At 34.7% G+C, this 131,308-nt stretch overlaps 1 protein-coding gene across 1 annotated transcript; it reads right to left on the bottom strand.

The window, feature by feature from the left end:
• Positions 1-19,632: 19,632 nt before the first annotated feature.
• LOC149085176 (cell adhesion molecule 1-like) lies at positions 19,633-103,479 on the bottom strand. Its single transcript, XM_089233037.1, has 8 exons — positions 103,311-103,479; positions 44,396-44,601; positions 41,432-41,567; positions 36,417-36,550; positions 35,453-35,654; positions 27,612-27,757; positions 22,788-23,025; positions 19,633-21,591 (listed from the first exon to the last, which is right to left on the bottom strand). Exons 1-8 carry the CDS (start codon positions 103,378-103,380, stop codon positions 21,455-21,457), a joined length of 1,269 nt encoding a protein of 422 aa, XP_089089163.1. The 5' UTR covers positions 103,381-103,479; the 3' UTR covers positions 19,633-21,454.
• Between the last annotated feature and the right edge of the window lie 27,829 nt (positions 103,480-131,308).

Genomic DNA, 131,308 nt, shown 5'->3' with positions numbered 1-131,308 from the left:
AAAACCATAATTTTTTTTTGTGTTATGCATTTGTTAGGGCGCATTTTGTAAAGGCAGTGTTTCAGTGCATTACAATTTTGTGCAATGCAGTAAACACTTTTACAAAGCCGAAACATCTAACTGAATTTCATTAATTAAAATATTTGAAAAACTAGTTGTCCCACACTTGTGCTGTCATCTGCTAATCGTAAAGTAGTTATACAGCCTTTATATACTTCAAAATACCAACACCCAGCAACGCATGTAAAGGATGTTATGAGGGTTAAAATATTAGCGGCAAGTTAAAGTACCGTGTGTTAAGCACACAACTGTGCTCGATGCTTGTGTTTGATTCCATTTTCTCGCGAGGACTCCGTTACCCACCATATTCAAATCATTGATGATTACGAAATAAATTTATAACATCAGAAATTCCACGTGCATCAGATATTCTATTCTCTTCTATTGATATGGAAGGAATGAGGAAACCGAGTGACACCCAGGCTCTATCGCACAGGCGATGGAAGCATTATATTGGGTGGCACTGGAACCTTATTAAGAACGTAGAAACAATTCCTGTCTTCATTAGCTGAAGAAACAAAATAATGTCATACATTGGCAGATGCTATGCACATCGCCAGTTAGTTCAGATGCAATCAAAGTCTATTGATGCTGGGTATGGACGGTGCTCGCATTCCGGAAAAGATCGAAGACTCTTGTAATATAGAATTCATGCATTCAAATTAAGCTGTCAATAATACTCCCGGATATAATATCACTTGTTAGATCGAATTATAGACATTCCGTTGAAATAAATAATGATACTTTAAAACTGAAGCAAATAAGATTTAGCAGTTTTCATTTAAAACAGAGGATTGAATGTTGAAAACAACTAGTTTTTATCAAGTTACTTTTGCGATTAAAATAAATAGAATACAAATACACCCAAAAATAAAAGCCACAACCGACAAAAATTGCCCAACGAGGTGGCTGAATAAGATGCCTGTAAAAATATGGACATCAAATGTAACCAAAACACAGCAATCCAATATGAAAGCATATATCACCAAAAAAAAAAAACCTAATAATTAATAATATACAGGGTGCTTCAAAAAGAATCACCCAATTTGAAATGCGTATATTACGAAAAATATTGAGCATAGACACTTAAGATTAATTTTATATTACATGGATAATCATAAAGTGTTTTTACAAAACAAATTAAAGGTGCTCAATATGTCAACCTTGGGATGCATGACATATGTCTATACGGTAGTCAAATTCGTCTCAAACTTTTTCGAGAATGTTTTCATCCACTGCGAGTGAATTTCTGTGGACTACGTGAGAAACTATCGGATGTGCTCCACATTTTCGTCTGACATGCGGGGATGGCCAGGGGATTTTCCCATTACACAGACAAACCGTGACTCGGAATTGTTTATTCAGTCGCCTAATGCTCTGAGCTGTGGGAAGTTCAACACCAGGGTATGTGGTGCTGTAGTGGTGGGTTGGTAAGGTACGGGGTTACAGATGGGAAGAATTCAGGGTACATGGGTTCAAATCCACCCACCTCCAAGTAATTGCACTTTTTGCCGCTGTGGTGGTCGAGTGGTTATAGTGACGGACTCGCGATGCGAGGATCCGGGTTCGAACCCCACAGTGGTGGTCGGCTGAAGTTGGTTTTCTGTGGTTCCCAACTTCAAGGCGCAAATGCGAGCCGATCTCCCCGTTAAAAAGTCTCGCCACAGAGAGCAACAGTCTTACAACGATAAATCATTCAATCATAACACTTCACTCATAATTAGAAAAACTGGTGGCAGATGGCAGCACTACACATAACGGGCATTACAGAGAAACAAAAAACTTCACGTCAGGTTTCACTACACGTACACGCACATTCCCGCATGTACCGATTCGTTGGGGGTTCCGCGGGGGGGGGGGGTGTGTGGGCGGGGTGCATGTGTGGTGTAGCAGTAGTAGGTAGGGCTCGGGGATCCATGATGTTCTTAAGTCAGCCACCTCGTTGGGCGATTTGCCTGTTGTGGCGTTGTATTTGTATTTGTATTGCCGACGAAAAGCACGATGAACAGTTGTTACGGACTCACACTTCGAAAAGGGAAGTTTAGAACACAAAACGATTTCTTTTGTGCAATCGCCGTCAAGTGGCGGCCGAAGGAAGAGCGTTAGCGCTACCTTTGGGCAACTGCGCGAAACTAGAGATTTTCTTCTTTCTACCTATATATTTTTCGATCAAAACGGATTAAAAGCTAAATAGTTATGATTTTTTTAAAATCGGATGAATATTTTTGAAACACCCCGTATAATGCACTGCCCATAAAAAACATTATGGTTGTCTTAAATTCTAAGTATAGATAGCTTCTCGATTTATCGTAATTTGTTTATCGTACTTCTTTTTAAACGTATCAATTGTGTTAGAATTCACGATTCCCAGAGGTAAGCTATTCCATTTATTAACAATCCTATTGGAAAAACTCTCTGTGACCTCACAACCTGGAGTTGTCCATTACTAAACGACGCTGGTGTCCCCTTTTCCTTGCAAATGATTGACTGTATTAATAACTCATGGTCCATCTTATCCATCCAGTTGAAAATTTCGAACACTTCGATCATATAGTCCAGTGCCGGACGAACTAAGCCTCGGAGAAGCGCAAGTATGACTTTAGGAGAACGCGAAGAAACCTTTTCAAGAATGAAACCGAGCATTCTATTCACCTTTTTGACCGACGCTGAACAATCTGAAAGTTCAGAAAACCTAAGCCGCTCGTCAATGAGAATTCCTAAATCGGTGACCCTAGTTGCATCCGGGATAATACCGGAATAATCTCATTCAACTCATAAGTGAAACGTGGGTCGTTCCAACCAAAATGGGCGGCCATGCACTTATCAACACTAAATGTCATGTTCCATTCATTAGCCCATTCTGCAATCATATTCAGCATGTGCTATTGAAGGGAGCATGGCCCATGAATATTTAATATACCGTATTCCTCCAGCACTAGGCGGCATTCCGTAAAACTTGAAAGACACCAACTTTTCGAATGTTGGAGTCTGGTCCGTTCTCGAACTTCCGAAGAAAAGCAAGGTTTAATAAAAATCACAGATTGCATTCAGCCAATTCAATAGATTTTTAAAATAGAACAAATGAATTTTCCAGAATCTGTGAGTAGAATTTTCCGGTATGCCGGAAAATAAGGGTATTCTAGGCATGTTGATCTCCCTCACCGTTTCTCAGCGTGCCGGCTAATGCGGGGGAATACCGTAATTACGAAATGATTTCAATATTCCGATAACGATAGTTTCAATTATAAAATACTTAGTAATTTTTCATAATTTAATAAATGAACTTTTCAGATTCATTGTTATTTTACCGAAGAGTTTTGCCATTGTGCGTCTGTGAACTTACTTCAGCGACTGTTATTTATCGAACTGCGCATCCATAACTTTTCCGAATGCGCGAACACTTGTTCCAAAAACTTTCGACGACCGTCGCGCCATCTCACAGGAGGCAAACGAAACATGCGCAACAGGCTCCCATTCACAAAATATTTACCATCATTACTATCCTAACACGCGCGATCCTAAAATATTTATAATTAATAAAAATGTATATACTATATAAAAATGCGAGCATTCGCTTTTATTTCTTTCTCATTACCAAAAATAATTACAAGGATATCGATTTTTAATGGATAGCTCGTTTTATTGATGATATATGACGGATGTTAATGAGGTTGTAGCATGCTAACATCCGGCACGTACATGTAATGTTGTTTTATCTGCATCGATAGTGATTATGCCAAGAAACGAATGTTAAGGATAAAAAGGATTAGAATGATTAAAATAAATAAAATCCAAGGGTTCTCTCAACCATTTTCAACCGCGACCCAGAACCAACAACAAGATAATTTTTGCGATCCATGTGACTGTTATTTCTTCGAAAGTAGAGAAATCAGTGGTGCAATAAGTGCATTTATAACAGACTGTAATTGCATTTGTACGACTCATCTGGGAGGCCCTTGCGAATCAATTTTTGGTCGCGACCCATAGCTCAAAAAACCCTTGTCTGAAACAGGCTCGTACGACTCTTCTCGAAAGACCCTACGAATTAAGTTTGGGTAGGGCCCCGTAGCTCAAAACCCCCTGGCTGTTAGTGAATTCAAACGACATATCTCGGTAGACCCTCCGACCCAAATTTGAGTCGGTGAATCATAGTTCAAGAATCCCTGCCCGTAAGTTGATTCATACGACTCTTCTCGAAAGATCCTGCGAATCAAGTCTGGGTCGTGACCCATATCTCTAAAATCCCTGTTTTAAGTAGATTACTACGACCCATTTCGCAAACCCCTGTGAGTCAGGGGTTTCTGTCGTGATCCATAACTTAGGAATCCCTCTATGTAAGTAGATTGGTACGACGGAAGCCCATGCGAATGAATTTCGAGTCGGGTCCCGTAGATCAAGAGTGCCTGGCTGTTAGTAGATTTGAACGACCCATCTCGGAAGCCGCTGCGAATCATAGGTTAAGAACCCTCTGAAATAAACAATATTTATTTTTGTCCTGGACTGTTAAATACATTTTTTTAAGTTTTCCGTTTATATTATATCCATTCCGATATTTAGTTGGGAAAAAAGATCCCATAAATCGGTACGTATTTAAAAATTTAATCAAAATAATTTCAGTATTTAATTATAAATTTTAATACTTCACAATTCAAATTGTAAGACATATTAATTGAACGTTCAATTTTAGATTAATTTTGATGCTTTTCAACGGCATTGAAATCATAACAAATTCTTTTGGGGAATATCCTGAGTATAAATTTCCGCATTTCAAATGATTATTCAAAAATGAAATGATTTACGATGAAGATGAATCCATTTTGTGTGTGGAAATACTGATCGATTGATATATCAATTTTTGTAGAAATATTTCACCTATATTTTACAACGAAATAAATGTACACAATAATGTTTTATTATATCTGAAATATTCGCAGTGAGAAGCGAATATCAGAAACATTTTCTACCATAACGAATACCATTAAGTCAGGCTTATTTTTCTGATACTAAAATCATGGCCCCCGCATCCTGGAATAAGGCCCCTACGCTGGGATCTTTTGCGGGCCTCCGGGTTAGACTTTTCACAGGACCTTATAAAGTTAATTTATAGCGTGAAAAAGCAAAAAATGATGAGAATTGTCGCAGGCCCCAGGGCTAGATCCACGTCAGCCATGACTAAAATTGATTTATACGCTTCGGTATTCACATCCTCCCTGGTATTACTCTTAAATTTCACATAGTGGCGCCATCTAACGTTTGGTTTTCAAACTGCAAGCATAAAATACCATTTATTTACTTTTTCGTTTATTTCAAAATTATTTTTTATAGATTTAGTGATCGCTAATCTGAATGTTCTAACATTTTTGAAACACTAATACTCAATAATTATTTGATGTAATTATATATGTTACGGTAAATTTGATAAATTGTTATTATACATATTTACGAATCGTTTTGGTTGGTTCCATAAATTTACCACTTTTACCGGCGAATATGCATAACACCCAAGCGTCGTTGGTAAATCTAATAAATACTTGACATTTATAACCTTTATCTGTGATTATGTATAATATCCTAGTGTATTTGAAGAATTTTTTATTAATATGAAAAAAAAAATCCTAGTTAGTCTAGTATGTGTGATGAATATAGTCAGACTCCGATATAATAATAACAAATTTTACGATCGCACACGATATATTGATAAAATACATGTATTGTATGAATCATCATGTACAGTATATCATATAGTACAATTTATCCTGTTTGCTAATGAGGCGACACTTGGATATTATGCATAATCGCCGGTAAAAGTATTAATTTTTCAGTACTTACTAACAGTGCCGCCTTAATGCATGGGCCAACCCGGGCCTCAAGAGAAAAGGGGCCTCACAAAAATGAGATCCGGTTGAAATTTTCTAGGATTTACCAGGTAGGGCCTCCGAAAAACCACTTGGCCCGGGTGCCCATGATGGTCTTAAGACGGCCCTGCTTATTAAATTAACCAACGACACTTGGGTGCTATACATAATCACCGGTAAAAGTTATTAATTTAGGGAAATTCATCAAACTTACCAAATGCTCGGTGATTATGCATAATGTGCATACTAACTGGTTTATTATGTATAATAACGGGATTATCTCCTTTACCACGTAACATGCATATCAGAGGCATTAATTGGAAATTGAATATCAAATTAGATGTGAAACTGGCCTTAACATTAAAACCACCAAGCAGAAATAGTAAAGAATGTTATTGCTGTTTGTTATGTTTCCTGCTTATTTTAGATGCAAAAACTATAATTATTTATATCAAGCGAATTAATGCATGCAGGTAAATAAATAACTTAAACTGCGTTATTACTGAAGTAATAATGCAGTATTATTCCGGGTGTTCCATGACGAGTATCTGAAAGGAATAGGAATTCTGCGGTCGATCCTGAAACTCAAGTTAATTATGAATTAAGTCTAAAGACAAAATTCAGCCGTTATAAACGTATCTTTGTAAAATGATGAGTGGGGGAACTACAAAAATTTAAATGATCATACACGGCCAAAATGCCAGTTATTAAAATTTTTGCCTTTCATTTTTGAAGTGAAAAAATTTTCATCCCGCACCTATTGAATGAAAATTCACCGGGATGTCGGTGATCAAAAATTTTGATTTTGCTACATTTTTTTCTTTTGTTTTGACAGGTTTAACAGGTGAGACCGTTCATACAGGTGATCACTGAACGATGACTTATTAATGCAATTATTTTTGTGATTTCAATAATCCACACATTGCAAATATGATGAAAATCTTCAATAATCTCTCTTCTGATTCTCGTATTCTAAGTCGACTATGCAGACTCCAACAATCACTAAACTAAAGAATTATACGCGTTCTAAATTCTTGACCGGTGCTGATGATTTTTGGATGATTTGCCACGCGCGGCACTCTTAATTACCCTGAGATTAGTCAGGAAAGTCAAAAATTATTTTGATAATAAAACTACATTTATTGTACTAGGTAGGGATCGTATGTGATTTCCAGCCAGTATGCGATGGTATTTCTGTGGACGCAACCGGAGTACCACGAAATCTGGAAGTGCTAATGCCAGATATTTAAATTTTCAATATAATTCTCAAGGGTGCCGCGAATGTAAAAAAAATTGTGAATCTTTATTACATATGGTCGAAATCATATCTGATAATTAGTATTGTTCTATGTCTATTACAGTAAATGTCCGTTAGGACGACAGTTCACAATCCCGAGAAAAATTGTCGTTATAATGGACTTCTCGTTATAAGCGAATTTAAATTTTTTTGCTCTGTCAGGTTATAAAATTGTAGAAAATTGCTGCTTTACCTGCACTGAAACATCTTTTGGGGGATTAGATCTTTCCGTTCTAATAATAACCAAGGAACAGAACTCTGGTCACGAAATAGATTTTTGGTCTCGGAGCAGTTGATTCTTTAAGACATATCTGCATAGGATTTCGTATTATCAAAGCGATTTAGAGGACCAACACTGCTCACTTCCATGGCTGTTTGGACTCGTCAACACTTTCTCACTAATCGGAAAGTTATTTTAGCTCTTGCTAGTCTCTTTTTCAGTCATTCGGAAACGACTTTAAACTGCAAGTTGGTTGTGTGGTCTCTTAGTCACTGGGAGAGACAAAAGTTGAAGAAAATCATCACATAACCCCTATGTAATGTGAGAAAGCCCAAAAATAGAAAAAAGAGGTTAAACAATTTGGCTTTTCTGCGCTCATTCCTTGTTCAAAGTACTGTACCTCAGAGTAATTTTTACGAGAAGCATGTGGTATGATAAGAGTCATCCTTAGAGCCCGGAAGTTCAAGCAAAATGTCATAAATGCCCTTAGTAGTAATGTTGTAGAGCCGCACAAAAACCTACTACTGTTGTTTTTTGTTTATTTATAATCCTTTTGTGTAAAAACGCCTTTTTTAAATTTTTCCTGCCAAAAATGCATATTTCGACATTGTTTTGTTAGAGTTTTAGATGAAAGCAAGCCCATATATACATGAGAAAAGCTGATGATTAATTAGAAAAGTTTATTTATTCCCATGGCTTAACTAAACATGTCTTGTTCACGCATTGCATAGCACTGTAGATGAATAGCTGAGCAATGAGTACACCAATAGCCCATTAGTTGACGATATGCAAAAATATCATCTCAGAATTTGAGAGACCGTTTTTTTTCAAATCGATGGAAACCGATCGTATGAAAAGCTATATATTTGAAAATTTTGAGAAAAATATGTCGCCATTATGAATAATTCCACATGAAAAAGGAAAACACGTAGTTTTTATATAACACTTCAGCGCACACCAACTCTGTCGACATACGGCAATTTTCAACCAGTGGATCTGGGTGGGAAATGAAGGCACCCTCTATCGGTGGCTGCTCCATTATCGGTATGCAAAGAACTTGATGTATTCGAACCCGTGGACTTGAACTTTTCTTCATAGGGGAAGACGAGCACCTTACCACTGCACCACTCGGGCGCTAGATTTTGCATACTGTAATTATTCTTTAATTCAGCTGGCACTGTTTTGTATGTCAGATAATTAAATATAAAGCATTCGATTGAATCGAAATCCGACCTAACCCTGAAGAACCACACACATCTTTTTTTGGCATATTAATATCAACTTAGCTAATAATGCAGTTATTATAATCTATTATTGAAACAGATTCACAGTGAGTTTAGCAAATTTTTTAACTAGTCTTTGGACTCTTAAATATTGTATAGCTTTTAGTAACTTTACCTATTTTGCATTAATTATAAATGCCTTTTTTTAGTGCCTCTTTTAGACATTTTTAGTGCCTGAACTTCAAGGCTCTAGTCATTATGTTGAATTCTTGAAGAAGGAAAAACAAGCATTTTTTGAGAATTCTTTTGACGTTACAGCGAATGCCTCCTAATTTTCAATTCGCTATAACCGAATATTTTTTGTGTCTACAATAGAAGCCATTTCCAAAATCACTCGTTATAGCGAGATTCTCGTTATAAGCCGTACTAGTAAAAACAGAGCTTTTACTGTCATTTTTTACTTTCTCCACTGCAACCTTTAATGTATGTATTACATGTTCAGTAGGTGCTGCCATCTAGCTTTCAACGAAGTAATGAGAAATTGGTTATTAGAGAATTATGTGTAACGAATGTATTTCTTGAAATGTGGTACAGCAATCACCCTTGTTGAGACAATTTTTAGCTATTACCGATACGTATATTAATTGGTATTTGGACACGATATTATTGGTTGAACAAATTATTAGACCTCCAGTTGGCGCATTCATTCATTTTTATGTACCTATTCTCAAGCGAAATATGTCAGATATGTCAGACTAATCAATAACTGTGAAATATCGATTTTTTTTACTTTTTCAAAATATAGTCAGACACATTTTACGAAATAATTAACGTATCATATTTAATTGATAAAAAAAAATTCTAAATTAATTCTTCAATACTGATAGATTTTATGAAGGATATTACTCATTTTTAAATTTTAATTTTATCGGAATTTTCAACGGAATAAAAATATTAGAATTTTTTTAATTGAGCTTCCAAATATTATAAAAGAGAACACGAATTGTAATTACTTTTTGTCATTGTCACGGAGTTTGTCTCCCTGTTTTTTGTATTCTTAATTTATGACAACAAATTAGCTTCTGCCATCAGCATCGCGCAAATTAATTAATTAAAACATTTAAGAAATAGAATTTTTGGGCTTCGTTAAGTTCATTAAAAATGTGCAGAGTCATTATTGACTTAATTATTCTGCTGATGTGGAAATGGAAGGAATTTTCTTCTGGTGTTCACTGTTTGTTGCTGCGCTCACCAAAACTTTTGTTGTTTTCTCTCTCTCTGTGTGTGTATTTGGTATTTACTCGATGTCGCTATTTTCTTGTTTTCACAGTAACTTGAAAATTAAGCCTTAGAACATTTGACTTCAATGGGTATTAAACTGTTTTCATTAATTAATCTTAGGTGATAATCAGTTTAATTGAGTGAATGAAAATTAACGAAAAAATAACTCTAAATATCTCAACATTACATTTATCGGACTTCATTATTGCCATCATAATTATCATGATCAATGTTTCCTTTAATCTTTTAAGCACATCAAGTTGTGAATTTTATTTCAAATTCATGTATATTTGAATATACAAGGCAAGTAAATGTTTTTTTAAAAAATCTTTATACTAATTTTTTTGATATTTTAGAAAGTACATCTTTTAGTGTCATTGCAGTACAAAATGCAGCTTCTTATATATATATATATATATATGTATGTGTGTGTGTGTGTGTGTGTGTGTTACGGCAAATGTGATAAATCTGGATATTATGCATAATTGCCGAGCATTTTGGTAAGTTTGATAAATGACCCTAATTTTATCACATTTACCAGCGATTATGCATAGTACCCAAGCGTCGTTGGTAAATTTAATAAGTACTGAAGCAATTATCAGTTTTACCGGCGATTATATGTAGTACGCAAGCGTTGCGTCGTTGATAAACATTGTAAATCGCACTATATCATATACTTAATGCGATAATTTTTACATGTACTGTATCATTATATCGGGATCTGAATATATATTCATCACACGTACTAGACTCATTTGGAATTTTTTCATATTCGTCCAATCAACCAATTAAGCTAGGGTAATATGCATAATCACTGGTAAAGATAATAAATTACAAGTATTTATCAAATTTACCGACGACACTTGGGTATTATGCATAATCGTCGGTAAAAGTGATATTGTTTTAGTATTTATCAAATTTACCAACGACACTTGGGTATTATGCATAATCGTCGGTAAAAGTGATATTGTTTTAGTATTTATCAAATTTACCAACGAGACTTGGGTATTATGCATAATCGTCTGTAAAAGTGATATTGTTTTAGTATTTATCAAATTTACCAACGACGTTTATGGGTATTATGCACATTCACCGGTAAAAGTGATAAATTTATCAAACTTACCAAGATGTTTGGTAAGTATGCATAATAACCGGTACTATGTACAATAACAGATTTACTGCATTTACCGAAACATATATACATACAATGCTTTTTCATCTAGAAATAGTTGATTCCCCTGTTAGTGTCATTTTTTGAGAGCTGTTGAAATTTTACGTATCCAGAGATTTATGAAATTGCACCAAATCTTGGAAATTAGAAATAAAATTCAAAGTAAAAAACTATTCAGCTTTGCTAAGTAAGGTTTGAGTCTAGTTATAAATAATATTTAAATTAAGGAAAAATTCATAATTTACTGCTCTTATTGACCATTTTGATTAATTAAAAATTTACTTTAATTAATTAAATTGTTGTGTTGATGTATTATTTCAATTCAAAATATTTTACTAACACCAACTCACATAAGTTTTTGTACAAAAAAATTCAATACTTATTTACGGAGGTTAACCACATAGCATTAAAATATTTTCCGCTTAATTTTTTTGTAATTATTTTCAGTAATTTTTAATGAATTTGAATCATTTTGTTCTGGTTACCAGCCGATGATTTTTTTTCAAGCATCGCATGATTTATTAATAATTATGATAGCAATTATAATTACATATCATTATTATAATTCATCGAATTGTGTGCCGTTATATTCTTCGTCTATTTGAATATTTTGAGGAATAAACTATATTAAAAGTACTAATAATGCTGTGATTCCCAAACAGTGTGTCACGCCGAAGTGCCTCACGATCGGGTGGAATATGGTCCCGCTAACATTGGGAATCCTTTGTCTTGAGCAGTGCTCCATAACCTCCATGTAAATGGTCACATACCAATGAGTTGCAAGCGGTTCCGGCCCGGAAACCGCTTGCAACGCCGAGCATGAAAGCGTCAGACAACACTTCGGTCACGTACCAAATTTTAATTAAAATATTTAGCCATTACCAATATTTTAAAAGCTTGTTTTTTTCTCAACTGACGATGGAGCGAGAAATAAATGTTTTTATAAATTTACTAATATAATTAGCTAATCATCATGAATTTATTCCCAGCGAATTCCAATCTTTCCTATCAATCCATAATTAGCTAATATAGTTAATTGTGAATCAATTATATTTCCTATTTAATTATGAAATTTTGTGCACAATAAAAAGGCTCGGTATCACAAAAAAAGATCAATTATTAATAATAATGGCTATGAAGTTTGCATTTCATGCTTTCAACAGCTGAATCCACTGAATCGAAAATGGCACTGCTAAGAGTTAGGTTTGACCAATCTTCGGGCTTGTAACCGTAACGCATATATTCAATGATAAGGAGTGTAGCAGAATTGATTACGTAATTTTATCTAGATATATTTATGATAAAAATATTTATGTATAATAAAGCGTGCGAGTACATACAAGCAATTTTAATTTTACTTTGTAAAATAGAAAAATCATTTTCAAGTGATTATTATCATCACCAATAACTAATTGACGAAATTCTTTGAAACAATATATTTATACAGTGCACGCACCGTAAATTACTGGCGAAGCGTTGATTCTAGAGGCTTTCTTCCAATTAAAAAATAGAAGGTACATAAAGTGTTTTACCCGCACTTATGTGGTTTCTTTCTAGAGAAACTTTTCTCTGTTTTTTAAATTCAAATATCTCAGCGAATATTGCACTTAGACAAAAGAAATTTTTTTCTGTTGATCGTTGGCCTCGGGTGTTGTAGGGCAACAACTTTCTAATTGGGTTTTTGAGCACAGGTGTTCGTATAAAAAGTTAATTTCTTTTATTTCAATAACTATACAACCCCTTGAAATGTGAATGATTTATCTGAGGTCCACACATAATTTGGGTACTTTTTCTAATTAGAAGTATACCTCTAGGATCAACGGTTCACAGTAATTTGTGGTGTGTGCTGTTAGCTATGCACTCTGTATATAGAATTATTTAATAAATGTTTATAAAAACTCTTCATTGTATATTTATTATTTATTAAAAGTTGATTAGGAATATTTATTGTAGATTTCTTAAAATTTTATTATTTATTTAATTATTTATTTAATATTTATTAAATTATTTATTAATTGTTAAATTATTCGTTGAAAATGATTAAAAGCGTTCAGTGAAGTGAAGACCTTTGAATACTACACTAAAATATCGCCAAATATTGACATAGGTCCATGACGTTTCATCAATAAAAATATCTAGATGTGCCGCTGTGGTGGTCGAGTGGTTATAGTGACGGACTCGCGATGCGAGGATCCGGGTTCGAACCCCACAGTGGTGGTCGGCTGAAGTTGGTTTTCTGTGGTTCCCAACTTCAAGGCGCAAATGCGAGCCGATCTCCCCGTTAAAAAGTCTCGCCCCAGAGAGCAACAGTCCTACAACGAAAAATCATTCAATCATAACACTTCACTCATAGTTTGAAAAATTGGTGGCAGATGGCAGCACTACACATAACAAGCATTACAGAGAAACAAAAAAAAAACTTCACGTCAGGTTTCACTACACGTACACGCACATTCCCGCATGTACCGATTCGTTGGGGGTTCCGCGGGGGGTTGTGGGCGGGGTGCATATGTGGTGTAGCAGTAGTAAGTAGGGTAAAAAAGGGATCGGGAATCCATGATGTTCTTAAGTCAGCCACCTCGTTGGGCAATTTGCCTGTTGTGGTGTTGTATTTGTACTTGTACTTGTACATATATCCACAAGAGAAATCAATAGCTCATCAATTAAAATGTTGATCACCTGTTGTAATTACTAACTTAAAATTAATTTCTAATATATTTCGATATGTTTGAGGCTTATAACCAAATTTCCAAACAAATCTTATTATTCTACAATAAATCATATAACAGGTATATTTTCTATTAATTTATGGCATCGAATCTGGATATCTCCCAATCATTTCATTTTTCATTAAATATATTAAAATACGATGATATAACAATAAAAAAATGGGAAAGGTTTCTCAAAGCAGAAAATAGTTCGAGCCCATGCGAATAAATTCGCACATTCGACGAAGAGACCAGCAGATGTTCATAATCGTCAGGTGAAGAGGAGCAATGACTCAATTTTTAAGAAATTTCACGTTTTTAATGGTTTATGGTAACTACACAGTAGGGAATGAAACCCATAGTTTTTTTTATTCTTTTATATACTTTTACTTTAAAATGTGTCTATGACCCGCTCCTTCACATCTTAAGGTTTTCTTTTTAGTGGGGGCGAAAACTTTTCTTCGCTTGCTCCTCCTAAATGACAGCTAATGAGAGCAGCTACATTTCTATTCTTTTGTGCTATTTTACCCCAGTCTTTATTTTTTTAAATAAGTAAAAAAATAAAGAAATATGCCATCATCTGATGATGGTGGGTAGAAGCTTTTTCAGAAAAGAAAAGGTAGCTCTGGTAAAAAGAAGTGGGTGGAGTGCTCCTCTCTTTTCAGTGGAGAGAGAGAAAGAGAGAGCACCGTGTCGCTCTTTAATCCTTTGGCATCTCAATTAAGATTCATTCGGAAACTCAAACAACCGCTTACTTGAAGTAATTAGGACGTTTTTACCGATTGGCGGCGTGAAAAATCGCTCGACAATAAATACTAGGTGCGGAGAAAGATAAGCGCTTGTGCCTCTGCGTTATTTTTGCGCCTCCCTCAACCTTACCGTTATTCTCAAAGTTTCCCGCCTCATTACGTTTTAATGACACCCTCGAGAGAGAGAGAGAGTGAGAGGGAGAGAGAGAATGTTAAAAGCAGTAAAAATAAGAATAATTAAAAAAAAACGAATGTGCTAAGAAATCTTGAGAATAACTATAAAGTATATGAAATTTTTTCTCTATATATGGTTCACTTCAACGTTATCTACTCACTGACGAAGTTGCGATATATACAACAATTACTGTGCTAAATTGTATATTGGATTAAAAATTAACTTGAGACTTCCAAGGGATTATCTAATGATAATCCATGGTCAAGTTTCAATTTGATAGCAAGAATCTTTTTTGATACAGCGTTGCAGCATGCGAAGCATCCGGAAAGTGATGTAATGTGGTTTTTGCTGTATAAATGGTATTGCTGCTGAGAAACAGATGTGGAGGATGAAAGGGGGTTTACTACGTATGATATGAAATGGCAAATATGGACTTAATTTTTCAGCTACCTCATTGGGCGATTTGTCTGTTGTGACCTTTATTTTTGTATTTGTATATTAATTAATATACCGAATTAATCTAATTTTTCCACTGATTATGATTGGTACACGAATAATGATATTATGAGAGGTCTCTCTCATCGAAATTTAAAAATGTTAATGCATATGGGTCTAATATTTGCATAAATTTTCAGTTGGAGATCATTATTTTTTGAAGATATCAAAGTTTTCTAATAAATGTTATTAACATGTAGAATTCTATGGTTGTCATTTAAAATTTCCACATGCACAGAGCTCCAGCCCATAGTTACCGATGGTAGTTCTCCATACGGCATGTCTGTGGTTGACTTTGAATTTTGAAATATATGGATCTTTTCGGATAAAAAATAAGTTACAGCTTTCAAAACATAAGGATAGTTTGTGTAATGTTTTTTTGGGGTTTTTTTTTTGCTGTATAAATAGTGTGGATGTAAAGAAACGAATATAAAGAATGAAAGAGATCACAATGATATTGAAACCAATAAATAATAACTTATACCCGAATTACGTCATTTCCTAAGGATTATGTGATTAGTGAACCTTTCCTTATGATTAGTGAATTGTTAAGTTAGAGGCTTCTCTAATCTGTTCTTTAGAATGTCAATCTATATCAGGCTGATGTTAGCTAATGTAAATTCATCCCATATAGTTTGAGATATTTATGCTCTTCGATATATCATACTTCCTATTTCTCTGACAAAATATCAGATTTTTTAAAAAAAATTGATTATAGGTGATGATATAATCAAAGTTTTTTTGAAAATCTAAATTCTATCGCATTAAAAACATTATTAGAGTTTATCATTTCATGGAGAAAATAAATTGATTTATCATGTGAAATAAATATTTTTGTTTCGATAGAAATATCCGTCGGCTACTTCCGATTTTTTAGACTTTTTGCATTTGACGAAGTAAGTATAAATAAAATCACACACATTTTCTTATATTCAAAACATGTGCAAGCAGCCATCAAAGAAATCGTTCACTAAAACAAACATATATAATGTATTAAGTTAATCCGTTTTTCAACCAGCAGTTTCTAATTACTATTCAAACTGAAATAAACTTTCTTTGAAACAACGATGAACAATATTGCATTGATACCAAAAAAATGGATTTAATGGATTTTTATGATATTAAAACAAAAGTTAATGTACTGAATACGCATTTTCTAAGGATTATGATAATTGAGCTGTGAAGCTGATTAATCTCAGAACCATCATCGGTCGATAAACTCAATAGCCTCAATCATCATTCTTAAAATTACTGTTGTATATCCGAGTAACATTAAGTTAAATTGCAATACTATAAAATGATAGATTATTAAGACTAAATATTCGAAGATGTTGAAATTTTCTTATACACATTATTTCGTTAATTTGGATATTAAGGTGACAAATACAAATATGAACACAAAGGACACAACAGACAAATTGCCCAACGAGGTGGCTGAAAGAAGATGCCTATAAAAAATATGAATGTCAAATATAACTAAAATGTTATGTCGTGTGGGCTTGTTGACTCTTTTATTGGGCTAATTGCTAAACACCGTGCCTCTTTTCCCTGTGGTCCAGTTAGTGGCCCTCTGCCTCCTCTTCTCCCATTTTCTAGATTTTTCTAGTCACGTGGGTTGCCAGCTGCGGGTTCGCTGGTCCAGCGGCAGATGGTACTTTATCTTGTGACTCCGATTAGGTAGATATTTCTGTGTATTGGAGCTTGGTGGATAGTCTCGTTGAGCACCTTAGTGCAGGTTCTTGTTGCGTTTGCTCGACTTCCTGTCTCTCTGGACCCATATACCCGGTGTTTTCTGGGCTGTTCCCCAGCAATGCAACAAGATCCGTCAATTTTGGTCGGCTGAAGTTGGTTTTCTGTGGTTCCCAACTTCAACGCGCGAATGAGAGCCGATCTCCCCGTTAAAAAGTCCCCCTACAAAGAGCAACAGGGCTACAACGTTACAAATATTCAATCATTACACTTCACTCACAATTTGAGGTATAGATGGCAGCACTGAAACATCAGACACAACACTAGCTACACACTCAGACTCTGCCACAAAGTTGGGATGGAAGAGATCTCGGCAATGGGATAAGTCCGGTGGCAGAGACCTTGGCGTTCATTAATTCATTGTCCATCTCTCGTCCAGTGCGTTGAAATGTAGGTGTGCCGTGTGCGAGCAGGCGTAATACCATTCAGCTCCTGAGTGAAAAGTGAGTTGTTCGAACCAAAATGAGCGATCATGCCCTTATCAATATTAAACAACATGCTTCATTCATTAGCCTATGCTGCAATCATGTTTAAGTTCGTCTGGGGCATCTTCCTATCGCTTGGATTCCAGCCTATTCCAATAAGCTTCACGTCGTCTTCGAAATGCTAACAATCCCATCAATATCCTAATCGAGTTTGTCAATAAAAAGTGAGAAAAGAATGGGACCAAGGACACTTCCTTGAGGGACTCCCCTTACCACACATGTCCGATCAGAAAAGTCCCCGTTCACCATAATGCGAGCTCGTTAAACTCACTGGACGACAAATCGAGATCCGGCTGCCCTACTACCCTTTTTAAATATCGGAACCACATTAGCAAATTCTGCTGCACAATGTTAGTCTTCAACTGTGTGCTATGAGTATATCTCCCAAAATTTTCAGAAACATTTGTCCAATAGCGCTCTGTTCTCAGAAGGAAAAGAGCAAAAGAGCAAATACCCTCCCACTGTTTGGCGCCATGTTACCAATTATGAAATAACCTCTGTCATTTTGGCACAAGCGACAACCGAAGAAAACTTGAGCCATACTTGCCTTGAAACGAATTCATGAAATGCAATCACTATAGCTCTAATATTTCAGACAAAAAAAAATCATGAAACAATCCACTCATTTCCAGACAAACTAATCCAACTAATCATAGCCGCTGACAAAGAAAGGTCGTTGACGTTTTCATTTAACATTCGATCGTTAACATTTCAAATAAATCGAACAAAAATTATGCCAATAACTGCCGTTTCGGTATAAAATAGTTGAAACTTGTAATGATTTTACTCTATAAAAGAATCGGGTATATATCAAGCAATAAATCATTAAAATTAGAAAAACAAACACTAGTATTTCATTGCGTTCGCATGATGAGCACTCAAAGACACTAATTTAGTGTTTAATATCAGCAGGAAATTCGATGACCACATGACAAGTTACATTTCTTGGACATCAACGGTTTGTTTAGTTTTGAGCAACTGCGAAACAAAAAAAAAAAAAACCACCTGGTAGTCATCGTAGAGTCGTTCATTGCTGTGGTTACTCGATGAAAGGCCCTTATTAACGAGTATGACCAATATCTCATGGAAACCTCAAACACTAGAGAGAGATACTGTGCACTAATGAAGAGTTTAATGACAGTTCAGACTCTCTCCTCTCTCTTTCTTGCCCTATTTCTATCCCCGATAGACACTAAGATACAGAAAACGAACCAATAAACTCATTGAGGGTAAAGCGGGAATGATAACGCTTTTTGATGGTGGTAGCGGAGGGCGTTTAATTGAAGGCAATTCACAAAAGAGCATTTTTCCCATGTTTTTTTTTTTTTCTGTCTTATTAGGAAATTTCTTATTCTTTTTGTTTTATTTTTTACTCCTACTTAATTTACAAGGAGAAGGAAAAATCGATTGTATCATCATCTCGGTAATTTGCAGTTTGAAAACGTTTTAGTTTTCTCAACATTTAGTTTTCTCTTCCACGATTATTTAATAATAGCAATTTTTGTTTTCGTTTGAAATTTTTGTAATATTGAGAATTTCTAAATCTTTAGAGACTAACTTGATATAGAGACTATAATCCAAAAAAAAAAATATATATATATATATATATATTGCTGGGAGACTATTTTTGTTCGATCCAATTAAAGATGGGAAATGTAATAAGATTGGTTGTTATAACCGATTGAAAGGAGATTATTTTTAAAAATCGTGATGTATTGAATATTTTTGGGTGTTTACAATTTTTAATGAAATATGATTTTTTTAAAATATTCAAGCCATCACAAAATTGTTATTAATTATTTTTATATTGACCTTATCTGCTTTTTTTAATACAAAATTGTTTAGAATACAGTCGAACCGTGATTTAACGAATTGGCAGTTTTATTCGTTATATCAGGGTCTAAATGAAGATAAATATACATCTTAGAGAGTTCAAAACATTCGTTAAATCGGGGTTCTACTGTATATTTGAGCATGTAAGAATAGAAAAATTAATTTCCCTATCAAGTCCGACGTAAAAGATTTTGATAAGTCAATATAGATATCACATGCATTTTCCAAATTTTATTTACATGAAAATTTTTGCTCTTTGTTTTTTTTAAATATCTGTATATATATGTATATGTATATATATATATATATATATATACAGGGTGGACAAAAAGTCCGAAGAAACAAAAAATGAATAAAAACCGTAAAAATAACCGAAATAAAGATTGGTTTGCAGGGTTAGCATCGCTAGGTCACGGGAATTTTTTTAAGACAGGAAAAAAAAAACTAAAAAAACAGCCGATAGGTGGTGCTGGAACGAGCGACTTCTGTGGAAATATGCAAATGAGACGGTTATAAGAACTTGCGCTCCTAATACACAACCACTTCACCGATGTGAACCGTGTATGTGGACCTGCTGCACTCTGCCGTTGCTGGATTTGTGACTCGCCTGCAATGTGTTATCCCCTGTGGTAGTGGTGGTCATGTGGAACACATACTGCTGTAATAAACGATTTGCAGGCATTCTGTTCGTTATTTGCGTATCTTTTCTTTGACTTGTTTACGTCAGCGCCACCTATCAGATTTTTTTTCAGTTATTTTTTTCCTGTCTTAAAAAAATTCCCGTGACTTAGCGATGCTAACCCTGCAAACCAATCTTTATTTCGGTTATTTTTCTGGTTTTATGAATTTTTAAAGTTTCTACGCACTTTTTGCCCACCCTGTATATATATATACCAAATGTGTCCAGAGGAGTATGCCAAATTGTATAAAATTATATACATTACACGATATGTAGGATAGGAACATGCTCGTAGGATATAGCTACAGTTCATATCACCTTATATGTCTAAATTTTATTCTGTATTGGAATTGCCATTTTATCCAAAAAAAATTGCAGAGAGGTAGTAAGCACTTGATATAGATCCCACTGGACTATATATATATATATATATTATATACACAGACACACACATACAATATTTTATATAATATAGCAGTTATATATACTAGGTTCTTGTAGGCATGCTCTATAAAGGGCGAAAACATAATGAGTTGATTGTCAGTAGGAAACACTTGCACGATTATTACTGAGAATGTCTTCGTTTCAGATAAGATGAGGATTAAAGAATCAAGTTTTTACAATAGTTCCTGAAGTCTTCTCGGCGGTTCATAATTATTAAAATTTTCAATGTTTCCATCATCAAAATCCACGTAACGAATATCGCCAAGTTTTCAGAAATCTGGCTCCTTTCCTCACAAAATCCATCGCTTCCTCCATAATTGTAATAATATCCTCCATAACCAGCATGGTTACTCCAAACATGTATCGACAAACAACTGCAATGTGCCCGGTAAACTTATCTATGTTATAACATTGACGTATCAATCCACAACATTCATTGGACAATGGTGATAATTTTGATCTCCCCATCCCGCAAGAACTCACATACAATCATCCATTGTCCAGATCAATATACCAGATATATCTATAACAAAATCTAGCCATGAATGTGAGATGACCCGATTTATACGTGCCGTGCATTGTGCCGTATATACAGATATATAATTTTTTTTATATGTACAAAATTATTACTGAGAGTCAAGTTCCTTTGCTGTTATATATTCAAATTCAACACTATATGCAATTATATATATATACATATATATATATTCTATACACCGAACATCTGTCCTGGTTAGCGAGTACCTGTTTTGTATGGTAATTTTCACTTCAAATCACGTTTTTGTTTGTTCTCGTTGTCTATATTAAGAACTCAATAGACTTTTAAGAACTCAGAGATAGGTTTCGACTTCATTAGTGATGTACCGTGAGAGAAATTTTCTTCAGATTGGTACACGACACATGACCCTTTTTAAAATATCCATCCAAGAGGACGGAGCGGACAGCATCAGGAAACTATTCTGGTAAACCATTTTCAACATCCGTCGTTATCATTATTGTTTGTTGTCAGTTTTTCTTTCTTGCACGGTGTTTACAGAAACGCTCGTGGAAGACATTTCGAGAAATGCCACAAATTGACGGCGTAACCCAAGATGGCGACAGCACTTATTGTTCTTGCGTATTGGAGCGATGTCGTAGCAAACAGCCATCGTATAGCATCGCTTGTGACTGTAAATAGGAAAAAGAAAACTATGTATGATCACAAAGTAACTAACAATATAATCACGATACACACTTTTTTAGTATCTATAGAACAAGGAACTCCGAATTGTTTTGCTAGCGTTAGCACTTGAGATTGCTTAATGCTTATGTTTGATGCTGTACTCGTGAAGAATTGATCGACTTCCCGATCGTACACCTCATTTAAGAATTCAGATAGTATGTATAGGTGCTCTTTTTTCGATGTTGGTGATTTCTAAAATGTTGAAGACGTTGCTATAGAACGATTGTGAAAGTTGTATTTTTTTTAGTTTTTTACTGAAGTATTCATGAATACGATTGTTCATTAAGTTTAACCATGTGTGTGTGCTGGCCGTGCATAATTCTACTCTAGCGACATAAAAAACTATGATTCTATAACCGAGGTGAACAAAAATTTGGCCCCTTTCAATCATGCTAATTCATCGGAGTTTGTGCATGAAGTACAGGCTAGAACTGGACCGTCTGAGTGGTGCAATGGTAAGATGCTCGTTTACCACAATGAAAGCTGCCGCCAGGTTTGTGGGTTCGATCCTGGAAATAGAACTTAGAAGCAAGTTTTTTCCTTTGACGAACCTGAGGCGACCACCGATAGATGGCGCCTGCATTTCCTACCCGACTCGATTGCTAGTAAATTGCCGTAAGTAGATATGACCAGAGTTGGTGTACGGTAAAGAACTGGGTATGACTGGAAATATGTGTGTTAGTGAGTGCTGCCTTTTAGTGAATGTTAAAATCATGTTTTTGAGTATGTTTTGATCGGTGACTCAACGTGTGTGTGGCAAGACTTTTCAACAAGAGAAGTTTTAAAGCTATTCGAGTAAAGGCGAATCAGTTCAGATAGTTAAATCACTTGATGTTTCTAATAATAATTCAGACATTTCATAGCGTTTGATTGGTTAGCGTATTGCCTCCGGTTAGTTGAGTATGAATTCGAATAATGGTCAGTAGGTATGAAAAAGTACCCATTCTGAACCGTCTTTTAGGTCTTGGTCTGATTATCCGTTGACTGAATAAAATGATGAGCAAAGTAACCAAACTTTGATGATTTTCAGTTATTAAAAATTATTATAAATTTCTATCACGTTACCTGCCCTTTTCAAAATTGCCAACTTAATTCTAAACTGAAATAAAATAAAATTGAGTTCATTCGTTTTCGATATTACCAGACACGGTATTTTCTGACACGTGAAAACCAGAATTTTGCTGATTGGAACCAACGACAGTCATTTCACTACTCAAGCTGACCACCCGCGATAAAGTCGAGGTGCATTTAAGACGAAGTTCGTCACTTTTAAACATATGTTGTTTCACGTAGAATTTTAGTCCGAGTACAGTAGCTATTAGATCATCTCCATCGTTATAATGTATAGGAGGATGCGGACTCGTCTCGTTCTCTGGAACCTATAAAATAGACAAACACAAAACCAAAATTTCAACTGATATTCATTTATTTGTCGAGACATTATAGCTATTGAAATATAGTGACCAAGAAATATCGGAATAAATATTGTATATCTATCCCTCGAAGCACTCAAGACTGCAGACTTTGAAATCAATTTCAAATTCGATAAATCCATAAATAATTCTTGTAATAATTATTTATCCATGCGTTAGATAGCTCTCGCGTTGTAGAAAGAGAAACTCGGCAACGAAATAGGGTTATTACAAAATATCGGCTGTTACATCTAGCATTAAGCATGAACATTGACGAAATTCCTTGGATGAACGACTCAAAGAATCACTGATTCTAATTAATTGCGCTAAGAGTTTTAAAATACGTATTGAAATCCTGAAAACTTTGATGACATATTATAAAGGACATCTTTATTCGAACAACATTCATCAAGTCGATTCACTCGATGCATGAAATTATAATACTCGCCCATCTTGTGTTTCTTATTAACTTATCAAAACATGTGTGGTATACATCTAGAAAAATACTGAAAATATTTTTATGTGTGTACAGTTTGTGCTTGAAAAATTATAAATCAAAACCAAATGATAATACACAAATTTCGATTGAAATGCCCGAATAACATGAATGAAAGAACTGGGAAAATAAAGTTAACTTGAATCGTATATCAAGAAGAGAGTCTGCATTTCCAAAACACCTAGTATTTCCGACTAATTCCCTCATATTGCATTAAGAATAGCTCTCAAGTTACATTAAAAAATGAATGGCATTACAGTCGAACTTGGTTAATTGGAAGTCCGAAGTCACTGGCAGAAAATTCGAATTATCTAATTAATCTATCCTGGATCAGTCAACTGATTGCGAATTGCAACTTAATCATCAACGTTCACATAGGACGATAATTATCAATTATTAAAATTTTATCCTCGGTTATGAAACAGTCTTCCAAATTTTAATCATTTATAATTATAATATTAATTAAACTTAGCTGCTACATTATTCCACTGTTCTGGAATCAGAATCACTGCAGAATTTCTTGAGCATGCTCAAAGTCTGATTTACAGAGATAAGTCATGATCACTCGTTGAGAAACTGTTTCCCTAATTTTGCTTATCATTCTTATGCTATGAGCATAGACGGTGACCCGGAAAAGGTTGAGGAGACATGTACCAGATTTTCAAGTTATCTCTTGAAAAAGAATTCGAAAGATAACAGTTAGCCAAATACGTTAATGTAGTAGTGTAATTGGTAAACGCGAGTCTCATGGTAAAAAGTTCCTAGGGCAATGCCAGTAGTAATTGAAGGGATATTCGGAAATTTATGACATTATAAGTTGCATTTTTTTGTGTTGCCGTAAATAAAATCTTAACTTCACAGAGTAACACAACAAATTATAAAAAAAAAGGCCTATTTAATTTTCTTGCTAGATTATTCTAATTGGAATGGGATTTACAGTCAAATTCGCTTATAATGACATCGAAGATTTTGAAAAATTTGGCCATTATAACCGAAGTCGGCATTTTCAAGATTTTTTTAACGAAAAATACATTATAATCAAGTGCAATCAAATATTCTGCATGAATTTTTTTTTCCATTATGATTAGAGTAACAACATTTGATCGAGAAAAATACGAGAAATTAGGATCATAAATACTCTAAACACAACTTCCTCCACAAAAAAGTTGCAATATGTCAGCAGAATCACCAATAATGCTTATTATCTTTGGCGAGAAATGCGGTGCCACAGCAAGTCTTCAGTGATTTAGAATGTATTTCACGAAAAAAAATTGAACATGTGACAAATGTTTGGGATGAATATTCATAGTCATATTCCATATTTTTAGTCAATACCATTTATAAATTATACAAGTTAATTTTATCCCCGATTCCAGTAAAAATGAATTGAAGGGGAAAACGAGGCATTTTTATTTAAAAAAAATGTCCGAAAAAGTGAAATTACAGGAAAATATGCGACCATGTCATTGAGCAAGTCTTAGCCTCGAACATGTAATAATCTATTTTTTATTTTTTAATCAACTTTATGTATCTACGAAACAACAGGCATACATTGCCTAAATGTAATGAGCTGTAATTTCTTGGAAAAACATCATTCAAACAGAAGGAAATGGGACGAAAAATGTATCGTCACATTATCATCGGCATTATAAGCAAGGTGATTAACGTTTTTCTGTTCGGAAATCAGCCCTGACCACCAATTATTGACGTTATAGCTGAAGTGTCGTTACAACCACGGTCTTTTAAACAGAGTTTGACGGAGAATTAAGCATAATTTTTGTAGTAATTGTAATTATTGTTGCCACATAAAAGTTTCAATTTTCTCAAAAGATTTGTTAATGAATGCAATATACATGGAGTGGCCACTTTATTATGATCTCAATCTTTCGTTGGGCTACTTTTTGGCCTCAATGCAGCGTTGATTCTTCTTGGCATGGAATCTACAAGATGTTGATCAATCGTTTGTGAAATCTGAGAATAGCACTTTCCAACAGTGTGAGATTGGATGGTCGTGGATTTAGATGTCTAATGGCTCTTTCAACCCCCATCCTACAAATGCTGATGCTATTGCTGCACTGTTACCGTTCTGTTGTCTTTTACAAGTCTGAAGACTCTCCGTTCTGCCCGAGCATTCGCCAGTCAGTGACGACTACAAATTGCACGTTGAGACCCATTTTTTTGCCCGATAACACTGTCTTTAGACACTTTAACTACAGCTGCACTTAAACATTTCACAAATGCGACGGTTTTAATGATACTCGCTCCATGGTTCCGAGCTACTACAATCATTGCACGTCAAAATCAAAGTCCGTCAAATCACGTTTTTTCCTCATATCTTCATGAACACAATCCACCTGTACTACTTTCTCAGGAATTATAAACTTTTCTTTTTTATGCTATCCTAGTCGTCTCTCGGCAACAGTGTGATGCCATAGCTCATTTACTTAAAACTGCAAGGTGGTCATAATTAAGTGGCCACTCAGTGTTTTTCAGGCTTCTATGATTATACAAATACAGCGCCACAACTGGCAAAATGACCAACGAAATGGCTGAGAATTACTACGCAGTGAATGTAATGTGTAAAAGTAATAAATTGTACGGCTGCCGAAACAAGCTGTTGTAATTCCTGTAATAATTTGATTAGTACTTGTGTTCGTTTCTGAATAAGTATAGTTTACATTTTCTTTCTGGGCTTGAACTACACCAACGAATCTCACAATGATTCAAGTGAAAGAAGCATCACACGCTTACATTTTGGAAGCTGTCGAAAAGTTCTGGAATTATGTTCTAGAAAGCGATCGATACACAGCCCGAGTGTGTCTCAAAATAACAATCCCCCAAAAGCTAATAACGAAGCTGATAGACTAATGCTTTAAATCAATTATACACTAAAGAATCTCAGGACATTATAACGCAAAAGTCTAATATTTTGATCTCAGTCTAATAATTTCAAATCCTATATCAAAAGGTGATCATAAGTTAAATATTATACTTCGTTGGATAGTCTTTTCAAAATATTCCCAAACAATGTTTTCAAACGGTTTCTCTTGGCTTCTATCCATATTTCTGTAGGGCATTGCCACAAGCATAAAAACAGATTGTATTCTTGAAAAAAAAATTTCTATAGAAAAAAAAACAGTTAAAAGAGTACAATATTATCACCCTTTTTTGTAACTCTGTTATTTTGAGATATAAATAAGAAAGGAAAAGTTTTCGCCATTATTTCCCTATATAGTGCCAGAAATGAAGTTATTTTTAAGAGAGAAGGTTGTTGTGTGCCTCTCTCTGATGTACAAGAAAAAAACACAATAAAACATAATTTCAAAACAAACCAGTTTTCACTGTTCAACATAATAATATAATAATTATTATGGAATATAATTTTTCATAAATTTTAATTTAAAAACCAGTATATCAGATAAAGTAGTCTTAATTTCAGTATACTTATTATTTAGATGCTACTAACTAAACAACAAATTAGCAAACTAACAAAGATATAGATGATAAAATTTTTGCTTAAATGCTTCAAGTTTTGACTCACCTCACATTACTTTAACGTCCATTCACAAAATCCCATGGCTCTTAAGGATCAAATACTACAAAAATAAGTGACATCTTACCTTGAATAGTACTTTCCCTTAGGAGTTCTAATGTGAAGGAGATTTCTCTGGTAAAATAGTTAAGATTGATTCCAAATTTTTGATTTTCGAGTATTTTAGAAACATCTGAAAAATATTTCTCGTGTGTTTTTATGTCTTCTTTAAGTCTCATGTTCAAATCATATCTTTTTTGTCAACGCAACAGTTTTAGCTAGTATTGGAATCGTGATTAGCGGTAATCACAATCATAACATACATCTATGTTGGAGAAAAAGTTAATATGAATAATTATTATCGATTTACAAGAATATGTATTTTCATGATAAAGTTGCTTAGTATATAAATAAAAATTTTCAAATTTGAATCTGGACATCATATGTCATCATATATTTTTTGAAAAATTACATGAAAACTCAACACTCAAATTACATGTCAACTCGTAAAGTTACTCAGCTTACCTCTTTATCGTTGATATACCATTTAAGAATAGCCGGGCTACGAGCAGGAGAAGATGTGCAGTTTACATCAACTAAATCTCCAATTTCATATCGTGGACTTGTGCCTTCAATTTTTGGTCCATCTTGACCAGGAACAACGTAAGGAACTGAAATAATAAGTTTAGAAAGAAAAAAACACTTTAGCAGATGTAATTAATGCATTTTAAAATTTTATATACGCGTTTATTTATTTGCTTTGGTGCGAAATTTCAGTGCTTCAATTAGGATGACCATCGTGAAAATTCAAGCAAAGTCATATAGCTTTTCTTTTGTTTATTGAATGTGTTAATTTCTTTTTTAAATTGAATTTATTATATCAAAATGTATTATTCCATTTTGATGATGAAAATTTCAAAAATGTTACAAAAAAAAATTGATGACTGAAATTTTCACAAACTAAAATCATCGAAAGTTTATGCACCAGTTAGTGAAAATATTTCCAGCAGCTCTTCAGTCTTCAGAAATGGCGTAAGCTAACCCACTTTCTTCTCATAAAGGAGCATATATTACGAAAATGTATTGCGATATATATTTCATAAGACGTATTTGTGGTGAACGATTGATCATTCTTCAAGGTGTTGGATCCATCAATTGAGTTTGAAGATGAACTGAGCATAAGCAAACAATCCTAACCACCACGTTCAAAACTCGAGCTCATACTCAAACTGGATAAGACAGCGAAAAGCCAAAGGCTTTAATGGCATATCGATTTTGTCACTATATTGATCAAATCTTCCGCAAATAGATCCAAAGTTCCTCTTCAGTTGATTTCCCATCACGAACGAATATCTATCGTGGGTACGGAAATACTATATATACAACGTGTATATATAACAGGTACTTTTGTGGGTATAGATTAGAAAATACCTTTTCGTTTACCATAATTAGTAAGCTTTTCACTGGAGTGTTTGTCGAGCTAGAGAGTCTACGAAGACAAGTCTTTCTATCTAGAGACATACACGTCAATGCTTTCATAAGTCGTTCGTATCAAGTTGGAAATTAATTGAAACGGCGAAGAAGCAAGACAGCTTAGGCAAAACCTCTTAAATAAAGAAAAGGGCGGGACTACACGGAAGAGAATTGCTAGCTGTCATCCTGTCACTCAACATAGTCCCCTCTCTGCAATTTCCTTTTCCGCACAAAAACGCTCACGATATCTAAACACGCACTCACTCAATGGCAGCTACTTCCAAACGACCAAAAGAAAAAGGCGTGGTTGGCTAGAGATTTCTACAACGATGACTGAATCTAACCAAGAAATGATACTTTGATGAGCAAATTTTAAGGAGTCACGAATCCAGGATTATCGTAACACCGACTTGGAATTTCCTATTATGCTTGTCTGCGTACAGGTTGATTCAGAACTTACGGGCAAAACTTTAAAGAGTGACAGGGTATATTTGAACAAGCGATTCTTGTCACACTATCCAGGGTCGTAACACCAGCGGCGGACCACTAGACACCACTGTCATTGAACACGTAAAGTGCTGTTTTTGCCACTTATCGTTATTTTTATAGTGTATCGCAGAAGGGATAACTACTATTTAACCACGCATCATACAATTTACTAACGATCGAGTTTAGTCGAAAATGAAAGTGCCATCTATCGGTGGTCACCTCAGGTTCTTATATGATATTTATGTTCCTTCCCCAGGATCGAAACTGTGGACCTAAAAGAAGCCTCCATGGTTGTAGACGAGCATCTTACCATGGCGTCACTCGGGCACGTGAAGGGATAACTGGTTTCACGAACCAGGAAAGCACAGACATTCATTTCATGTATGGATGGAATGTCATGGATGGGAACTAGCCTTCTCTTTCTAGGATCCTAAAGATTGTGCCGATGTGGGACAATTTTTTTTCCGGCAAGACGCGTGACAGATAGAAAAAACAATATAATACGTCTGTGGCAAAACACATACATCCATTTCGGCAGTTAACTGCGACGCTCCTGACAAAGGTTGGCGACGCATACTTTGAGAACCACGGAAATATAGAAATGATGATAAATGGCAAAACCAGCGCAGGCCACAGCTCTCTTTATGGTTATGCATTTTACAAAGAAAATTGCTCGTTTAGAGATGTTCTATCATTCCTTTAAGGTTTGCTCATGAGTTCTGAATAACCCTGTATATATTTTAGTCCATACAGGCTCAACCCATGGCCCAGGGGCCAAATGTGTCCCTGAATCATCTGAGGTGTCTGTGACCTCAAATCTAATTTTATGAAAATTAACTAAGCACCACGAATACGGATCACTTAAGTGAACCACGGTGCAGTTCCCAGATCACTTAAGGGAACCGCGGCATATTTACAGATCACTTAAATGACCTTTTGACACATTTACAGATCGCTTGAGTGACTCCCCATTCCCAGATTACTTAAGCAGCTCGCGGCACATTTATAGATCAATTAAGCTACCCGCGGCACATTTATAGATCAATTAAGCTACCCGCGGCACAGTTTCGGAGAATTGAAGTGATCTGCGGTGCAGTTCCAGTTCACACAAGCAGTCTGTGGCACACTTACATATCATTCAAGTGGTCCGTGGCACACTTACATATCACTCAAGTGGTCCGTGGCACACTTACATATCACTCAAGTGGTCCGTGGCACACTTACATATCACTCAAGTGGTCCGTGGCACACTTACATATCACTCAAGTGGTCCGTGGCACACTTAGTAATAACTCGAGTGGCCCACGACACGTTTGCAAACCAATTAACTGGCCCACACTGTCCTAAAGATTGAGTACCCTTGTCTTAGTCCATCAATGTTCAGATTTATAACAAAGGATAAGTGATGACGGAAAAATTCTTATCGTGTATTTACCAGGGGAATCCCATTGCGTCTTGTTGTGTATATAACTCTCTCACTACCTATTTACTACTATCGGCTCCGTTGGTTTACTTTCCCCCATTCTGCTATTTGTCAAGTCCACCGTCAAGAACCCGTGTCGTCGCATCTTTCTTCATTCTGGTACTATCACTACTTGACGATGCTCCAGTCTGGGAACATGGTTCAGTCTTGCACTCACAGGAATTTCCCCCCCCGCACACGTTGTACTTTATTTCATTTATTTTTTTTTCTAAATCCAAAGAACCGTGTTAATCTTATTCATGCTCAAAATTTCTTTTACCTTTTATTCTTTCCGCTCTTTTTATCCCATGAGGGACATTTTTTTTTCTGCTTCCTTAAACTTAAGTGAAATTTCTATTTTTTTTTTTTTTTCACGTTTTTCCCCCATTATTTATTTCTTCGAAGAATATAATTTTTTTCTTCTATTTCTAAGCTGATAGTATATCTACGTGAGAAAAGAGGGGGGGGGGGATATCATTTACGCAGTTGGAAGCCGCGATATATATCTACCGTATTTTAGAGATTTACTCACTCAGTATTTTCTTTTAATTATCGTTAGAGCTCGGAAGTTTTGGCACTAAAAATGGTCAAAATAGGCACGCAAAAGGCACTAAAAATGCCTAAAACAGGCACTAAAAAGGCAGTAAAAATGGTCAAAATAGGCAAGCAAAAAGACACTAAAAAAAACATTTGTAAGTAATGGAAAAAAAGAAAAGTAACTAAAAGCTATACGATATTAAGGGTCTGAAAACCGCCTAAAAATTGGCTGAACTCACTGAATCTACTGTTTCAATAATAGATAATAATAACTGCATTATTAGCTAAGTTGAGTATTATTTTGCCAAAAAAAGGTGTTTTTGGTTCTTTAGAGTTAGTTCAGAGTTCGATTCAATACTTAATATGTAATTAGCTGACATACAAAATGACTTTTTTCTCCGAGTTCGTGAAATCCAAAAAATATGTTTCCTGATACAAAATAGTGCCCAAGCTGAATCAAAGAATAATTACAGTAAATAAAAATTATAATGTTTTTCATGTAGAGTTATTTAAAAAAAAACATTTCATAATGACATATTTTCAAATAATTACATTATATATACAGGGTGCATAGATAACAGGGCGTACGGAATTTTACTGGTGAACCGTTGATCCTAGAGGGATAGTTCCAATTAGAAAAAGTACGTGTAAATTTTTTAGTTGGCTGCAGGAAAAGCAGGGCAACAACTTTCTAATTGGGTTTCTGGGCACAAGCGGACGGTATAAAACATTAATTTTTCTATTTTAGCAATTATACAACCCCTTGCAACATGAACAACATATCTACATGAAGGAGTACTACACGTTATTTCGTTATTTTGGATACGTTTTCTAATTGGAAGTATGCCTCTAGGATCAACGGTTTGCCAGTAAAATGTCATGCACCCTGTTACCTATGTAGCCTGTATATTTAATTTTAATTTTAAAATCCAATCATAATATTTTTATCCTTTTGGACGTTTTCTCTGTTCCTCATTTTCTCTCAAATACTACGAAGTCGTCCCTAATATTTATAAATTGATGTATCTCCATTATACACGAAACGCATCGAAATTGTCATCGCGCAGTGATGAACTATATCCAACTATTTAGTGCGCGTCTAAATCTGAAACGTGAATGCGTGATGAGATGCTCAATGGACTCGGAAGTGAGACCACTAAACCTATTTATGTAAGTATTATGGCTGAAATCAATATGCATCAGTAGCAATAGTCATAACAACTTTATCACTGTCATAACGGTCTCCCGTTTTATGGTTCCACACAGTCTAGGATTTTCATAATCCTATTAGTGACGTTTGTATAGGAGATTTACGGCTGAGTATTTTAGAAATGATTCATGATCATGAAATCATTAAAATGGTTCAATGCAGATCAATAATACTATTGTAAAACGTAGTGATGAGATAGAGAAAGAGAGATATCTAAATAACATTGCTGATTGTGCTGATTGAGCAGTATAGTCGTCATGTTCACCGATAAAATGCCAAAATCATAATCCCAGCTTAAACATGGAATGCATCATACAACTGGAGACCATATGCAAATATTTTACGGTACACTCCCCTGAATTTTTACGCAATTTTTTTTGCCGAATTTTGAGCTTATTTTTTACTCTTTTTTGAAATCAGGGATGGCGAAAATTTTCAAAACTTAATATTATATATGGTAATCATGGTTATAAGTTATGGTTATATATTCATCACACAAATTTCTCATTTTCCATCGTTTTTTTTGCACGCATTTGCATTTTAATTCACTGCAATTTGCAGTAAGCTTCCATTTCCTGTTAATTCATAATTTTCAGTACATGGACGTATATGATCCATGTCCATAATTTGGTCCACGCAATCATACATGCTCAAAGTCGGTTGTCAAAACGTTATCACTCTTACCGGTGATTATACATAATAACCAAGTGTCGTTGGTAAATTTGATAAATACTTGAAATTTATCGCCTTTATCTGTGTTTATGCATAATACCCTAGTGTACTTAGTGAATTTGATAAATATGAAAAAAATTCCAAACCGTCTAGTATGTGTAATGAATATAGTAGGACCCCGATATGATAGCCGATCGTACCCCGATATAATGATAACACGTTTTACGCTTGTATCCCGGTATAATGAAAACAAATTTCACGCTCGTACTCCGATATAATGATCCAAAGTACATGTATGAATTATCATGTAAATAAAATAATAAAAAACGATTTATCATGTTTACCAACGACGTGGCGCTTGGGCATTATACTTAATCCTAACACAACTAGGTGGACTAGTAGTAGCGTGTACGTCCCCGCTACGGCATCCAGGGTTCGAATCCCAACAGGTCACTAAAAAACATTTTTTTCCAAATAAATGGAATCAATCACGCCATTTTGAAAATATATTCAGCATTATAGGCAACAGGAAGTCTGGCTTGAAAAGTGTGAAATCCGGAAAAATGCGCGAAATTCGAAAGTATTTCAGGTGTCGCCATCTAACGACGGAAATGGACAAACGTGTGACGTCACTTCCGACGGTGAAGCACTGCTTATACTACTAATTCCAAGAGCTGCCCATACTTAACCAAAAAATAAATGAAATGAATTCAAGAAATTCTGACCCTATATGGGATGTTGAGAGCGAGGAATTTTTATTTGCTATTGTTGTAGTGGTTACTGTAAGGATTTCCCATAGCGAAGGTTCAGGGTTCGAATCCCACTCAAGTTAACTGTTACTTTTCCCGGGGGTGGCAAATTCTAACACAATTGACACGTTTAAAAAGAAATACGGTAAACATGTTGGGGTAAATCGAGAAGCTATCCATACTTAGAATAAGACAACCATAAATACATTTTATGGGCATTGTATAATATTTTATCATGTATGATATATGTATATATTGTTTATAATTTTTTGTTTGCATTTTTAATGGGGTTCCTGTATTTTAGTAATATATGACATCCATACTTGTTATGGGCATCTTTTTCTCAGCCACCTCGTGGGGCATTTTGCCTGTTGTGGCCTTGTATTTGTATTTGTAAAAGTGTTAATTTTTTTTTAGCACTTCCTAAATTTACCAACCACGTTTGGGTACTACGCATAATCACGGTAAAAGTGGTTAATTTGAAGAAATTTATCAAATTTACCAACGACGATTGAGTACTATGTATAATCGCCGGCATAAGTGATAAACTTAGGGAAATTTATCAACGTACCAAAATGCTCTGCGATTATGCGTAACAACAGGTTAATATGTATAAAAACCAGTTAATCACATTCACCGTTATATATTCATACCCAATTTCTTTTAAGTGTGCTAATTTTTTTTCAGAAAATTCTCTTAATTTTTCACATCAAAGTTTATCAGGCTTTTGTGGTAATTGTTAGTATTATGGTGGCAGAATTTCGAATTTCTAGCCCTCCTGAATGGGATTGATGATTTTAATTTTAAAAATCAGTAAAATACGGTAGTAATATCAGTAATTTTAATTGTTCGAGCATTACTTGCAAGATGACAAAATATGCGCATTAAGCGTTTGTTTGTCTTGACAGAAGAGAAGACAAAGCATATTTACGTATTTAACCCTCGTTTCATTATCTTGAAAGGTCGTGGGGTCTGAATTCTTAGATGGTTCTCTTTGTTACAGCACGAAAACTTCGGCGGGATGCAAAAGATTTCATTGTTGAGGAAGAGCGATCAGAGAGGTGCTTCAAGTACGGTGAAAGAAAGAGAGAGAAAGGTGCAGTGGCTCTTTCAACAGCAGTCAAGAACAAAAATCGAAAAAGAGATGGAAATCTGCTCTGAAAGCTAATTAGAACGAATAGAATCGAGTCTTTACCCTCCCATGGTCCCTCATTGCGTGGTATTAGCTGATTACGAGGAAGATTAATAGCCACAATCATCCCTTAGTCCAAAGACGTGGAAATATCCTTTTGTGGAAATTATTTTGCTTCTTTTTTTTCATTATTCTCTCGTCTTGCCGTTCAAGGGAACATCCGGAAGCTGTACTGGAACCTTTTTTTGGCCGTTTTCTTTACCTTGTACTGACCACCTTCCCCCAGACAAATTTTTTTCTTGTACTTAGATCACGCGACCAGCTCGTGTCTACAGTTGTAACTATAGGAAATCCTGGGTACGTCTCAGATATGGCTATTATGTTTCCAGACAAATATGCTACGTAAGCTTGAAACGTATGTTCATTTCGTGTTTTTAGATTTCGGTTTTTGTGTGGAATAGGTTCATTTCCGATTCATCAATTTGTCTACTTGTAATGAAATTATGAGAATTTTTTTAATGCCCGTGAAGAAAAAAAAAATTTCAGTTAACTGACTAATAAATGACGTGAGAAGAAAGTAAGTTTGCAGTTAAATGACTGAAGGCTGCTGATGTTTTCGAAGTTACCATGAGATGTGAGGACCTGAAGCTTGCCCTCTGTCTCCGATGATCAGTTCTTCGCTGCCACTTGAATAAACTTGTGATATGGAGGCCACACATCGGAGTTTTAACCGACTTTGAACGAAATCTGCGGGTCTGAGTTGCAGTTCTAATCCTACTTGGGAGCTTTGAAGTCCACTATAGTGACGAATAGTGGGATACTTCCTTACGAGTTCTGCAGGGGCCTGAAAAAAAAATGGTGACAGTTTTTACCAGTGTAAAATCAGATAATACGACAAAATTAAACTAAAACCGCTGTGCTCATAATTGTCTTTGCATTCTGAAGTACAGCTAAGGTACACGCAAGTACTCTGATGCCATCAGTAAGCTACTACACCAACTCTGGCCTTGGAAAAGAAGGCACTATCTATCGGTGGTCTCACTTCAAGCTCTTTAGGGAAATATCTTACCTACATCCTCCCACGGGTTTGAACCTGGGACCGTGGCAGCAACTTTCACGGTGGTAGATGAGCATCTTGCAAAATAGCTAGTGGATAAAACTACTTAGAAGTCCGTATAAACTACTGATTGGTTACACTAACATGAAACGCTATACTGTATATTAACAAAAATAGTTATAAAAATGTTAAATGGATTCCAGTCTATATCAGAGTGGCGTCCATCGCCCGAGTGGCGTGGTGGAAAGATGCTCGTCTACCACCATGAAGGTTGCCGTCAAGGTACTAGGTTCAAACCCGAAGTAGGACATAGGTAAGATATTTTCCTTAAACGAGCTTGAGGTGACCACCGATCGACAGCGCCTTCATTTCCAACCAATGGCAGTAAATTGCAGTATAGCGATATGGCCAGAGTTGGTGTTTGGTGAAGTAGTCTATATCAGAGGCATATAATCAAAAGAAACATCAGTTTTTTGAATCGCGTTTTAAAGCAAATATCAACACATACGAGAAGAATATTCTAAATACGCTAGTTTTTTTTTTATTTACCTGTACTCCATTGATGTACCAGTTGAGTGTTGCAGCTGGTTTAGATGGACCAGAGCTGCAGGTGACGTTCACTTTATCCCCAGCTTCGTACATCGAATCGGCCCCTTCAATAACAGGAACAGCTTTCGGAAGAACTAAATATAAAAATCACCATCGGTCAGTTCCAAAAAAGCTGTCCAAATTGTCTAATATGAAAAAAAGAATGTTATAATAGAAATATGGTAGAATTTAATGTTTACACCCCAAATTATAGTTCAATTTGTAACGACATCTGACTAGCCCTGGCGATCGGATCCTAGCCTTCTCGGTATTCTTTGGATGCGCGTCACTTGGCCTAAATCAGGGATTCCTAACCTTTAGGAGAATGCAGGCCACTTCAGTGATTTAAGAACACGCCGCGGGCCACTCAAATGATTTAGTGCACTGAGTACATTCACTTCAGCATCAGGTCGCAATCAAATAAAATTTTTCTCATGACTGAATATTTTTTACATTTTATGTTGCGTAGTAAACATTTTAGAACCAAAACCAACGTCCTACAACGATAAATCATTCAATCATAACACTTCACTCATAGTTAGAAAAAAAAACTGGTGGCAGATTGCAGCACTACACATAACAAGCATTACAGAGAAACAAAAACAAAAAAAAACTTCACGCCAGGTTTCACTACACGTACACGCACATTCCCGCATGTACCTATTCGTTGGGGGTTCCGCGGGGGTGTGTGTGGGCGGGGTGCATGTGTGGTGTAGCAGTAGTAGGTAGGGCCTCCAAAAAATGGCTCGGGGATCCATGATGTTCTTAAATCAGCCACCTCGTTGGGAAATTTTCCTGTTGTGGCGTTGTATTTGTATTTGTATTTGTAATTTTGGGAACCTATCTACGCTAGATGGTGGTGAATTTTAACCGTAGGCGATAGTTCGAATCTATAAGAGAAGTTAACAGTAAAAGGTTCTCCACTGTTTAATTACCGGCATATAAAAAGAACACTGAAACATACTAGTGCGAACAATTACTCGTTTCATTTTTACCAAAATTAAATTACGGGCCACATCAGAGAACTCCGAGGGCCAAAGTGTTGATCATGAATGGTGTAAATCAGTAGTTCCCAACGTGTGAGTTGTGTTAATGAACTGGGGTGTCAAGAGAGATTCTCCGAAATGAAAACATACGAATGAGATTTATTTCCGCAGAGTAACTTAAAATATATTAAACTAAAGAATGTCTCAACTCATAACTGAGCAGTTGCTTACAATACACATGTATAATGTAATTTTATCAAATTATACAAGTACAATAATATCAAATATCAAGTTAATACTAATACTGGGTGATTCCGAAAGAATCTTGTGATTTCAAAATTATAAATGTTTAAAAACTAAAAACACAGAATGATAAGTAATATGTGAATATAAAGGGGAAATGTCTACGCTTTATATTATGAACAATTACTGACGCTAGTTTGTCGTTCATGACTCGCACTTTGGTAAAGAAATGAAATGACATCTGGTTAGTGGAAAACTTTCCGAGTTCTTTCGTTTTCATGATTACCGAGTACTACGGATACAATGAAGAAGATTTACATAATATTTTAAATTATTTTGAAGACACCTGGACTGGAAAGCTAACACGAAGAAATCGTAGGACAGTTCCTACGATCCAAAATTTTCTACAGAACTACACTGTGCAACATCGATTTTGGTGCCGGGGTTTTTTTAACTGACTTTATGTGTATTTCATGTGCTGAAAACGAACATGACGTTAGTTTATGCCCATCAGCTCTTGTTTGTGAGATACGAAAACGGAATTATTCATATTAACACATTAAATTAGGCTTAGGGTATAGGCGTTAAATTAAAAAAAATTCTTAATTAATTTTTAATTTCAATTGATTGAAAAAAAACCACAGCAACACTTCTGTGAATCTACAATAGCTTAATTAAAAATCAGAAATGTAAAGAATCAGATAAAGACAACAGGAAAAGTTATTCTTTTCCACTCCGAAAGCTTCTTTTGTTTGAAATTGTTGAGTGAACTTTTTGTTTACACGGTCTTTTTGCAGATCCCAACAGTAATCTAATATCACATGAGTATCCCATTTGCCCATCGGCCCTGCATTGTCTTTATGTCCTGGTGAATTCGTTCACCTTGTTCCTCACTAGTATCGTCTAGATTTTCGGGCAAACAGTCTAAGTGGCTGTGCAAGTAATGAACCTTTATGCTCATATTCCAACCAAGATCTCTAAAGTTGATGAGCATGCTGTTAACTAGTTCAACATAGTTTTCATCCTTGTGGTTGCCAAATCCTATCCACGCTGTCTCATTCATGGAATCTATGAAATGAGGATCATTTATGAGCTGTCTGATTTGAGAAGCATCAAAAATTCCAGCTTTAAGTTTTTCTGTACTTATACCCGGAATTTTTTGTCCTACGTATGCAAAGCAAGGGCTGCCCTGATCAAGAGCTTTCATTAATTATTTCATTTACCCTAGCTTCATATGCAGCGGAGACAAGATGGTTCTGTCTCGTTTGGCTACGGGTTCACTAACAACATTTCTTTCTCCAACAACCATGTTCTCTCTCATAAGTCACTCTTTTCTTATTTAGTGGTATTGTTTGGCTCTACTACCCCCATAGGCACAAGAAGCAAGGACATTTATTTGGTGTAGCCCCCTTGTGCTGGCTACGGAGAAAGTTAACCAATTTTAAGTCCACACATATTACTCATTAATGATCGTGAAACTTAATATTATCCATGACCAAAGCGATAGTATCGTATTCCTCTTTCATTTTGGTTGAGTGAGCAATGGGTATGGACCCTTATTTGCTGCCATCGTGTGAAAAAGTACACACTTTAAACCTCGCTTCAATAAACAGTCGCCAATCATTTGAGAAATATTCAGGAGGACCCATTTTTTTATTAGAAGTCCTTTAACATCTTGACGAAACACAAGGTCGTTTTCATGAGAGAAGAAAGATAACAAATCCTTTTCCCTAGTACGATAGAATGTAATTTTTGTTCCACTGTCAAGTAGATTCTTATCATTTAATCTAGAAGCAAGTAATTCAGATGCTCTTTTTGAGTGACTCAGATCCCTTATAGGTTACTTATATATAACTCATTTTGATCGAAACGTTGAAGACTTGACGATGCCTCCTCTTAATTACTATCGCTCACTCGGTCCGTATTACAAGGGACATCCGAAAGATGAAATTCATCTACAAAGATCTCTGGAGGTTGATGGAACGATGGAATAGGAATTTCGTCCGAGTGCAGAACAGGCCGCCGTCTTGCAAAAGCTAAATCAGGATGTGTCCATTTACTGCGGTTATTACGGTTTATGCCAGTAATATTCAAAATACAAAAATAACAGTCATCTAAGTGGTTTAAGGGTTTTCTCCAAATCATCGGAACACCAAATTTTAGAGCCCTTCTCTTCCCATTAGTCCACTGTTGTAGATGTTCTGTACAAGTTTTACACTCTATGTGTGTAGAGCCCAAACTTTATCTTGGTCACCAAGCCTAAAGCCAAAGTACCCAAGGTAAGCACTTTTAACAAAATCATAAATGGCTTTTCCGTTCTTCTTTAGGTTGTACTCACCGGGTATGTAGCAAAATACATCAGGATGATTATTACAACAACTTAGACTGGATGTCCCTCATTCTTTCTTTTCAGCAGCCCTCAAAACAAAGAACTTTATAAGTTATGTAGATGTTCGCAATTTGAGAAATGAGAATCCTGGAACAGATTAAAAGAACACTTAAAACTTTATTTTGATCCGGATTGTGTGTGTGTATGTGTGTCCCCAAGACCATGCTTTATGAAAACACCCTCCTAACTATAAACAGGAGTTATTTTAGATGTAAACACTAGGTTATGTCAATGAATACGGCTTCATACAATCAGCTGATAGCCCTATAGAAAAGAAGGAAGAAAAAAGCAGAGGAAAAAAAGCGAATCCACACAAAAACTTAACTACTACTCAATGTTGAAATATTTTATAATTTAGCTGCGCTGAATCTCAAAAACTAGAGCTGATAGAGTAAAACTGTTTCCATATTTGAAACCAGTACACCGAATATAGTCAAAATCGGTTAAAAAATTTCAGTCACCAAAAAAAATTTGGTTTTTGTAACGCTGTGCTATAGATCCAAAATCATTTCAAAACATTTTGAAAGTATGCCAGTCCTAAGTCTGGAACAAGTGGGAAGGGAATTATTATTTGTAACACAATCACTGCGCTGAATCGTCAGCGCCGAACTGTCTCGCGCTGAGTTGTCGTGGTGCTAAATTGTCTCGGGCTAAATTACAGTGGCGCTGAATTATCTGCGCTGAATCGTCGGTGCCGAATTATCTTCGCTGAACTGTCGTGAGACCGTGGTCTAAATACAAATTTTCTAAAGCAACTTAATTTTAAGCTGAAATTTCAAAACTCTTATGGTACCATTCCCGGTTTTTATTGTTCGAAAATCTGACACTTGAATCTTTAGCTTGGAGGAAGTGAATTTGCATACCAAAGGAGAAGAGAATGACTCACTCGTATATAATGGTATGTTATCTTTTTTTCTGTTCCCTTCTCCTGAATCGAGTTCCGTTCCCTCGCATAAATTGATTTTTGACCAAATATGTCTGGTCTGGTATTTCGGGGGCAGTGTATGCATTAAGGGAGGAAGGGAAGTATTGCGCATGTTGTGTAATTTCAGTTTCTGCAAACAGCTGTAGAGGAAATGACATGTTAATCATCTCAGTAGAGGAGATTTTCATTTTGTCGTATCATTTCCCGTACCAAACCCTCATGCTAGACTCTCTCCGCGATGATAATTGATTCGACGAGTATGTCTTGTTGGAAAATTAACAAAGAGCTAAAGGAAATAAAATTACGTTGAGGTCGCTGGTGATGACAAAGCTTCAAACACGATTTACATCAGCGTTTAGGAGGAAAACGAAAGTTCGCAAAATTAGACAAATGTTAACACGGCACAGCTGTTACGTGTTTCTATACTACTTACCGTATACCCTAAGCTCGTGTTCGGATTTAACTGTTTTGAAATGAGGCGCTTCTGAAGATACTTCGCAGCCATAGGTGCCTTCGGTGTTCAAATCGCTGTTTCTGAGGTACACGTGGCTGGCGTTCGATTTTGAAAGCTACCAAAGAAACATTTCTTTAACAAATACGAAAACTGTGTGAACGTTCTAAACAAGCATTTGCATACTTAATACATAATACTTACATAAATACTTAAATATGATTTCTAGAATGCTTATATACATTGGATCCCTCTTATAACGCTCCCACTTAAAATTTTTTCCTGGTTAATACAACTTATTTTCATGATCCTAACACTTGCTGATACTGAGATTAATCGTTTACAACGTGTTCTCGTATCGTTTTTTTTTTCAATTTTATTATTATTATTCATAAATACCATATATATATATCGGAAAACAAATAAAATCACCAAGGAATCATATGATCCATACATACAATTCATTTCATGTACATAATTCACACAAATATACACAATTCATCATATATAAATGAAACAATTTTATTTAATATTGTTGGAATTTATTATATATATGAAAATGACAATTTTTTTAAAGGAAATAAATAAAAATAACAACTGAAGTGTGTGTGTGTTTTATATTTTTTTTATCTCAATCATTTTTTTCTTGAAAATCCGACAATTTAGAATTAGCATCTGTTCCATGAAGTGTAAATTTGTAATCTGATAAAAAAAATCATTTTTTAGATATTTTTCTATACTCTTATTCATCCCATGTTGTTTTTAATCCAATATATTAACCTAAAACAATCATTCAATTTAATAAAACGTCTCTTTTTTGCCAAGAAATGCACACAATTCGTGGTTTTCGTTTGCCAGAATTGTGTTTGATATTGACCCTGGATAACGGAGAATTCGATACACATAGAAGCGTGCATGTTTTTAACCCTTTATTTCGCAGTGTTGCTCTTAAGCACAACACGAGTTTCTCATATTTTTCAAATAAGGGCATTTTATATTTTGCGCTCGTTTCGGTATTGATGCCTCTAAGCGACTCCTAAACATTCGATTCTTACTTGTGAGCTGTTCATGAAGTTTCTATAATTATCAGCAGAATGGCTCAAAGGCACACATGTCTCTTCAAATTTTTTGACAAGCCATTCAAGAACGATTTTAAACCCTCTAATTTTGCCTAGAAATACCATGTGTGGAGGGAGCATATTGCTGTGAATTCTTCAACAATGATCGGAAAGCAAGTTGGCGAACAATAAATATTTTTATAGTATTCAAATCTACGTAAATCATAAAAATACAGTGTGTTCCCCTGAAGTACAACATCCCATATTATTGTAAGCATTGACAATTTTTTTTTGTCATGTAATAAACCCCCCTAATTTGCTTCATATATAACCCCTCGAAAATTTTTCTTCTCTGGATATTTCAATTCTTGCCAGTTCAAAAGTTAATCAGAATTTTATTATTTTCTAACCTGATGCATTTTCACAGCAACTGCTTACATTATTAAAAAATATATATATAATTTTTTCTTCTGTCGAAATATGAGTTCTCTTAATAAGATATTTTTTTCAAACGTTCGATATAACGATCTGCCAATATGACGTCCATTTTCTGTGGAATAGGGGAGTGGATCGTTACAACGAAACGTAATTAGAATATAATTTTACGCGGAATCTTTTTCAGAAACTCATCATGTTTTTATTGTGTTATATTCAATCGTTCCAGATTAGAGAATATATTCGAAATTATTTGTAACATTAGTATGTTAGAGCGTTGAATAGTTATTTACAAATGACACTTTGTGAAAATCTCAGAACGTGTCTGGATTCGGAATGCATGCAAACGAGTGTGTGCCTTAGTAACAGATCATCCAATTTTTTTTTTTTTTTTTTTTTTTTGCTACTTAACATTCATAATTCAAGTGTGTTCCCGAAATTATCAACAGTGTACCATAAATCGTCCGTAAACGTTTATGGCACTTAACAAGAGAGTGAGCGCTCGAGAGATCATTAAATATTTAACAACTCTCACTCGAGTATTACGCGGCCCCAAGAATGACTCTCTCTCTATCTGTAACTATTTGAAATTCTAAGAACCTCTCCATGACTGAGTTGTTTTAATCTTAAAGCTTTATGATCACTTTTCAAAATAATTAGCTTTGATATTCAGTATTACTACTCTCATGTTAACGTTAAGCCGCAGTCCAATAGAGTAGTGGAGTTAACTATTATGAAAACATTGTATGTTATTCATTATTAATTCTATATAAATTCATTTTGTCATTATTATTATTACTATAATCGCATTTCATTCATCCATATTATTTAAGTTATTTCAGTGAAAGTAGTGACTTTAACATATTTCTTCAATGAAAAATGACAAAATATCATTCTCTTTAGTGTTTTTATGAAAATTTTCGACTTTTTTTGCAATCGGGAAAGTCTAGTTTCAGTGTTCTATTCATTTATGTTCTTTTGCAATGAATTTTAAATTCATCGAAAACCGTTTCGTATCTAAACATATACACAGTCGAGTCTCATTAGTGTGATCAGCTGAACCATAATAATGGTGCTTCGCGGTTTCTGTATCATTTTCGCAGTGGTATCATTTTTCTAGTTACGTACACTTTAACGACAGCAACGCGTGAACATCGGTTTCAAAAGCATTGTGATCCCTTTCTGGAAAGAACAAAAATTATCCCTTTTGAAAGTCTGAGGAATCGAATGATAAATCTGTGACGGTAATAACTCCTTTCAGGTTTAATCATCTGATCTTAAATTCACTTACAAATACTCGCCTTGTGAAAAGTTGTAGGTTTGCACAAAAATGTGAGTCGACTGTGTGTAAGTATAACTTGAGCATTACAAAAAAAAACAAAAAACAACATAATTTCTTCTATTTATACAATGAATTTAAGCAAATGCAATTCAAAAGATATTGGACAAATACCTCAACGTAGACACCCAATAAATCGTACATTTGACCGTGAAGTTTATCCCTTGGTTGAAATCGGTAAAACTCAACGTTGTTTTTATACCACTTAACTGAATATAATTCGTCTCCTTCTAAATCGAAATCACAGCGGAGCCAAACGTCTTCACCAATCACAACTGCACCTGGAACTTCCAGGCGTGCCAAACGCATTCCTTTTCTTCCTAAAAACGAATAAATTTCATAAAATAAAAAGAAAATTAAAAAATTAAGTGCTCAAATAAGAAAATTTATGATTCACTTCATATTGTCAGATGCGATTTGTCTTAAAAATAAATTAGAATAAGATGACAATTTGTAAGTGCTTTGTGTTCTCATAAAATATAAGGATTAGAATTTTTTGAAGGAAGAACTATAGTTAATGATGTATCTGAATCAGGAAATCTTCCTCTAAAATTCCATCTTGTCGATTTTTATTGTGGAAAAATAGAGTTTGTAAGTGACATCGAAGTTCCATTTACTTCCGTTATATGAGGTCCGTTAAATCGGTGAGAAAAGGGTACAATATATTTATCTCCAGCTTCAAATTAGACATACAGGATGTCCGGCCTGAAAGTATCCAAAATTAATGCAGCGGAACGTCAATAACTCGACACCCTAAATGGTTCAAAAACATGTCAACATAAGCGGATATCAAGTTAGCGAGGTTTTTCATTCTACCTTTGACAATTTTTAAAAATCGTTTATGTGTGTATATGGGCTTATGTTGTTGAACAGTTATAATTCCGTCCTCTATAAATTTAAATTTTCATTAAAAGTTTTCGTCTTGAGAATAATCTGGACTGAGATGAAGAAAGCATACTTTGCTGCAAGATTTGTTAATTTTGAACGAGTAGTGAAATATATAGTCCAAAAAAAAAATTTCCTTCTCTCACTTAAAACATTTTGATCTAGATCTTTCCCGATCATCTTTTCTCAAAAATTCCAGAAATCATTCACATCCGTGACTTTCGTAGTCAATAGGTCGAGTTTTCAGGTTCCAAATAGAGAAATAACGAAAAGTAACCCTAGCCAAAGGTGTTGTGGAAAATCTTCCACTCATTCACTCAATAAACAAACGGCAGAAGCAATGAAACGTACATTTGCAATAAAGTAATGAAAAAATGATTTGTGAAACAAACGATAGAAATGCCGTTAAATTTCTCGAACTTATCAACACATGGACAATTTCTGAGAATGTGTTATCATGGTAGTCGAGTTATCTGCGTGCCGGGTCATCGAAGTTGCACTGTAGTTTTATAGTGAGATAAAACCACATGATTAGCTATAAATTTTAGTAGCACAGAAAAGAACAACTCTGCGAGTTTATTTGCAGGTTAATAAAGTTGAATGTGAGCTTAAGTGCTATGCAAACGTCTAAACGGTATTCGATCTCTTTTCAAGCGTTTAATACCATTTGAGGTGTTATTAAATCAACTGTTGCAAAGATACATTGTTTCAAATCATTTAAACCGTAAGTTGTTTGCTGGTACACAATCATTTTAATGAAGCCCCCCAAGCAGAAAAGTTAAGTGGCATTTAGTCTGGAGATCCTGGAATCCAGAGAGTGGGGTTTCAGTCCCATTCCAAGAAAGGTCTTTTCAAAATCTCGGTAGCACCTCTTGCGAAGGAGTGCCGTCATGCTGAACAACATGTAAAGATAAATGTGAGTCCTGTCACTGTCAGTTTTGTGAATAAAACTGACCGGTGATTAAATTTTTGTGCATCCCTAACCACATGTTGACTGCAGTCAGCGCGACTGCTGCGAAAAATGTCTCAGAGCAACTGTCGACAGTGAGAATGTGTGACCTTGGTAGAAAACTTGAAGCAATTCTCTATCTACGGCACAACACTTCTATAACTAATCATGTGCGGTTCTTCCAGTATAAAGTGAGCCCAGATACAGGGTGATCAGCGAGTAGGCCCTTATTTCAAAATTAAATATCTCTACAACAAAGATCAATAGAATTATGTGGTAAACGGTACGTTTATTCGCAAAACTGTAAGAATGTTGTACAGAAATTTCGAAAATTTAGTTTTTTTTTAATTTTTTAAAATTAAAAAAAAACTGGAGATTTTGGGGTTCCGAAAATCCTCATTTGTGTGAAGAGAAAATACTGCATTCACCTAAAGTTACTGCATGGGCTGCGGTATGCGCCATGTGTGCTGACAAATTGTTCCAAAATTGTAACGTAACGTTCAGTAGTAATCGTTTCTCGCACGAAGAAGGGGCCGATAATGCCTCTGGCGCATACCGCAGCCCATGCAGTAACTTTAGGCGAATGCAGTGGTTTCTTTTCACACAAATGAGGATTTTCGGAACCCCAAAATCTCCAGCTTTGTTTTGTTTTTTTTTAATTTTAAAAAATTAAAAAAAAAACTAAATTTTCGAAATTTCTGTACAACATTCTTACAGTTTTTCTAATAAACGTATCGTTTACCGCATAATTCTATTGATCTTTGTTGTAGAGATATTTAATTTTGAAATAAGGGCTTATTCGCTGATCACTCTGTACCTTGTACATTAGATGCATTGCTCATTCTACAGGGAAGCAGGATCTTCAAACTCATACAGTAGTCTGTCTCGTTAATCCGAGAAGGCGAGACCGAGGCAATCTCGGATTATCGAAAAACTCAAATTATCCGAAAAAAATGCTTTAAATGTGGGTTTGACTTAAAAAAAAAGACAAGCAAAAAAAACCCGTACTAGCATATTTACTGTATTTTTATTCTTGAATAAGATATACTGTAAATGACGTACACGATGTGTTTCAAAGAATGAAGAATGTGAAAAGGGTGTGAAGATGAGAGATGATTCATGGTGAACGACGCTGAGACACTGACAGCTTTTGACTGCCTTTATAATAATTTTATAAGCAATTAGGGGACAACGTCATTGACCACCATTACGAAGGAAACGGTCACACTTGTCCTTCTTTCTAAGCGACCCCAAGAAAGTTGAAATGGTCTACGTCCATTCAAGGGAGTCTTTAATATTTTATTGCAGGGCTGCGGACTGCCTAGTCTATTTTAAACTAAAGTTACTGTATAATGCGTATGTACTACGTGGCATTCCTAGAAAACAAATAAAGAAGTTGGGTCCTTTTGTGGAGGAAAAAAAAGAAAAAAAAACAGTCTCAAGAAAGAAATTCGAAAATTTTTTGTGCCTCGGATTATCGGGAAATTCGAACTTTCGGGGCTCGGATTTTCGAGACTCTACTGAACTCCTTAATTTAGATCCATTTATATGCCTACTGAATTATTCTGAACTGCAAAAAGTTTTGGCATTACAATGACAAACAGTTCATTTTTCTCATAAATAAAACCAAAACAGATCTTAAAATAAATATGAAGATTATGCATCAGGTTTTTTTTTGCGTTTGTGACTATAAATTGTCTGGCGCAAGCTAAACGTGATGCCATGAAAATAATCGCATGCATTCGAAAATAAAGTTCGTGGATAGAGATCTTGATTAAAGGTAAATTTGCTTTCCTCTCGAATCAAGACAGGTGTTACCATTCGGTCTCGTCAAAAAAGTCAAATTCAAAGAACAAAACGAATCTTTGGTGGGTGCTACTTTCTTGAGAAGCTGGAGGTGGATATGAATGAGTAGGTTGTTTCGGTTTCCAATTTTTTTTCTTATTCCTTGGTTATTTCTTTTGGAGTTTGAGTTCTCCAGTGGCAGACGCAGGTGAAAGACGGACCAAGGAATCGTGTACTCCACCCAAAGCTAAATATAACCTTCGGCCGCCGTTTCGCGTGCGCTTCAATAAACAGTGGACAGGAGGGTGTGGTACACTCTGCACTTATACACATTCAAAAAGAGTACGTAAGGCAATTTCTTGTCCTCCGAAGCATTCGGATACCAGCTGCCTTTTTCATCCTAAAACCATCGTTCGAAAGCCAAGATGATATACGTCAGTCTTAAATAAATAAAGAAACATCCATTCTTATCTACACATAAAACTCTCAAGACAAAGTTTCGTTATCTATCATACCAAAGGATTAAACGTAATGTGACCAGTGTGTGCTTACGATGATTTCAAAAAGATGCATCCATCTATCTATCTAGCGCTTCTTGGACGTTTACGGGGTGGGATTTCTATTTCTCTAGCTGAATAAATAATTTTCTGAAAATGACTGTAATGGTACAATTAATCAAAACATCTTGCGGTTCTCAACATCTGTTGAAAGTTTTATTTCATTTGTGACATGCCGGGAAAAAAAATAAATTTTGCGGTCAATTAGTAGTGCGGATGAAAATTTATGGAACAATAATTTAATTACGATAACAGCAACCACGAAGATCTATTTTAGGGGTATTTGGCTTATATAAATGTAATTTCCCTCGGTGGTTTTGATGGAAGTAGCCTGACCTGGCGTGATGTTAAGGACGCTCAGTCAAGTGGATTACATCTCGTCGTCTATTCATCGTAATATCTATCTATTTGCGTGCGAAATTGAGGAAAATGTTAAACGGAAACTCGAAGGAAAATTGTTTAGGTATATATATCATAATTTCTGACTCCATATTGAAAACTTCTTTGACTAGGGCTCGCCTGGATGAGTAATTACAATTCCTATTTTCTCAGTAACACAAGAAGCATTATCACGCCGGTGATTGGTACTGCTCTTCTACGAGCAAGAAAGATAACAAAACGTCTTGAGGGGCGGAGTTTTCGGCGAAACTGAATTTCGAAGTTTTTTAACGAAAAATGGAAAGAGCATTTTTAGTGAATCAATAAATGATCGTAAAGATAGAAGGAAGGGAAAAAATATCGGATGGGAATCGAACACACAGTGATCAGTACATGCGTTCTGTACTCTAACCATTCCTCCAACTGCGGATGTCGGATTCGAGTACAATTAAGTATGTTCACTGTTTTAAACGTCACCAGCAAAAAATTTCACTGAGTGACGTAATGATTCATCCACTCATTTCGGACGATCACGATGCGCTAAATTTCTATAATATAGCTAGGAATGTAGGGTTTGTTTATAAGCCTCCTGGATACCCAGGGGGATTCATCCGCCATCTTTGTGCAAAGTTCGACATCAGTATTATCGCTACAACCAATCACTGTTTCTTGTGTCGTCTTTTTTAACGATTAGACGTCACTGAACAAAAAACTGGTTTTGCTACTCCGAACAGTATTCCAGTTGCCTGACACACTCCATTTTCGCAACAATACAAATGAATTTCATAGGATGAGAGGTTCTCGTATAATTTTGTCATTTTATGTATGTTGTATGTTACAAAAATATGAAGAAACACGCTCTGAACACTCATGATGTTCTATAGATACAGGAAGAATTGTTAAATACAGGGTGTCCCAATGGTTATGCAACATAAGATTTTCGCAGATTGCAATAGAGATTTCCGAGACATTTGTAACATGGGGGGAGGGGTTCTCTGAATATAGCGTAATTTATACCGGAATCCGCAGAAATATGACGCTGCGTACCCATGGGTACACCCTTCAGATCGAAGCAGAAGTAAAGATACTGGATATAAATATACAGATTGAATAGGAAAGCCTATTCACAACCTGAAAATACTTGTGAACAAAGAGAGACAATTATGCATTTGAGGTGACAATGCCCAATCAAATGCAACAACCAGCAGTACCTCTAAAGGTGAATTTTGAAAGTTTACCATTAAAAATGAAAAAGGGTGAAATAAAGTTAAATTTTAAACTTCCAAGTTATAAAGCATCATTCATGGTACAAAAACGACATACAGGGTAAACAAATGTTGCGGTTAAAATATGTAATATAGAGGCGCTCTGTTTTGTGTCAACGTTTGAAGAGAAAAAAAATTGATATAAGAAAATACAATATATTTATGCAATACATTTCTCACACTTCAATTACATTTGTCCCCCACTTTTATAACTATAGTATATAGTTTATTAACCACTTATGATAAGATCAAGTTAGACTAATATTGTTAGAAAATTGAACACGTAATAAATGTATAGTTAACTGTACACTATAGATGATAAGTTGTAAATTTAATTTTTTATTTATGATAGCAGCATATTGTTAAATTTATTAATTTTTTTTTTATTAGGTAAATATCAAAATGAGAAATTTTCTTTAAAAAAATATGTATAATATTATAGCAATATTTTTTAACAAATGGATTTTAATTAACGAAAACATTAGCTTTACTCCGAATTTAGCCAGCGTTTATGAATGCTCTATGAATTATGAGTTTGCGTGACATCCAGCATTACAATTCGTTTTCGAGGCTATAAAATTGCAGGCTTTTGCGCACGAATGAATCAGAACCTCAGAACGAATATCCGTGAAACGAAAAGACCCTTATATTGTGAGAAATAGGAAAATATTATTTCTCCTTTGACTGATACCCTTCTTTTATCATCCTCGCATTATCTGTAACGATCTTTTGTCGTTTTGTCTATTTTCCGGAATAAATGCCGGATAAGTTTTCTGATAACGCACGCCATCTACTAGCCATTGTTAGAAATACAATGAAAAGTTTGGTTTATTATCAAAACTGATTATTAATCGAATTTAAGAAAAAAAATAGTTGGCTGTGTGTATAAAACGAATAAATTATTGTTATTGAAACGAAAATCGAATATATCCTCATGCAAGTATTTTTATCTTGATATATGTATATCTAACACTGATTAGATTTTATAGAAGACAAAATAACAATATTGCATACTACTGTGAAAAAGTAGGGCCAAACTTGGGCTGTTTCGAAGGATGCACAGATACAATGGTGAAAATATATTGAGTGTGCATTTTATTTTCACGATAACTACAGTACATGTGTCAAACTTCTAGCTTACAAAATTCCAGTGATTTCCTAATTTCACTTTCTTGTAAATTTGTAGCAAAAAAAAAGGAGAAAATATATTAGGACAGCGTTTCTCGAACTTTAAGAACTTAAAGCCCAAGGACCAGTAAAATATCTGAAACAATTCGACGAACCACTTGTGTCTCGTATTACGGGATATTACAGTATTTTCAGTTGTTCCGAATTGTTTTATACATTTGTCAAGTTCTTTCAACGATGTTTATTTAAATTTGCAATGTTTACTGACATGGTGAATAAACAGCGTTTTCATATTTATCATGATAATTATGGCTATAAATACAAATATTCTTCTCAAGTATTTGTCAGGATCAACGTTTTTTCCCCCCTCAATTTTAACTACAATTAGGGATTTTGCCGAATTGTGGCAACGTTTCTGATGACAACTGGCGACGTCCCATATCTTATCTTATTTAAATCCCAAGTTCCCTTTATTTTTCTCAATGAAATATGAGAAAATATTAGAGCTAAACTACTAAAATACATCGTCTAGCTATAATCGATTATATAGTATTAGCTCGTATTTAGGATCACAACTTCCCGCTTTCTCCTTGATGAGGTATGGTGAACTCAAGTATGAAATTACAATTTTAAGATACGGATTTGGACCCATATGGATATTAATAATATAAATTACAATTGAATAATTTTTCATTCAGTTAGAATTGAATTATCAAGTCTGCCTGCGGACCACCTATGCCATCGTCGTGGACCACGTCTGATCCGCGGACCATAGGTTGAGAAACGCTGTATTAGGATGATACCCGAGGCTTTAGGTTAGAGCCCTATCGAAAATGTACTAAAATATCGTAGACTAAATTATTCATTTCAATAGACGATGTAGACTCTTATTTTGACCTTTAGTGTGAGCAATAATATTTATCCACTATAGTTTTTTTTCCTTTAATTATGTATATTTTTTTAATTAAAAAAAGTTTGCTCGTGTTTGTGTGTGTTTCATTTGTCCATTTTTTCCCATATATATTTTTTATTTAACATTTTGTTTATTTTGCATTCCTCGCCATACATTAAACATTTTGTCTATTTTGTGTTTTGTATGTATGTTTTTTCGATGTTTATTTTTATCGTTACGTTTTTTATTTGACATTCATAATTTTGACTTGTTCATGTTGTACATGTGTCTTTTTGTAATGTTTCTATGTGTGTGTGTGCGTATTTTTTATTTTATTCCTTAATTACCATGTAAATTTTAAATCAACATCATAGGCATTATTACCATCCTCTCGGGATGGTAAATATGTTATACAAAAATTATAATCTTAAATCTTTCTGTACGTGTGAAAATGAATAGAAATTTGATTTGAATTTTAAAAAAAAGTATTATAGATGGCCGCAATGAAGTTTTTTTATTGCGGAGCTGCTAAGTACCCAAGCCTGGTCCTGAAGTATCGGAACATGTTTATTGATGTCGTATAGGCTGCGTCACAAACATATAAAAATTAAATAAATAACAAACTTTATACATTGAAATTACCAATCACACATAAAACGTTATGAGCCACAAATTACTTTAATTAAATCATTGCTTCAAAATTAATTAATTAAACCGAAAGTTTAAACCAAGACAAATAGAAAATAATTTTCATATTTGGAAAACAATCTTCCTACTCAAAATATTACCACTTTCCTACTTCCTTCCCAAGGCCTATATAGTGGAATATACTTTTATATTCTACATTTCACAATTAATTTTTTAAAACAAGGAAAGATTCATTTTTAATGGGCAACTATCCAACTAATCTTAATACATGAAAAGCACACCACAGAATGACATTATTAAGAATCCCACCTAAAGATATTTTTTATTCGGGGATGCATATTGGCTAACGGTGATCACAAAATAGTTTGATATAGAGAACTTCAAAAGGCATTCGCCGAAGATAAGAAGTCAAGACAGGCCAGATGGATCGGCAAAAGAGAAAAATAAATAGATGTGTTCGATTCCATGATTGATTAAAAGAAATTAGAAGTCCTTAAAGGAGAATGCTTTCACGATAGATCTCATCTGAGGAGGTAAGAAAACTTTAAAATGAAGTACAATTTCCTCTGTTTTCTATTTCAAGAAATCGTATAGATATTGAAACAAAAAATTTGTTGACTAGATTAAAAAGTACTAATGCGTAAAACAATTTTTCCATGGATATGAGAGTTCGAACCATGAATTCCAAATTTTATGAGGTAATCAGATTTAAATATCAATTAAAAACACATTATTTACTAGGAACATTATGAAGGAAATGTGCATTTGATGTGAAATACTGTAGACAGAACTCGCAAGTTACTGGTTGGCAGACAGCGTCATGGTGAAGAGTCAAAATCTCAATCGGAATAAAACTTGAATGAGATACGGTTTCTTTTTAGTAACGTCATGTATATACTATAGCACTTGCGTCATTTCAAAAATATATATGTATTGTAAGTTCGCGACTGACTATAAAAGAATTTAGGCAAAATAGTAAAGTTTTAGGAAGAAACTGAAAAAAAAAGAAATAGCCACATTTTTTTCAACGTTTTATGGTAAAATAAATATTATATATGGCTGTGTGAAAATTGAATACATAAATACGTAGTATATATTTTATGTTTATAGAGTAAATTACACATTTTCTCAGCTTGAAAACTAATTTGTCCGGAAGATAATGCATTAATACAGCTTTTGCCAGACCCTCAAGTACGTATTCTCATTAATAGAGCTACAGATGCTTTGTATTAAGAGATGGTATTTTTTTCCGGTCTGAAATGTAGTGGAAATTGAATTTTCTGGATGTTATGATGAAACTGATATTTGGAAAGGAAAGTGATTTGTCTCCTCCGGGAACCCGGATCCCCTTGCATACTGGGCAAGTGCGCTAACTAATATACCAGAGACACACATTTCAATTCCTTAAAACACGCATTAGTAGCGTAGTATGTCTCGGATGTGGTTAGATCCCTTGTCCGGTATGCAAGGGGACCCGGGTTCAATTCCCGGAGGAGACAAATCACTTTTCTTTCCAAATATCAGTTTCGTAATAACATCCAGAAAATTCAATTTCTCTCTATACAGATGCTTTGTTCTGTGTTTTAAGGTTGGCAGAAAAGAAAAGACAACAAGCAAATTAGTGATTCAGTGAAGATAAGAGTCAGCTTGATCGCCATTCAAGAGGTTACTCTGTGTCACTTGTATACAGAAGTTATCGAATACTTCGACAACTCTCGAGAAACTTTTCCGGAAGACGAGGATTACAAATCTGCCTCTACGTTTTATAGGCGCTTGATAGACATTAATATATCACTGGCGAATTCGTCCCAAAAAAGCCTGGACCTTTCTGCCTATGAATTATCATTTCCATATCCAGGACAGTTTTCGTGTTTTCGTTCCTTCACTTCCTGTAAGTCAAAATACTGTATCACAACAGTTTTCTTTCAAACCGAGCACAACTCCAGTCTATCGGCATGGACAGTACTGAGAGAGTTTGTGTCGGAAGTATGCACGTGTACCTAACAGTCTGAGTGGATATGTAGTGTCCTGTGAGAATTTCATTGCCATTATACTACAAACTTATACGAGTTAAAAACAAACTTTACAACGCTACAAACTTTTCTCAGCTACCTCGTTAGGCATTTTGCCTGTTATGGCGTTGTATTTGTTTTTGAGTGATTTTCTAATAATGTTCCCTTTGTCTACTACTACTCACAAATGTTGAGACTTTTTCTCTTGTGCCTACAAACAATTTTCCAATAGAACTATTTCGCGACCCATTATTACTATTGGCAATATTTTTATCTGTTATGCTTTCCGACTTGTTTTATAGCGTTTCGGAAGTCAAGTGGATTGATAAACTTCTGGTTTGCTTTTAGAATGATTATCACGACGATCTTTGGCGTCCTGTTTTGAAGTGTTTCGATGCTTTATTTCGAAGTGTTTCTGCCGGGAAGTGTTTCTTCCACGCGTTCCATCAATACATGACAGAAGCCGTTATGTGCGAGTGTCTCTTTGGATTCCTCTCGTACTGGCTATTGTGAAATCGCAGTTGTGCATTTAATGTCGCTACTTCCCTCTTCAAAAATCTCTCCCTACGAGCAAAAGTAAAAGAAAATGCAGGGAAGAGTAGACTAGAGAGAGATTCCGTGATTGTGACGCCCAGCCTTAATATCGTGTCGTAATCACGGCTCGGGAGTTGAGGTGCCGTCTACAGTCCCTCGTGGCCAGTACGTGGACCCAAACAGCAAAAGGGGAGAGAGAGTCTCACGTTCTGTACACCAGCATCCAACATCACTGCCTCTCCACTGAGGGAATTTGTAAAGCGAGCGGCCATCTCCAGACCCGTAATTGGAGCAAATGGCCGCTGGCCGTTTCTTTTGCGTTTTTACCTTTTATTTTCTCTTCCGCTTTCCCAAGTATTTTTTTTTTCATCGTGTTCGTTTTTTGTTTTTGCCACATCCCTTGTGCTTCGCTGGCGATATCGTAGATGGGTGGGAGATGGAGATGTTTTCTTTTTCTTTCCTTCCTCCCATCTAGATACGGCTGCCGGGAGATTTCGAACCAGAGGGCCGTAATAGTGCTACTGCCAGTGCAGATCGAATGGCTCCGCCACTTTACAACCCGAGCTAACCCACTCCACTGATTGGAAACACAGCACCCAGCGCTACTTTATTTGGCACCAAAAGCACATTTTACGACCGATCCGTGTTGCTTGGACTCGCTGAGGTAGCAGTGATTGGAGAAACCACAGGATCACCTTTTGCTGTGTGTGTGTGTGTGTGTGTGTATCCTTCCTTTTTTCCATCCATCGCTCCATACTTACAATCGTTTTCTTTTTTTGGATTTACCTTTAGCCAGGAAGACACACGCAGTATTGACGTGTACAGTATGTATATAGTATATGTCCAGAGAGAGACAGAGAAAAATACAATGAGATGTAAGAGACAAAATGTAATTGTGTCTATCTGGATATTAAAGAAAACCTTAAAATAACTGAGATTTATATAACTTTACTCTGTCCATATCTGGCAGTTCCAAGTTGAATGATTATTCTTGGAAGTTTGATTCGGAAACCTTTCAGATACAAATACAAACACAAAGGCCACAACAGGCAAATTGCTTAATGAGGTGGTTGCAAAAAAGATACCCATAAAAATATGGATGGCAAATATAACTAAAATGCAGCAACCCAATTTAAAAGCATGTACCACGAAAGAAAAAACGAATGATTATAGTAATATAATCATTCATTTCTGTGTCAATAAAAAAAAAATTATGATTGTAATATCTAAAAGTATGGATAGCTTCTCGATTTATCCCACTATGTTTACCGTACTTCTTTTTAAACGTGGCAATTGTGTTAGAATTCACGACCCCCGAGGTAAGCTATTCCATTTATTAGCAACTCTATTAGAGAAAACCTTCCCGTGACAGTGCAACCTAGAGTTGCCCCTTACTGAACGATACTGGTGTTCCCTTGTCGAAGCGGTTGTGTGTGTGTCAACACGAGCACGCGTAGCTCTTCTCTGCACCTCTTCAACTAAGTCCTATGTCCTCTTCAACTATGTCCCTCTGTATGTATGATCACGAAAACCTTATGGTATACTGCAGTCCAAGACAGGCTAAACTTAAAATAAAGAAAGAACGACTTTAGGAGAACGCAAAGACACCTTTTTAAGAATGAAACCGAGCATTCTGTGTATTCACTCGGGGTTTGAAGCCGCTGGCTCTACAGTTAAGTCGGCGATGAGATCAAAATGCATTCAATGTTGGTCAGTCCTGATACAAAACATACATGCTTTAGGCGCAACGGGTCAAACGAGGAACTTCAATTCAAAGCTGACAGAGTAATTAAATATTAAAAATATATGTTTGGAACGACTAACATTTTACCTCAAACAGGATCATTTTCTAAAAGTTCTTATTGCTTTAACAGGTCCAATGCTAGACTGAAAAGTGTGAGGATTGAGGCCGCATTGGACTGCAAAATATTAGGGCCGTAGAAATGGGCTCAAAACCCACTAAAACACACTGATTAAGTACATTATTTTGCATTCAGTTGCTTCACAAAGTCATCCAGCATAAATTCTCACCTTTTTAATAAATTTATATATGAGCAGGGACACCTTAGGAAAGAGGTTCTCCAAATCAAGATTTTTAGAGGGCGTAATATTTTAAGAGAGATCTTCCAGAAAATGTATAGAAGAAAAACTAAACTAAAATTTTATCCCTAGCCTCTGGGCTTGTTATTTGTGCTATGGATGCATATATATTGATAAATACTGCATCAACGAGCCATTTCATTTGTTTGAAAACGTGTTGCGGGCCACTTAAGTGATTTGCAAATGTATCGCGGACCTCTTAAGTGATCTATAAATATGCCGCGGGTTGCTTTAGTGATCGGAGAATATGCCGCGGGCCAATTAAGTCCCGTGGAAGAGTGCTGTGGGCCGCTTGAGTGATCTGCAACTGTACCGTGGATAACTTGAGGGATGTAGAACACAGGCCGCTAAATTGCTCTGGAATCATGCCACATGTCAGCAATATGTAAATTTTCCGCGAGTCTCTTAAGTGATCTGGAAATATGTCACTTATTTAATTTTTGCAAAGTTTGGTTTGAGGCCACGGGCCACATCAGATGTCTGACCACTTTTGACCCGCGAGCCATAGGTTGGGCATATATGCTATAAATAATCAAAACATGCGGTAAACAAATTCTAACTCTGAAATGTATTTGGTATAAACGCAAAAATGTAGGATGTTAGCTTTATTAACTGAATGCCATCGTTCAGTTGCATGTGGAGAAAAATATTCGTGGTATTTCATTAAACCTAATTGCACTAACGGGAAAATTGATCAAATTTATGTCCTTCAATAAAATATTTCATTCCATTAGTTCCGATTCCCTAAAATGTTCAGAAAAAGTCATGTGATATAAATATTTCTGATCACATTCACGTGGAATCCATTGTAGGGCATAGGATGATGCATACTTGCTGTATATCCAGTGATTTGAGTCATTAGTAGCAGCAGCATGAATTATCAACTGTACTCTAGATATGTAGCTCTAGATGAGCTTGCCCCGCGATACTGTTTCCATGTTGCGAGCAATTAGCGTGAGGGGAAAAAAAAGGAGTATTTTTATTAGAAAAAAAATGTTTTAATAAACTCTTGTCTCCAGTGCCTAATTAGAGAGAAGTTCTTCCAAGAATTTTCTCGAAAGCATGGAAACTTTATGCTTTTGCTGGCTGCCGCATTTGCTCTTCTCCTCCAATCTTTTGTGAGCCCCGGCCGGCAACTCACTTTAGCTGTGCAGGATGCTTCGAACACTTCTTCGCTTTTAGACGCTGTAGCGAATTAGCGATTTCTTCAGCAACTCAAAGGGGCTAACGATGCCCCAAAGGCAAGACACGATTTTACAACATCTTCTTCTTTTCAACAGTCTTTCCACTGTCTAAAATGTGAATCACTAAATCAAGTCTAGCATTACGCAAGTATGCAAACATGTCGAATTCTCCCAAACTAAGAAACTTAATCTTTAGTTCAGTCAACGAGTCTTCTCTCTCTCTCCTTTTTTATATACAAAACTTTCTTTAAAACGAAATAATTTCTAATTATTTTTCCTAGAAACTTTAGTAAGTGCACCAAAATGACCTACAAATCTGTTTAGTACAAAGAAAAGAAATGGTTTTTGTTTTAAAAATGCTTCTGCAGAGTAAACGGAAATCCAAAGTCTACGAAAAATGCATGTGAGTCGGATTTATTTCCCACAATTTCCAATTGTGTACAAACACAATTTCTACAAGCTGACAGCGATGTTTTCAACCCAACAGATAATTAATTGTTTGTAGATTAATTAAGGCGCGTCCCTTAATTAAACTTTTTGTTATGTAGGAGGAGCTAAAAGCAATTTTTAACCCTTATAATTTTTTCTTTATTATTCACTAATGTGTACACACAAGCTCTAGTCTCGTGGCTATTTGGAAATCACTCGTAAAAATTATTCTTGCTTATTTACTGCGTATTAAATTGAATATAAATCTTTTCAACACATTGACTTTTGTCTCTGAAGACATAAATTTTATAATACGTAACTGTAGGTGTAACGTCGTCTAATTGCAGCTCTAATAATTCCCCGGATTATCCCGCATGCCGGGAAACAACGAGACGGTGCCGGGAAATTTGAGTCACAGATTCAAAAAGATTCTTAAATATCTGGTTAATATCAACTATAAGAATCGGTTAAATTAGCTGATTTGAAAAACTTGCCTTTCTCTGCATTTTTGGATCTCTGCTTTATTCACTACGTTGGAGATAGCACGAATTTTGGGTATAATTTTGCTACCTCATATAAATCTAGATTTATTGCAAATGTTAGATACTAAGCATATTTGCGCGCGCGTTTTCAAAGATTAGATGAGTGGAAATACTAATAGACTGTAAAGTATTTTCTACTCTTTAATTATGTGGTTCAAATTTCAATTAGTAGAGCGAAAAATTAAAGAATTGCACCGCAATACAAAGTATTCTGTAATACAAAAGTGACAGTACATATTTCTTCAATCTCTGAACATCCCAAAAAATCTGCATAGTATCTGCATTTCATATTAGGACTCTACTATCGCTATATTGCAATTTACTGCCATTAATGAGATGGGTTGGAAATGAAGGCACTGTCTACTGGTGGTCGTCTCAAGTTCGTTAGGGAAAATATCTTATCTATATCCTCCCTCGCGGTTCGAACCCAGAACCGTGACAGCAACCTTCACTATAGTAGACGAGCATTTTGCCCCTCGGGCGCTTCATATTACAGCGGGCAATCATTAGGTTAGACCTATAAGTAAATGCTTAATTTTCATTATCGTAATCATTCCTGAATGAAACCTTTGCTACATTGAAAACTTATTTTATTAATTATTTTATTTCAATTCGTGTATCTATTCAGAAATTAATATAAATTGATACCGGTCTTCTGAATGTATCATATGAACCTAATTGAATCTCGCTTTTCCCGGCATGCTTGAAATCTTCCAAACTCCAACATTCAAATAGTTGGTGAAACTCCGATTTTTACAGTATGATGGTTAATGCAGGGGAATATAGTAATACATTAGTTCGTAAATGAGAGATTTGGAAAAAAAAACCCTTAAAAATGAAAACCTTAAATTCTTCTCCGCGTATTGTACCTTCAGAAAAAAAAAACCAACTTTTATGTTCTGTTCTAAATTTTACACCCATTTAGAGACCATTACAGGCATTTTTCGTCATCGCAATATTTTCTGAAGAATTATATAGCAGGTTTAGGGGCAAAAGCTTCTGGAAGAATTTCTGAGTTGAAGTGTCTTTTGGCTTGATGTGTAACTAGTGAATGGTTGTTTGGCAACGCGACGCTCGAGGCCAAGTCCAGAAGCATGTCGATGCCATCGAGGAGAGTGATCCCTGATTCCAAGGCTTATCTCGCTCGACGGATGTAGGACAAAAGCTGGTCGCAATTGTGAACCGCCATCGATTTATTGGCCAAGCTTACACTAGAATCGCTCGTTGGTTCCTTTGTTGAACAGGAAGTGGGAGAAACATATGCGATATCAAATCGATACATTTCCAAAGACTAAATATGATGTCGTTTTCACCCTTTCAAATCAGACGTATTCTTTAGTGTATCTACTGCGGTGAAACTCGAAAAGTATTCAATGCGAATCGAATACACTAAAACAATAAAATACTTAAATTTCATAACTATGAAGATGCTTGAATTATTCTAGATTTTAAAGTATCTGACACTGCGTGGAAAATGTTATTTTGGAAGAAAATATGAAGTTTTATTTTTTATGAAAGCCCCACATTTTTGTGATTCCGAAACAGGCCTTGTTTTGTTTATATGATGCTTAGAACCGAACTTACGTCCACTTTAGTGTTGTGTTTTTATATATAAGTAAATAAGTGAATAAAAAATTGAAATGCGTTTTTACGAAGAATGCTATTTTTGACACTTTATTTTAGTTTGATACATGATTGCTAAACATCTATTCATTGTATTATTATAAAATTTCAATATGATATGATATTTTACTGTACATTTTTAAAGTTATGAATCAAAATCTAAGGTCTATCGTATGCATTTGTCTGGTTACAGTGTTTTATACACGATATTTTTATAGAATGAAATTTCAAAAATTTCACAGGTACATTAGCAGATTTGAATGTAACTTATGTGTGTGTGCATACCATACAATCCTTTAAATTTTGGTTCGCATACATAACCTGCGTCATCACTATATACAGTGAAAATAACAAAACATTTCATTCACAGATTTTTTTGCAATCTTGTTTCGAATATTGGATGAATTTTGCTTAAAATTTGACATAAAAATGACCTTTCACAGAAAATGCTCTAGGTAGCCTAAAATTTGTTATTGGTTCCACCATTTTGGGACATCTTCTATCAAAACAATGTTATTGAAGTTCACCTCAGCACCGTTTTATAGAAAAGTGACAAGAATGTGGTAGTCGGATACCTTAATATAAGTTAGCCAGCACTATAACGTTGCAGTTAAGGTGACTAACTATCTTCAAATGACGAATTTTGTGAAAATTGTCGAAATATTTCCATTAATGTATTTGTGAGAGTCTTTTCACAAAACTCAGAACTATTTTATTCTTATGCATGCAAGGAATATAATAAAAGTTATATAGCTCAGTTAATTAATTCATCTGGACCAATAGTTTCAAAGGCAACAAATAATTTCACACGTGTTTTATGCAGATTCGTGTTTTTTGCTATTTTGTTGCACGCAAAACCTAATTTCTCAAAAAGTGTGTAAAGTACTTTAATGAAAATTTTTAATAGTGTTTCAGGTGATACAAGCTGTGAAGTGAACTAGGAGTTTGACTATATGCTCAGAATTTAATATTTTATAGCTAGTTGAATATAAAATATTGGACGTTTTTGTCAAAACTCATGTATTGTTTCACAAAACTGACATATTTCAGATAATATTTAATATACCTTAGAATTTCTGATTCATTGCATTATGATTATTTTATATCATAGCAACGTACTGTATCAAAATTAAATGAATATATGCGGTAGTTTTTAGTGTACAATGTCTAGCGTAAGTACAAAAATAAGCGATTTCGAGGACACCTCAAAAAGTTATCGAAATATCGCACAAATTTTACTGGATTCCTTTATTTATTCTGAATGTAAACTGATTATACTGATTTATACTGAAGTATGATTAAACCCACACATGTTTTGTAAAGAAAACTGCGATAAATTAAAAAACAAATTCCTTGAACGTAGTCAGTTGCCTTAACGTTAATTACTATTTGAATGCAGAAAAACATTTAAAAATTAGTTTCTATGATGATATTTAGAAAACATGATAGAAAAAAGTTCTTAGTTGTTATTCATTTCTTCATTATAACGGCGTCTGAATAATTGGATAGATTTTTGCGTCTTTTTTTCCCGCGAAATTTTATTTTTTAACATTTCTAGCTTCGGGAATGTTTTCCCGTGTTTTGTGTAAGAGAAGCACCATTCCATATTTATAATGGAAGATACATGGCAAAATTTCCATAATTAATAAAGAAAAGCTACAACGTTGCAGTTTTTAGCTTCTTCCCAGAAATCTGTTTTTGTAACTAATGGCCATGCATTAAGTGATCAATCGCGGTATGTCAGCAACCACTTAGAAATTATGATTTCTATTTTGAAATTTGGTTTCAATTTCAAAAGATTTTGTATAATTTTTTTCTAGTTTTTAATAAGTTTCAAAATTTCATGATAATTCCCTCTCTTTCTGTAGATAGTTCCAATGGTTCAAAAAGAACAAGGTTGATACATAAATATTGCAGGACATTGGAAAAATGGCATCTACTCAATTATCATCAGCAGATATATGAAGTTATCAATTACAAAATAATTCCAAAGTAAATAAAATGTCCCATAAAAAAGCGAATTCCCTTGTAAACCAAAATCAAGTTAGAAAAATTTAAAAATTGGGTTAAGAAATATAAATAATTCAAAAAAATATTAAATTATATGCTAATTAGTGTCCGAAAGTAATAAAAATTCTACAGTTTATTTTAAAATTCAAGTAAAATATGAAACATCACCCAAAAATGATTATCACAGGAAATATAAAAATTAAACATTTTATAAATTCAAATTCAAATTTTTATACATGCCTTAAATCAAAAATTTGCCGAAAAGTGAAATTTTTAGTTCCCGCAATTATACTAAACGAAATTTACCCCCGTAATAATCGAATAAAAATTCGCTGATGTATCAGCTATTTACATTCTTGATTATTGCATTCGGACAAATGCTAGTCTTAAAATTTTCAAGACAAATTTTAGTCTCAAAATCTTCAGGAAAAATTTTGGTTTAAAAATTTTCATGATCTCAGGAAGTAGCAAAAATCAATAATTTCTATCACTGATATCTCAGCGACTTTTAATTCAATTATTACGGGCGAATTTCTTTTGGTATAATACAGAAAGGCACAAATTTTTTACTAATTGACAATTTTCAGAGTTATTGGGGCTGTATTAAAATATTTTTTTTTTTGTATATTTCCTAATAAACAAACAGAATAAAATTCTCCTCTTTTTGTGAAAATTTTTCATAATTTACTTGAATTTTAACAGTACATCTTTTATTCCCCACGGGCACGTTCAGTGAAACACCGCGTATGTATACGCGTGTATAGCTTCTTCTTTCTTATGTAACTTCTACGAGACTTGGTTTCGTGACCGGTCAATGTAAATCATGCTTGTATAAGAATCAGCAATTCCATGGTCAACAATAGGTCTTTTTCTGTTCCTTCTAAATGTTCCCACGCAAACTGCCCTTGATCTCGTATTGGATTTAAACGATGTCTTTGAAAATAAAATGATAAAAAAAAACAAGAACAAAATCGTTTTTTTTTTTTGTTTCAATAGTGGACGACGGGCGGCCACTTATTTGGCCATCGGCTGAAGCTCATTGAGTGAGGCAATCGATGATCGGCAAACGAGGTGGAAAAAGTTTTCTTTCCCTTTATTTTTTCGTTTTTATGCGTTTTTTCTATTTATTTTTTGTTTTGTTGTACTTTTTCGTTGATTTGGTTTAGTTTATCTTGTTTATACATCGTCCAAGTCCTTCCACCGTTACCTCCTCGTCCGTTTGCCCGTGTCCGATCTTTTTCATGCCGCTTCTACTATTTTGGCCATTGCTTTTGCACTATCTTCTATCCTTTTCTCCCGAGAGGGTGAGGATTTTTGTTATTTTTTTTGTTTCGCCCCTTGACTCTTGTTATAGTCATCGCATCAAAGACCAGTGATTTATAAACTCTCTATGAGATATATCTGGTGAAGATATTCCACCGAAAGCTTAACTGATACCTTGCCTACCATTATTTCTTTCTTTTCATTGCTATATCGTATCGATGCAATATATTTTTCATATCCCTTTTATGAATATCCACAAATATATCCGGCCGTGAAAATCCCCGATTGCGTTTCCACTATGTGGTTCTTACAAAAAACGAGAATGAAATCACTTTTTTTTTCATTTTTTTGTTTGAATAGTGAACGATGGGGGATATTTTCTTACCGAAAATGAAAAAAAAACCACTTTGTTCATTAGTCTAATCTTACCTTACTTCTTGGTCAATTACTAATAAATTATATGATGTGAAACTCGGTTATAACGATCATACATGGACAACAATATTGGCAAAGCTTTTAGACTTTGTCACAAAAACAGTGTCTTCTCTTCAGCAAAAAAAAAAAAAGAAAGATGAATATAAATAAATTATTTAAAAATTTATTTTCTGACTGGATATTTCTCCAGAGCGGGATATTTTCATTTTTAAAATATAAATTTATCACAGGAAAAAATCATTAGACTACACCCGTAAGAGCAAAATATCCCTTCAGAAATGAATTTATTGAAGATATTTTTTCAGAACGTGCTATAACATTTATTCCCCCCCCCCCAAAATAAAAAGAAAATTATCTTGAATGTAAGTAGCTATATTTCTTTAATGTGACGAATCTTGATATTTAAATAGGAAACTGAGAAAGTTTTGCAGTTCGAGGAAACAGCTAGATAGAGAACGATAGCTTTATTTGGCGAAATCGCAGTCTAGATACAATAACGTTTTTACATGTGAGCAGTCATAATTTGTCATTAAAATTGAAAACACAAGATATCAGGTAGGAAAAAATTATAGCGCTATAACTTCTCGGGTTGAGCGAGCAGTGAGTTTAGCAGAAATGTCTATTGTCATAACAAATCGTTGCCTACACCAGGCCATCATTTTCAGATACAAATATAAATACAAATACCATAAAGAGGAACTGTAAAAACAGACATAGCCCAGGCTCTGCCCCATGGGGGATATAAGCACTGTAACCCGAAGGGTTGTGCCAAGCTGGGGAAAATACGAATACTCGTACAAAGGCGGAAAAAGTTATCTTTTGTCTTATTTTTTCGTTTTCATCTCTTTTTGTTTTGTTGTATTTTTTCCTTGATTTGGTTTAGTTCATTTTGTTAATATATCGTTTACGTCCTTCCGCCATTCCTTCTTGACCCGTTCGATCTTTTTCCATGCTGCTTCTACTATTTTGGCCATTACTATTGGACTATCTTCTATCCTTTTCTCCCGAAAGTGTGAGGATTTTTGTTGTTTTTGTTTCATCCCCTGACTCTTGTTGTAGTCATCGCATCAGAGACTAGCACTTTATAAATTTTCTATCAGGTATATCTGGGGAAGATATTCCACCGGAATCTCAACTCATACGTTGTCTACCATTGTTTTCTTTCGTTTCATTGTTATATCGTATCGATGTAAAATGTTTCATATCTCCTTTATGAATATATACATGTACAGCCGTGAAAATCCTCGGTTGCGTTTCCACTATGTGGTTCTTGCTGAAAATGGAAAAAAAGTTACTTTTTTCATTAGTCTAATTTTACCTTACTTTTTGGTGAATAACTACTAAATTATATGCTGTGGAACTCGGTTATAACGGTCTCTGATGGAGAACAGAGCTGGACAAATCGCAAAAAAATCTAGGCGACAGAACAATTTTTTAGGTGCCAAAAAAAATTTTACCCGAAGAAAAAGGTCCAAAATAATGCTTCTTTTGACTTTTGCAGGGCATAGTGTCCCTCTTTCATGTTGGCAGATATGCTGCTATAAATTCCAAATATTTTTGTGCTTCTCTCAGCCTTTCAATTTATGTAACTGCACAAAGAAAGTTTTAGGCGCCAATACCAATTTTTTAGTCGACACGATGATCTGGTGCCTGATATTTGTCGGAACCTGACGGAGAACAATATTGGCAATGCATTTAACGTGAACAAAATGCAACGCGTCTTCGGATATAAAACATTTTTCAAGCAGTTTTGCTTTTGCTTTGTGATTTCTTTTCAAAAGAAATTAGCGAATTGTGAGCTCAGCGCATTGATAAAATGTTTGTCTGCCTCAACAATTAATATTTACAGCGATTGAAACAGAATTCGCTGTATATGCCTGTCGATTTTCGTTCAATTTCCGTCCGTATTGTACGAGGGTCGTTTAATAAGTAAGGTATAAAAACGGTGTTCACCTTTCTTTTTTTTTGAAAAAAATCCATTTTATTTTTCAACATAGTCTTCGAACTCCACAGACTTTTGTAATGATGTTCAAATTTTTTTTTCCTCCGTCAAGAAATTAAATTTTTTCTACCTCTTCAAAAAAAGGCATAAAGGCATTTACAGTTGCATCGGACTCTCCGTTTGATGAACAATTTTTTTCCACCAAGCAAAAATTTCAATATTGGGAGCAGTAAATAGCAGCGGGTGGAGGTAAATCCGTACAATTTGATGGATGAGAGATTGGTGCGAAGCCTAATTCATGTAATTCGGCCATTAGCTTGGTGTGATAGGGTTTTATTTTTGTGAGTCAATATTTGCCGTTTCATCTGCTGCTGCTATTTCAAATTTCTATGAAGTATGGCATAATGCTCTTCGATTATTGTCAGACAATTTTGGGAAATTGTCTATATAGGCAATGCTTGAAAATCACAAAATATACGGCTATCACTTTTCCAGCAAACGAAACAGCTTTTCCTGGTTTGGTGCCGATTCATCACGCTCCATCCTCTGCTCGGACTGTTGTCTTGATTCCAGTGTACAGTAGTGAATCCATGTTTCATCCTTTGTCAAAAATCGATGCCGAAAGTCTTCGGGTTTCTAAGTCAATATCGAAAAATTTTCTTGTAAAACGTCTTTTGCATTCGCTTTTGATCAATTGTCAGCAATCGCGGCACTCGTCTTTCACAAAACTTTTTTATTTCCAATGTAAGCTTATCTTTAGACTTTATCTTTTGTTTGAAGGAACTGCTAGAATTCCCATCAGGTCCTACTTTAAGGAATATTCGTATGTCATGGTCAAAAGTTCCTGTGGTTTGTATCAACAATTCAGAGTGACGAATGCTTCATTTATGTCTGCATTATTCACAAATTAGGATAAAATCACTTAATGAAAGCATCTGATGGAGTATTTCATATCAGTAACCTGAACTTTGGTTTAAATAACATCTTGGTTATAACGACAAAATTTGGTGGTCTCTTTAATGTCGTTATAACATTGCTTGACTGTATCTATATTTGAAACAACGAGCACATCTATCTACATACAGTTGTAACACAAAATAGAGACAGTTACAAGAGGCGTAGATTCTTATTCCAGTCAACAGGTTTATTAGAGTTGAATGAGAGTCAAAAAAACATTTTCTGCAGTCCTTGTCACCTCTTCATTTGATCACACCCAATAAATAACCTCAGAAATCAACTCGACGAAGTTTTTGATAACGATATCAAGATCATAAGATTTTTATCTTGCTCTCACAAACAATTATTTAGTGTCAGAATATTCGGACCTTTCGATCGTATTTAAAACAAATATGAATAACTCACATAAGAGACATTTCTTACATAGAAGAAGGTTTCAGATCCAAATAATTCAAACAGTCATTAGAAAAGATGGAAGTTAAAGTTAAGGAGAAAGATAGAGACTTGAAAAGAGAAATTTTTTTTCTTTTAAAGTACAGACGAATGAGAAATTTCACTTGAAACTGTTCAAGGAAACTAAACCGATTAGGAAAAAAAAGGAAGGATTGAAAAAAAGCTGTTTAATCCAGTTTCAGGATTGAGAGAAAAAAAACGTTTTTATATATATATTAGAAATGTAGAAGACAAGTAGCTGCAGAGTGGTGAAAGCAATCTTGGAAAAGAAAAGGAGGACTGAGTAAAAAAAAACGTCGGACTAAAATTCGAAAGAAAAATAAAGGGAGGGAATAGGTGAATGAAAGACACGGACGTGGCTGCTGCTGCTAGTGGCTCATGGGACCAGATCCCCCGTTATAAAAGTAGGGAACTGAGCTGCGACCAACTGAGAGCTAGCAGATCGAGCGCATTCAATCGAAATGCCGATAAGTGGCGGTGCCCCGAACTTCGGCATCGTTGAGAATAAGGAACGCCATGGAAAGAGAGAGACAGAGACATATAAGAGAGAGACACATACACACACGCACACACAATGCAACTTCGGCTGTCACTTTGGGCTTCGACTTGGACCGTCTAATTAGGCGATGTTTACTGGCAATGGATAAAGGCGGGTAAGAAGAAGAAGAAGCTACCGGAGGGCCCCGTGCTTGCCATCGTACTCGGTGGGCATTAAAGAGGCCCCACAGCCGACTCAAGACACGAGAATCCCATTTTCTGACTCCCCTCAGAACCACCCATCTTCATGACTGTTAATGCGCCCTGACGCTCCTCCATAAGGGAGGGAGGGAGGACGCACCACCACCACCACCGCTCTTAAACCCACGCTCTACCTTATACATATCCTTTTTGAAGCGGGACTCGACGGCCGGACGGACAAGCAAGGTAGGTATAGTAGTGTAGTAGCACAGCAGCAACAACGTTGTCTGTATCTAAGGCTAATGACGTTCAGGGAACTCGTTCCAAAATGCCAAACGAAAATCAAAGTTCCCGATCTTTTCACACTCTCTTTTTCCCCTCCATCACCGAACCTTAATTTGCAAAAACTCTTTCTTTGTTTGGCGAATATCTAAATCCAATAAAGGTCCTCGTTGTTGTTGCTTCTGTTTCTGAGCTCTTTCTATACTTTGTCACAAAAACGGTGTCTTCTCTTCAGCAAAAAAAAAAAAAAGTGAGTAAATAAATTATTTGGGAATTTATTTTCTGGCTTTTTGGATATTTCTCTAGAGCGGGATATTTTCATTTTTAAAAGATAATTTATCACAGGAAAAAATCATTAGACTATACTCGTAAGAGCAAAATATTTCTTGAGAAATGAATTTATTGAAGATATTTTCAGAACGTGTTATGACATTTATCCCAAAAAAACAAAAAAAAGCTATCTTCTTTAATGTGACGGGACGAAATTTTGGTATTTACATAGAAAACTGAGAAAGTTTTACAGTTCAGGGGAGGAAACAGCTAGATCGAGAGAATGATAGCTTTATTTGGCGAAACTTCAGCTTTCTGTAGTCTAAATACAAGAACGTTTTTAGATGTCAGCAGTTATACTTTGTCATTAAAATTGAAAACACAAGATGTGTTAGGAAGGAAAAAAATATAGTGTCAAAACTTCTCGGGTGGACTGAGCATTGAATTTAACAGAAATGTCTCTTGTCATAACAAATCGTTGACAAACATTTTCAGATACAAATATATATGCAACAATGCCACAAATGCCACAACAGGCAAAATGCCCTGCTGGATGAAAAAAAGATACCCATAAAAAAATATGGATCTCAAATACAGTAGACTCTGGACGATCCGGTCTAATGTGGTGGATGGGCAGGCCGGTTAACTAAAAAGCCGGATAGGCCAGAGTTCTATAAATGCTCTCACTTCCTACCCCACACACCCGCCCCCCCCAGAATTAAAAACATTCTTTTTATACCAAAACTCGCTCTTACTCATATTTTCTAATCTCTAAGTACAGATCAGCACGCCCTATTTTATAAGTGTTTGTTATATACTGTACTGTGCATAATAGCGTAAGCAGAACTTTCTTGGGGGAGGGGTTCAATTTCTTTATTGTTTCCCTGTGTATTTCGTTTTTTACTGCAAAAATACACCATAATCTCAGCTCTAATTCTCTCCCCCCTCCCCACTTACCCTGGCGTACGCCTATGGTATTTTTCACGTTTTAAAAATTTATTACAGGAAAAGGAAGTCAAAGAATAAAAATATTGTACACATTTTAGGATAAATTTGATAATGTCTAACTTAATTGCAAGGAATATAAAATCTCATGTTAACTGTACAGTATGAATACGTAAACTTTTAATATGAACAGAATACTAATGTATACTTGCAAAAAATATTCAAATTTATTATACTGGTCATGATAAATGATTACACAAAATGATGTAACACTTGTAACGCCTTGGCAAAGTAAATTATTCCTCATTTTATCACGAAGCATTATTATTATTTAACTAAGCCTGAGAGTCGCGAGGCGGATAGTCGAGAATCTATCTGTATGTCTAAATTTCTAAAGTACATCAACCCAAAAATACCAATAATCACGAAAAAATAATTATGATAAAATACACTATGTCCCAAAAGTTTACAGACTTTTGTTTTTTCGGTATAACTTTTGTAGCACGCGGTGTAAAGAAATACAATTTTTTTACAGAAAAGGGAAAAGCATTTTTTCCAATAATATAAAGAGCATTTTTCATAAATTAACAAAAATTGTATTGATAGAAATTGCGTGTCCCAAGCGTTTATGCAAACTGTTCAATACAAGAGCGTGTAAATTTGAAACTCGTAATCGTAACGTGAGGCTTGAAACCTATACATGCAGTAAGACGGAATAAGGTGCAAGAGAATCTTTTATTTGCTAGAGACTACAAAAGTGACGTAGGTTTCTGTGGTCGAAATTAACAAAATTTTGAAATTGAAGTTGCAAAGTAAGCCTATTGAATATTTTTCAAAGGCTTTAAATCGTTGCAGAAGCATAATTTATCATGTTTTAGCCAGAACGATACCTTATCGTCCAAACTCACGTTCTAGGAAAACCTCGATATACGACTTCACACGATGATAGTTTGATAAAAAGAATGTATCTTCCCATGCGATGTTTGTTTGTGAAATTTTTCTTGCCTCTGGTTGAATATATAGCCAAAGTTATCGTCATTGAGAATTATTGTTAAAGCTTTAAAAAGAATTAAAAAAAACCAGGTTTTATGGTTCATATGGAAAATGTTCCGTTAACTAGCCCTCTCAAAGCCACACATTCAAACACACAACACACGACATTTCGAGATGCTAGAGTGAGCTCAAAACTACGTAGCTAATGGAGAGAAACGGATGTGAATGACGAAAAGAAATGTAATTTAGATGTCCCGATGCACATATACAAGGTATTGTCACCATCTGAGGGGAAAAGCTACGTTCGTACGTCAGCAAACATCAGGGTCTATCTAACATCTTATCTAAGTATGTATAGCTTCTCGGTTTATCCCAACATAAAAATATCGGGGTTTTTTAATGTTACACGAATGCCAGATAGATAAATTTAATTGGGAGATAATAAATTTTCCTGAATCGTTATTTCAAACACATTTTTTCGTCTGTAAAACTTGAACATTGCCATGTTTTGAGCGTTCACTTGAGCGACGGTAGAGAGAGTGATATGTGACACCTTCCCACCTAAGAGCCATTTGCTGAAGTTAAGGGGAGGCTACTAATGCCTCTACTTTAGCGCCTCATGCCACAGTGCGTTAAATAAGGACGGCAGAGTCATGTCGTGTATATGGTAGTGTATATGGTAGCGCACACTTGCCTAGTTTGCAAGAAGACTGGAGTTTGATTCCAGTCGGAGACCAGATGACTTATTTCCAAGTTCACCTTGACATAATACACAGAAAAGGTCTATTTCCACGATGTATCGGGCTAAGAAAAAGCCATCTCCCTGTCCCAAGAGATAAAAAGTTATGAAATTATGTGAATATGTATATAATGATCTTGATACTCTCATAATCAAGCATATTTAGTTGATCATCAAAGTTTGTTGTTAGTCACTTTAATTAAAGCGATTCCGTTCAGCGAATAAAACTCTCATATCGATGATTCTAATTGGAAAAGTAAGCGACTATATTTCTCTCTTCTTAATATTTTGAAAATGTTTGGATAAAAGCCATCAGTTGTATCCTACATAAGTCTTATCTCCGAAATACGTAAATGAGAAAGCAAGTGAGGAAAATTGGAAAAATATTCACCTCCTTTTGAAATGCGCGTATGTGTATGTGAGTACACATATTCTAAGACTTGAGTCGTGCAAGTCTCTTTTGCTGGCTGCTCCTCAAATCTTCTAGGTCTTTATTGTTCGGCATTTCTCGAAGAACAAGAAGAAGCCTTCGGTTGGTGGCAGCGGCGATGATGACGACGATGATGATGATGATGATGATGGCAGCAGCAAGTGCAGAGGAAGCAAGACGGCACTTAATTCCCATTCCGCCTTGAAACTAATTTTCCACTTGGCTAATCAATGAATTAGCAGGTACCGAGATATGGGCCTCGCGATGATATTGGCTGTGTTTCCTTCGCTTTTCCTCCCATTAACTGAGACTAAATGAGTGGTGGTAGACGACCGACGTAATACGAGCTCATAACAACAATCGCTCGATGACCGGAGATCTATCTCTCACTGTGTTTCTCAGGTGGATCGCGAAAAACCCGAATTCTTTAAAATGAATCTTGCTCATTTTTCGTTCAATACTATTCTTAAGATATAATGCAATAAAATATTTAGCCTTTTTTTTAATTTATAATAATTTGTATATTTTTTTTAAGCAAACAATATAATGTATCGAAAAACGAATGAATTTTCCAATGACTGAAATACTAAACGAAACTTAAGTTACAAGATATGCAGGAAACTGGTTGTTATGTTGGATGATGATTAGAAAAATTCGTATTTGCCTCTACTGGAGCTCAAAGCGCTGACCTGTCGTCGTGTGATCAAGTGAGTTACCACTACGCTATAGAGGCAATGCCTGATTTCTTCCTTAGTGCGAATATATGAAACTGAAGTTCCTGAATTCAAGTTTTTGTTCTTCTTGTATGAATTTAGTTTTAATGGGTTGGAATTTGTGCGTTGTTGGTGTTCTGGTTATTTAATTTTCAAACAATGTTTCCACAACAGCGGTCACCTAAATTTCGTGAAATTTTATGACCAGCAGGTTGAATCTCTAAAGGGTCAATGATCATTACCAAAAGTATTATAGTATTAAAGTTACTATACATCTGATATTCTTTTCCAGAAATTTGCTTTATCACCATGAATATGGGTGCGATTGTTCATTGTAATGTTGTTCAACTACAGGTATGATCGTCGTTTATCATAAAATGACATTGGTGGAATTTCCAAAGGGTGTGCCCCCAAAATTGAATATGATAACCAACAATGGAAATCGGATAATAATACAGTTTTGCGAAGGTTTTAACAACTGGATGTTGCGAAGATATATTTTGGAAAGAGAGAAAATTTCACCCGGAAAGTGAAAGGACGTGGGTTCGATTCTCCGCAGGGGCAGTTGAGTTTTCTCTCTTTCCAAAATATATCTTCGCAACATCCAGTTGTTAAAACCTTCGTATGATAGCGGAGAGTGACGTCATCCTTGTATAAGTCGCCATCTGGTGGCAGCGTCAGCAGTTGTGAGCTTGGCCTGAGTCTGGTCCGACCGTCCATGTACGGTCCCTTTCAGTGTACACGAGCTCCAAGGAAAGATTGAGAGATTCGGTGCCTCTGTAGTCTAGTGGTCTAGGGCGTTCACTCGGAACGTGAAAGGACGTGGGTTCGATTCCCCGCAGGGGCAGTTGAATTTTTCTCTTTTTCCAAAATCCAAAATATATCTTCGCAACATCCAGTTGTTAAACCCTTCGTATGATAGCGGAGAGTGACGTCATCCTTGAATACAGTTTTGGTTTACCATAGGATCTCGAAAATTACTCCAGATGTAGCACGGGTTAAGAAACTACTGATCTAATCTATTACTATGGGTTTAACGCGTGGTATTCGGCAACAAAGCCGATATACAGCGTAAAAACTTGGGAACTAGAAACATACTAAGGGCCATGTATGTACCGAGGTACAAAATTTGATTTTTTATAAGGTTCCTCTGTTCTTAACTTCCTATTGGAAAGTTGTTGCCCTCTTTCTCTTGAGCCCAAGAAAAAAAAATTCCACGTTTCTATTCGTTCAGATATTTGAATTTAAAAATTGCAGGAAATGAGGGAAATAGCCACATAAACTAACGGACTAGCTCTGCGCTTCATGTGCCGTTCTCTCCCTCATTTTCAACAATTTTCGGATTACACACAATATTCCAGCGAATATTCACTCAAACACGTTGATTTTTTTTTTTTTTTTTTTTTTTTGCCGAGCTCAATGTTGATAGGACGACAACTTTTTTATTGGAAGTAAGAGTACAAGAGGACCATATAAAAATTATATTTCGTATCGCTATGCGGTCCTCAGACACATCTAATGACTATAAATGACACTAAGATGGGTACGTTATCTAAATACTTTTCATAGTTAAAAGTATGTTTCTATGGCCAACGATTTAATAGTTATTTCAGGGAAAACGGACATATACGAACACCCTGTATACACAATACCGATTAATAATAAATAATAATAATAAAAATAATTAAAGCTTTCTAAAATTCATAATATACAAAAAAAGGGTAAATTACAAAGTAGTCAAAACATTTTTTAAATACATCATACTGAAAAAACTTTTGGGTATCAATTTTTAAGGATATATAAATGCAAAAATTATATATATATATATATACATTATTTAAAAAAATTGATATACTGTATATATATTTTTTTTTTAATGTTGTAATTGCAAAATATAGTAATAGAATCATATTCATTGTTTAAGTCTAATGTAATTTTCCGCAAGTGAAATAATTTAAGAATAAATATTATCTTAAAAACCGTGGGTTTTTCCCGCAACTCTCCAAAGGGGTTTATTTGGAGATGGTGATGCGTAGATTATAGTGTTGGTAACTGGTTGTTGAAAATAGCACGCGATAATCAACTCACGTAAGGTTTTCGAAAGGAAAAATGGATCTATACTTCACGTGATAGTTTCGCCAGGAAGAGAAAATTTCCGCAATTTAATAACTTTTTCTTTGAGTGAGAGTGTGTGTGAGAACAACTCCTTTCACTCCTCCCTTAAAAGGGGGTCCCTCTTTTATTCATTTCTTATCTTAAGTGGAAACGGGACGTAATGGAAAGAAGAAGGAGACGGACACATCATATGCAGATAGTTCTTGGTTGCTTTCTTTTCCGGGGGTCTATTAGTATTTCTTTTCGGAATTCTAGAATAATTATGATATTTGGCGGCCGAGTCCTTTTCTCGCATATACTTATCGGAGCTACAGCGTACAAGGTACTAGCTCGCTCGCACACATACGAACGCACAAACGCACACATATATATATATATAACACACAAACAAAGAAAACTGCGATTGCAGCAGCTGAACAATAATTAAAGAAGCACCCAATTCGTTTCCCGGCGGCGACCGACCCGCCCTGATTATAGGCTTGTTAGCGTTCAGCGCGGACGGCAAACGAGAGGTGAGCTCCACCTTTTCTCTTCTCTAGTCGAAGCAATGGGCCCTTCACGTGGCCCACTCGCATAAAACTCCACTTGATTGTAATCCAATTTGCGGCAAAGACATGTCCCGAGGCCAATCTTCCGAGTTTTGGCATTTCGAACCGGGATGACTCGCTCCCAGCGGATTCCCACTATTGCTCCAGACCGGAGTAGATAGAGTGCGCTTACTTGCTTGTGAGCGTGTGTGTGTGTGGTGTGTGTATGAGAGCATTGTGTGTATGCATGTATGTAGGCAGTCTTTTGCTTCAAAAGGGTTCGTTTTTCTTATACCTTTCTCTTTTTCATATGTATACAACATCTTATCCCGTCTATTTCGGTCTCTTTCATGAGGTAGTTGTCTTCTGTCTGACTGTCTTGTTAAGTCATCCGGGTGTTATTCCTTTCTTATTCTTGCGATGGTGATGGTTACGATCTTTTGTATAGAAAGCTAAATGATCGCGAAAATTTTTGCAACTTACGATAATCTTTGTGGTATCGTATCACGATTGTCACGATGTTTTCTAGTCTTCGCTAATTGGCATCCTCATTTCAGAGACGAAAACATCATCTGCCCATAAGGCAGATTAGAAGTTCAAAAGAACGACATTGATGATATCCAGCAACAAAGTAACAATGAATACCTAAGAGAGGATTTTCCTCCTTTTAATATATTCATCACAAAGAAATTGTGCATTTATTTGTTTTCTATTCGTATTGATAAAAATTAATCATGTCCGTGCATTGAGCACATTGCTATATCGGATTTTAAATGTCAAGGAGATTTACGTCGTTTTTGAATAATCAAAAATTATCTCAAATGAGGTAAATTTTTGAAAAATAAAGGATTTAATTTCCAGGATATAATAGACATTGATTATTTTGACACTTTATACCTTAAGGGAACCCAGGATTAGAAATTATTAATATAATTATAGTGTGAAATTTTTGGTTTCACGAGGATAAAAGATTTGCTTAGAAAAGCAGATTTACATATTTTAATTAGTATAAATGAAATCCTTCATGAAATAGAGGAGAATATTATTCAAACTTCGTTTCCTTAGTCAGTTCTTACTGCAAAATTTCACTAATTTTATTTTTTGTATCAGTGTACCGTATGAAACATCATATGGAATTCAAATTACCTTCCTGCTCTACAATAACCATGAGATGTTGATTTTTAGAAAGAGCTAAAATGTTCCAAAATACAACATTGGTATTTTACCTTGAAACAAGGTAAAATTGCATAAAATCTACATAACAAAGAGAAAGAATGTTTTTAAATTTATAGTTTTCTCAGTTCTTCAACGGGATGGATAGGATGGACCATGAATTATTAATACACCGTCAATCAACTTCTTCGACAAGGGGACATCAGTATCGTGTAGTAAGGGACAATTCCAGGTTGTGGTGTCGCAGGGAATTTTTCCTCTATTAGGGTTGTTAATAAATGAATTAGAATTCATGACCCCCGGGATCATGAATTCTAACACAACTGACACGTTTAAAACGAAATACGATAAACATGTTGAGGTAAATCGAGCCGCTATCCATATTTAGAATAAGACAATCAAAGATTTTTTATGGGCATTATATCATATTTTACTATGTATACAGTTTTTATAGTTTTTAGAAATATATGACATCCATATTTATTATGGACATCTTTTTCTCAGCCACCTTGTTAAGCGTTTTTGTTGCTGTGGCCTTGTATTTGTATTTTTATTTGTAAAGTATCATTATATTTATTTCGACGGAATGTCTGTAATTTGATCTAACAAGTGTTATTATACCCGGGAATTTTATTGACAGCTTAATTTGAATAGAAAATTCTAGGTTGTGGTGTCGCAGGAAGTTTTTCTCTAATACGATTGTTAATAAATGGAATAGCTCGCCTTCGAGGGTCGTGAATCCTGACACAATTGATACGTTTAAAAAGAAATACGATAGACATGGTGGGATAAATCGAGAAGCTGTCCATACTGACATAAGACACCTATAATCTTTTTTATAGGCAGTATATTATGTGGTATGTGTTATTAGTTTTTTTCCTTCAAGATATACGCTTCTATATTGGGTTACTGTATTTTGGTTATATTTGAGATCCATATTTTTTATAGGCATCTTTTTTCAGCCGCTTCGTTGGGCAATTTGACTGTTGTGGCCTTTGTATTTGTATTTAATGCTAGGTGATTGCGTTGGAGATACAACATCCATGGTGTCAGCATGGAAAATTCGTAAGGTAAAACTTTTTTTGGATGCATCCCACATTGTGAACGTTATATTTATCGAACAAATTTGACTAGGAAGTGATCAAATGCGGATGAAAGGGGAAAAATTGCTACAGTCAGAGTTTTTGTAGAAGTATAGAACTAAAATTTGAAATGTAAAATTTATATTAAAAGCCAAAGAAGAAGAAGAAAGCTTGGTAAATGTTGAGTATTCCAAGACAAGACCAGAATTACACTATAAAAGTATCATGGAAATTCTTTTATAAAAATCTTGAAAAATGCAATCAATGAGCGTATCGGTTACATTCGAGCAAATTTAATAATACTAATAATCCAATAGTCTTATTGCCTGGTTTTTTTTTTCAACGCCGGCCTAAACAAGGAAAATTTCAAGTTTTACACTGTTTCAAGGTACACGATATTTTCCACTACTTGAGAATGATACTAATGGTTTTATTTACAGTGCTTTGTATGATTTATCAGGTGACTGCATAGAGTTCCCATGGCAAAAAATGTACGATCACTATTTTGAAAAATATGTTGGCTCGAAATATGTAAATGAAGTAAAGTTTGCGTAGGAGCAGGGCAAAACCAGACAATGCCTAAAAAATGATTGGAACAGGGTTTTCATCATTATTACTTTTTCTGAAACACTAATTGAATCACTAAGAGATAGCTTTCAGAACATATCTTTCTCCGATGATCTCATAAAAGCTGATAATTTCCATGTCGGAAGACATAGTTCCTCAAAAGAAAATTTCAGGATTGTATATCTATGTTCAAAATGCGGTGAGCTTTCTTCGAAAAAAATAAACGGATATTGGTGTTTTTTGAATCAGCCTCGGAGTCATCAAACACCTGGAATCTCAAGGAGAGGTGACAGAAACACAATGTATTTACCAAGAATAATTGTCGTGCGCCCCGAAATAACCGAATTCATTGTGAACAAAGTACGGGGGAGAGAGTTCATTACTTCCCTTGTGTTTGTATATGATCGAACACTTTTTGCCAAGGGTATTAATTTATGCAATCACCTGATAAATCATACCAAGAACTGTGAATAAAGTTATTACAGTATCATTCTTAAATGGTGGAACATCCTGTACCCTGGAACCTCTTTCATCCCCATTGGACACCTGGTCAAATTTGTTGGAGAAATATAAAGTTCGCAATGTGGGGGCTGCGTTCAACAAAAACTTTTACCAAGAGAATTTCCTTAGGAGCAGAGAGAGAGGTGAGAAAGTATTATGTTACCCATCAGTGCCATGCCTTGTAAATGCTAACACCACGGATGCTTGTATCTCCAATGCAATCACCTAGCATCAAAGTAATTGACACAACTAAAGATGTGAAAACATTTTGTTTTCCCGGACGTTTTTTCCCGGGTGTCGCCAGTTCGTGAACCGATTTGCAAGGTCACATTGAAATACATTTATGACTTTTTTCTACATTTATGACTTTTTTCTACATTTATGACTTTTTTCTACATTTATGACTTTTTTCTACATTTATGACTTTTTTCATTTATTCCGAGTTTAGAATGATTGATTTTAGCAAAAAGTTTCGCTGAGGGAAACAAGAATTATTTTTAATATTTTTTTTGGTGTTTTTATTAAAAGTTCCATTAGTAATGTGTTTGTACATGACCATCGAACACTTTTTTCCATGGGTAGTGTAATTACTGATACTGAATCGTAGTGTAATTAGTAGGGTAGTGTAATTACTGTTCATTAAACTTGCAATATTGAGAAGAAACACAGCAAAAACAAGGATACAGTTTTGTTAAAATAAAGTGCCCACTCGCAAGATCCCAATCAAGACAAAAAGCTCAAACAAGACTCAGTTGTAAGGTCATGTATTTCTAATCTCTTGCACTCCGAAAATTTCAATTAGAATGCAGTCATGTTAAAACTATTTCTGGTGTTTCAAGGTTTACTATGCTCAAGGTATAACAGTTTCCCTTATCACTTTTCGTTGCATCAAATTTAATCCGAACGATTTACGCAGTTTGATGAACCAAAGAATAAAATAATAATAACACCGTAATAAGACTGCGAGCCATTCACGCTTTACCGCAATGACTTGCTCTTGGCACGACACGTTTCATCATTGTTACCATTACCTGAATGTTGAGAAGCTTTGTATGAATAGGAAATGGGTGCGGCACTTACAGACTGTTTATTCAAGAACAAAACGGAAGTTTCTCTCTTTCCCTCATTTCCTGCTGGAAAATACTTGTCAAAACCATAAACTCGTCTTGCTTTACATCTAACACAATAAGTTTGGAGATAAAATTCGCAATAAAAGCGGATAAGAAGCTTGTTTTTTCAGGTACAGCGGAACCTCGTTTATACGTCGCTCAGTTATACAACTTTCACATTTATACGACTTTTGGCTTCAGTCACAGTTGGTTCCTACAGTGCACTTTAATGTTAAAATAATTCATTTATTTGACGCAAAACCTCAATTATTTGACGTTTTCCCTTCGATTCAAACTCCAAATCTTCTTAAAAAACGTCATTTATATCCATCAGATGAGCGCAATTTCTGCAGGTAGTGGAAACACGTTCATGAAACTGCTCTTCTTGCATATTATCACCGCAAAAGTCATAAATTTTAAGATGATTGCTGACATATACGAAAATAGCCATTACGCTGGCTGATGACCGTCTAGAGTGAACACTTGATTGATATGTTAATTAAGGAAACATATTTTCTGGATATTATGACGAGGTGAAGTCATCTGGTCTCCGCCGGGATTCGAACCCAGGCCCTCTTGAAAACCGGGCAAGAGGTTATTGTTTATTGCTTGTTTCTGAGAATACGCAGACGCGGCGGGTCTCTTAGAAACGGGTTATAGCCTAACCGTTTGAATGACGGCCATACGTCCTTTCAGAATTAATTTTCCCAACGTTTTCAGCGTTATCGATAGTAGATGGCTAAGTCCATTGTAAGCATTTGAAGGGTACAGGTCTGCCAATGAGAGATGTATATACAGTACGCACATACAGTATCTTTAGATCATTTCCAGTACTTTTGCCATTTTCTTTCGTTGTGGTGCTTTGCTTGCTGGCTATGTGAAATCCGCCATTCGTAATGTCCAGAAAACGAAAGGCGCTTTCTCTAAAACATAAACTAGAAATTTTGGAAGATTTTGACAAGAATTTTAGAATTAATGATGAAAGTTTATCTTGCAAAACAATAGTCAACTCTGTGTCAACTTTGAAAACGATTATGAAGCAGAGAAGTAAATTCAAAAACTAAGCTACTGGTTGCACGTCATCTGCTGCCAAAAAGTTGAGAATGCAAAATGAGAAATTTTTCTAAGCATATAGGTAATGTTCTGCTAATTTTATTTCCCTATGCTATCTGAGATACAATGTTAAATTTGAATATTTTTGTTTCTGTTTTTTTCACCTCAAGTACAATTGAAGTGTTTTTTTTAGAATTGGAGATGCAATCAAAAACATATTGAGTTTTATAATATTTTGTATGTCTGTTGGGAGGGAGGGAGGGTCATTTTTTCAAAGAAGTCTCAATTGTGCGACTTGCGCATTGATGCGATGTTTTTTACTCGCTCTTGAACATCGTATATATAAACGAGATTCCATTTCTACTTTATTTGGACAAAAAAAAAGTGTGTACACGAGGGAACGAAACGTGTTGGCGGCAAAAACTGATGACGGGGTGGATTTCTGTGAATTTTTCATTATATCACTTGTCTTGTTCCAGTAATTTTGAGAATTTTATTTGAATGCCTACTTTTTTTTATGTAATGTTTTTTTTAGATCATGTCGGCTCTCGACGGAAGAATTCTGTATGTGTTTGGGAATAACGTTCGTCGGAATTCTTGAGCAATACTTTTACTCGCGATTGTTATCATAATATCAGCTTATTTTTGCGATCAAATTGCAGATTATTAATTGCAGTGCTGAAAGTCATGGGACACCTCTTAATATTGCTGCACTTCGCCGGGTAAAAGAAGGTCCCACACGATATTAAGAGGTATCCCATGACTTAGGCACTTCAAAGAATTTCATGTGTGAACCTAAATTCTTAATATTTTTCTGTTATTAAAATTAAGCGTTAAAGTTTCACGCAACTTGACTAAGTTGCAATATTCATATATTATAGTTGTTTTACCTACTTCCCGCAGGCTCAATTTACATAATAGCATGAACACGATTCATGCATTGGCTAATCTGTGACTATTTTTTGACATTTTTACGCGTTTATGTTTGTGAGAAACTTATTTATGTAGTGTCAAAATATTTCACCAAAAAGCGATGGCAGACCACGTCGAATATTATGGGTATTACAATATTATAAAGTTTTGCAACACTACAAAAATACGTATGTTACACATTCACTCCCTGCAAGTTTGAATACTAATATGCACACACATCTCCTGTTAAACGCGTACTTGGGAATAATGTCAAAGATTTTATTCTTTGGTCAGATTCACTCTGTAGGGTTTATTCCCATTTTTGGCAATAAATTTTATTATGAAAACTTAGAGTGAAACTTTTTAATTTCAAAACAAAACTCAAATTTATATTAATTCCCGTTTAATTTAATTTTAGACAAGAAATATGGAAATACGGTTTTCCGAGAATATGTTCATTGTTATACAGGGTGCATAGCTGTCCCCCGTTGCCGCAAATTACTGGAGAACCGTTGATCCTAGAAGCGTACTTCCAATTATTAAAGGTATCCAAATTTGGTGTCGACCTCAGATACGTCATTTATATTGATAAGGGTTGTTTAGTTATGGAAATAAAAATAAAAATTTTCTATGCGAACACACTCTGTCCTCTAACTTCTAATTTAAAAGTTGTTGCCCTGTCTTTCATGAGGCCAAAAAAAATCCACGTTTCTAACTGCAATATTCACTGAGATATTTGAATTCCAAAACGGAAAAAAGTTGGGAAAGAACAGCATAAATGAGGTAAATAATCATATTCCAATAGTTTATGCAGTTAGTTCTTTTTAAATTTTTTTCCGATTCTGAATTCAAACATCTCAATATAAATATTGCACTTAGAAACGTGAGAAAAAGAGACAGGGCAACAACTTCTTTATTAGAAATTAGAGAACAGGGTATCCGTATAAAAGTTACGTAGTTTTTTATTGTAATAGCTATACAACCCCTTGCAATATGAATGACGTATCTGAGGCCCACACGTTATTTGGATACTTTTTCTAATTGAAAGTATGCCTCTAGGATCAACGGTTCGTTAGTAATTTGCGGCAAGGAGAGTTGGTTATACACCCCTGTTTACTGGTGCTAAAGTATTCATGCCTATAGCCCCAAAAATTTAAGTATGCCAATGAATGAAAAATAACTAAAATTAACGTGGGAAAGCATGAATACATTGCTGTTTAGATTTTGTAGCGATATAACAGTGTATATATTTCTAGAACAGGCTTGCAGCATGATTACATTTCTTGCTTGGCCAATCCATCCATTTCCATCGCTTGCTTCTCTTAATTAACATTTGCGAAATAGTTCCCGAAATGCAAAGAACATAACACGATAATATGCTTCAAATATCGATTCGAAAACGTTTGTTATAAGATATCTAAACGGATATTTTAAAACCTTTGCAGCGTTCAACCAACGATTATGAGTCTGTGCTCATCTACTTAAATGACTAGGAGTTTATCGATAAAGAGATAACATTGTTCAGAAGAATGGTTGCTGTTTTAATGCCGTCGTGAAAAATGGAACGACGAGGGCTTTAAACCTTAGCAAGAATAGGATTCGACTTATTTCCCGTTTAAACTACTAACTTAATCAGGTATAGGTGGTTTTAATTCAGAGTTATATAGTACGCGTCGTGCAATGAAAATAATTGCAAAAGCACCGAAACTCTTCACACAGTCAGAGCTTTAACATATTTGAAATGAGATACGAGAAGCTCATTTGTTTTGTTCAATTCTAAACTCGTGCTGTATACGCTTCCGTCTCGGCAGCTACGAAAATTAAGTCAATAAAAGTTTACTAAAATATTATAAATTATACATTTTATGCGTTTTTGTGTAGACTTACAATGTTGAATGTTGTTAAATGCGTTTGTGAATTCTAGGTGTATGGGGCAAATTATATAAAAAATACAGTCCGCACTCATGAATTTCTGTCATATCTTCGTATATTAAGAAGATTCAATAATGATTTAAGATGACTGCCTGCCTTCAAATAACGAATTTCACAAAAAAAATTGTTGTTTTTATGTGTTCATTGAAAATTGCGGTTATTCTAAAATCCAAAACTATTTCATTTTCATCCCTATAGTAACTAGAAGCAAAGTTTCTCTCAACTGAGTAAAATGAATCCAATGCTCTAAGTCTGGAAATGAAGTCTTTGAATACGTTTTCTGAGGATTCGTATTTTTTGCATTTTCACTTCACGAAAAACTTGATTTCTCAAGCATTTTTCAAAATATCTCTGTGGAACTTTCCTACTGTATTTTCCACAGCTCTGGCTGTGCAATGAACAAAAAACTAAGCGATATGTTTGAAACTTTTTGATTTATATGAGTTTCAATTAAGAATATCAAGTATTTTTTACAAAAAAATGTGGATTTTTTCACATAAACAATCATATTTCAAACAGTTTTTGTAGTATTCAAAAAAAATTTAGTTCATTGCACAAAACAATGTCATAGCAATAATCTGTATGAAGAACATGTTGATACAGGAAGTAGTTTTATTGTACAATGTCTAGCAGAAATATTGGAAGTATGCTAATTTTACATATAAAATTGGCAATAAATTTTTTTTGCCAAAATATTCATAAAATAACATTTATTTTCTTCGTTTTATACCATTTCCAAATCAGAACCACGTTCGTTTTATTCAAAAAAAAGGACCCGGAATGCAGGCCTCGGCTTAAAAAAATTGCATTGATTGCAGTGATTCGTACATTTTTTCTAGTATTTTTTTCCTTCGGAGTAAAGACAGTTAGTTATCATGAATCCATGAAGCCATTTTGATTCATTAAATACATACGTAAGCAAAACATAGAAGTTGAAACAGTGAGGGAAATACCTCAGACCAAAATCTTGCGACAAGGATTATCGAACGAAGGTATCTCTTTCCAGCGGAAATTTTGAACACGTTCAGTAAAAATTGTCGCTGAACTGTCGACCCGAGGTTGGAAATATGATGTAGCGTGGAGTTTACGTGCTCACAAATACTAACATCAGCCCCCAAGGGAAATTTTCCAAAAATCCACAGTATATACACAAGTCTACCTGTCTATAACACAACGAATGCACATTTTAATTTCCCGATTCAAATCATAAAAGTCGAGACGTTTATGACACATGGAACATACATAATAGTTTTCTTCATCGTTGATTATGTTATGCATTTTAAACTTCTGTACGAAAATTTTTATCAATTTTTAAACAGCTTGGTATTGTTCACATTATTTAAATCTACGTCCTCTAAATTTTGAACACAGAAAAAGTTCAAATCTTTTGCTAAAAAAATTAAATTTTGTTGCGGACAGTTTTTAGAAGAGTTCGTAATTTTTATTTTTCCATTGAGATGAATTAATGAATCTGCATTAATAATAAACATATCGTTCGATTGTGTAATTTCTTTTATTGCTTTTGTAATCCAAATTGATATTTCCCGGGAGATCCTGATTATTTTTCAGCCTAAACGACCGCAAAATTATAGCAATCTACCGATTTGCTGTAAATCTAGAAATCCGTTTTCTGCACGCACTAATTGCTTTAATTAACGAGCATTAATCCTTTGACTAAAGGAAGGAGAAAAGCCTGCTTCAATATTTTCACGCTCAAATGCAAAAGGTGGACGTGTTTCTCCCCGCGTGAAGCAATTACCTCAAACTAAAGGAAAAGCAAAGCAATGAATGACATTGCCTCCGAGACATAACGAACCTTTTCATTGGAAAAGCTTAAGAAACAGAACGAGTCATTGGAAAAGACGAAAGCGAATTCAAAAAGCTTTTCCCGTAGAACGAACTTTTTGGATATTGATTTAAATTTGTTTGATACTCGTCTGTGGATCCTGGGGCTAAGAAAATAACATAAAAGATTGAGCATTTGTACTTTACTATGAATTATACTTTTTTTCTTTCAAATAATATGGAAAAATATGCACATTTACAATATTTTAATTTAACTAACAGATGGATTTTTACTGCGGAGGTAAATATGCAAAAACAGGTTGAGTTTTCAGTTTTGATGTTCAAGAGAGTTTTTTAACAATAGTAATTTATTACACAGACAGCTTCAGATTTCCATAAAAGTTTAATCATTGGTGAGATCAAAAACATACACCAACATTGATCAATGCTTTTCTCATTGGTCCGGATTTATCCTCATATTGTTATTCAAACTGTGACGAATTCTCGTTTTATTTTGGGCTAAAATTCATTTTACCAAAGTTTTAAGGCCAGCAACCATCAACCATTTCCTGATGATGCCAACCACTAGGTTTGGAGAAACTTTGAAACTTTGAATAATAACTCAAACATTCGACGGCCTTTTAGCCCGAAAACCCCAAACATTATACGACGGCCACCAAAACCTGACTATATTCTTATATTATGTAAGTTAATATACCGTAGTTTGAAAAGAACCAAACAGACATTAAGTGGATAAAAATGCTAAAAGCTGGACCGCAATATTTTATTCTACTAATCAGGGTTCAGGGTTACTTAACCACCTTTCTTCCGATCAATAATCATTTTGGTCAGTTTGATCATTTTTGTCTCCTTATTGTCATTTTACGCATATACAGAGATGCTCCAGTTACAGCCGATTTCTGATAACTTCACTTACATTTCCATCATGATGTTGAGGGTGGGTGCGATAACCATATTCACAGAATAGCATAATGATAACTTTTTTTTTGGGTAGCAATATATTTTAACAAAGCGAATTTTGAACTCGTGAAACCTTGGAACGAATTTTTCGATTCATTAGAAGAAAGCCCTTCGATCATGCTTTTAACTAAAATAAATTTGAATATTAAAAGTTTGTTCATGAAATTCTTCCAGTAGTTTTGAGCAGACTAGTAAAAAGAGTTCATCAGGTTAGACTTGAAGAATCGAAGAAGAGTTGCTAGTTTCTTCTACTTGATTAATGCAAGATCTCCCGTTTCCTTTACTGCTAAGCATTTCTAATCAAACAATAGATCGTAGAAGTGTTCCACCCTCTTTTTTTCTGCAGGTATGGCCTCTTCTTATCTTTTGAGACTAAAATTCATTATGAAAGGACAGCGATTTTCTGATTTGAAGGACATTCAAAAATGTGTCACAGCGGAACTTCGATGCCCAACTTCAAATTACAATGAAACCTGTTGCAACGACTTGCACAGTTCAACGCAAGACCATTCGGTACCGACAATTTAACGCAAGATCATTCGGTACCGATGATTCAGCGCAGTGATTGTGTTTTGTATAAATAATCCAGACTTAGTGCTGGCATACGTGCTTTCAAAATGCTTTGAAATAATTTTGAAAATAAGGTGTGGTTAAAATTTTTTTTTTCTGACACAAATATGTCGTCGTCATAAAAAAATGCATCACCATGTCACAAAAAGTAGCTACGCTTGCAACTGAAAATTATGTGCTATTCCTCGTAGAAATTCATCTGATGTTCGATTCTTGTAATTTTGAACTATTTCAAAAATTCTTTCTTCAGTCTCCACAGCACTTTTATGACGCTTAGAATGTTCTTGATCGAATATGAGCGGCTCTAATTTAATTTCTGTTAGCGCCTCCTCTTTCTTCCGAGCCGTCATGGATTTACAAATATTTTAATAGTGCTACTGAACGAATTATGCCATCCCTCAGTATACATATTATTATTGGTTTGTGCAGAGCCGTCAATAGTGGCGTCAAACTGATCCCGCAGTTCTATAGCAAATTTTACACGTCTCTCCTACAATTTCTTCATGTTGGTCTTCCAATCCAGGTGTCGTCGAAATAATTTACAATATCGTTTAAATCTTTATTGTATTTGTAGTACTTGCTATATAGCAAATATTCAAACTTTTTTCAACTACGTCTCTGGCTGGTAAAAATGCTAATGCAGCTATATTTCTAAGATTCAATGCAAAAACACTGTCTGCTAAATATTTGATTAGAAATTTTGCATATAGATACATATGAACATCAGATAATAGGGATTAAAAATGTAGGAAAAACACCTGTCTTTTTCCTTCTTTCTATGGATTTACAACTACGGTACTTTACTATGACTCCATAAAATTAAACTCGCCTTGTAACTGCAATCTAGTCCTTGAAAAAGGCTACATTCCAAAATCTATACAAACGAAAGTCACATATTAAACGTTTTCAATGTGCTTTGATAACAATTATGTCCATCGAAACAAATTCGTCTGTTTGGAGGCGAAATAACAACTTTCAACCCGTGGGTCGAAACTGATTGAGTTTCACACTAGGTATAGTGTCGGTAATCAATACATTAAATAATACAATTAATAATGTATAACACTAAACAAATTCTTTTTAAGAAGTTGGACTTCAGATGTGAAACTGCAACGAATCTGGAAAAAGAACATATACTTACAAACCTTGGGATTCATTTTTAAATCGCGACAAAGTTTTATCTCTTTTTATATTTTAGTTTCTCAAAATTAGTACAGTTTCATATGCTTAATATTCTGATCGAATAACACAATTTTTTACTTGTTTATCACTTAATATCATCTCTTCTATCTCTGCAATAATCTCGTGATTATGGATGAATTTCATTAATGTGCGTTTTTCGCAGAAAGTCGTGTAACTCGGAGTAGTGTAAGTCGGGGTATCACTGTTTTCTTAATATTCTTATAAAGTTAATAAAAAAAATGTAAGTAAAAAAATGTTGATTGCGTTTTTTTGATAAATTGTTTTTCGTCCAAACTTCAAACAAGAAAACTGATATGTATGATACTTCTGAAGTCCGAAGTGCAGCCAATTCGTGAACTGGCCAAAGTCCGGTTTTCAGCTATAATTCGGAGTTTGATCGACCAATTGGAGACATGGCCGGAGGTTCCTGGCAAAAGTTCGATGTGCTAATGTAAGACGGCCGATAGGAACCAAATCCATTTTTTTCATCGCCAACGTGTGATACATGGCTATATATGGTAGCTGTATTGGATTAACTCCATGTGACGATAGAAAAAAAAAAGAGAAATTCGAGACGAGAAAAACTATTTTTTAATAATATTAGACATATAGTTTTTTCTGTTAAATTTTGAAAGAGAAAAAATGATTACCGCGTCGTAACTGCGGTTTGATGTGTTGCTAACGTGGGCATAATTTCCATGAAAAAAATACGCCAATTTGGTGATGACCTCCGAATCATGTCTTTCGTTATCGTACTTTGGCCAGGGATATCCAGACATTTCACGAACTGACTGGCCAAAGCCCGAAATTCGAACATTGTTCGTGTCAATTTTCAATGTAATTGGCCACTTCGCGTACTGTCCAATTTCGTGCTTGGACAGTAACATTTAAAAGATGGAAAATAAGAGAGAAATTCAGTACAAAACGAGTTATTGGTTAGATATCACCGAAGCGATTTTTTTTTTATTACAAAGGAGGCGACTCGATTTCATGAGTAATTCGTTCCGCTTGTTATACAGTTTGAGCAAAACACAGCAAAAAAATAAGACAACCCCCTTTTTTCGGTCGTTTATCGCAATATGGAGGGAAAAAACGTTTATTCATCCAATTTCTGATTTTTTTTAGAATGCTGGGTCAATGAATGGTCTAATTCAATTACCAGTATTGCAGAGACCAAGAATATTTGGAACTCAAAGGCTCAATAGAACAATACACGAGAAAGTTTAAGATTTGGGCATTTCGAAATATCATTGTTCTTTATTATTGTTTATAATATAAAAAATATTAACATACATTATAATTTTTTTAATGTAGTTGTGATTCGAAATGTCACTTGTTGAATCGTAAAATCAAGAAATTGATATTTATTTCCACCATTTTTGATTGCTATAACATCCATATTTGCATTATAAATGGACTGGTTTCCGATTTAGAGCAGGATGTCTCGACCGCTGTGCCGTCAGGGGATCGTAGATGAGTTGTAAAAATTTTTCAAAGAAATTGACTAAACTACTTATAAAGAAGTCCAGACATCCTTTCATAAAACAAATAAGGTTTTGTTTCAGGAATAATCTTTTCATTATAATAGCAATAAATTATGGGTAATAGCAATAAAAATCTGTGTTAGTAATTAAATCATTAAAACTGTACTTTTTTAAAATTTCAATTTAAGTGTGCCGCGAAAGTTTAACTGTAGGTCAAAGTATGCCACGAGATAGAAAAAAGTTGAAAAACACTGATATATTTTAGAGACTATCACTTTAAAAAAATGTGGAATTTTTTAATTATTTTCACTATATTTAGGTGACTTGAATGACAAAAGACTTAATGATCTAAGTATTTACAATTCTATAGCTTAGCGGCACTCTAGAAGTGTTTTTCAGCCTGTAGTTCCCGGGCCCCTGGAGGTCTGTGAGCACTTTGTAAATGATCTGAGGGTATTATATATATATATACATTTTTTTATTCACTAACATTGCAGAAATGACACATTAAGTTCTGTTACATTATAATTTACTACATCAATTGTGTGTGATATGCAAATTACGATTAAATGTGATACGCAATTGCATTTTATGGAGGGGAGGGGTGCTCCAAATTGGCCTTCACTGCAAGAGGTCCGCGATGCAATGAATTTCAATAAAAGGGGGGGGGGTCCGCGTTATCAAAAAGGTTGGGAAACACTGCTCTAGAAGCTTGAATTGTTATATAAAACTTTTGGTTGCGGTATCCCGGGTGGGAATCACTGAATCCATTTTTGTTATATCGTCCCCCTATCACGCTAGAAGCGCAAATGTGCAATGTCTTTAAAAAAAGAACGTGGGAAATGACGTTTGAATGTTTACTCTATCCATCCTTTGCAAGTTATTTTCCTAAAACTTTTTGTACCACGTGTTTAAATTGGGATACGCATTCGCGTTTCAGGCAAAATTTATATAGCAAAATAAGGTATACACAACCAGCTGATAAAAAGAAAGTGAAAATTAGCTCATTCCTGCTTCTAGCATGAGGGAGGGGGGGGGGAATGTTAGATCCTGTGATTGGGCAATAATTTTATTTTCACTTGCTTTGTTTCCGTAAATGTCATTTACCGTGTAAATAAATATTCCGTACAATTAACCTGTGTATTTTTCTTTTGCGTAAGGTGCAATTTCAGAATGTATCGGGGTGCTTATATCTTTTTTCGGTGGTAATTCTTTCTTGTAATGAAAGAACTGAACAATGCAAAACATGTTGATGTATAGTATATATACGTATACATATAAATATTTTTTTTTGTTTCTCGCAGCCTCGTTGTTGACAGCTCGAAATTTCCTTCCGGTCATCTCCGGAGTTGTAAAAAGCTTTGATCAGATCCAGCTAATAGAAATTGATGCCACAAATCATGTAATCACCAGTGTTCCGAACTCGTATCCAATACGAGATTCACATAGACAAGAAAGAGTAAGAAAGTAGGGAAGGCTTTTACGACGTCAGCAAGGCCGACGCAGCTAATTGGTCTAGCTCGGCTTGCGTATTTCATGGCACTAAGTGCGAAAACCTACTTCCGCCGGCTCGTGCAAGAAAACTACTTGCCAAGAGACATTCTTACTCTAGGTGCAACGTTTCTGGATTACTCCGCTAAATGATCGGCAGGAAAGTTGTTCGCTAGAAAATTATTGCCCACCTAAAGCACCGAGACAGATAAGCTTGCGGCAACGCAACGAAAAAAAAAGCATCGCGAATTCTCATTCTGAGGTAGCCGTGAATTTTCCCAACGAAGATTTATCTCTGGCAGCAACACAAGCTCTATCTCTGTGATTTTATTTTGCAAAAGAAATATTTCCTTTCCTTTTATATATATATATATATATATATATATATATATATATATATATATATATATATATATATATATATATATGTGTGTGTGTGTGTCTGTATATATATATAGTATCTCTCTTTCTCTCCAAAAAGAACGCTCCATCCATTACTTTATATATAAATTATCCGATATACCTACATGAATTCATACCGTGTAAGACAGTTTTTCTTAACCTTTTTCCCCCCACGGCCTCTTTGGACCCAGTGCCTGTTTCTCCCACGGGCTAACAGGGAACATGCCCTGGGCACAAAAATTTTAAGGAGCAGCCTTTTTCTTTATATTTTAGGTTTTTTTCTCCACTTTCCGTAGAAATTACCGAACGTGGAATTTATTTTGATAGTAATTATGCATAAAATACAAAAAATAAAATCAGAAGCCACGACAGAAATAAACAAAAATCAATCAATAAAAACTAATAATAGTAGCAAAATAGCCTATCAAAATATGATTGTCATAGCCTAAATACAGCTACCCAATATAAATAAGTCAAAAAAATAAACTAAACAACTAGAATACTTTGCGCATAGAAAAAATATGTTTGTCTTTTATTTGACCCTTCTGAGCGGATCTCAGTACGTGGTACGCCTGCTTATTTTTTTAAAATATTCATAGTAATATTTTTATCGCATAGAAGAGACATTTTACTATAACATAGCATTTTTTTTACAATTTTAGAACTAAAATTGAAAAAGATCTGAATTATTTTCAGCAGAGCTGCAAAAAGTTTGTTTTTTGGGGGGTTTTTTTAAAATTTAAATGAAACGAATAGGACATTGACATTAAAATTTCAGAACCGGCTTGAAAGTTCCGAATGGATATTTAAATATGGTTAGCTTTTAAAACATGTTCAGTTTAAGTTTGGATAGCGTGGCACTCACTCTCCTAAAGATTAAACCCTTATTGTAGAGTAGAGGATTATCATTATATCGAGAGGCCGCATCACACTGGTGTGCAAAAATTTAGGACGAAGCTAAAAAATTGAGGTCGAATAGCTTTACGGATGACATAGACAACAACGCTGCACTTCATCGCACAGTGGTTGTCGCAAAGCTGTTGGAGAGTGAAGATATTCAATGCGTCGATAGGCCGGCAAGGTCCCAGGATATAATCCAATCGAACACGTGTGGGACGCTCTAGGGTAGCGGTTCTCAACCTTTTTTGACTCGCGGAGCCCTTTCTGGTATATAATGTCTATGGCGGAGCCCGTAGGTCTATTTCTTATTTATATTCATCAAATTTACTTGATTTATTTTTATTATTTAAAAATATTTTTAATTATTTTTCTTTCAAATTTACTATTTTTTTTTATTTTCCTTGGATCACCGGTGGAGAACCGCTACTCTAGGGAGACGCTTCGCAGCATGTCACAAGCCGTCGGCAACGATTTCGGAGATGCGATTGCCACTACAATAGAAATGGGCAGCAATGCCTCAACAGCTCATTGACAACCTTGTATTCAGCATGGGCAGACGATGTCCTGCAAAGCAGTTGGGGTGATCGTATCCCACGATTGTGTGCTCGAAGCTAATATTTCAATAAAGTTCCTTTTTATCATTTGGATTTATTTTTTTGGAAAGTTTTGTTTACTTTTCCCATGTTCTTATGTCTTGGGGATCTTATGGTATTATTTGGGTCGATTTGGAACACTTTTGCACGACGTTACATTAGAAAAACCGTCTCATCCTTAATTTGTGTACACCAGTGCCGTCTTAATGCATAGTTCGGGGGCCCATGATGCTCTTAAGACGGCCCTGGTCAGCACCTCCTAGAGATAGGCCTGCTTGTGACGTCAGTAAGTAGTTCATTTTCCCTCAAAATATTCAGGGAAAAGAAATTCCCTGCTCGTGCCAGTATCATCGTTGTGAGGAAAAGAAATCATCGGGCTCAGAATTGGCGATTTCTATGCCCAACATCCCATCACTATGCATTATTTGTGAGCTAATCAAGAAGATGCTACGCCAAAATAAGAAGAAACGAAGTAGGATGCTGTGTTTCAAAATGTGACGAACTTGCTAGGTAGTCTGAATGGCGTTTATGGCAAACGATGCAGAGGCTTTCTATCTCCAGGAGGTGCTGCCCTGGTGTACACCAAATACAAATACAAATGAAACCCCACAACAGGCAAAATGTCCAACGAGGTGGCTGAGAACCAGTGTCATTACGTTCCATCAAATTTATGCTGCTGTTAGCATCTTTGCTAAATCGGCGTTGTCAGTTGCACGTATAAGAAAATCCTCCTTTAAATGTTTAGTCGCCGCAAAAAAATTTAATTTACTGGTTGATAAACAAAATTCAGTTAAATGTATTTCCCCTGTGAAGAGGTTTATCGCATTACACTTTGGTGGTACACGAAATGTAAGCGATACCGAAAAATTTCACCAACACTTTCGGTGAGCAGGTCGTATCAAATACCGATATTATTAGACGCCCTCAGGAGAATGTAAAATAGGTGACGAGTTTAAATATATTGTAGGATACTTCGAACGAAATATTAAAAAAATATTGTTGTAGAGGTTTCGAAATATCCTCAAAAATATATCGTTATAGAGGGGTTTTTCGTAGTAATGGATATCGTTGTATTGAGAGGAGTTTAATATTTGAGTATAGGTGATTCCAAAAAAGATTTTAAAAAATATATATCGTTGCAGAGGGATTTTTATAGTTATGTAGAGTACCGTTATAGCGCGAGGTTTCATCGTATTCATAAAATATTATGAAATACATGGTAAAATTTCATAATATTTAACAAATTGCGGATAATAATTTTGCATATTTTTGGAACTAAGCCCTCATTGCAAATATGCTTTTTTGACAAGTCGATGAGCATTTCCACTTATAAAATTTTATTATTTTAAACTACTTTGGTAAAATTTCCGATATATCCATCACATTGGATAACTCGTTGTTTACTGTAAACTACATAGGGTTTCAAAAATTTCACCGGAAACATTAAAAAAAATCACCTTGAAAATTGAATTAATGTTTGGAAACGATACGTACACAAAATTTACTTAATTAATATTACACTCATAATAACTACTTAGAGATTTCACTTTATTCCATCAATACCTGATTCGGATAAAATACCTGAATAAGTACCTGATTAGCGCAGGGGTCTGCGACCTTTCAGATATTTCGGGCCAAATAAAACTTTCCAAGCTCGCGTTCCACTATAAGTCATACCGCGTTATTTTCGATCATATATAAACAGGGTGCTCCGAATCATTGAACACTCTCTCTTCCATTTTTACTCTGAATTTCTTTCTTTCACTAAATTTGAATTTTTATTTATTTTCAAATAACTTCCTTTTTCATTTGTGTGTGTGAGAGATTAATTCTTTTTTAATAATTATTTCTTTTATTAAACCTGAAATTTTCCAAATTTATTTTATTTATGCAATATTGTTGAAATAGAGGCCTATATAAAAGGTTGATTTACACATAGATATTTAGTAACATTTAACAAGAAATCAGAGCTCGTGAGGGAGTCGACAATAGTGGAAAGGAGTTTTTTCCGATAATTATGAAATTATTTTTTCATTAATTTTACATTTCCATTAATTATGAAATTATTTCTTTCAAAAAGTCTTGATATTTTTCATGAATTATTACTCTTAATAATTCTGAAAAAATTGCTCTTAACAATTCTGAAAAAATTGCTCTTAACAATTCTGAAAATTTCTATTAACAATTCCGGGGTTATGACTGCCTTTTTTGTCATGAAATGCATAGCATTACAGTATTGAATCTGGAATGTATCTCACAGTTCTTAAATACAGCAGTACAGATTCCAGTAGCCACAGAGCTCTTTAACGAATTTTATTTTTGGAATTTGATCGTTTGTCTATGTAAAAAGTAGCTATTTTCTAAAAATGGGTCGGCAGGTCACAACAAAAAGCTTGGAGGGCCACATTTGGCCCGCGGGCTATGGGTTGAAGACCCATGGTCTACCGTCACACTCCTAGAAAACTAAAAGACGGTTCGAATCCGAGATCTGAGGAATTGGAAGAGACTCATACGTTAGACATCCACAATAATTTAATATCTAAGCTACATCAAATCTGATTTCGAATCATTTTTACCGAATGTAAGGGTATGAAAAGAAAATGTCTAGGATACTATTTTCTTGTTATACTGTCAGTACTCGAAAAAGTAATAATAAAAGAAAAGGATCTGCGGTAATACAGACGCGCACACAACCAGCTTTTTACCCTCCATGATATCCATCCTCTTACCAACTACCCCTTGTCTACGTCGCCAACATTTTAGATCCATTCAGTTTGTCTACCATAAGAGAATACAACGTTGTGTTCGGTGAGTGGATCTCTTATGTTGCTCATGAATCGAATGAAGCTTCGCGTTGGCGGTCATCAAATTTGATTTTGCCAGTGGCTTGGGAGACACTCGGACGCTGACTGTGATTCACTATTCCCACAAGTCTTGGCTAGCGGATATTTGTCGAGGAGCTACAGAATCAACGCTCTGTGTTTTCTTCACTCTCTTTTTGCTCTTTTTCCCCTTCTCTCTCTCTCTCTTTCTGTATGTCTCCAATTCTCGGCGAAAAGAGACCAAAAACTACACAGCAGGATAACTTGACTGCCAGTTAGTTGTTTTGACGGCAATATCCGAAGGTTTGACATCTTCGTGATTGTAAGGTTCCATGTGTAACATGGTGAATAAATAAGAAAGTTTTAAATTAAAATCTTTTGCATACCTAAAAATTACACTGCTCAACACTGATTTTGCTGACAAAAATATTTCAGTGATTTTTACAGTGGTTTTGGTGTGTTGAATCCAAATCTGGCATTGGTTTTGTCAGATTGGCTCTAATTTTTGAGATAAATATAAAATTAAATTTGAGTGGTAATACATATCTATAAGCAGCGTGCAAATCACATTAAAACTGTGAGAAATGTAAATCGTTAATAAAAAAAATAATTATCGATACATAAAGATCACTGATGTCTTGATAATGATATAAATGTGATAAAATGTGTTGAACTAAATAAGAAAATAAATAAAAAATTGAAAGTAAAAATTCGACGCAAAAATTTGTGGCCGCAGACAATATTGAAATATTGAGAGTATATGCATTATCTCAAACACCAGAGCAATTCGGCAAAACCAACACCAATTTTTAAATCAGCAGCCCCAATATACCCTAGAACCATTAAAATCTCCTTCATATATATATATATATGTGGTATGGACATAACCTGGTACTTGAAAGTTTCGTCATACGCTTACAATAAAAATTAACATTCCCAATTTAAATATGTTGAACAAACATAATAATGAATGTTTATTTTCCCACAAAGAGAAAGCCATAATTTATTTTATACATTTGTTAGAGTACATTTTGTAAAAGCAGTGTTTTACTACATCACGCGAAAGTGTGAAAAAAAAATAGTAAACACTTTTACAGGAGCGAACATCAAACTCAATTTTATTGATTAACATATTTGAAAAACTGGTTGTCCTCTGCTGTCATTTGACAATCGTAAAGTAGATATACAGCCTTTATACGTACTTCAAATTACACATGTCTGCAAGGTTTTCTACACATGGAAAATTCTGCTGTTTTTAATTAATTTTTGGGTGCCGATTCCGGATCTGACCTTAGAAAAGGGCTATTACGTCTAGTTTTTTTGTTATATGATATTTAATTTTGAATAACTTTCAAAATTTACATATTTAGGCTATACGTGTGAAATGTGATACTAGAAATCATATTTATATTTTTTGTCATCTAAATCTCGCAACACTGATTTTATCTCTAATTCCAACTGGATTATCTGTTTTTTTTAATTGAAAAAGAAAAAAACATAGGCTTCATGTTTATGTACAACTCTTTAGCCGAGAAATGGAGCTAAGTTAGTGTCTTAATGATCCAAATAAGTTTTGCTAGATGTTTTGTTGCCACCACTTCACTGGGTGATTTGCCTTTGTGTAAATTGTCTTTGATTATTGTCTTAATCAGAGGTGTACGCAGGGGAGATGGGGCTTTTCTCCCTCCCAAGACAATCAAAAATTAAAAATATTTTTTTAACATTTTTGTGGAAAATATAATATCGAAAAACTAAATATGAAAGACTAATAAAATACCCTTATCAGCTATTTTAATAAATTTCTGTTAATTTAAATGTTTTTGATAGTTAATAATTAATAATTTATCTAGAAGAAAATTCTTGTGAATCCCTAACCTTTTGTGGAAACCCTCCTAGTCGATCCTGCGTACAACCTCTTGGGCTAATGGAAAACATTTATGAAGGCTATGGACATATCTGGCCCAGGTTTTTTTCGAACCTCAAAGAATTTTTTTTCTGGAATTAAATGAGACAAAACTAAAAGAAAAAGCATTTGCAAGGCCTCAAATAAGTTGATTATCAAGTGAGTTTGTTTTTTAACATAAAACTCGCTGCACGGCAATCGTTCACATCTGTAATGGAGGGGTTTTCAAGGAGTGTCAAGGCAGGTGGGACCCTTCAATGATGAGTGATTACTGTAGGCTTTTGCAAAAAGAGGACAATACGATACATAAGGGAAAATAATGAATTATTTTTACAAAATACTGGCAAAAATAGTATAAAATTTCGTTTTGTGTTTGTGCATGTGTATTCTATGAATATTGTATGTATGTGTATGAGGAAAAAGAATGTTTTTGCTATTTCATATACAACGATGTATGGATATAAAATAACTATCGTATAAATGCATTATAGTTTGTTATTAAGAATATGCCAATTATTATTTCCATTTTCAAGATGTGTAACTTTGTCATAGCATATATGTATTTCAAAAAGTGACCATCGTGCATACAGAAAAAACTGTACGTGTTGGGATTTTTTGCATTCATATTTGAATTCAGCACCTCGAAATTAGTCTTGAAAAAATATTTCATGCATGTTATGAAAAAAAAGTTAAAAATTGTTGACCACTGTTATGGTCACTGTTATGTCCCAACAACGTATGTAAGGGATGCTATGAGGTTAAAAAGTTAGTGGTAATATCAGAGTAGATAAATGGTTCAGGCAAGGGGGAAATTCGAATTGAAGTAAAAACTCCCGCGTCTGGAAAAACCAAAATACTTTTTAACGAGCATTTTTAAAATTACGTACGAGCTGATAGGAGTGATCAGAGAATAATGTAAATAATTTGTGAACTTTTTGTTAGATTTATGTAAAATTTCATAAATAAAACAAGCAAATTTCCATGTATTGGAAATGTTTATTTAGCTCCTAGTTTATTAGCCCTTTATTAGCTCTAAAATTATGTGTAATTGTTTAGCCGTTTTGCAGCTCCATGGAGATATTTTTTCTCCGAAATTCGTTTAGCCTCCTTCGTTTTTGCATGATGAAGCTTCTGTACCGATTTTTGGGTACCATCATACGTTTATTTTAAAACAGGATCCTACACTGAAATCCTCTAGAAGCTATATTCCTGTAATTATTTTTTGAGAGACAGAACATTTTTCTATTACATCATTACGGTTTCGTTTCTTCTGAAAGCCATATGTGACTAGTCAATATTCTCTATGGTTAGACTCAGAGTTGAGTTTAACTAAGATTATTTGGGGGCTAATGCATCATATAATTACTGATTGATCATATAACTAATGCACTGAGTCGTTCTTGACGTGTCGGTCTTATAAAGTGCATCAAATGATGTATTTTGCATCAAATATTATTGGATATATTATCTTTACTTGCACAACCTTAACAAACTATCTGGATGCTTTCGATTATTAAATGATAGTACTATGAGAAACTAAAATATTTTCAGCGTTTGATTTCAGAATACTGGTATTCCTCGATTTACGTGATTTTGAAAAGTTGATTTTAAAAATCGCAACCTCGGAAATTCGGCCTGGAGTTTGATGTAAATCTAGAAATTGGGCTTGCAAATAAAAGATATGACGTAGTTAAAATGACAAAATCCTTTGGATTTCATGATTTAGATGAGACATATGTGGTACAAACACTCAAATCCAATTCAGTAGATCTTACTAATTAACGTCTTTTGATAATATTGACAATGATGTCAACCAAAGAAAAATATCTTCGATGAAACTAGAAGTTTCGCATTTGAGAGGGATATTAGGAATTCGCTGGCAATTCTCTTGGTACTGAAGTTTTCGTAAACAGACGAAAAATGATGCTTACCGCCTGAACCTCGACTGTTTCATTAAAAAAACTATCATCCACAGTTATTATACCAAACTCTTCAAGAAAAAAAACATACAAATACAAGACCACAACAGGCAAAATGTCCAACGAGGTGTCTGAAATACAGTCACGCTAGTACTGAAGTAGAAGTAGAAAGTAATTACAAATTTAATTCACGAAATTTAATTAAAAGTTTAAATAATGAATTCAATCAAAAACATATATATTTGGTGCTGGAATTTGGTCATTTTTTATATCTTTCTGAAGAAAACCCCTATCCGTATATAACCCATGTTGAATTCAACTCACTTTACGTGAATTCATCTTACGCGATTATTTTGCGGAACCAATCAATCATGTAAAGCAAGAGATGTCTGTAAAAATAATCTGGTGCATTTAATTTTCATTTCTATACTAAATAAAAATTGAAAGATAAAAACTAAATTCGATGAAAATTAAATTAAAATTAGTTGAGAAAACTTTCGAAAAAAATCGCGTTTTCATCAATATAAACGGAACAGGATATTCTCACGCGATCGCAATATCGATACGAGTTTCTAATTCTAAAGAAAACCTTGAAGAATATATATAGATTCTCTTACATAAAAGCTATAATCTCACAGAGAAATTTAAAATCTATTATTTATTTTTCTTGTGCTATACAGGACCATCCGAACGATCTCGGAAGCTTGAAGTCCTAAAATTTCAGAGGTCTTTTTCCAACTTTTATAGAAATTTCTTTCAGCGGTAAAAAATCTGAATCGATATTTGCCAATAGTGAAAAACAAATATTGTTGAAAAAATTGCAAAAAATAATAGAAATTTTCGGAATGATTACCTTGGGAATGGAGGAGCTGTATGATTCGAAACTCTATACATGGGCCCACACCCGTTAAGATACCACTGGGAGTCATTTCATGCCGATTATATCGAGACCAACAGTTTGAAAATCGTTCCAAAAAAAATGGTAATGCTCTCAAAATTATATTCATCGGGATTTGTACTCAGATCTGACAGACCAGCAGTTGCTGTTCTAACCCAGCATTTTCTAACGGTTTAGCTTTGGTGGAACCCTTGATAGTTACGAGACTGTCCATGGAACCCAACCAAACATGAGTATTTCTATCTATCCTCCCAATATTTTTATTTACCATAAACGAAATATTTTACATCATGAAAAGTTCTAATGGAATCCCAGGGCTTGTCGGAACACAGTATCGAAAAATATTTGCTTACCATTCAGCAATGAGATGGCAGAACAAACGCTAAAATAAAATTATATCATTTTACTTGAATATATATATGTTTCTCGAATTTATTTTCTCCAAATTGTTTTTTAAATGCGACAACATAAAATAGTTATATGTCATAGAAATGAAAATATAACCAATTTATTTTTGTATTAATTAACTATATAAAATTTTAGTTAAAAAATATACTAATTTAACAGAATTTTGAAATTTATTAATTTTTTGTAATATTTGAAACAAACACTTTTGTATGAAGTTATTATAATTTTACTTGAGTCAATAGAAAATTAATTGATTCAAAAGTGAAGAAGATATCAAAATATCCACGTTTTTTCGTTCTGAATGCTAATTAGGTTGGGGTTCACTTAAGATTTATTCCAAACGGCTTTGATGACTTCAACCACCGGATCTGAACCGGAGGTTAGTGCACTTACGACATATTTGTGCAGATGCAAACATAACAAATTACTCTCTCAGATATTTCACTATTGATAATATCAGACGAGAACTTTATTAATACTTTAACTTAATAATATTTTTTACTACTTTTCACATTTCTTTGGTAAAGTAACTTAACAGTTATTACATAATTTTTTTTTATTCTGAAAGAAATAGTAATGATGTTCATTTTTTTTAATTCACGAGTATGGAAAGAGGTAAACAATATTTATTTTCTTCAATGCATTATCATTTGTAGTAAAACAAATGCTTTAAGTTTTAGTAATATATTTGTTTAAAATATTTTATGAGGTCTTCATATTCATAAAAATTAAAAAAAAAATTGTTTCGTTAACAATTCCAGAACGTCATGTTTCACCGTGAAATACATGTAAAAATTTGTTTTCAATTAAATGTGTGTATAAAAAATATTTTTATGAATTATAATGATAAATATTTTTGTGTACATTATGTGACACATATTTTGCCCTTTAAAACATTTTAATAAAATTGGCATTTTTTTAAAAAGTTTTGGTTTCACATCTATGAGTAAAAATATCAGTTGCTGTCAAACTTTGTTAAGACGAACTCACTTAATAAGAAACAGTTGTCTGCTGTATATTTGAATATACATGGAAAATATATAGTCAACGAACCCATTATATGCGAATTTCATTTCCCAATGTTTTTGGTATTTTTGATACATCTTTTAATGTCATTTCAATACAAAATATTTGTATCAGTGCAATACTTTTTTACCCACAAAAAGCTGATTCCTTGTTGGTGTCATTTTTTGAGAGCTGCTGAAATTTTACGCGTTCAGAGATTAATAAAATCGCACCGAAAAAATTCAAGGGATTCGAAATAAAATTCAAGGTATCAACTTTACTGAGGAAGATTTTGTAAGTTTATAGTCAATTTAAAAGTTAATAAATATTAGTATAAAATAAAGGAAAACTATTTAAAGGAAAACTATATTTAACCCTTAATTTCATCATTGTAACTCATTACAAAATCGACTCTGATTTATTAAATATAAGATGTATTGTTTAAATTAAAAATATACTAACAGCACCCATTTACGCCCGTATTTATAAGAAAAAATTCACTACGTTTTTATGTGGGAAGGGGGGGGGGTGAACCATATAGTGGGTAAAATATTTCTCATGTTGTACACATCAAATCACTCTTTTGCCGGTTAATACGAAATATTTTTGGATTTTCTTCTACTTTTCTTAACGATGACCGACTTTAGTAATGAAAAGTGAATTTTTATTTTGAAAAATGAATATTTTGACTCACCGGGTGATAAAGACACGATAAGGATGAGACTGGCCACGAGGCAAGAGCGGCAAATCAACTGCGGTGGCATCGCGCGAGAACGAAACCACCTTTTCCGTCAGTTGGACAAAACTCTGTCTATCGTGACTTGAAGAAACATTGCTACTGTTTCGTAGCCGCCATCTCTCGGATCCCGCCACACAGACAACCAACCGAATCTCATCTCTTGCACATGGACCCTATGCAAGGAGGCGACCCCTTGTGGACGCCCATCTTATTCACGCAAGACATTTCTCTACTGTGTGATCAATGATACCAAACTCTTCTCTCCAGAGAGAGGCGATCCTCTGCTAAACGCGCGTTTTTCAACTCTTAAACTGCTGCTTCTCGAGCGCGCTAAACTAAAACGCTTCATAACATCCCATAGCTGATATTTAATAAACCATTTACCTATTATACAGGGTATCTATAATTGGTGTTGGCAAGTACTGAGCTGTCTTTAGCCTTAAGGGTGTCGCCTACCTTTTAACATGGTGAAAAATTACGCTCTAGTAGAAATATGATTAAAAACATTATCTAATCATTGAATTATTTAAAATTTGGTACGCGTATATTTGACTGTATATGCTATAATATGCCAGTATAATGCTTTACGTAATCTCCAATACTACATATCTCAATTTTTTGCAAATTTCCAAAAAAAATGCATTTGCAACACCTTGAGCGCGTGATAAAATATCATTACACATCATGTTATTTAATAAAAATTGATTTCAAAATAAAAAGAAAACTATTTCAAATTTTTTCTCTTTTCATAAAGAAATAAATTCATTTTTTTTACTTTTCTTTTTATCATTTTATAAAACGATGAAAAAGATTGACATATCATTGACTGTGTCTTATTTAAAAATTAAATCTATCAAATTTCAATTAATCCAATAAAAATCAACTATTATCATTATTAAAATCAATCAATTTCAAATTTGAAAATTAGATAAAGTATCAATATGTTTTTTATATAAACTAAGTATTTATGAATCGATCTCAAATTTTTTTCATCATTTTATGAACCGAACTGTTTTCTTTATTTTGAATAAATTTTTATCGGTAATATGCTATTTTATCATGCATGCAATATGTTAACAATGGGCAGTTTTTGTGAATTTGCAAAAAGATAAGTATCAAAGATATGCGATATGTGTAAATACTGGCATAGGGGATAGCATATCAAAAATATGTATGTGTAATAAGTTTGTAATAAATCACAATGGGTTTAACGGTATTTCTACTAGAGCATAATTTTTTACCGTGCTAAATGGTAGGAGACACCTTAAACTACTAGTCAGGAAGTTATGAAATTCTGGGAATTTCTCAATGAAGCGATGGGAAAAACTTGAGAACAAAAAGTTCAGCCACTAGAGGGTGTTCTTCATGTGAATTGTAGTACACGTGTTAATTTTTTGTAAACTTTTGTTAATTTTTCAATTTAAAAATCTTAAAAAATTTTGATTCACTTAGTACTTTTTTTTTAATTAAAATTTTTTTTCGAAAAGCTCATATTTGAATTTTTTTTGCTTGGAATATAAATAAACTAGTATTTAGATAGATTATGTAACTGAACTAGATTATTCATCTATGTAATTTAGATTACAAGATTATATATATCTAGATAATATTATTTTACTGTTGCATGAAGCCATAGCGTTTGTGCAGATTTAGTTAAATGTTTATTTATCGTTAGCACCCTCTAAGGACAAAGAACGCACGAGCAAGTCAATTTCGGGAAAGCAAGTGGTTAATGCGTAACTGCATATTATAATGAGTAAAAGTAATGGCTGAGAATATTAAAACTTATTACAGTAAATCATCTCTAACAGAGCCGCCCTCTCAGACAACTCGCAATTTAGAGTGGTGGTTTAATAGGAGAATCAATTCAAGATAAAATATTTTTTACAAGGAAAATATTTGCCCAATATTATGAAGCGACCCTTCATAAAGGTTCAAATGTGCTTTACTATTGCTATATTGTTATATGACTCAGGGTTTTCTCTAACGGTTTAATTCACGTGGAATCCCTAATAGTTACGAGACGGTCCACGGCAGGTCCCAAGCAAACACATGAGTATTCCTACCTCTATCCTCATAATATTAATATTTTTACTCTCTCACAAGTGAAATATTTTACATCATGAAAACAATTACTAATGGAATCCCAGGGTTTCTCGGAACACCAGTTGGAAACCTATTCTCTTACCACTCGGCAATCAGGTGGCAGAGCAAGCGTTAGAATAAAATTATACCATTTTTACTTGAATTTATTTCCTCCTTATTGTTTTCTAAATGCAACAGCATAAAGTAGTTGCATGTAATAGAAATGAAACTGTAATTAATTTTTATTTTAATTAGATTTAGAGTAGCGGTCTCTTAATAAGAGGATCAATTCAAAATAAAACATTTTTACAAGGAAAATATTGGCTCAATAAAGAAGCGGCTCTTCAAAAAGGTTCAATTGTGTTTTATTATTGCTATTATTTCTCATACTGTAGTTCCTATTTTAGTAGAGTATGGTACACCAGATATTCCACAGCAAAAAACTATCCAAAACTGTTCAAGTGGAACAAGTCATACTCTACTACTAGAAATCGACTACCGCATGTCTTTTGCGCAACATAATAAAGTGTAACATTTTTCTTTTCTCGAACTTATCCCCTCGTGTGCGCTAACCAATGCCACGCTACAAGTGTTAAGAGTAACGCCGCGTGTAACTTTGAGAAACGCCAAGAAAAGGGCCATTTCGATTCTTTTCTTGGCTAACGTCAAAGAGTTAGGCTTGAAGAAAAGCGCCTTGAGGATTAAGAAGCAGACGAATCGGTTCTGTTTCCGAGTGTGTTTCAATCAGAGAGTGAATTGGCTTCGTCCTTCTTTGTAACCGCTTGATTATCCCCTACGCGGCGACAATAGAATCAGAGATACAGAGAGAGAGAGAGAGAGATGTAGCTAAAATCTCTACCACACTGCTTTTGCCATCTTTACAGCTTCTCCACTTACTCACTATTCGATCTGCAAGGAATCGCGTTGCCGTGGTCAACCAGAGCAAAGAAAAAAAAAATCTTATATAAAGCTATCACCCTTCTGGTAGGTGCCAGAGAGAGGAGAGAAATCTGGGATGGCTATCACTCAATGGCGCCAAAAAAAAAAAAATTCGATACGGAGAATCAGAACTATTTGTAATCTCCCCATGTGTTGTTGGCCATCTCTCTCTTTCTCTCTCTGCTCCGTTCTGCGCTTTCTTGCTTTTCCGCCATCTTCTAATCACGATATCTCAGTATCAGACATGACGATTGCGCCACATAAAACATCAAGTTTCTATTAAATTATGGGATTTTTTTTTCCATGTAATATTACGGAGGAATCACTTAAATTCAAGGTTGTAAGAGCCCTAAATCCCTAAAATCCAATATTTATTTATGATTGTTTCCGGTAAATTTACTGCAGTCTAACCTCGTCAAGATATCCAGCTTGGTTAATTGATCCAAAGTCACCGGAGAAGGGAATCTGAACTTTCCGATACATTCCACATGCTCTTAATGACTACAAAAAGATTCAGATTTTGAATGTTACACCTTGATCTATCGGTTGAAAAGCATAATTCGTATTAAGTGGTACACAATCTCGATGCACTTCAGCATGCAATGTTACAATGGGCATTGAATTATCAAAATTAAAAAAAGTAGAGAAAAAAAAAGAATTTTCAAACTTTTATGTGTCTTTAAAAATTTCTTGTTTAATAACTTGATCAAGAAAGCAAAATCTGGTTTCTTGTAGAATTTTTTAAAACTAAATTAGCTCATACAAAAACCATGACTTTTTCCCTCCAACTTCGAATTATCCAAAAAATTCGAAAGAAGTTCGAATTGAACAAGAAATTTTAACATTAAATTTGATAGTAAACTTAGATGAGATCGTAAAAGTTCGAATTGTCTAAAATCCGAATTAGCCAAGTTCTACTGTGCTCGCTTAAAAGAATCTAATATGTGTTTCTCATCGATTGATATTGGAGAATAATATTAGTACATTCATTTAGTACGAAAACCGCAAGCTTCCCTTCAATACGAAATGTCAATTACAGTCCGCAGAAATGTGTGAAAGAGTGCTTATATATAATTTGGGGCTTGATCAGAAACGACGTCCATAGACCATGTTCAAAAAACATTCTGACCACGACGTTTGACTTCAACAGACGTATTTATTTCCGCTGAGCAACCGAGAGTTAACATTTAGTAATCAACTTAAGTGGGGTCCCCGGTCAGCGTGATATTTATACTCTGAAGACGACACCCATCGTCGACAAAATGCATTAGGAATTTCGTATTTTCCCGTTCATTTACCTTTTTGCGTTATTTCTCCGTTTGTGATTATATCAGGCAAAGGATTAATTTACTTTTCTAGGTCAAAACCATTCAGAATTGCATACAGGGTATCTTGTAAGTTCTAATGCCACCTTTATCTCATCAACCGCCCGTCGTAAATGTATGGTTTTAATTTAAAAAAATGCTCAAAAGCCGTACAAAAAGTTTCCTGTATCAGTTTTGAGAGTGAGAATACAGTCTGTGTCACGAAATAAAAAATAAAAATCTAAATTTTTATACGGCTCCCTGTCACCTATCTTCCAATCAGAAAGTTTTCTTTCCTGAGCCCAACATAAAAAATCCAACAATTTTAGCTGCAATATTTACTGGGGTATTTGAATTCAAAAGTCGGGAAAGAACAGCAAAAACTAATGCCTAATTTATACTGTTCTTTCCCAACTTTTCCACGATTTTTGAATGCAAATATCTCGGTGAATACTGCACTTAAAAACATAGGATTTCTTTTGTTGGACTCAGAAAAGACAGGGAAACAACTTTCTAAGTGAAAGTTAGGGGACTATTTAAAAAATTTAGATTTTTTTTTTATTTTGTGACGCACTGTATTTAAAAACTAAAAAAGGGTAATTTTTGAATGCCCTTTGAGCATTTTTTAAATTAAAACTACGCCTCTACGACGAACGGTTGATGAGCTAAAGGAGGCCTTAGCAATTTCAGGACACCTTGTATTTTCAAGTCCAATGTGATTTCATTGTTGTCCAGTTTATAATCTAATCACTAAAATTCGGATACGTAGCACGAAATATTTTCGACTTTGTCTTCACGTACGGTGCTGTATCATTCGGTCTCAGAGTTATTTTAAATTATTTAAAAAAAATGATTATTTTTTCGTTTATATCTTTCTAATAAAAATCCTTTTTCGAGTATTTCTTTGTCCGGTAGCTATATAATCCCTCCGCATTGAATGGAAAGTTTTCTCCATTTACTTGGTGAGCTCTTATGAGGAGCTGTATTATTGCATATGATATCTTCAACTAGGATGGTTTGTGTATGTGTGCAGCATGGTTTATCGAGCCTTGAGGGCTTATACTCCCTTCATTAGCTGCCGTCAAAATAAAGCATCAACCACCACTGCCCTCTTTGCTCTCATACCTTGCGGCATCAATTATAGAAAGGAAGAGATTTCGCAGAGAGAGAGAGAAGAGCTTCTCGATCTCTCTCTCTCTCTTTGCCCCATTCCATGGTGCATATACAGGCTATTCTCGTTAAGAATTACGTTGCTTCAATCCATCTAGTACGAGAACACATATTACGTATCTGACTTTTCATATTTTATCTAGATTTTCTTCATTACGGCTTTTCTGATCTCGATTTCGCATATTCCGATTTTTGTTCGATCGAGCGAACGGATTTCAATGATCTCCGTAACAAGTGACAACCGCTGTTTATAAGGTCAACGTTCATTAATAATTAAAATAAATTCACGTTGTCTTTTTAGATTTGTTTTCGATTTTTACATATAGTCGGCGCTGCTTATTAGAATCACGGATGGTGGTATCATTCTGGTATTGTTATCACCATAAGGCAAGGATGCTGTTGCCTTAATAAAATTTTTAAAAACGACTTTTAAAAAAATGCCCTAAAAATTGGGGGGAAAATTCTATCAGAATAATAAAGCTAAGTTCTCTTGAAAAACCAGTTATGTTTCGAAAGTCCAAAGAAAACGTTTTGACAGCATCAAAAGCATATGTGAAATTTTCTATCCTTAACGTTTCGATTTCATCAAAAATAGCACTTTTTTTTAATAAACGAGTCGGTTAGGAACAATGGCGTTATAGCCCCTACTGAGGCTGACAGGGCTCCGGCCCAGGGGCCTGAGCCGAATCTAGCCATTTTTTTGTTTTTTTTTCACAATAAATTTACTATTGAGATACCCGTGCAGAATCTGACCGGGGTGGCCCTGTTGCTAGATGTGAGGAACATGACTGGCGTACTGGGGAGATAGGGGTTTTTGCAGTAAAAAATGAAAAATACCCCCCCCCCCCAATCAGAAAATCCTGTTTATGCCTATAGTTATAGGGAACAAAAAAAACATCTTTTGGGCATTATAAATAGATTAAGCATAAGATTATTTTGTGATATTGAAAACCGTTATATTGACATGCCCCCCCCCTCTGAAATATGTTTTCCCAGTCATACAACCTCTATTCGGTGGTTACCTCCACAGACGGCCACTTTTTTGCAAACGCCGAGTGGCCGTCTTAGAGGAGTTTCACTGTATTTTCTAAAGCCAACGGTTACAAAGTTAGTAGTCCTACGAACAAACAATTTGAATCATCTTTGTTTATAAGCAGGGCCGTCTTAAGAGCATCGTGGGCCCCCGGGCCAAGTGGTTTTTCTGAGGCCCTACCTAGTAAATACTAGAAAACTTCAACCTAATCTCATTTTTGTGAGGCCCCTCTTCTCTTGAGGCCCCCGGGCCATGCTCGGGTGTGCCCATGCGTTAAGACAGCACTGTTTATAAGGTCAACGTTAATTAAAAATTAAAATAAATCCTCACATTGTCGCTTAAGTCTTAATCTAAGTTCTTAATCCATGGGTTGTGACCCCCCCAAACTTGGGTCACGAGGGTTTCCGAGATGGGTTTTTAAAATCCACTGACAGTGTCAAGGGCTGTCGAGCTATGGGTCAAGGCCCAAACATGATTCGCAAAGCTTCCGAGATAAGTACAAATCCACTTATAGCCAGGAATTTCTTATCCGACATCAAATAACGAGCGTAAAAAAATTACCAGTAAGAACATCGTAATTGACACCGAAGTTTTAGAAATAGAGATGTTTAAAAAATCTATATTGACAGACTCCAATAGTTTTATTGGGTGATCACGAACAGGGTTTCAAATAATGCAGGCATATTGATGTTTGGATCGAATTAAAGCATTAAATAACAATTCTCCTGATGATGTCACCACCAGTGTTGGGGAGACGTTGAGAACTCACTCAAACCGACGACGGTCTTCGAACCCGCACAAACAATTTTCATCATTAAAAAACACTATTAGAACATTAGTACCCTCAAAATCGTTGGTAAAAAATCTTTTAATATAACCGAATTTTTCGTAAGAACTAAAAACAATATCATTAATATGATTTGCTTTGTTGTCTCAAGAATACAGAACACTAAGATCAGTCGTCGGTTATCTTTACTATATCAGCAATAATCCCATGATCATGCTTGAATTTCATAGAATTTCAGTAAAAATTCAAGAACTTCATTCTTAGATTGAAGACAAACAAGAATTTCTTTATGACAATGTGCATTATATTTTTCTCAAGGTTTTTAGTGTTTTCTTGAAAATTTATTTGATTTTGTGTTGGTATATTTTTAAATTTTCACTTGAAATACATATTTTAACCCATTTGTTCCCCGAGTATTTTTCCGAAAAAATTTGAAACACGTGCGTTTTTTTTTGTTAAGCAAGATTTTTTTTGGGGTACAAGTAGGTTAATGAACATTTCTTGCTTTTCCCAGCCACCCTGTTGGGCAGCTTGCCTGTTGTGGTCTTTGTATTTGTGTATTTTTCACAGAAAATCGCTTAACTCTGAAATTGTGCAACTCGGGGTAGCGCAAGTCGGGGTATTACAGTGTTTTAGATCCGAAAGATTGTTTCGTTTCTTTATGTCCTAAAAGAATAGATATTTTTGAGAAGTAAGCAGTTCCGGATCAAGAAATGGACCAAAACATCGCGAGTCGTATAACAATGTTGCTTTAGGAGATGTTCTATTTTCTGGTTGATTTCTAGAATACAAGTTTTAGTTGGTCCCTTGCTAGAGTTCTCTGTAAAGCGATCGGTTATTCTTCGAGTAGCCCGAGGACACGATGTAGCAATATCGTTACTGAGCTACCTTTACTATAATGATATTGAATTCGTCCCTGACCGGAAATAGCCTGCTCCTTATTCCCGATATAAGCTGCGACTTGTCCTATCCTAGTCCTGCCTTATGTTTTCTCCATCCGCATTGTTCAGAAAGGTTTGCAATCCAACTAACTAAATAAATCAGCAAGCTGGCTAGTTGGTCTTTGGTCTCGTCGGAATTGCCGAAATGCGAATGCAGATTGAATGTGTATCCTCGATTACGTGTCGGATATTTCAGCGTTATTTCAACGAATATGCATTTATGGAGTCCGTGCGATTTCCGCGAGATATAATGATTTTCGGTTGTTAAGTGGTTTGTGTGCATGTTTGTGGAATGTATTTCTCGTGTACGCTTACGCTCGAGTCGTCGGTAATCATGTTGGATCAGCGTCTAAAATATTATTGTTTGCTGATTAGTTTTTAATAAGGGTACCTAGCCAAGTAGATAATATTGTAACACGGTTAAAGAGAGAAAATATTCAATCTATCAAACTTTATTTGCTCAAGTGCTTCGACCCATGGCAATGTAAATGTGGTGGCAATTATAATACAATCAAACATAGAATACAAAAATGACTGAATCCTCTATGGTTCATCCCCATAAAAACATAGGTTTTTTTTTAAAAACATTGTTATAAATTGGTACCATTAACATATTTTTTAAGTGCAACAATCCATCCACGCAGAAATTTAATTAAGTAGAGTGAACTTTTTAATTAGCTAAAATGTTTAATTAAGTGTAAAATATACAGTTGCCTTGATTTTAATATTATCTTATAAACAGATAAAATCTTGCTTAGCAAAGATGAATAGTTTTTAACCCGAATTTTATTTTGAATCCCCTCAGTTTGGTGCGATTTAATAAACCTTTAAACATGTAAAATCTCAGCAATTTCAGCAGCTTTCAGAAATTACACTAACAAGGAATCGACTCTTTCTAAATAAAAAAAAAGTATTGTACTTATACAGCTGCATTTTGTACTGAAATTATACTAAGATATATATATGCACTTTCTAAGACACAAAAAAATTAAGAAAAGAAATTGATATAATGGGGTTTTTTTGCCATATATTTGCTATGTACATTCAAAATATACATGGGACCATACAGGGCTAAATGAGAAGTATAACTTGACCAATGTGAGAAATATATAAATTAGTACATATAAAAAATAAAAAATAAGTAAAAATTAAAAGAAAAACAAATAAATGGATTTGGAATATTAATCAGGCATAGAACGAAAAATATAAATGGCACAAAAAATGAATGATGCTATTGTGATCTATTATGTGGTCATTTAAATAGGTTACAATATCTTCAGTCGAGACTTGTCCCGCAAATTTGAGTCTATATGCATTACTAGTTAGGCAGCTAAGTAGAGAGAAAATGAGACCGAGTTTCGACCCTCACAATTGCAGAACGTGCAATTAGAATCCTTATTGGCGTGGATTTTCTTTTTGTTAAAATAAGTGATAGGGAAACCAAAACCCAACTGGATTATCAAGCGTTTGATATGAATACCTGTTGGTGACAGGAGATAATGTGCTTTTCGTACACGCTTGTACGCTCGAGTCATCGTAATCATGTTGGGTTAGCGTCTAAAATATTGTTTGGTGATTAATTTTTAACATCGATACCTAGCCGAGTAGATAAGGTTGTAACACGGGATAAAGAGAAAAAATATATATTTTTTTTGTTATTGATATGGAATTTCATAAGTCAACGAATGCATGAGAATATGTATTGTTCATATGAACTATCATTCGAAAGAGTACAAAGCAATGATTTTTATCAAAGTTTCAGACACATAATTGAAGATTCGTCGTTTCCATAGTTTTAAAGTCTAATAATAATTTGAAGCAAACTTTTTGTATGAAAATTTAGTATTTTTTTTACATGTTTGAATAGTTCATTTCAGCTATTTTGAATGAAAATTTAAAAAATATAGGTATAGCGCTCTTTGTTTTTGTAACTCATTTTTTTCGATGGAGAGATTATTATATACCTAACATATGGGGATAATAAAGTTCGTTTCTCGTGTATGTGGATGATATTATTATGGTTATAGAGATTTTTATACACAACATAAATTTCTAAAGAACTATGGCAGGTTATTTCATCGTAATTTGCGGTCCGAAAAGTTTTCGTGTTAAGCAACCATGATCATATTATCCTCTCGAAGGATATGATGTAACCACTCAATATATTTTTTCATAGATGTACGTATTCATGAACAAAGATATTATGTCAGATATTATGTGTACAAAGATATGTGCAGAGAGAAAAATTCTCTCAGTCTAAACATCATCATTTTGATGAAAAATATGCACATTTTTGTTTTTCCCGAATTTAATTTTTATTGACCATCCAAATGGGAACAATAAGTTATGTGTAGGTGAAGGAATTATTTTACGATTTTTTCTGAACCCAACACCTGAAAATCTATAAGGATCAACTTTATTCTCAAAAAACTTTTCCCATGGCATTCCTCTGTGTTATTTTTAATTGATAAAAAATTCTAATTTAAAATTGTGTATACAGGGTGATTCCATAATTCCCTTTCCGCATTTTACTAGCGAACCCCACTTATAGTAGAAACATACTTCCAATAAGAAAAAGTATCCAAATAACGTGTGAAACTCAGATTTGTCATTCATATTACAACGGGTTGTATATTTATCAAAATAAAAAAACTAAACTGCTTTTACGGACACCCTATCCTACAAACTCAATTAGAAAAAGTTGTTGTTCTGTCTGTTCGGAAGCCAACAAAAACATTTCACGTTTCGAAGTGTAATCACTGAGATATTTGAATTTAATATTGGAGAAAAGTTGGAAAAGAACAGCATACACGAGGAAAAAAAAGTTGCCCGTCGTTTATGCTATTCTTTCTCAACTTCTTTCCAATTTTTGAATCCAAACATCTCAACGAATATTGCGCTTAGGAACCTTGAACTTTTTTTAGCCTCAGAAGAGACCGCACAACACCTTCTCTAATTGGGTTTTTGAGGACAGGGCGACTGTATAAAAACTTAATTTTTATATTTTAATAACTATATAACCCCTTGCAGCTTGAATTACGCATCTGATTTCTACACGTTATTTGGATACTTTTTCTAATTGGAAGTACGCCTCTAGTATCAACGGTTCACCAGTAAAATGCGGCAAGAGGAATTAAGTAATCACCCTGTATACATAACCACTAAAATCATCTAATATTTTATTACTAAATAAAATTGCTTCTAATTCTGATTTATTTATTTTAGAAAGAGCCCGTAAAAATTTTCAGTATGAATTTTCTTTTTTACCAACTAAAAATCGGTTTTTCTTTATTTGTAGCAAACACAAGAGAGAAAATACTCCGAGTTAAAAAGTTTACTCAACTATTTTTCTTTAGGAAAGCAGCAGCAGCAGTAGCCAGTCGTTGGGCAATTACGAAGTAATTTCGTTGCAGGAGCCAAAACCCGGCGGATTGTTTTGTTTATTTCCTTTGCCTTGGAAGATTTTCGGAATTAAAGAAAATCCACGTTTTCCCCACCCGGTTTGGACAGCAGGTGGCATCATGGCGACCTCCAAATGATTCTAATCTCTGGATAATCTTTTAAATTGAAGGCTGAAGATTCCACATAGTCTCATTTTCACACTGTGTTCTCTCTTAAACGAAACTACAAAACTCTCACGAGAGAGAGAAAAGGTGAGATTCACTTTTAAATCATTGGAGGGTTTTTTTTTTTTCTTTCTTTCAAATGAAATAATCGTAGATTCAATTTGAAGGTGATGAAAATATTCACTGCCGTAGTTCTTTTTGAAGTCATTTGTGATGAGTCATAATGAGTCAGTAGAATAAACTGATCAGAAGAACATATCGAAACGTTTTTGAATAATATCTGCTGTAGCTTGAAAGAAGTTTCATCTATTTCTGTCGTTTCAAAAATATTGCGTAAGGGGGGGGGGTAGAACTGCCTAAAGCAGGGGTCTTTAACGCATGGCCCACGAGAGCGACATTTGCCCCTCGGAGCTTTTTGTCGTGGCCCGCGGATTATTTTCAGAAAACGTTGAGAGAGAAAAGATAATTTCGGAATTGACGAAAGCAATAATAAAGCTTAATTCTAGAATATAAATGGAAAAAAAATAATTGTAGAATATAAATGGAAGAAATAATTCCAGACTTGATGAAAACTCAGAATTAATAAAAAAAAATTATTTCAGAATTCATGAAAATTCAGAATTACTGAAAGAAATAGTTTTAGAATTTTTAAAAATAATTTAAGAATAAATAATAATTTTCAATTATAGTTTGTCTCTGTTTAAATCGGGACTCCATTGGGTCCTTCCATTAAGATGTAATTAAATTACATGAGTTGGTGGACCGCTGGCTTCGTGATAAGTTTCAATTTGGCCTGCCGTGTCTGAAAGGTTGAAGACCCTTGGCCTAAAGGATCATACAGACTCAATGATAATATGATAAGTTTCTGCTGAAGAATTGAGGAAGCAGTACATATTTTTGGTAATTCTCTAGTGCACTCAATTTTTAATTAAGCAGTGGTGAAAATCAGGGCTATATAATAAGGGCTGTTTCATCCTTTTGAAGTCTCACTTATATGATATATGATAATATGATAATATAACTCATAATATGACTAGGGATAGGATTTGTATGACTTCGCATATTTTTTTATTATTTTGTATATTTCACTATTTTTACTCAAAAGAAAATTTTTCATGATTTCTAATCATTTTAAGGCATATTTTTTCTCATTTTTGGGAAGGGGTTGGATCTTGGCGTTCAAGACATCTGTACATTCATCTTATTGAAAATACCGATTCTTTAACCCCTTTCGTCAAGCTGGAGATAAAATGCTCTCGAGTAGACTTATTGCAAGCTAGTGTTGCACTCAAGGTTGCCTAGGGGTCTCCCAAGGTCCTTTCCAACTGTACTCCCCTTCCCCAATAGTAGTGCCGCTATAAATTGATTCATCATTCAATCAATTACGGGCAGATAGCAATGCCTCAATATTTTCGGATCCTTAGCTGTTTTTGGACAAGGCCATAGCCGTTGGGGGAGGGGACCTGAAGATCCATCCCTAGATTCTCCCACGTGTTACCTACTGATTCTGAGATGCACATGTGGTTATTAGTTAACTGAAGAATTTCCGTCAAAGCAACAACTATTTTTTTTAATAGTATCAATTGCACTAATATACTATATATACAGGGTGTTTTGTTAAAGGACCGATAAACTCAGAGGGTTGTTAGTAGACATCAAGAGGAACAAAAATTGCAATGGAACATAGTGTCGCAAACCACGTTGAGAGGGTGAATATCGCGAAAACGCATGCAGGTTTCGAAGTCACGCTGCAAAAAGATTTATTTGATTAATTATTCCAATAGTTGTTGGAAAAATGGTGGCCGCTGACGTTATTGCAAAGTCTACAACGACGTAAAAACATTCCCGGACGCGCTCGAATATACCAGGTATGCTTTTGATGTCTGCAGCAGCGACGACAATCCGCGCTATGACATCCTCCGGTGTGTCCACAGTCGTGGCATAAACGAGGGATTTAAGGTGACCCCATAGGAAAAAGTCACGCGGATTGAGATGGAGGCCAAGCAACGGGTCCCACGCGTCCAATCCACCTTTTTTTGGGTATGTAACATCGAGGTGATTACGCAAATTACCACAATAAGGTTAATTTACGTCGTCCGCAGCGCGTGATCCTACCCCAGCTCATGCATTTCGCGACGCTGCTTACATCAGATATGGTGAGCGAACCCACGAACGCGTTCAGTGATCAACTACTACTTCACCAAACACCAACTCTGGCCATATCGCTATAGTGCAATTTACTGTCATTAGTGAGATGGGTTGGAAGTGAAGGCGCTGTCTATCGGTGGTCAGTGATCAACTGACATCCACCTTTCGTTTCTTCTGGACTCAGAGCCTGCATGCGTTTTTCGCGATTTTCACCCTCTCAACGTGGTTTGCGACACCATACAAAAAAAAAAAAAATACAGCAACCCAATTAAAAATGCAATTAACACAAATTACAAACAATATATACACATGATAAAATATTATACAATGCCCATAAAGAATACTTATGGTTGTCTTATTCTAAGAATGGATAGCTTCTCGATTTACCCCAACATGTTTATCGTATTTCTTTTTAAACGTGTCAATTGTGTTACAATTTACTACCTCCGGGGGTAAGCTATTCCATTTATTAACAACCCTATTGGAGAAAAATTCCCTGCGACACCATAATCTTGCATTGTCCCTCACCAATCGATACTGGTGTCCCCTTGTAAAAGCAGTCGATTGGCGGTGTACTAAAAGTTCATGGTCCATCCTATCCATCCCATTGAAAATTTTGAACACTTCGATCATATCTCCTCGACACCTGCGTTCATCCAATGTAAACATATTCAAAAAATGAAGTCTTTCTTCATAACTCAAGCCCTGTGTGCCAATAAGGACACGCGTAGCTCTTCTCTGCACCCCTTCAACCAAGTCTATGTCCCTCTGTAGGTATGGTCTCCAAAACCTTACAGCATACTCCAGTCCAGGACGAACTAAGCCTCGAAAAAGCGGAAGAATGACTTTAGGAGAACGCGAAGAGACCTTTTTGAAAATGAGACCAAGCATTCTATTCGATTTTTTGACAACCGCTGAACAGTGTTCAGAAAACTTAAGTCGCTCGTCAATGAGAATTCCCAAATCGGTGACTCTAGTTGCATCCGGGATAGTGACACCATTCAACTCGTAAGAGAACCGTGGGTTGTTCGAACCAAAATGAGCGACCATGCACTTATCTACGCTAAACGTCATGCTCCATTCATTTGCCCATGCTGCAATCTTGTTTAAGTTGGTCTGGAGCAACTCCCTATCGCTTTCATTCCCGATTACCCTCATTAGCTTCACATCATCTGCGAATTTGCTAGTAATTCCATCGATACCCTGATCGAGTTTATCGATAAAAAGTGAAAAAAGTATGGGGCCAAGGACACTTCCCTGAGGAACTCCACTTGTGACGTCTGTCCAACCAGAGAATTCCCCGTTCACCATAACTCGTTGCGACCTGTCTCTTAACCACGATTCTATCCAATTCAGCAAGTTGCCCCCTATTCCAATCTCGTGTAAACGCTTCAAGAGTTTGCCATGTTGGACCCGATCGAATGCCTTCTGGAAATCAAGGTAAACAACGTCGACATTTTTGCTCTTACCCAAAGCCTTAGTCACGTAATCATAGAAGCAAAGGAGGTTAGTTACACATGACTTCCCCTTCCTGAACCCATGCTGATTATCCGACAATACATTATTCTCGTCTATCCACTTCACAAACTGCCTTTTGATGATAATTTCCAAAATTTTCGAGAGGGAGCTCGTCAAACTCACTGGACGATAATTAGACACCACTTCTCTACTACCCTTCTTAAATATCGGAACAACGTTAGCCAGTTTCCAATCTCTCGGGACGATACCCTCAGCAACACTACTCCTGTATATCTGTGCGACTGGCCCCAACAATTCATTAGCACCTTCCCTGAGAACCCTGGGATAGATATCATCTGGTCCTGGTGCTTTGCTTGCACATACATTTCTTAGAAGATTTAGGACCTCCACGTCTTCCACTTGAATATCGTTGAGCGTTTTATTACCCCATGCAACACCCGTATATCGAATATCATTATCTCCATTAAAAACCGACGCGAAAAAGTCATTGAAAGCACTACACATGCCTACATTGCTCTCTACTTTTGAGCCTCCTATCGAGAGGGGGCCAACTGTCCCCTTACATCCATTATTGACGTATCGAAAAAATACCATGTTCCATTGAAATTTTTTTTTTTGTTCCTCTTGATTACTAACAACCCTCTGAGTTTGTCGGTCCATTAATAGAACACCCTGTATATATATTATATATTTCTCATCCTCACATTATTATGCTGAAATTAATGTTACCGGAAATAGAAAAGAATAATATGATGTTTTTTTTGGCTTTATTGGTCATGATTTTAGTTTTTTTTTTAGAGTTTAAGTGTATTTTTATAGAGCATTTTCTCTATTAGTTTATAGGTCATAAAAATCCTACCCCTAGTCATGACCGATAGAGTTCCATGTGGGAGCAGCACTTGCGTTGAAAAATGTAAAGAAATCTACAATACAAGTGGATCTTTCATTCTAAATCACAATGTATACAGTGCAGATATGAGTTCATAAAACTTCGACTCGTTTCCCCAAGTTAAAACAGCCTATATGGAACATCGGTAAGAGTCCATTTGAGTTTCGAAGCTGCTATCCAATGAGATAAAAAAAGCACATTCTACTCATGAAATATGTTAAAAGAAAAATTTAAGTAAAACATTTTTACCGTGGTAAAAATTTGGAAGCCACACACACTAGTTAATTTTATAAAACTCTGTATATATTATTTAGTCGATAGAATGAATGAATTTCAAACTTTTACTGTTTTTCATTATTATGTTTATCATATTCTATGGCTTTCTGATTGTTTGTCATATCTGCAATGCTTTTTATACATTGTAAGGTAAATTCTGTGTTACATGATGCCAAAAATATACCAAGGGTCTTATAGTGATCTATTTCTTTTTTTTTGTTATACACCCACTATGACATCTACAAAAATGTAAATAGAATACTTTATTTTTTAACAAAACTATTCATTTGAATATTATTCATTCGTATATGAATCAATCATATCAACTTTTTTGGCTCATACATTTCTAGGATTCTATTGAGATATATTTTCAAGCAATACATCTATCTGATCATCATTTCGTAAAAGTTTGCCTTGACTTCAAGAAGTTCTAGAGTTACGTTACTGTATATGGTTTCGGTGAAGACGATGTATCAAACCATCCCAAGTCTCAACTGACCAGATACAAACTCGAACAATTCTCCGAAGGGGGCAGGAGGCTTCTTAATCTTTGATGAGTAACATTCCAGAAACAGATGAAAACGAATAGTTTCTTCTCTGGGACTTATTTAGCGCCAAGCAACCTTAGGTATGGCAACAGCTACGGAAGATGTTCATCGATTTGCTCCTACTAAATCACTGTTTTGCCTCTTCTACCACTTTTACTTCTTTTGCCTCCTCTCTCTCTTTGGGAGAACTTTTGGCGAGTGGAGTTTATGATTCTTCTATGGGAAATATGTCTGAAAGCATGGCAAAAACTTGTCATTTTTTTTGGTCGTTTTACGGATAAACGGTAGAAATCCTCGCAAATTTGATGTCGAGACGTATCAGACGAGTTTTAGACGAGTCAACCTTATAGCTCTTACTTTGATCGTGTTGACAAGCCACCCCGGCGTGAACAAGAGCAGTGAGTATGCGGCGATGGCGGGATAACGATTCTTCCACCAAACAACGTTTTGTAAAGAAGCTAAGGCGGCAATCACGCGTTGCCGCTGCTCAGTCATTAAAACACCTTGATGGCCCCCCGTGAACTATGAGCGAGCATTGCGCGAGTTGGTGAACAAGCGTGGATGATAGTGAGTAAGTGTGTTGGTGGATGGTGGTTATTTTACTTGAAGCCCCCCAGAGTGGTTGCCTGGGAGACACAGCATCATTCGCTGGACAGGAAAGGGAAGAAGGCGCGTGCAAAACCAAAGATGTTTCTTCGCAGTGAAAGAGTGAGAGAATCGGGAGAGCTCAAAAGCGTCGACCCATCAATTATGGATGGCCAGGTAGCGGACAATCAGTTAGTCGGTAGCAGCGTTGGCCCGCAGCCGGTAATGGGCGGCCATTAGGTGGCTTGCTTACTGCATAAATAATGCGCTGCGCCTGTGAGTGAGTCCATGATTGCCCCCATTATATGGTTTCAGGCAGCGGCAGTAGTATTCACCTTACAATACGTGCAGTCGAACGAAAAGAACTTGTTTCTTTTGAAACTATCTACTCGCTCTCGTCCTTTTCCATCTCTGTGCACTAAAATGCACGCTATCGACAGATCTCGAGCCGAGATTTCAAAGAGTCATCTTCCTCAATTGCTCTCCTGTTGGATTTTACACTAAACCACCCCCGTTCAACAGAAAACGTTTGCAGTTTGATCCATCCACTTATGCTAACACCGAGAATCATACACGTGCCGCGATTCCCTCATCACTTGCATATCAGAAAAAGATTAGGATTATGTTTGTTCTTTTAATCGTATTTCTTACGAATCTTCTATAGGAGTTAAGAAGATTTGTTTCATTCCTTTCAGACCCGAGGAAGGTGGGAAAAAATGAAAGCATTCATTTTTTGGAATTTTCAAGATGTTTTTTTGCATTATTTATACTCAAAAAATGCATTAAAAACATAAATATCAGCAAATCTTTATTTTATTCAAATTTTCAAATTTTTTAATATAATTTTGCAGCTTCATAAGAAATAACACATTTAAATTTTTTTAGCCAAGATGATACAGGATATATTTATATTCGCATACAATTTTTTTCTCTAGAATTTTATTCTAAATTTAATGTAATATATCACATTTACCCCGGAGACACTTTCTCCTGGAAACCATCTTGAAAAAACCTAAAGTTCAACTTCAAGTACTGCCCTCTGGTGAAAGCCCCAAAGTTTATATTCACCATATTTCTAACTCAAAATACACACAATCCTTTAAATCAGGGCTTAATTCCCTGAGGATGAAAAAAAAAAATTAACTACAGTGAGAAAAGGCAACCACCACGTTTGTTGCTGCAGGGATCTGAAAGGGATATACAATGTGCAATATTGAAATTTTTTCTAAAATGAGGAACTCCCCCATTTTAGAAAATTTACGAGTTTTTCTTCTTTTTTTATCTGAAAAACTTCTTTTGAACAAAAAACGAGAAACATACACAACAGTACACACCAAAATACAAATAGTGAATACCACACCAAACAATATACGAACATAAATTCAATATTAAAATCTCCTAAGGGGACCCTACGTCCACGTAGGGTAGCTGCACCTTCAGACAAAATCATTGAAATAAATAATTTCATGTCACATTGAATGATCGATGCAGATTTTCTCCTGCTAGTTTCTTTAAAATATGTATTAACTATACTCTAGAAAATATTTGGGATCTCTACTGAGGTTCGAGTGGTCAATTTCTGGTTTTCTCCGATTTTCGCGTCTTTATGGCATCATCATCCGCTGCAAGAGGTCATCCACTCAGATGCTCGTCTTCTTTAATTAGAATAAAATTCCTCTATTTATATAAAACACTCTGACGAAACCATCGAAATATAGATTCGCGTAAAGCATCTCATCTCCACAGACTTCAAAAATTTCTTCACAAGTTTAAGTCACATTTCATTTTCGAAAAACATAATACAGTCGACACTGGTTATAACGACCCCACGTTATAGCGACCATTCCATTAAAACATCCGATAGGATAAGTCCAAAACGTTTTCATATAACCACTATCATATATGTTTTCCTTGCGACCTTTGGGAGGGTCGTTTATATAGGACTCTCCCAATATAACGTCCGTTTTCGACCAGATGAAAAGGGTCGTTATATCGAGCGGCGACTATCATCATTTTTGCTAAAAGTCAACATTTGATCAGCCCTATATAAATATTCAAAATACACCGATTAAAGACAAAGCCAGACTGGGCATCTCTGTTAACTTGAAAGTGTTTATTTCAATGATAAGAAACACAGAAGGAAATGTTCAGAGTTGCCAATTTAATTATTTTTCAACTAGATCTGGTCTTTTTAGACCATTCAGTTGGAAAAAAATGCCCATTTAGTTAACTATCTAGTTATCTAGTTGCAAATGGAAATTAGTTACATAATTTAAATATTAAAGATAAAAAAATTTATAAATGTGTAGATATTAGGTGCGCGATTTTAGTTGTTTCTTATGCGAATTTTCAAAAATTCTAGTTGTTAAATTTTTGTACTGTTGGCAACAAAAACCGGTGTTGTGTTGTTGCCTCCAAAAATCGGTCAAAGCTCAAAGTGACCGGATAACTCAATTAAAAGGCTATTATCAGCCTAAAACATCCTCCGAGATTTAAAAATTGTGTACTTTTTTTTGCATAAAAATGACTCAAATATCAATGTCTTCAACTAAAGTACTAAAGTATAATGTTAAATATAACGGGTGATTCTTTGTGAAAGTTATTTGCAAAGAATGAATCACTTATACATAAGCATCTCTTCCAGCACCAACTGATTCCATCAAATTAAAATTCCTATCACATAAAAGATATGTATATACATCTTTCAACTCTTAATACAACTGCTTCAGAAACTCTCATTCCATTATAAAGAAAAATTTAGCAATCTTCGCTAGATTTCTTGAAGATATGAGCATTATCGTAAGTATGTCAGAACACATGAGCGCCCCGAATAATAATAATAACGCATTAAATAATGCTTCCGTGTGTGATTACATTTCTGGCGTACCCTCTGTTCCTTTAAAGAGACAGCACACCACATCATATATACTATTCCATAAACATTAGCATTCCGCTCGAAATTAAATACTTTATCACTTTTCGCGTAAAGATACGAAAACCACGGGATTAATAACCGTTAATTTCAAGTTAGAAATAATTCGAGTTGCTGCCATTTTGCCCTGCAAACAAAAGACGCGAAATATTTCTCTCCGCTGCGCAGACCATCGCAAATCATGTGATGAATTAGCATTTTGTACTGTAATTCACTCGAAAGTAGCTCTGAAATGCTGTCTGATTATAGTCTATCGAGGACTGAAAATCTTTAATTGCGTCCGTTGCCGTTATCGGTTTCCAATCTATTCCCCACAACTATGTATCAAACTATTGAATTCTTTGGCGCAAAGCTACGTTTGATAACGTTTCCTAGTTATTTGATGGAGATGCATACATACATTCTCTTTCCACTTGTCTGTTTTTGAGTAAAAAGGGGTTAATTCGATAATAATAAAAAAAAAACGTATTGTTCGAATTTATATACGAAACAACAGTATATGTAATGGCATGGTACTTATTAGCTAATTTTTAGAAATAAAAATTGTGGAAAATTTTGGGTTGAAAGGAAAAAATTTTAATTGGAAATTTGATACAACTTATAATATCGCACCCTATGAACTTACTTCTTTTTCACGGAAATCATGAATTCGTAGGCTTTTTCGAAACTCATTTCGTGAAAGAAGAGTGTCGTTATGTAATGGAAACTTGATGCTTTGAGCGGTATCGGCAAAAAATATATCTTGAAATTACGGGGTAGCGAAAAAAAAAAGATAATTTTTTTTTCTGGATCGATATAATTACGAAACAAAAAAAATCGATTGTTGCGGAAAATTGCTGAGGGATGACATTTGTCTTATTTCAAATAAGTTTTTAACATCCTTAGAGGATCGTAGCATGGTTTTTGTTTTTATTGTGTTTTTACTCTTCATGATATGAGTTGGTAAGACGAAGTGTGTTAAAAACAAACCTACATATGTACAGGGTGTATCACCGAAGGTGTCCGAAAAGTATAAAAATTTTACGGTTCATCTTAATTCGAGTAAAATATGAAAAACTATCAGAAAAAGATAAAAAAATTGTTAGTTTGGTTGAACCCACCAGAAACGATTATTAGAAGAGAGAAATATAAAAACTAAAATTTTTATACGGTTTTCAATCAGAAAATTGTCGATTGGCAAAATTGTTTCCTCGTTCCTTTAATTCAGAATGAAATTTTGTCAGTAAAAATACCATGAAAATTAGCTGCGATATCGGTGATTAATCTTTTGATTTTTGCCAATTTCCTCGTCTTTTCAAGGCCCTGGACTTTTTTGAGACATTTTTTATATCACAGAACATATTGTAATACTCTTTTTACTACAGTATAAGTACTTCAACTCCGGCCATATCGCTATACGCAATTCACTGCCGTTAGGAGTTGGGTTGGAAATGAAGGCGTAATCCATCGGTGGTCACCTCAAGCTCTTTAGGAAAAATATCTTGTTATCAATATTCTTCCTTGCCGTCGAACCTGGGACCTAACGGCAACGTTAGCAACGATTCAAGTATCATCATCTTAACATCACGCCACGAAGATCAAGTATTTGATGGTCTTTTTCATATTTTAATTGAATTTTAAAATGAGTCGGACATGGTCTAACACGATGTATGTAGCATACTTGTTACGGTGAATGCGATAAATTCATTGTGCTTGTGCATTATCACCGACCGTTTTGGTGAGTTCGATAAATTTCTTTCATATACTGGTAATTTGTCACATTCATCGGTGATTTTGTTCAATCCCCAGCTTGTATCAGTAAATATGATAAATCTTCAAGGAAATTAGTCAAATTTACCAAAATTGTACTTAAACTTAAGACAACTGAAACGTTCAAATGACGATTTTTTCGAAAATTGTCGAAAATGGTTTTTATAAATTCATTTGGAAGGTTTTACACAGAATCCAAAACTATTTGATTCTTGTACATGCAATAAGTAACAATAAAGTTATGGCTGATTTAAATCATCTGGAACAATGGTTTCGAAGGCAACAAACAATTTTCAAGCGCGTTTTTTTTTAAGATTCCTTCTTTTGTTACTTTATTCCACGCGAAACCAAATTTCTCGAAAACTGTGCAAGATATTCTCATGTAATTATTTAACAATGTTTCAGATAACGCTAGCTCTGCAATAAACTAAGATCTTGGCCATATGTTTAGAATTTAATATTTTACAGGTGTGTGAATGAAAAAATTATTATTATTTTATGAAAACTGCCATATCTCAGAGAATATTTTGTGTATCTTAAAACTTTTAGTTCATTGCACAGATAATAGTCATAGAAACATATTGTATCAAAACTATTCAAATAAATTGTGTGGTTTCTAGTGTACAATGTCTGGCATAAGTAATGAAAGCTAATTTTGAGGACATAATTTAAACAATCTCAAAAAGTTTTAAAGATATTTCAGAACCTTCACTGGATTTCCTCATTTCATACAGTATTTTGATTTAAACCCACTTTTTTGTGAAAATCACAGTGTTTTCAAAAAAAAAAAAAAAAGTGCCCCCGCACGTAGTCAGTTACCTTAGGCCCCTTTCACACGGAGCGGATGCGGATGCGGACGCGGATGCGGGTCCGGAAGAAGTTTTAACAATTGGAATATACTGCGCCTTTCAGACGAGCCGAAAAATCTCCGCACCTAGGAAATGTTCATGCGGGTCCGGACGTCGTCCGCATGTGTCAAAACCTAAGTGCGGGCTCCGCATCCGCACATAGAAGTTTTGACAATAGGTTTATTCGGAGCTATTCAGACGATGCGGATGCGGAGCGAATTCGTCCGCATCTTTGGGTACTTTTTGAAGGTGATTTTTCACGGATTTTTTTTTAATTATTTGCCATAATGATAAAATGACCATCATAAAACACCATATGATGGTCCCTGCTCATTAATATAATGTACCTACATACGTCTATCCCTTTGTTTCGTTCTGAGATTGAGATATAGCAACTTTAACTGCCTTTTGTCCATACTTTACAATTTTATACAATAAAACCTGCCAACAAGGGCCACTGACGGAACAAAAATGATAAGCCGTTCTGTTCATTACGAATATTTAATTGACTACATACTTTAATAACTTTCAAATTTAATTTAAAAATTTTAATTTTTTTCTTTTTAAATTTTTAAAATTATTTAAAAATATCTGAAATATTATTTTAAATATTTGTTATTTTTTTAAATTTTTAATCTGTTAATTTTTTTAAACTTTAAAAAAAATACTTTTATTAAACAACGTTATCCACGTACGGTGTTCACTCAGGGCCGGATTAAGTCGTTTGAAGACTTGAATATTTTTGGTGGTTCCCCCCATACCTACAAGTTTATTTTACACGATATTCAGTCTATAAACTTAAAAAATGAAATTTTATATTTCAGAAGTGACTAATCTAAGGATGGGATTTCACTATAAAAGGTTTATGAAAGTTATTTTATAAAACTTGAAAAAAGCAACTAATAAATTTATCGGTTGCATTTGCTCTAATGCAACCGATAAATTTATTAGTTGCTTTTTTTTAAATAATTGTTATAAAATTTTTATAGTGTAATCCGGCCGGGATTATACTATAAAGTTTTATAAAAGAACTTTTATGAAAGTTGAAAAATTCAACCAATAGGCGCATCGGTTGCATTCCAGAAAATGCAACCGGTGCACACACACGCACACGCATTTTGCATTCAAAAAATTCAACCAATAAGATAATATTGGTTGAATTTTTCACGTTTTATCAAAGAGCTTTTACAAAACTTTTATAGTGTAATCCCGGCCTAATGCTGATATTACACTATAAAACTTGAAAAATGTAATCAATAAACACATCTGTTACATTCGAGCGAACTTAACTGATCGGCCTATCAGTTGCATTTTTCAAGTTTTATAAACTAACTTTTATAAAACTTTTATACTGTAATCCCGGCCTAAGACAGAATTGTGATGTGAATATTTCTAAGCACAGACATTTTGAACGTCCCCACCCCTCCCCTTTTTTTCTACTTGCAAATTCTTTGATATCTCCTGAATTTTTTTTTTAGGAACATATTAGTTTTTGATGTTTTTGGATTGGATTTTTCGAACATTGGATGTTTTTGGAATTTTTCTTTCATATTTTTCCGGAAAGACAGATTTGTTTTCAAAATCTTTTGAAAATATTTGAAGACATTTTCTCCCATCGACTACTTGTGAGGATCGGAATGAAGACATCTTTATTCCCATATTCTATGTGGCTCTAGACTAAACCACCAAAGAATACCTCTAGGCTGCATATGGGCACTGAATCAGGGGTGAAGGAGAAAAACAGTTACAAAAATTGCGAAAAAATAGTTTTTATGCACGAATTTCAACCTAAAGATGCGGGCGAAACACCCGCATCTTCAGTGCTCGTGTGAAAGGGTATGCGGACCCGCTTCCGCATCCGCATCCGCGTCCGCATCCGCATCCGCTCCGTGTGAAAGGGGCCTTAAGTCTAATATGAGATGAATTCAATTGGCAATGTTGATTTTTATTTGCACATGTTAATACTTGTAAAGAAAGTTAACATGGAGAAGAGAATGATAATTATTTTTATGGTTGTTTTTTTTCACATCTATTTTCATTCAATTTAGTTTTTATGGAAAAATACGTAAGCATCACGTACGGGCAAAACTAATAAACTGATGAGAAATAAACAAAATGATGAAAGGAGAGGTGATTTGTGATTTTTTCCATATTTATCAAATTCGCCAACTTCATCTGGGAACTATGCATAACCACTGGTAAAAGCGATAAATGTAGTGAAATTTATCAAACTTACCGAAACGATTGGTGATTATGCATAACTACCGATTTATCACATTTACCGTAACATATTAACCCATTTTTGACCGCTGTTCCAATTCGTGACCAAATTCACAATTTTTTTTATATATGATAGCTGGTTACTTAAATAACATATTTGAGAAGTCTCAAAAAATTTGATATTAATTTGGTCTTTTTCTTTGTAATTAATATAAATCTAGAATTAAGTTACTCTTTGATTAAAATTAGTTAATCTAATTAAAATAGTTAGTCATTATGACTTTAGGAGCCTTCAAGTATCATGTGACAAAAAAATTGAAGAAAACATTTTATTTCTCTATTTTTAAAAAAAAATTATTTCTGTTCATAATCCCGAAAAAAAAAATCCAGATCGAAAATCAGGATAAAATTTCCAAAATATCATTTTTGAAAAGCCCTATAAAACCAAATTTTTTTGCAAACAAATTTAAAAAAAAAATTATTTTGTTTTAATTTGTCTCCTCTCATTAGACCTTTTAATTTGAAAAATTTTCACATATCTTAGGAATATTTTCATGAAAATTAACTGAAAAAAGAAATTAAACAAAGCGTTGCGCAAATACAACGTCAGTCAAATATGCATAATTGCCGGTAAAAGCGATAAATGTAATGAAATTTATCAAATTACCGAAACGATTTGTGATTATGCATAACTATCGATTTATCTCATTTACCGTGACATATTAACTGTTCTAAAGCCACTGTTATTGACAATCGGATAGGGGAAGTTGCAAATCCATAGTTGTTTGCACGTACCGTGACATTCAACATGACGTCTGATTTGTTAACTTCAGTTCAGAAACAGAACACATTCAAATATTATGATGGACTGATATTTGATGAAGGAAACCATCAGTAATGGCGAGGATTATTCCTGTAATTACGGGACATTCCTGTAATTTTCGTTGTTTCCATCTTTCTAAAACATTTGTCTCGTTTTTTCAACGCTACTTGTTTGAATTTGTAATATTTACTAAAGTCGTGAATACACACATCGTTTTCATAATATAAATTATGTTATGATAATTATGGCAAAAATTATAAATATTTATATGTCATATTTGTTAGGTTTAACGTTTCGTACTCAATTTTTTTGGAATTGTAATTACGATTGGTGATTGTGCCTACTTCTAACAATGTTTTTGATGGCAATTGGTAATGTCACGTATTTAATTAATTATTATTTAAGATTTCAGTTGGTCATCGTATATGGTCATCTATTTTTTTCATATGGTCATAATATTTTTTTCCGTGAAATACATTTTTGTTTACTACAATCTATAGCAACCCTTTATTTCCAAAACCTTCAGCAATTTTAGTAGTAATTAGCAAATTGCATTTTTTGGGAAAAAATTTAGTGATATCCCGTATTTAGGATCGCAATTTCCTGCATTCTCCTTGATGATGTATGGTGAACCGAAGTATAAAGGTATAATTTTATTTGAACCTATATATGGATATTACTTTGCCTGCTTACCACCTATGCTATCGTCGCAGACCACCTCTGGTCTGCAGACCATAGGTTGAGAAAGGATGGATTAGATGAATGAAAAAAAATTGATAACATCTAAATGAAGATTGGTATTACAGCAAAGTAAATGACCAAAAAATAAATTTACATCTAAATTCATTTACATCGATTCGAATTAACGAATATTTTATGTTTCTCATTATGATGTGACCTCCAGAGGCTGACTTAGAGGCAAGACATCTCAACTAAGGGTCAATTCCACACTTTCGGAGTCATTTGTTAGACTGTGGTAAAGGAATCATAACTAACGAGCAAATGAGCGTCTCGGGGGGCCAGTGGCAACAGCAAGTTCCACAAACGAAGATTAATCACTCGAACGGTGCATTAATTTCACCTCATCTATCAACACTCTCCTTCACCCCTTATTGTCTGAAACTACAAGTTCTCTTTTAAGGTGGATATCTCTCTCTCTCTCTCACGTCTCTATAAAGTATCGGCGTAGAAAATGCACTTCAAACCTTTTCATAATACATCAAAAAAATCCTACATAAGAAGGTATCAGATATCAAATTACTAATTGGGACAAACCTTTGCGCATAGGCCTAATTACCGTATTCATCTCCTGTTGCTTTTAAGTAGATTATGGTGTAATGACATTGCAAATACAGTAACACTTTTCAAAACGAAAAGAACCTTTTCAGTATTACTAATATACTTATATAATTAGTTTATAGTTTACTAATTGCTAATATACTACTTTTAATTGATATCTCTTAACCCTTTATCTACTGACGGTACTTTAACGTACTACTTTTTTATTTACCCCGTAACATCCCTTACATATGTTGTTGGGCGTTGGTACTAGGAAGTTAAACCTGTTGGTTATATATAGACACCTCTATATCCTGGACACTTTCCTACATTGGACGGTTTTATATAGGACC

This window comes from Pholcus phalangioides, unplaced genomic scaffold, assembly GCF_987345545.1.
Source record: "Pholcus phalangioides strain wild (caught in Gottingen) unplaced genomic scaffold, Ppha-v1.0 ptg000007l_1, whole genome shotgun sequence".
NCBI classification, from domain to species: Eukaryota; Metazoa; Arthropoda; class Arachnida; order Araneae; family Pholcidae; genus Pholcus; species Pholcus phalangioides.
Note: the sequence above shows the minus strand (reverse complement) of the source record. Positions and strands in the feature narration are given on the sequence as shown.

Bases quoted from the DNA above. Each gene is read 5' to 3' on its own strand.
- LOC149085176 (XM_089233037.1), bottom strand. From the start codon at position 103,380: ATGCCACCGCAGTTGATTTGCCGCTCTTGCCTCGTGGCCAGTCTCATC. The intron at 41,568-44,395 runs GTATTTGTCCAA...TTTCTTTGGTAG, and splicing joins TATTGGGTGTCTACGTTGAG to CTTTCAAAATCGAACGCCAG. The intron at 27,758-35,452 runs GTCCTCACATCT...TTATTATTTCAG, and splicing joins AGACAGAGGGCAAGCTTCAG to TTCCTTACGTTGTTCCTGGT.